Source organism: Mesocricetus auratus, unplaced genomic scaffold (genome assembly GCF_017639785.1).
Source record: "Mesocricetus auratus isolate SY011 unplaced genomic scaffold, BCM_Maur_2.0 Super-Scaffold_100676, whole genome shotgun sequence".
Lineage (NCBI taxonomy): Eukaryota > Metazoa > Chordata > Mammalia > Rodentia > Cricetidae > Mesocricetus > Mesocricetus auratus.
The window spans coordinates 63,530,548-63,674,726 of record NW_024429266.1 but is presented as its reverse complement, the minus strand read 5'-3'; the positions used below and the strand labels follow the sequence as shown (position 1 = coordinate 63,674,726).

General features: G+C 42.6%; 1 protein-coding gene and 2 long non-coding RNA genes across 3 annotated transcripts; 2 read left to right on the top strand and 1 right to left on the bottom strand.

Moving 5' to 3' along the window:
* Nucleotides 1-30,131: 30,131 nt before the first annotated feature.
* Actr3 (actin related protein 3) lies at nucleotides 30,132-81,754 on the bottom strand. The gene is made up of 12 exons (XM_040739414.1): nucleotides 81,489-81,754; nucleotides 64,351-64,406; nucleotides 61,672-61,796; nucleotides 58,161-58,271; nucleotides 54,482-54,577; nucleotides 52,844-52,951; nucleotides 51,266-51,409; nucleotides 49,250-49,423; nucleotides 42,737-42,829; nucleotides 42,240-42,365; nucleotides 40,197-40,280; nucleotides 30,132-31,306 (listed from the first exon to the last, which is right to left on the bottom strand). Exons 1-12 carry the CDS (start codon nucleotides 81,530-81,532, stop codon nucleotides 31,211-31,213), a joined length of 1,257 nt encoding a protein of 418 aa, XP_040595348.1. The 5' UTR covers nucleotides 81,533-81,754; the 3' UTR covers nucleotides 30,132-31,210.
* A 395-nt stretch (nucleotides 81,755-82,149) lies between these two features.
* LOC110342748 lies at nucleotides 82,150-87,771 on the top strand. Its single transcript, XR_002384914.2, has 3 exons — nucleotides 82,150-82,421; nucleotides 85,463-85,554; nucleotides 86,205-87,771. It is a non-coding gene; the product is annotated as an uncharacterized LOC110342748 (long non-coding RNA).
* An 81-nt stretch (nucleotides 87,772-87,852) lies between these two features.
* On the top strand, nucleotides 87,853-97,665 carry LOC110342754. The gene is made up of 4 exons (XR_002384919.2): nucleotides 87,853-89,040; nucleotides 90,825-90,960; nucleotides 94,858-95,083; nucleotides 97,473-97,665. It is a non-coding gene; the product is annotated as an uncharacterized LOC110342754 (long non-coding RNA).
* The last annotated feature ends 46,514 nt before the right edge of the window (nucleotides 97,666-144,179 follow it).

Genomic DNA, 144,179 nt, shown 5'->3' with positions numbered 1-144,179 from the left:
AGGAGATTTAACTTGAATATTTTGTCTAGAACTCACTCATAATTTTGTGCACCTGAGTATCACTTTCTCACACCAACTTGTGCTCTGCACTGAGTACTAACAGGCATTTTGCACAGCTATTCCAGATTAGTGGTAATGTGTGTGTGTGTGTGTGTCTGTGTGTGTGTGTGTGTGTTTGCACAGATACCTGTGTTGACCAGAAGAGGTCATCATATCCCCCGTAGTTGGACTTCCAGGAGTTGCAAATGGCCCCATGTGGGTGCTAGGAATCACAGTCAGGTTCTCTGCAAGAGCAGGGAGCACTCTTAACTGCTGAGCCATTTCTCCAGCCCCCGGAAATGTCTTAAAATCTTTAAAGATGACGTCTTTGGTGGCTTGGATGAGAAAGGCCCATGTAGGCTCATACATGTGATGTTGGTTTCTGTTTTGGGAAGGATTAGGAGGTATGGCCTTGTTGGAGGGGGTATAACACTGGGAATGGGCTTTGAGGTTTCTAGAGCCCAGGCCTGGCCCTGTGCCCCGCCCCCTCGGCTACCGCCCCAGTGCTATGTCTGCCTGCCTGCTCCATCGTGGTGATGGTCTCAGACTGTGCTCCTCTGGAACCATGAGTGCCAAATCAAGTGTTTTCTTGCGTCAATTGCCTTGGTCATTGTGTCTCTTCACAGCAGCAGAAAAGTAACAAAGGCAACATCAAAAAAGCAACGCTGACCAGGAAGTAACTACTGTGTGCCTGTGAACCGCCCTGCATCATAGGAGTTCCCTAACGGATAGAACTCTGATGAGGAAGGTAGGAGCCAAAGATGTGTTTTCTCTTTTCTTTTTAATAATCTGCGTGTGCACATATGTGTGTGTGCCTGCCTGTTTGTGTACATGAGTGTGGGTGCCCATGCCATGGCACAGAGCACACCTCAGGCATGCAGTCTTGTCGGAACTTGTGTTTTCTGTGCTGTTCACTGTTGTGTACCCCAGGCCAGCAGGCGGTGAGCTGCCAGAGACCCTTCTGACTGTGTTCTATCTCACCATTGCAGCCCTGTGATTGCAGCTGTACCCAACCATGCCCAGCTCTTACATGGCTTCTGGAGATCCCAACTCTCATGTTTGGGCTGTGAGCACTTCACTCACTAAAACACACCTACAGCCCTCCTTTTCCTTTACATTGACTAATTGGTGTTTAAAAGAAATATTTTCCTGACGAGCAGTGGTGGCGCACACCTTTAATCCCAGCACTCTGGAGGCAGAGGCAGGTGGATCTCTGTGAGTTCGAGACCAGCCTGGTCTACAAGAGCTAGTTCCAGGACAGAAAGCCACAGAGAAACCCTGTCTCGGAAAACAAAAAAATAAACAAACAAAAAAAAAGAAATATTTTCCAAAGAGCTTCATGATCAGTTATCAGAGTAGCCTATATACAAATTCGTTTGTGTTTGTATGTGTGTGTGTGCACACATGCATGCATGCACATATACATCTGTGCATGTGCACATGCGTATTGTGTGCATATATACATGTATGTACATACACATGTGTATATGTGTGTGTTGTATGTGTAGTCATACAATATGCACATGCACACATGTATGTGCTTGTGCATACAGGTGTCTATCTGTGCATGTGTTAGTGCTTATGTGTGCAGGCATACATGTGCGCATGTGTGTATACACTGAGGTATGCATGCACTTATGTATACAGGTCTATATGTGGGCCTTTGTGTGCCTGTGTGTTCAGGTGTACATGTGTTTGTGTGTATGCACATATGTGTGCAGGTCTACATGTGTGTGCCTGTGTGTCAGGTATCCATGTGTCTGTGTGTGTTTTGTGTGTAGGTATACATGTGTGTGCAGGTATACATGTGTGATATGTAATACACACATGTGCAAGCATGTGGAGGCCAGAGACAGTTTCAAGTGGCATTCCTCAGGAGTTGCCCATCTTGGTGTTTTTTGAGATAGAGTCTCTCACTGAACCTGGAGCTCACTGTCTGGGCAAAGCTGACTGGTCAGTGAGCCCAAGGAGCCTCCTGTCTGTTTCCCGGTGCTCCACCACACCTTGATTTGTGTGTGTGTGTGTGGCTACTAGGAATAGAACTCGGCAAGCAGTTTGCCAATTCGGCCATCTCCTCAGCCCTTTTATATGAGGTGTGAGGCAGGTAGTAGTTCAAATCCGGCCCTTAATGATCACACAGACACTTCTATGTTCCTGTGATGCCATGCATTCGGGTAATTGGAGGTTGGCACTCATCTGGTGAGGACAAAGAACAACATAAGAGTTTCTGACTTGGCTAGTCGTGTCTTCACTCAAGTCACACAGGGTTCCATTCTTTTTGTTTGTTTGTTTGTTTTTGTTTTTTTGAGACAGGGTTTCTCTGTATTGTTTTGGAGGCTGTCCTGCATCTCGCTCTTGTAGACCAGGCTGACCACCTGCCTCTGCCTCCCGAGTGCTGGGATTAAAGTGCCTGGCGGGTTCCACTCTTTCTACTCCTTAGCAGTGTCCCATGGGAGTGGCCTCATGGTTCCCTGCTGTTGAGAGAGGCTGGTTTGGATCTCATCAAGCAGGTGGCCTGAGAGACCCAGGACAAGCCTCATCTCCTGAGTGCCTCAGGGCTCCAGCACAGCCTGCTCACTTACTGTTTCTCTGAATTCCCAGACTCTGAAGTAAGGATGGAACTACTGCCGTGATGGATGCCAGGCTGTTCCCTGACTCCTTAGGTCACAGCTCTGGCAGCCACTACAGGCCAGGCTCGGTCACCCATCCTCAATGGACCAATTAAAGAAATTGAAAGGCTTGGGGTTTCGAGTTCAGGGGTACAACTAGATGGATTTTTATGCTGCAGTAAGAAGTTTATTAGGGGAATTAGTAATGTCACAGACAGACAGGCAGCAGCATGGACTTGAGGAGAGGTCAGATCCATGTGGCAGAGTGGGGGGGGTCCCTCCTTACAGGGTTCAGAGGAGGGGAGGGCTCAAGCCCCTGACTGATAGAAGCTCAGAATCCATGCTTGCAGTCAGGCTGTCTTTGAGTCGACTATGAGGGTTGGGGGTGAGAATCTGGACAAGCAGTTACTACTATAATGCTGGAAAGCAAACTACAGTCATTTCTGGAGTTATCAGAGTTCAGCCCAAAAGGGGACGTCATAAAATGGCGTGACCCTGGCTAGCAGAAACAAGCAGAAAAGGGAGACGTATTTGATGTGGCTACATGGGGAAGAGGAATAAAGACGTCCAGGAGTCCTCTGTGGCCAAGTTCATCTTTGCAGTCCTGATGTGAGGCTTGGGTTTGAATAGAAGGCAAGAGGCATGCACAGCTAGGCAGCCCTGGTCAAGGTGTGCTGTCATCCCTCACTGAGCTGCCATCGTCTGGGCTGCAGTCTCTCTTCCAAGAAGGTCTGACAGGTTGTCCAGACTGTTGTACAGTCTCTTTCCCAAGGAAACAAGTGCTCCCTCCTGCTGACACCAAGATCCAGCCCTTTCCTCCTGGAAGCATGAGATTCCTAGGGAAATTCCACTGCCCTGAGGCCCACTATTTCAATTGTTTGACAGTCAAATGGAGGGACACAAGTGTCCCTTTAGAATACCGTGATCCCTGGTGAAGTGGCCAGAAGGGTGCTTGCTACCAAGTATGGTAATCTGAGTTCAATCTGCCCATGATGGAAAGGGACAAGCAACTACTGCAAGTCTTCTGACCTTCACACACACACACACACACACACACACGCACGCACACACACTCACACACACGTACACACACACAGGGACACACACACTCACACACACACGGACACACACACATAGACACACACACTCACACACACACATGGACACACACACACACGGACACACACGGACACACACACGGACACAGAGACACGGACACGGACACACTACATAAAGAGTATCTTGACAGGATGATACATGGCCTCAGGAGGGGTTCTTGTTCTTTCCATAGAAAAGGACCTAAGGCTGGGCCAGAGAAATGGCTCATCAGGTACAGGTGCCTGCTGCCAAGTCTAATGATGTGAGTTCAATCACAGAGATCCACACAGAGAGAGGAGAGAATTGATTCCCACTGTTGTCCTCTATCCTTACATATGATGGCGGAAGTGAGTCCACACACAAATGAATAACAAATGTTAAAAAAGAATCAAGACAAGCGCTTGATGCCAATGTGGGCTCGCTCACTGACTGCCCAGCGTCCCTGCCAGGAGCAAAGCAAGGCAGCTCTGTTGTTGTTTGGTTTTGCTCTTTATGCTCTTTACTCTTTTGGCTTTTTGAAGCCCACCACCCAGCTCCCAAATAAATGACCCACGGAGTCTTATTCTTACTTATGAACACCTGGCCTTAGCTTGGCTTGTTTCTTGCCAGCTTCTCTTAACATAAATTATCAAGACTGCCTTTGGCCTCCAGACTTTTTCTTGCTTCTGTGTATCTTACTTTCACTCTTTCTCCATGGCTGAGTGGCTGGCCCCTAGCATCCTCCTCTCCTTGTTCTCTTATCCTCTTTTCCTTATTTCTCATAAAGGAGCAGAGTGGCTGCCGGGCTTCACCCACCCCAGGCCTCCATCCTCATCTGTGAATGAAGGCTTCGGTCTGCCTCTTCTAAAAATTTACTGATTGGCATATATTAATTGCGCATGATAATGGGGTTCTTTGTGACATTTTTATACATGTATATAATGTCCTTTGAAGATATCCACCTCATAAAACCCTGTCTTATGCCCCTCTCACTCTGGTCCATCATCTTCCTCTTCCCACATGGTCCCGGGTCCCATCCCCCAATCCCAGTTTTTCATGGCTTTGTATATGATCCAGCGAGTTTAATGGGGGTTGCTTGCAGGAGAATGGGCACCTTGCCCATGGCTACATAAACCCCTGAAAACAATGTCCCTTCTTCACCCAACAGCCAATGAACTGCCAATAGTTCAGCTAGGGTTGAGATTCCCTACAATTTAAATTTAACTATGTCGGTATTTCCCTTTGCTAAGTCTGGTGACCTTGTCTTCAAGTGGCCTGTAGTGTAACATCATGCAGAAATAATCCGGTTACAAGCCACAGTGACTCAGAGACCATTAGCCATTTCCAAACAACTTCCCCTAAACTTCTTGCTTACCATTCTCATTGAGAAGCTAATTTTGACCCAAGGCCTCAGTGCAGGCCAAGTTTTTCTAAGTCGCGATGTAAAAGGGAAAGTCGACATACATCTCCGTGCAAAACTCCAAACTTTTTTGCAACTTTAATTTTAACCATCCAGAAAAGGCCTTTTTTTTTTTTTTTTTTTTTTTTTTGTGTACACAGTCTTCTGCCTACATGCCAGCAGAGGACACCAGATCTCATTCAAGGTGGTTGTGAGCCACCATGTGGTTGCTGGGAATTGAACTCAGGACCTCTGGGAGAACAGTCAGTGCTCTTAACCTCTGAGCCATCTCTCCAGCCCCAGAAAAGGCCTTTTTAACAAAGGCCTGGCTTGCATTCTGTCCTAAGCCCATGTTGAACCCACACTGAGTGGGACTCCTCTTTTCCTCATTTTTCCTCCTACTTATACTCTCTGCCTGCCAGCCCCGCCTACTTTGCTCCTGCCTCACTCTTTATTAGACAGCTCTTTATTAAACAGAAGAATGTATACTCAGCAAAACCTTACCTGTAGAGAACTGAGAGGAATCACAGTTATACTTGTGACCACTAGAGGGCGGCAGAGCGCCTCAAACTACCTCTGTGAGCCCCAAACCTGTAGGTACCAGGCTCCTAACTGGTGACACTTTCAGTGGGTCATAACAAAAACACAAGTAGGAGTGGTGAATTTTTTTCTCATGAAATCACATTTCTCAATTTTTAAAAACATAATTCTTTGTTGATTCTTTGGGAATTTCACATCACACACCCCAATCCCGCTCAGCATCCCTCCTAAAGAACCCTCCCAAACAATCAATTAAAAACAAAACAAAACACACAAAAAGAAACCTCGCCTTGCTCCTCCACCTTTCCAACACCTTTTCATTCACCCGAGTGGCATCGGGTGCGTATGCCCCACCCACAAAATGTTCATTGCAATGAGTCTGGTTCAAGGCCTCTGGCCCCTGGCACACCATCATCACCGGACCCCCACTAAAACCCCTTTTGTATATCCTGCTGTTGCCCAGAATCATGAAGATCCTGTTATCATCCACAGGGGCAGTCCCTTCTCACCCTCCAGCAGGTCACAGGTGGAGTGGATTTTAGGGTGGGCCAACATCCACCAGGATGCGGGTCTGGTTGGTAGCTGAGCTAGTCGGTCTGGGCCACTGGGACCATTCCCTCAGCTGAGAGGCAGAGTCAGCTCTCCTAGGCTCTTGCCCTTGGGGTCAGCTCTCCCACACCCAGGTTGAGAAATGGGGCTGTCTCTCTGTCTCTCCCAGTACAGTGCAGGGGCCAACTCTCTCATGGGGGACAGTGTCCAACAAGGGGCAGGGCCAGCCATCGCTGGGACAGTCATACTCCCCCAAAAAATGAAAGGAATATCCTTAATTCAGAAATTCTCTTTCCCTCTCCTGTCATTAAGCATAGTTTATGAATAAAAGTGACTGTGGTCAGACTTTTGTTTTACCGTCTTTTGATGTTCGTGAACGCTTTTAGAAAGTTACTTTGCAGGGGCAGGCAGGATAGCTCAGTTGGTAAGACAGGACAGTTGACAAAGGCGCTTGGCAGCCTTATTTGATGTCAGAACTCAAATGCCCAGCATGCAAGGCCAGCTCCAAACAGTGGGGGAGCGGTCAGCAAGATGGACTTCTGGAGCCAAGTTGGTCTTCAAGGAGACTGGGCAGAAGCACGCTGACTCTAGGAAGACTAGGCGCTTAGCCAGAAAAGCCCCAGATACTCCTTCTTCATCTAGGAACACACAGGTCACCTTTAAAAGACACTCATCCCAGGGCATGGAAGGAGTCCTCCCGGGGCACGGGAGGTGCAGGGAGACTTCCGCAAACTGGCGATGTGACTTTAACTGGTGTCATCTATCGCAACGTGAATGGACTGCAGGGATATCTGTCTTGTCTGGTGAGGGTGAGTTTCTTTGTATCTAGTGTCCTGACATGTAATTTCACATGTGACGGCAGCCGTTCAGAGAGCCAGTGTATGATTCTCAGACCTCAGTGGGACCTTGGTGGGAAGGGCTGCTAATGGAATTTCCCGTTGTGCGACGGCTGCTATGGAAATAGGGACCATGCAAAGCAGGCCTCTGTAAATCAGGCTCATGAAAACCAAGGCCGTCGGCCTGGCTCATTAATTTTCAGTCCTGGTCAAAGGCTCTGTTGCCTGGCAGTCACTCTGTAGTGTCAGGTTACATCACTCCCAAATGCTGGTGATTGGGGACTCCTAGGCCATGTCCACACCTGACAAGGAACCCAAACTGACTCTTTCTGGTCTCTTCTTAATGGCCTTCTCTGACCTGCCTGAAGGGAGTGTTGTAATCTCCCAGAGTTCAGGCCTTTCCATGCTAGCAGTCCCTTCCCCGGGAGACGAGGGACCAGTGGCTCTACTCTGGCACCTGTCGAGCCATTTGTCCTCCCCTACTTCCCGGTTTTGTTTCTGAATTGGGGTCACAACCTGTACCACCAAGACTCTGAGGTCAACTACCCAACCCCACAACTACCCTTCTCACAACTACCTAACCCCCCAACTACCCAACCCCACAACTACCTAACCCCACAACTACCCAACCCCACAACTACCCAACCCCACAACTACCTAACCCCACAACTACCTAACCCCACAACTACCCATCCCACAATTACCCATCTCACATCTACCCACCCTCACAATTATCCATCCTCAAGAAGCCAATTAAAATAGCCAAAAAGTCTACGGCCATACCACCCTGAATGTACCTGATCTCATCTGATCTCACAAGCTAAAATAGTCAAAAATAGTAAAAAGTAAGGAAAGATATTCAATGTGGCTACATTAGAAAGAGGAACAAAAAGATCCAATCCCTCCTCCCTCTGTGAGTGTGTGTGTAGGGGGTCTGTCTGTCTCTCTCTGTGTCTTTCTCTGTCCCTTGGTGTATCTCTATCTGTGTCTCTTTCATAGACTCTCTCTCTCTCTCTCTCTCTCTCTCTCTCTCTCTCTCTCTCTCTCTCTCTCTACACACACACACACACACACACACACACACACACACACACACACACAGTCACCCCACCCATCTTTTGGCTCCTGAAGTGAAGGTCAAGTTTAAACAGAGGACCAGGAATATGGGCCTCTAAGCAGATCCAATCAAGAGTGTGGCCCCACCCACCCTGACCCCTCATTCTCCCCTCATTCTCTGGGCTCACTTTCATTCCCTTGGCGTTAGATTCCTGAGGACATTCCAGTTTCTTTGGGATCCACTGCTTCTGCAGTCTGAGAGTCAAATTGAGACACACTGCCTCTTTGAATGTCTTCATTTCTGCCGATCGCTCACACTTTCATCATGTGTTTCTCCAAGCTTAGCCCCCCGGGGTCTTTCTCCCACATCTGCCCCTATCCAAGAGTCTGGCCCACTCATCTATGCGTGGCTTCCCCACCACTGTAAGAAAATCTCAAGTTCTCTTTTGGATACTGCTGCCCTTCAGGGGTTGCCCTGACAACGCATTCCCTTTAACGGTAAGCGGAGCAGGCATCTAATTCCACGGCATGTCGGTGAGGCAGGAAAGCAATATGGATTTCTACATCCTGAAACTTAATTCCTGGTAGGAAGGTACCATCTGCTGGATGTTTTTGAAACTGCTCAGGTTGTTCGGAAATGAGCAGCTCAGGACAGCTTGCCTGTCAAAATACCACTGGAACAGGCAGCTTTTGTCTTTCCAAGCCTGGGTCACCTCACTTCATACAGTACTTTCCACCCGTTTGCCTGCAAATCCCATGGTTTCAATTTTCCTTGCAGCTAATGAAGTTCCATTGTGTATGTGTGGTGGTTTGAATAAAAAGGCCCAAAAGTCATAGGGAGTGGTACTGTTAGGAGGCATGGCCTTGTTGGAGGGAGTGTGACACTGGGGGCGGACTTCAAGGTCTCAGAAGCTCAAGTCAGGCCTAGTGTCTCAGTCTCTTCCTGCTGCCTGAGGATCCAGACGTAGAACTCTCAGCTGCCTCTCCAGCACGATGTCTCCCTGCTTGCCACTGTGCTCTCTGCCATGATGATAATGGGCTAAACCTCTGAAACTGTAAGCCACCCAATTAAATGCTTTCCTTTATGAAGAGTTGCCGTGGTCACGGTGTCTCTTCGCAGCAACAGGAACCTTAACTAAGACAGTACGATACGCTCACTGTCCATTCTTCTTCTGACGGCTCTGGGATGGTTTGATTCCCTTGCTACTGTGCATACAGTTGCAATGAGCATGACTTGCAAGAGTCTCTGTGGTGGTGTATGAAGTCTTGAAGTATATGGCCTGGAGTTGTATAGCTGGAATCTATGAAAGATTTTTGTTGTTGTTTTGTTTTAAAATGCCACATGAGAGATGCCCCCCCTTGTCCCTCACCCCTTGCCACCTGCAATAGATGAGAGAGCTAACACTCCCCCTCACTAGCCGCAGCACTCAGGAAAGGGGTCCCGCCCCTCACTCACATAGGCAGCACAACAGAGATGTCCGGTGGTCAGAGGTGAGGCTGTCGCAGCCTGAATGCTATGAGCAAAGGAGAGCGGCCCCCATCACTCACCTGACACGTGGTGGCATGGGCGGAGGAGAGATGCCCCCACCACCACCACCTCCTGTCCTTCAATGCCAGAGACAGGAGGAGGAGCTGGCCCTGAGGTCATGAGAACAGGAGGTATGCACCTACCCCTCAATGGATGCAGCACTCAGGAGAGTGGCCCCTGTACCTCACCTGGGCAACATAATAAAGCTGGCCCTAATGGTATAGGTGTGGGAGAGCCGATCCTAAAGGGGAAAGCAGGAGAAACTGGCCCACCCCTTGCTTATTGCTGTAAGGCAATTGCTCCAGGGCAATGCTGGAGTGCTCACCCTAGTGGTGAGGACAGGGGAGAACTGGCTGGTGGACCAACCCTGCAGCTGCCCAGGTCCAGATCCAGGGTTACGACTTGGTTGCCCCAACATCCACCCCATCTATGAACTGCTGGAGCATGTGAAGGGACCTGACCCGCAGACCGAAAGCTGTAGGATCTCCATGACACAGGGCAACAACAGGATGTCCAGGAAGAGTCCTAGTGAGGGCCCAGCATTGATCGTGCAGTAGAAACCAGAGACCTCCAACCAGACCAATGACTCTTTGCAATGAACACTTGCAAGTAAAGATATATGCACAAAGGGGTTTACTGTGCAACTCACTGTGTCACACTGCAGCTTCCAGGGTGAGATTTTTATTTTTCCCCTTTTTTATTTTTTTACTTTTTTCTCTTAAATTTTGATCAAGTGACTTACTAATTACTTTCTCATTACTGTGTTAAACTTCCTGACAAAACCAACTTATGAGAGCATTTACTCTGGCTCACCGTCCAAAGAGACACAGTTCAGCATTGTGGGATGTTGTGGCAGCAGGAGCCTGAGGCAGCTGGTGGCATTGTGTTCACACAATCAGCAAGCCGAGAGAAGGATGCTGGAGCTTGGATGGCTTTCTCCTGTTATTTCATCCCAGACCCCCAGCCCCCGGGATGGTGCTGCCCGAAGTCAGGGTAGGGCTTCTCACCTGGATTAACCCAGTCTAGCTCCTCCTACACAGGCATGCCCAGAGGCCCGTCTCTTCCGTACATCTAGATCCTGTCAAGTCGGCAAGCAATATTAACCACCCAGACTCCATGTTCTCTAAGTTCTGAAGCTCTTGGTAAGACAAGCCAACCTGCACCAAGCAGGCCTGAAGGTTCTGGTAAGGAAGGGGGCTATACCTCTGGCCCAAGGGAAGAGTAGACTTTCTCAGAGGAAAAAAAAATGACCTCCATGAGGCAGCATCTGAATGCTGTTCAGTGAGCTCTGAGTCTGCTCTGAGTGTCTCTGTGTGACTGGATCTCCGTGGAGGCAGACTCAGTATTGCAGACTCGGTAAGCATGGGGGTGAGGCTGGGATCACACCAGCAGTTACATGGTGGGAAGGGGGAGACAAAGTATGACATATGAAAGAAGCCAGTTGGCAGAAAGACAGGAGATCTCTGCCCCGTGATCTACTTGCAAGGGATGGAGCATGTGTGAGAAAAGGCAACGCTATACTAACTAGGAAGAAGGTGGGTGCTATGTAAATGACCCCTCTGAAGGGCGCAACTCTCCTGGCCCAAGGCTTTTTAGCTTCTAACCTTCCCCGACTCACAGTTTCACTTCCATCCTGGAACTTCTCTCTTTAATTATCTCAATTTCCACCATTCTCCATGTGTCCCTGGTCCAATTCTTTGTTTCCAGACAAAAGAACCTAGAGATCTCCATGGGTGCTCTCTGCATGGTGACCCATGCCTGTAACATTGGGGTACCAGGCTCATGCTCAGTACTTCTCTTCCCCCCAAGGCTCCAACTCTTCTCCACTGCTATTTGTCCTTGAACTGGGCACAAGGGACCAAGGAGATAGTGCAAACTCATGACAAAGGGACTTGCACAATTTAGATGATGTGTTTGGCGTGGTTTGGGTGTCCAGGGCAGACTAGAAGAGAAATGGGCCAAAGACTCCAGACAGAACATCATCTAGATTCAGCCTTGATGAGCATCTGGATCTAAGCAGGGATGGAGATGAATTGGTAGCATTGGACTGGAATAATTAGTTAATAATCATTTATTGCATTGTATGAATTATTGTTTTCTGTAATTAAGCAGCAATTACAGGTTACTTACCTTCAAGGAGTAGGAAAACTCTATTTGAACAAGGAGAAAACATAAAGTAGAGTGGAGTGAGAGTGTTAAACAGGGAGGTAGTGCTGGTTTCATAGTCTCATCAATTAAGGACTTTAAGAAAAGACTAAACTTAAGGACCATTCATTATAGTCTGAGAGAAAAACAACAGGCTAGCTGAAAATCCTCGTGAGAGAAAGTCATGTGTTCTGTGTTCAGCAAACTGTTGTGAAAATGTGTGTGTGTGTGTGTGTGTGTGTGTGTGAGAGAGAGAGAGAGAGAGAGAGACAAACAGAGAAGCAGTGAGAAAGTCCCAAACTGAATGAGGATGGCCCCATAGGCCCACATGTTTAAATATTTGATCCCCAATTAGTGGAACTGTTTGGGAAGGATTAGGAGGTGTGACCTCTCTGGAGGAGGTGTGTCACTCTATTCACAATATACTCTATCTATCTGTCTGTCTGTCAGTTTGTCTGTCTGTCTGTCCTCCCTCTGCCTCCTACTTGTAGATCAAGAGGTGAGCTCTCAGTTGTTCATGCTGTCATGCCTTACTCCACTATCATGGACCCTAACCCTCTGAAACCATAGCACAATTCAGTGCTTTTTTTTTAAAAGTTGCCTTGGTCATGGTGTTTTGTTACAGCAAGAGAAAAGTAACTAAGACAGCCTCCGAAGCTGTTAATATCTGTGTGTCTATCTAACACAGGGAGAAATAACAAATGCTGGTGACTACAGGCATGACATTCCTTATGTCAGTCTAGTGTAGTGGTTCTCAACCTTCCTAATGCTGAGACCCTTTAATGCAGTTCCTCATGTTGTAGGGACCCCAACCATAAAATTATTTTTGTTTCTACTTCATAACTATAATTTTGCTACTGTTGCGAATCGTAATGTCAATATTTTGAAGACAGAGGTTTGCCAAGGGGGTCGTGACTCACAGGCTGAGAAGCACTGTTCTAAGAGATGGCTGAATTTATATCAATGGCAGTGTCAAAAATCTCATGGCGTGAAGCTAAGGTAAGAGGAGCACAGGAAAGGCTTGAGAGGGTCGTAGGGAAACAAAGACTATACGGGAGCCAGAGCAGTTTTCCTCTAAGGATTCTGGGGAAAGACCTTACTCCCTGTTGGAATGCCTGTTAGCAGCTGTGGAGCTGTCGGCTGTGAATTCTTCCTTGTGTAAGGACATGGTCATGCAGGGAAGTCCCCAGACTGTGATTGAAGCCGAAGGAGAGAGGCTGAGGCATTGCAGGAAATAGAAGCAGCCATTAAAACTGAAAAGCACTTTTTGAGTCAAGGCAAGGATGCTGTCAGCACAAGCCCAGCCTCTCTCTTCACACCTGCTCCTCCCCCCTCCATTCTCCGGGTGTACATCCTCAGAGCCCTGGTGGTGATTTGGGTGAGAAATGTCTCCCACGGCTCATGTACTTGAATACTCGGTACCCAGCTGATGGTGCTATTTGGGAAGATGATGGAACCTTCAGGAAGTAGAGCCTTGTTGAGGAAATATATCACTGGGGTTTCACTTTGAGAGTTTATAGCTTCTCTGTGTGTCTCTCTCTGTCTCTGTCTCTGTCTCTCCTTCCTGTAAGAAGATGAAATGTCATCAGTCAGCTTCCTGTTCCTGCTGCCAAATCTTTTCTGCCATTTGCCACATCTCCCTCCATGATGGATTCTATTGCTCTGGAACTGCAATCCCATAGGTCTTTTCTTTATTAAGTTGTATTAAGTTAATACTTAATAAAGTATTCTTTATTAAATTGGTTTGAATGGGAACAGCCCCATAGGCTCATGTTTGAGTGCCACTACTTGACAGGGATTAGGAGGCGTGGCCTTATTGGAGTGGGTGTGGTCTTATTGGAGGGATGTGTCACTGGGGGTGGGCTTTGGAGCTTCAAAATCCCAAGCCAGACCCAGTGTCTCTCTTCCTGCTGCCTGCAGATCTGAACGTGAAACTCCCAGCTACTTCTCTAGTATCATGTCTGCTTGCACTCCGCAGTGCTTCTGCCATGATGAAATGGACTAAACTTCTGAAACTGTATACAAGCCCCAGTTAAACACTTTCTGTTGTAAGAGTTGCCTTGGTTATGGGGTCTCTTCACATCAATGGGACAGTGACTAAGACAAGTTGCTTTGTGTCATGGTATTTTGTCACAGCCACAGAAAAGTAACTACCATAGGATGTCTTGAAAAACACCCTGCCCACTAAACTCTGCTTAGAGTCTTCTGCCTCAGCAGCCCATTTGTCAGATTAGATGAAAACACCATGCTGTAAAGATGAGGTCATGTACAGTGAATACTGCTAATGTCTCAGGAGCTAGCAGAGCAAGGACTGGGTCTTCTTTGCTCCTGGAACTCTTCATACTGTTACCTGACTGATGCCTGAGTGAGCTTCACCATGGACACCGGGGGTTTCAATCTCATCTTACCATCTTCCCTTTTGTTTTCTTTGTTTTGAGACAGGTCTCATGTATCTGGGATGGCCTGAACTCACTATGCAGCCAAGGATGACATAGGTTTATTGAATTTATATTATTTATTATTATGTGCATGTGAGTGTGTGGGGTGGTGAGTAATGGTATGTGCACATGCCACAGAGCACAAAAAGTCAGAAGACCAGCGGTGGCGGTGCATGCCTTTAGTTCCAGTACTCAGGAAGCAGATCTCTGAGTTCAAGACTAGCCTGGTGTACAGAATGAATTCCAGGACAGAGAGGGCTGTTACACAAAGGAACAGTGTCTCCAAAAACAACAAAAACAAAACAACAAAACAAATGAAAAAGACAGTAGACAAACAAACAAAAACAAACGAACACAAGACAATTGGGGGGCAGCATCTGTTTTCTTCTGAATGGTATATGTTCCAAGGATCAAATTCAGGTTGGGAGGCATTCGCTCTAGAAGGTACTTTTATCTGTGGAGACATCTTGCCAGCCAGAGGATAAGCCTGAATTCCTGGTCCTCCTGCTCCTCCACCTCTCAAGCGGTGGAATTACAGGCACACACCACCACATCCAGTTTGTGTGGCGAAAGGGATGGAACCCATGGCTTCAAGCACTCTAGGAAAGCAAGTCTCATCTTTGTATGAAGAGACTGGGCAGTAAAAGGTGCTTGTCACCAAGCCTGACAATCTTGAGTTCAATCCCTGTGACCCACATGTAAAAAGAAAGACTCCCTGACTGCCACATCTGATAGCCACATAACCAACACATCTGATACACATACATACACATACACACAAATAAACAAACATTTTTTTTAAATTGGGTGACACATGCCTTTAACCCCAGTACTCTGGAGGCAGAGCAGGCAGATCTCTGAGAGTTCAAAGACAACCTGGTTTGCAAAGCAAGTTCCAAGTCAGCCAGGGCTACATAGTGAGACCCTGTCTTAAAAACTCTTAAAAGTGGGATGGGCAGGGACATAACTCAGTGGGTAAAGACACCTGTTGCTAAGTCTGGTGACTTGAGTTCAGTCCCTGAGACCCACGTGATGGAAGGTGAGAACTGACTCATGCATGTTGTCAACTGATCACATACACACGCGTGTGTGCGCACCTGCGCGCCCCCCCCCACACACACGCACACATACACAAAGAATTACATAAAAGTTAAATTTCAAAAACATAAGTGGATCACCCAGATCAGCCCCAGGATCCTTATCCATTCCAGGTTTCTGACCCCTTGTCCGTATCATGCCACTTAAAGCCTACACATTTCCACACAATAGAATAAGGCAACATAATTAGGGGACCATGCTCGAATAAGCCTTTGTTCAAATCCTGCCCAGCCTGAAGCTAACCCTGCTTCCCCCTTACATTATGAATCTCCTTGATATAAGACAGAAGGTCACCTTCCGTTGTATGTCACCTTCAGGGTCTGGAACACCTTCTTCTGCTTAGGGATACTGGAAGTGTTTGCTGATGTATAGGGCCATCTTCCAGCTCCCCAGCTCCCCATACTCGGGCCCCTCTGAAGAAAACTGGAAACCCTCCAGTTTTTTTCAATTGCCAGTTTAATTTGCCACCATCTGTCATTGTGCATGTGGTTCTTAGAGGCCTGGCATGTGACTCCTCCCAAGAGCTCAGCACTGGGCCTGTCCAGCCGAAGCCAGATGTAGTCACATGTTAGTGTCTAGAGGGAGAAGGAAGACTGAAGGTTGGAGGCCAGCAGAGTGACCTCAAGTCTGCTCCATTGCTGCTGGTATGGTTGCAGAAACATATCTATGGACATTTAGAGAAATTAGTATCCTCCGTGCAGCAAGCTCCCAGGAAGAAAATGGCCTCTAAGGCTGGTAAGATAGGCAAGAGTCAAAGGTACTTGCTCTACAAACCTGAGAACCCGAGTTAAATTCCTGTATCCCACTGTGGGAGGGGAGAGAGAACCCCTGAAAGTGTCTTTTGACCTCCATACATAAGCCATGATACACACATAGTTTTAAATTAATAAAGCCTCCTAAATATTCTGTGTATCCTTTTGTATGTTAATACGTATCATACCCCAAGTAGCTTTTGTTTTGGTAAAAGAAGCAACTAAAATTCTTAAGGTTGGGGTTAGAGAGATGGCTCAGTAGTTCAGAACACTGGCTGCTCTTCTAGGGGAGCTGGTTTGGTTCCTAGCACCCACATGGCAGCTTACAACCATCCGTAATTCCAATTCCAGGGGACCCAGTACCCAGGGAATACTATGCCTTCTTCTGCCCTCCACAGGCACTGGGCGTGCACATGGCACACATCTGTCATTAAGATAAAACAACCATACACATAAAATTAAACTAAATGAATGGGTTTCTTTTTAATTTTTAAGTTCTACAGAATTGTGGGAGATGTTAAATTGCTTTTTTTTAACCATCAATGACTAAGTCTGTAAAATCATATTTAAAAAAAAATACACATTAGGGTGAGTTCAGTTGGTAGGGTACTTGCCTAGCATGCTGGAAGTCCTGGATTCCATTTCCAGAACCACATAAACCAAGCATGGTGATACATGCCTACCAATATGGTGTATGAGAGATAAAGGCATGAGGACAGATAGTTCAAGGCCACCTTCATTACACAGTGATTTCAAGACTACCTTGGGATGCATGAGAACCATATCATAAAAAGAAAGAAAAAAATACCTACCACTACCACATTGGGAAGAATTAGGAAGTCTCAGACTGGTGCTTTATGCCCAAAAGGTCAACTGTAACACAAGTAATAAAAACCCAGAGATAGATATTGAGGTTCAAGCTGAAGACCCAAAAAGCAAAACAGCCAAGCCACCAGAGAGTTCTTACCTCTAAGTCTGGGGAGGGATCCTGTCCTCACCGTGGCTGGAGACTGAACATCATGTGCATACCCTGAGATCCTGGCTTATATACCTCTCTAGTGCTGGGATTAAAGGCATACACTACCACCGCCCAGCTTCTACGGCTAACTAGTGTGGCTGCTGGGATTAAAGGTGTGTGCCACCACTGCCTGGCCTCTATGGCTGTGGCTAGCTTTGCACTCTGATCTTCAGGCAAGCTTTATTAGATCATAAACAATATATCACCATAGTCAACAAACACATTCACATGCCTACATTTCATGTAATATATATCTAGACCTGTTACACTAGGAATAGTGAGAACAGCTGCTAACATTCTCTAGGACTGCGATATCTCTTTAAGAGGTAGTCAGACATCTATGTCTAGCTGTAATTGGTACAAGACAAGACGAGTTGTTGCTAGTCCATCAGGTAGAACTTAACTGAATTGAGAGGGTTACCAAAGATGAGTAGAAAAGGAGAGGACATGAAGACAAGAAGGGGATGTTTTGCAGGGAGAAAATCAGGGTGGTGGGGGAGTTGGGGACGTATGTGTTCAAAACAAGTTGAATGGAGGTATGAATAGATATTTATTCTTGTGAAAGAATAAATAAAAGATAAAAAGGGACACATATGGGGCAGGGAGATTGATTTCTATCAAATCCAACCTCTCTGAACACCACCAGAACCTTGGAGTTGAGGTAATAAACACTCCAGTTCCACTGCCTCTCAACTGTTGAGCCTCCAAAAGTCACAGCCTAACTCCAGCACAGGATGCTTGACTGTGAAGCCAATGTGATCTGCTGGGAGCCCCCTTCGTGCTTAAGATGTAATTCTGAAAATGAATGCAAACAAGAACATTGCTGAAATCAAAGCCTGGCATTTCCCAGTCTCGCCTTACCAAGCAACACAGCTAATGCTGATCTTAATTGTTAATGCCCTGTTCAATCCCGGATTAATCTGATCAAAGGACTTGTTCCCAGAGTCTCTTATTAACATGGCTTAGTTGGGTTCCTAACCTAGGGCTTGCTGCCAGTTGCCACAAAATCAGTGGCATGGTTACAGGCTGACTCCTGCATTATAGATTGATCTTGGTTGGGGGTGGTAGGGACAGAGGCACAGCCTCACTTGTCACCCACAGCAGCTTAAGGAGTTCCTTCAATCTTTTTATAAGTATATTCTTCTTAATTTCTGTGTGCATGTGTACCTGGGGAGTGAGTATAGATCAGAAGACAATTTGCAAGAGTCAGTTTTCTCCTTATACCTGGGTCCCAGGGATAGGACTCAGGTGGCCAGTCTTTTAAGTGTGTGTGTCCAGCTAATCCAATAATTGCTGCCTATGAGTGGAAGGTCCAGGAATGCAGTAGTTGTTCAGTCCAGGAAGCCGCATGTCTCCGCTGGTCTTCAGTATGTGCTAAAATCATGGAGAAGGAGATGCGAATGTCAGGAAACGAATGGACTTTCCAGCGAGGGCAAGAGCAAGCAGGCAAAGAGCAGGGCTTCCTATTCCATGTCCTTTATACAGGCATCCAGCAGATGTGCCCCACACTAGAGGTCAGTCTTCCCACCTCAAAAGATCGGGATTAAAGATGTGTCTTCCGACCTCAACAATCCACATTATAAGTGGGTCTTCCCTCTTCAAATGATTTAATTAAGCAAAAATCCCATACATGTGTGCCCCCCCCAAAAACCATCTTGGAGTTTTAACTCCAGATATAGTCTAGATGACAATCAAAATAGCCATCACAGACTTGGTAGCAAGCATTCTCACCCACTGAGCCATCCTACCAGCCCATTTTTAACATGTATTGTTATGGCGGTAGAGCGGACCTCACATGCTGTGGTGTGCTTGTGGCAATTAGAGGACATCTTTAAGGAGCCATTTCTCTCCTTCCACCTTACATAGGTCCCAGGGATCAAACTCAAACCAATAGTCTTGTGTGGTGTGGTGGTTTGCCAGGGCCCCCATAATCATAGAAATTCGCATATTTGGTCTCCAGTTGGTGGCGCTGTTTGAGGAGGCTCTGGGGGTGGTCCTGCTGGAGGAAGTAAATCACTGAAGGTGAGCTTTGAGGACCATTTCTAGTTCAGTCTCTCTGCTCTGTGCTTTGTGGTTCAGGATGTGAGTCCCGGACTGCCTGCTCCCACCACCATGCCTTCACTCCTCCATCACAGACTCTGGGACAATGATCACAAATAACCTTTTTCTTCTAGAAGTTGCTTCGGCTCTAACGCTTTATCATATAAACGGAAAGTAACCAATGCCTATGGTAAGCCAGTTACTGCTGAACATCTGGCTCTCCTTCCCTCAGCCTCCCCTTCCCTCAGCCTTTTGGGAACCTTGATTCAGGCAAGACAGGATCCTTGGCTCTTTATTTTCTTAGAATACTTTCTTATTTTTAAGTGTGTGTGCGTGCGTGTGTGTGTGTGTGTTCTGTGCACCAAAGTGTTGGTGGACGTGGAGTTGCATGGAAGTTGTGAGCCAACTGACCTAAATGTTGGGAATGGAACTGGGATCCTCCACAAGAGCTGAAGAGTAGTGTATATACTCTGAACGATCTCTCCAGTTTCCCATGAGTCCTTGGCTTTGGCACAGAAAAGAAATTCAGGACTAGACAGCATGAAGCAGAGATGGGGGTATTATAGATTTTAAATGCATGTGTTAAGAGAAAGAAAGTGCTTGGGAAGAAAAGCCACACTTGAGGGCATGGGCTTCTCTAAGAGAGCATCTGGCTTCGTTGTCTTTATAACAGCTATATACAGGATTTTGGTGGTGACATAGCTCAGTTAATAGAGTTTGTCCCCCAAGAATGAAGCTGTAGGTTCCATTGCCAGCACCACATAATCAAGTAATCTCACCACCTGAGAGGCAGACAGGAAGATCAGAGGTTGGAGGTGATCCTTGGCTACATAGTTAAGTTTGATGTCAGCCTGAGCTACATGTGACTGCTTCAGAAAAGAGGAAGGTTGAGCCGAGTGGTTGTGGCACATGCCTTTAATCCCAGCACTCAGAGAGGCAGAGGCAAGTGGATCTCTGTGAGTTCGAGACCAGACTGGTCTACAGAGTGAGTTCCAGGACAGTCTCCAAAGCCACAGAGAAACCCTATCTTGAAAAGCCAAAAGAAAAAGAAAAGAAAAAAGTGAAGTAAGGTAACTACCTTCAAGGCATTACCAAGGAGCCTAAATGAGGTCACCAAGAAGTGCTGGGGGCACCTGACAGGATTACAACTGATATAAATGATATGAACTCTAGATCACACAGATACGGGAAGCTAGAAGGTCAAGTCAACACAGTTAATCAAGATGGTAGTGGCACTTGAGATGGCCAGAAAATGTCTGGGGAAACAATGAAGCCTTGCCCAAGTGAGAAACATTCAAGGGTCTAGCCTAGATCATCGCTATTCCGTATGAAAGCAATGTTGTCTCTGCCCCTGCAGGCTCCACAGCAGATGTCTTTGACTTAACTGGACTTCTTGCTTTTCACATCATGTAAGGCATCATCCAGACTGCAGGGTGAGGGGTGCATTTCCTTCCAGCGGAACCCACAGTTCTTCATGTCTATTACACTTCAGTCTCCAGCATCCAGCCTGGAGCAGTAGAGAAATGGATCTTTAGAGACTATTTCAAAGTCCTACCTCCTGTGCCCAAAGGAAATACTTTCATCTTTAAAAACTTACAACATATTGTGTGTGTGTGTGTGTGTGTGTGTGTGTGTGTGTGTGTGTGTGTGTGTGTGTGTAGTTTCTGTTGCTGTAAAACAAAAGCTCAGCCTGCCTTCACTTTTATACGGTTTAGGATCTGGTGACTATGGAACAGTGCTGCCCATCCAGGGTTAAGTCTTCACACATTTATTTATTTAAGATGTGACCACAGGCTAATCCAAGAGTAAACAAATCCAATTCTCCATCCAGGTGATTCTAGGTTATTTTGACAAACGTGTGTGTGTGTGTGTGTGTGTGTGTGTGTGTGTGTGTGTGTGTGAGAGAGAGAGAGAGAGAGACAGAGAGACAGAGAGACAGAGAGACAGAGAGACAGAGAGACAGAGAGACAGAGAGAGACAGAGAGACAGAGACAGAGAGAGCGAGTGTGTGTGTCTGCATGATTAAGAGAGAACATACATTTGTCTTTCTGAGATTGGTTTTTATTGCTTAAAGTGATAATCTCCAATTCCATCCATTTTCCCCACATTGGAGTAACTCTGTTCTTTATGAGCAAATACCACTCCATTGTGTACATACTCCACATTTTCTTTATCTGTTGATGGACATTCAAGCTGGTTCTGCCTTGGCTACTATGACTAGTGCTGAATTAAACTCAGATGTGTAGGTATCTGTGTAAACGCTGACTTCCATTCTTTTGGGTACATTGGCAGTCACATACCTGGTCAAACAGCATTTTATCCTTAGTGGGGTTATTTACTTTCAGCCTTGAAATGTATCATCTCATGCTTTCTTGGCCTTTAGGGTTCTGAATAAGAAATCTGATGCAGAAAAGCTTGTAGAGTGTAGTTTTCCCCACCTGTCGCCTGGGCCCTGCCACCCTGTCTGAACCCCCAAATAGCACACAGGACACTATATTAATTATAAAGCTGTTGGCCATTTGCTTGGTTTCTTACTGACTAGCTCTGACTTAAGTATTTAACCCATAATTTTTAATCTAAGTATTTCTCTTACCAGAGAAAAGGGTCCGGACCTCTTACTCCTCTGGCAGCCTACATGGTTTCTGCCTTTGTCTCTCTTTCCCAGAATCCTCCACAGCACCTAGTCCCATGTATCTCTCTTCGCTATTGGCCAACAGTGCTTTATTCAACAACCAATAAGATAAGCACATACACAGAAGGACACATCCCCATCATCACCTTCTACAATCTGGCCAGAGCTTCGGACAAGAGTTTCAATTAACACTAGAACTCCAGTCAAGAACTTCAATCAAGCATCTCCTGCCAAACAGAGACTGTCTAACCTACTTAAGATTCTTGTTACACTAGCATTTTTCTTTCCACAGGTCCCCATGAGATTGTCATTGTCCCATTTCAGCAGGAAGTAGTTTTAAAAATTCCACATCCCCTCTCCCTACTGTTGATATTACAGGATAGCTTATACATGTTAGTGTTAGTTTTCAATTGTTTTAGGGTTGGGATTGGAAGGAGGTGTTCAGATAAGCTTAGGTTTAGATGGGATAGATGTTTGAGGCATTTTGTTCATTGACACAGGTTAGTTTTGTTTTAAGTTTAAATATCTTCTTTAGATGAAAAGGGGAATTGTAGGAAGAGACTTTAGGATTGTGTTTCCCCTTATTAAAATCTTTGCTTTGTATTGAGCAATACCAACCATTATGTGTCCTGGAGAGGCTCCTCTCTAGTCATGTCTTGGGGTTCTTAATACCTTTTAGGTCTGGAGTGTTTCCTCCAGCTTAGTTTTATTTTACATTAGTCCTCTTGGTGAGTTGTTTTCATTTGAGTTTACATGCCCCACTACCATTTAGGAAGAGAAAGCTGACTGCAGTAACATGTGATGACTTGATGGCAGTTCTGGTGTTACCTCTCAGTAGAGGACACCCAGGTACCTGTGTCCTCAGTAAAGTTCAGAGAGTGGTGGTGAAAAGTGAAGCTTAGAGCTAAGGAGATGGCCCAGTAGTTAAGAACGCTTGTTGCTCTTCCAGAAGACCCAGTTTCCAGCATTCATCGATGTCAGTTTTCCAGCACCTACCCAGGTCAGGCAGCTTGCAACTACATATAACTTTAGCTCTAGGGGATCTGTTCTGGCTTCCATAGGCATATGCACCTACATGCACAGGCTCACACACAGACACACACACACAAATATACATAAATAAAAACTTAAAATATATGCCTAAGATGAGGTTATAGGGTTTTTAAGCTAAAGGAATTAATAATTTAGTACTGAATAAGGGGGGATAAAGTGTGTGAGAGACGTTAGGGGTGCGTGAAACAATAGAAAAGGTATTGTAGTGTAGGAGCAGAGGAAAAAGATAGCCATACAAGCCTGAACCACCCTTCCAGCTTGTGCAATGCCGGGGATTGATCCCAAGGGTTTATGCATGCGAGGTTGGCACTCTGCCCACCGAGCTACATCTTCAGTTCCAAAAGTTTAAGTTTAAAAATAAGAGATCAGAGCTATGAAGTGAATATAAGATAGTGTCTGGCTTTACAGACAGCTCACTGGGTAGAGTACTTGCCACAAAAATGAGTAGAGACCCCCAGAACCCACATAAAACTCTGAATGTGGCAGCATATGCTTGTAACACCAGCAGTGGATGTGGAATCAGAGAAGGCAATGGGGGCTTAGCTGGCTAATCAGTAAGCCCTGGTTCAAAGAGAGACTCTGCCTCAAAATTTATAGTGGAGCCAGCTGTGGTGGTGCTGGTAGGATACCCTGAAGAGATGTGGAGGCAGGAGGATCACGAGTTTGAGTCTAGCCTGGGGTAAACTTTGCTGGGCATGGGGATGCAATTCTTTAATACCAGCACTCAGGAGGTAGAGGCAGCAAATCTCTGTGGCCTAGAGGTCAACCTGGTCAACATAAATTCTAGGCCAGCTGTGAAGAGACACCAAGACCATGGCAACTCTTATAAAGGAAAACATTTGAGGTGGTGGCTTAGTTTCAGAGGTTTAGTCCATTATCATGGCAGGGAGCATGGCAGCTGGGAGTATGGCAGCATGCAGGCAGCTGAGAATTCTACATCTTGATGCAAAGGCAACAGGAAGTGAGCTGAGACACTGGGAGTGGCCACCCCCACAGTGACACACTTCCTCCAATAAGGCCATAACTACTCCAAGAAAGCCACACCTCCTAATAGTGCCACTCCCTATGAACTTATGGGGGCTAATTACATTCAAATCACCACACCAGCTAAGGCTGAATAGTGATACCATCTTTAAAAAATAGTAGATGGTGGAAACACACACACACACACACACACACCATACACAAAACTTTTAAAAAGGTATGATACAACCTCATCAGTATTTCTTTCTAGTTGGAGTGTCTGACCCATCTCTGCAGATTAGGGTGGACTGCCAGTCTTAGTAATTCAAACAAGTGAGTGTATTCTTCCTGCTGAAGGGGTTTTGGTGTGGGACTCTATGTTTACTGGTTATTCTTATATTTATATCATTAGTTATAAATTAATATTAATAATTGTCATTATTATTATCATTTATTTTCTAAGCTTGGGGAGGGTGCATCTGTGGAGGTCAGAGAACAACTTGCAGGAATCAGTATGCACCTTCCACCCTGTGGGTCCCAGGCCAATGGGATGGCTCAACCTTTAATGATACTTGGCACCAAGCCTAATGACCTTTCCATTGCTGCTGCATCTGTGCTGTTTCTGTTGTTTGTTTTTACCATTAATTCTGCACTGTCACTAATTCTGAACAGTCCCTCACCCAGGCAGCAGTGGGTGATGGTTGTTTCTGGCTCTTCTCTCCAGGGTGCTGATGGCGGGTCTCAGCTTCAAGCCCCAGAGCCTAATTCCTGCTTCATCTGAGGACCCTGCTCTGCTTCACCTGTCCCTCCAAGCATGGTGCAGCAGGAATATTTTAAACGTTTCTCTGAGCTCAGTGGGCACTCACCACAATGCCTGATAACCTGTTGGGATAGGGGCACATGTCACAGTGCACATGTGGAGGTCAGAGGGCAACCTACAACAGCCAGTTATCTTCTTTCATCTTTTTGTGCTTTGAAGATTAAAATTCAAGTCATCGAGCTTTCTCAACAAGGGCCTTTACCTGCTCAGGTATCTTGCCAGCCCCACATAAGTTTTTTTTTTTTTAATTTTTCCAGACAGGGTTTCTCTGTGTAGCCCTAGATGACCTAGAAATCACTCTGTAGACCAGGCTGGCCTTGAACTCACATTGATTCACCTGCTTCTGCTTCCCAAGCACAGGGATCCAAGGTGTGTGCCACCTCCACTTGATTATTTTTTCACATTAATTTTTTAAAAAATAAGGTCTCTCATTGGATCTGGAGTTCACTGGCTACACTGCCTGACCAGCAAACCCACATATCATCCCATCTCTGCCTTTCCACGCTGGGATTGCAGGCATGCATCGTAGCACCCAGCTTTAACCTGTGTGCTAAGGATCAAACTCCAGCCTTCATGCCTGCATGACAAGCACTTCACCTACTGAGCCAGCCCCTGAAGCACTGTGGATTGATAATTAATGGCCTATTTCATTGCAAAAACCAAAGTAGTAGATGAACAAATGTAAACATGCAAAATTTTGAAAAACAAATTAATTTAGAATGAATAATAGCTTATTTATTTCTGTACATTTTCAACTGCAGATGAGTTTCCTTGGGGTGTAATCTGATAGTTTACAACCTCCTGTTTGTTCTCTGAGGATGCTACCCATAGAGGTTCCTGAGTACTTAGCATATATCATGACAAACCCATCTATCCACTGACATTTAGGTGACTGCAGACAGTGGAGCTATAAACAGCTTGGATTGCACAGGGCCTCACTGCCTAAGGGTAATGTGTGCTTTATCAGGGAGGGGTGGGATTGTGATGAAAAGGGCACCACACACCATCTGTTACCTTCCAAGCTTGGAGAAAAGTGCCAAGGAAATAACTAAAACAAATGTTTCTTGGGATCAATGTGTGAAGTATTTATTGAACCTCTCTGCTCTATGCCCAACACTGCAAAGACTAAGGCAAAAATTAAGTGTCAGATACTCCTTTGCAGGAGAAAAGTATCTACACACAAAACCACTGAAGGTGGAAAATAGGTTACAGGGAAATCAAATATATATATATATATATTTTATTTATATATAAACAAGCATTTATATGTTATGCTACAAATATACATTTAATGCTAAATTGAGAATTATCAAAATAGAAATCATTTCCTGCTCTCACACGTGCAATGTCAAATACTTTTAAGAAATAGTGTTGTTAATGCAAATGACTTCTTGAGTATCTCTAAAGGCTTCGTTAAGGGTCTGGAGAGATGACTCAGCAGTTAAGGACATGCACTGCTCTTCTAGTGGGGGTAACAGGCTGAGTTCAATTACTGCAGCAGCAACATTTCAAGGGCATCAAAGCAAGCACATCATGCCCAAGAAACTCAAGGTTAGGGAGCTGCCACAAAGCGCTCCCTCTATCAGAGAATTAACATATAGCAGGCTTTCATGAGGAGTCCACTAGGCAAAGTTATTCTTTATACAAAGGTGGATTTCCTTTAATTTTTAAAAGATTTATGTATGGTATGTGGTGCATTTGTGCCTGTTAGCACATATATACATATACCATGCGTGTGTGGACATCTTTGGGATGCGGTTATTCCCTTTCTGCTAAGTTCTGAGGCAAGGTTTCTTGAAGCTGCAGCTTTGCCACTTCCTCCACTGTGGGTGAACTCCAAGCTTCCCCGCTCCTGTCTGGATGGAGGGAGCTGGGTTGATAGATTCATGCAATTGTTTGTTGTTAATGTGGGTTCTGGAGATTATCAAACTAAGACCATCAGGCTCTCACAAGCTCTTAACCACCAAGCCTTCTCTTTGGCCCCAACAAGGGTGATTCTTCAAAGGAAAGAGCTATGCAAATGGCTCTGTCTCTAAATCCCTTTTATAAAAAAGAACGCTTTCAAACCATCATCTTTCTGATGTTTGTCTTTTTGTGGACAGAGATAATCAGGGCTTTTCCTGTCTTAACCTATCCTAAGCATGTTAACTGCTGCAAGACAAACTTGTTTCCTATTCAATACTTTTTAATTGCTTAAATGTGTATTCAAACATTTTGGTCCTAATATGTCAGCGTTAAACAGCCACAGTCATTATAGAAAACATAAAGAAACCATTGGGAGGAAAAGTTGTACTCAACCCCACAGTGCCCCTCAAGCAAAGGCCCTTTGTGTCTCAGAACAAACAAAATGTTTTAAGCATAACATACTGCAAGGGGTTGTTTGTGTTGTTGGTCTGTGGGATATAAACCAGTACAGAGAGCACAAAAGGCAGCTATTCATAGAACTCAGACAACATTGGAATGTGTACTTCATAAGTCTGGGAGGATAGGATTTGGTGAGCATAGTGTACAGTAGTTATCAATATTTAGAGGAAGATACTCTCTTAAAAATTTCATTATGTGTTTGAGCACATGTGTGTCAGTGCACATGAAGCCAAGGTTTGAATTTAGGTCACAAGGCTTGACAACAAGAGCCTTTACCAGTTAAGCTACCTCGAGGGTCCTAAAGAGAAAACATACTTGGGCTGGAGAGATGGCTCAGCAGTTAAAATGCACAGCTCTTGCCAAGGACCAGTGTGGTTCCCAGAACTACATCATACAACATACCTTTAACACCAGCCACAGGGGCTCTGACACCATCGTCTGGCTCTCATGGGCACACATACATAAATAATATATATAGTTCTTAACAATCTTTAAGTCTCAAAAGAAAAAAAAAACATTCACTTTTCCTGTGTGCAGCATCTCAAAGATTATTTGTCACTGAAGACATTCCAAGGTGATTACCAATCAATCTCATTATATATGATAATAGCCTAGGGAACACTTCCATTCTCTCTGAAATTATTGAAAATGTTCCTTTTAGGTAAAAAAAGAGCTATTATTCTGGTAACTGGGTACCACCTGCTTTTGGTTTGCAGGGAGCATCAGTAGCTGGCTCAAAGCGGGCAGATGGGAGGAAAAGCTCAGAAGCTACAGACTGCCACTCCTACCTCCTGACACATGCAAAAAGCAATTTCTTTGTGAAATAAGTTAAAGACAAATAGCTGCCTTGATGTAAATACCAGTATCAAGCTAGGGAGACAGCCCAGTGTGCTTGCCATCACATACAATGCCAAATTCAAACCCCTAGAACTCACACACAGCCAGATGTGTTATGTCTCAGCACTCCTAGCACTCGTTTGGAGATGGGAAAAGGACACGGGAGAGTCCATGGAAGTTGTCGGGCTAGCCTGGAGTGGCAAATCATAAAACGCAGCCTCAAACACGGTGAAAGGAGGACTAACAGCTGAGGCTGTCCTATGCAACAACAACCACACACACACCCTTGCACAGGCACTCCCAGACTCAGACACAGAACATGTGCACATATATACATTATATATACATGATTCAATGAATCCTAATGGTTCAATGAAAAAGCAACAGAGCTTAAGAAGCAATTTCCTTTTTAGTTAGGAAAGAAATATTTAAACCAAGAAGTGGGGGCACATATCTTTAATCCCAGCACCTGGGAGGCCAGGGCAGGCGGATCTCTGCCAGCCTGATTTACAAAGCAAGTTCCAAGACTACCAGGGCTATTACACAGAGAAACCCTGTCTTGAAAAATGCCATTTAAATCCATTTATTCATGCTTCCAGTGCTGAGGAATGTCAAATTCAATTTTATGAGAAATTAAGTACAAAAAGAAAACTGCTCAGACCAAATGTAAACAAAAGGGCTGTGGTCGTTCAGTGTTCACCATGACACAACTCAGAATCACCCGTGACAGTCTCTGAAGACCGCCAACACACATGCCTTGTCTGCTGTGGACAGGATGCAACCATCTTCTTCAGGTTTCTCCCAACTTAACACCCCTGCAACTGTGCCATGGAACTGTGAACTAAATACCTCATTCCTTCCTTCCTTCCTTCCTTCCTTCCTTCCTTCCTTCCTTCCTTCCTTCCTTCCTTCCTTCCTTCCACTGCTTTTGCCAGGGTATTTTATGACTGTAACAGGAAATGAAATGAAGACATGTGTTTTCAACTGATGACCTTGAAAAGGATGAACGCTAAGACAGATTTTAAAGAGACACATAAAGTATCAAATATGTGACCTATTCTAAAAACAGATATAACTCCCCGCCCCTTTAAATAGGTTCCAAAGTGATAGGTCAGAGATAGCAACATCTGAACATGGCTGTTTTGAGCTATTCAACTATAGCCACTAAACTCATGTCAGAATGCTTGCTAGTCTTCATGCACAGAGCTTTGACCATAGTAGCGAGTCAAAATACATCTCTGGAAGCTGGTGAGACAGCAATGAGTAAAATCACCCATGGATATCCTGGACACAGTGGCACGCTTGTAACCCCACCTCAAAGAAGGGTGGAGTGGAGACAGGAGAATCACTGGGGCTTGTTGGCTTCCAGCCTAGCTATGAAAGGGAAAACATGGCCCACGTTCATGGAGAGACCCTGTTCAAATGGAATAGATGGAAAGTGACCAGAGAACACATAAATCGTCCAGGCATTCCTGTATGCACACAGATGCAGGGACTCACGTGGTAAAGTTTACTCCTCCAGACACAGACCAAAATGCTTATCAAGAAACACATAGCAGCCGAGCGTTGGTGGCGCATGCCTTTAATCCAGCAGTCAGGAGGCAGAGGCAGGCGGATCTCTGTAAGTTTGAGACCAGCCTGGACTACCAAGCGAGTTCCAGGACAGCCTCCAAAGCCACAGAGAAACCTGTAGCTGGAGTTACAGGCAGCTGTGCATGGAGAGTAGTGTCTTCTGCAAGGGCACAGGTGGCCCTAACCCTGAGACATCCCTTGAGCCTGGCAGCTGAGTCTTTGTCAAGTACGTATTACTATGCCAGAAGATGAGATAGTAATTGCTATGGACAATAGTAACACCAGAGGGCAAGGCTGAAGAAGCAACTCACTCTCACACTTTTGTAACACGCTCATGAAACTCATTATGCAACTTCTCACATAGCATAGACTGTCATTCTCAGATAAATAATAAGATTCTAAATATCCAGATATACTAGACTCTATATAAAAATTAGTGTTCAGTTCCTGAGTCCGTCTCTATAGTTTTATTGCAAAGATCACACAGGCACTTTAAGGGTTTATACCTTTTGTATAGAGACATTCCTAATTCTATGTGTTTGTGTATTACGTGTTATTCCTGACACTGCTGTTTTAAGTGCTTCAAGATTATAAAACAGATCCGCCCCATTTGCTGTTCTATATATAACTGGTAAAATCTTACGCTCTACCACACACATGCTAGAGACTTAAACAAATCCCATTGTTTCTCCAAAAACAGAAATCCTATCAAACATGTAAACAGCCAGTTGAACTACACTGCATGAAGAAAAACCATCAGAAAGGGTAATTCAATTTTAATTTATTGTCATCACTTTTCTTCATGATCCAGATATTTTAAATTGCAAAGAAAACGAACTTTTCATGATATGTCAGGGACTGGCACTAAAAAAAATTCAGACTGCAAATGAGTTATACAAATGAAAATATCAAATGGAGATCCAGTTATCAAAATGAAAGCACTCAACATATTAAAAGTTCACAATTATTTGTACAGAGCACATAAAAAAGTCAGCTTGCTATCCACCCGCTGTGCTTTTTAAAGAGCTACTGCAGAATCTGAAGAAAATAGACATATTAGTTAACTTATAAAGAGATCAAAGAGCCTGAAACAAGTAGTAAAAAGAAATTTTTGCCTTTATTAGAACGGCATTAGGCCTTAAATATGCCAATTTTGGTAATCACATTATTGTTTTAATAAGAAATGACTCTACAGAATTGCAATACTGGTCCAACAATCTTGTCTTTTAAAGCAAGAAACAGAATGTGAGTAACCGGAAAGCAGGGCAGACATTGGCTAACCCAGGAGACTAGGTTCCTAGATCCAAAGCATTTGCAGAGAGAACCGTTGGTGGGCTAGGGAGGGTGGAGCAGCTCGAGATAACTGGAACCCAGAGTGTGCGGCCAAGTCCCATGAGGCTGCTTGTTGAATTCATCTTTCCCTTGATCACATTTTTCCCTCCAATACTAGTTTTTCTTTGACGTTTTTTCCTCAAAGTATAAAAAAGTATGAAATATAAACAAGCTCCTGCACTGCCCACTCAGCAGTGCCCAATCAGGCATTACAGAGCTCTCTACACACCCACAGAGCCCAGCACATTGGGTAAGTCAATAATATACAAAATATCAGGGCACAGAAAGAACTAAAACCCATTTCTTTTTTGATACACGTAAGATTCAAATATTCAACCTAAAGGAAAACAATCGTCTTGGCTCTCTTCTACATCTGCATGTTGACACACTCATTAAATATTCCTGTATGATCATGTTTGGTTAAAAACCTCAGAACCATCCATTCAGACAAAAACTGGTCATCAGAAAGATTATCTCGTTTCCATCTCCCTAACCCCAATAAAGAAGTCAACTTTAGGACATAACTCCAAACACTGGATTGTGACGACAAATGCTAGGTCCAATTTCTTCATAATCCTTTTTGGTGTGGCACACTTGGTAGAACTCAGGCTGAAAACAAAACAAAACAAGATGCATTTTTTAAAGGTCAAATAAATAAATAAATACTCCAATCTTCCAATGGTCTGTAAGAGATGCTTTAAAACAAGTGTTAAATGTACATCTATCTGTCTATTCACAGCTTTTGGGCAAACCTCATGACTCTAGAAATCATGATTAAAATCTATGATACACAAATCTGCCAGAAATACGGGACCGTTAATTCACATCCCATAGTCCATCCTGACACCTGTCTCTGCTGTATTCCGACATGCAGTCTGTTCTGCTGGGACTTCCCCACTTGGTGCCCAAAATCTAATGTATAGCATGAGCCTAAGGAACCAGGAACCGCATCACACTATAAGCACCCCCGCCGTTCTCCCTCTTTTTCCACTTGCTGCAATACTACATTCTAAAGGGCAAGCTACACATGCACCTTGGTAATATAGCGAAACTAAAAATAACTAAAAGTTAAAACAATTTTTACTTATTTTAAAGGTTTTATGTCCAACGTTTTAAACCTAGTAAATAAACACACCTTTGTTTTAATAGCCCATGACCTAACATAACAGAGCCAATGTTTACTAGACTAATGATGTTAGGACATGTTCTAAGAAAGCTTTAAAGATGTTCTGCTCTAGAAAGAGGATTCTAGAATAATTCTCTTTGTTCATTTGCAAGCATTATATTTTCTATTCAATGAAAGCAAACATTTATCCTTGATATTTTTAGATGTTTAAATAGAAAGACCAGTAACATTCTGGTGAGTATATTTTTACACATTTAAAAGAATTTTCCCGAGGAAAGGAGAGGAGGCTGGGAGTACAGGGAAGTAGCTGTCCCTCTGGCATCATCAGGTAAACAGGCCAGCTTCCCGGCCTGAGTTCCAGAGCCTGCAGATCGCCTGGGAACTGCACAGAGCTCCCAATCCCGGCGGGAGCATCAGGTAAACAGGCCAGCTTCCCGGCCTGTGTTCCAGAGCCTGCAGATCGCCTGGGAACTGCACAGAGCTCCCAATCCCGGCTGGAGCATCAGGTAAACAGGCCAGCTTCCCGGCCTGTGTTCCAGAGCCTGCAGATCGCCTGGGAACTGCACAGAGCTCCCAATCCCGGCAGGAGCATCAGGTAAACAGGCCAGCTTCCAGGCCTGTGTTCCAGAGCCTGCAGATCGCCTGGGAACTGCACAGAGCTCCCAATCCCGGCAGGAGCATCAGGTAAACAGGCCAGCTTCCCGGCCTGTGTTCCAGAGCCTGCAGATCACCTGGGAACTGCACAGAGCTCCCAATCCCGGCGGGAGCATCAGGTAAACAGGCCAGCTTCCCGGCCTGTGTTCCAGAGCCTGCAGATCGCCTGGGAACTGCACAGAGCTCCCAATCCCGGCGGGAGCAAAGCACCCCAGACTCCAGATCTTCTCTCCCACCAACGATTCCAGGAAAGGAGAGGAGGCTGGGAGTACAGGAAGTAGCTGTCCCTCTGGCATCATCAGGTAAACAGGCCAGCTTCCCGGCCTGAGTTCCAGAGCCTGCAGATCGCCTGGGAACTGCACAGAGCTCCCAATCCCGGCTGGAGCATCAGGTAAACAGGCCAGCTTCCCGGCCTGTGTTCCAGAGCCTGCAGATCGCCTGGGAACTGCACAGAGCTCCCAATCCCGGCAGGAGCATCAGGTAAACAGGCCAGCTTCCAGGCCTGTGTTCCAGAGCCTGCAGATCGCCTGGGAACTGCACAGAGCTCCCAATCCCGGCAGGAGCATCAGGTAAACAGGCCAGCTTCCCGGCCTGTGTTCCAGAGCCTGCAGATCACCTGGGAACTGCACAGAGCTCCCAATCCCGGCGGGAGCATCAGGTAAACAGGCCAGCTTCCCGGCCTGTGTTCCAGAGCCTGCAGATCACCTGGGAACTGCACAGAGCTCCCAATCCCGGCGGGAGCATCAGGTAAACAGGCCAGCTTCCCGGCCTGTGTTCCAGAGCCTGCAGATCGCCTGGGAACTGCACAGAGCTCCCAATCCCGGCGGGAGCAAAGCACCCCAGACTCCAGATCTTCTCTCCCACCAACGATTCCAGGAAAGGAGAGGAGGCTGGGAGTACAGGGAAGTAGCTGTCCCTCTGGCATCATCAGGTAAACAGGCCAGCTTCCCGGCCTGAGTTCCAGAGCCTGCAGATCGCCTGGGAACTGCACAGAGCTCCCAATCCCGGCGGGAGCATCAGGTAAACAGGCCAGCTTCCCGGCCTGTGTTCCAGAGCCTGCAGATCACCTGGGAACTGCACAGAGCTCCCAATCCCGGCGGGAGCATCAGGTAAACAGGCCAGCTTCCCGGCCTGTGTTCCAGAGCCTGCAGATCGCCTGGGAACTGCACAGAGCTCCCAATCCCGGAGGGAGCATCAGGTAAACAGGCCAGCTTCCCGGCCTGAGTTCCAGAGCCTGCAGATCGCCTGGGAATTGCACAGAGCTCCCAATCCCGGCGGGAGCCAAGCACCCCAGACTCCAGATCTTCTCTCCCACCAAAGAGACCAGGAAACTACAGGAACCAGGGAGACCAGGGGAGTAGCTGTTCCGGATCAGGTACAACAGGACCCAGCATAGGGTCCAGGGGACCAGGTAGGAGGCTAAGCGCCCCAGATTCCTGTTCTTCTTCTCTACCCACGGACCAGCATTTGGACAAGGCATAGAAGAACCACCAGATTACTGGACTTACTAGCACCCACCAAAGGGAACTCTGGTCCCCAGACCAGGAAGGGGCTCTTTCTGCACCCACTAAAAGAAGAGATGGGAAAGAGACAATACAAAAACACAGTCAGCAACAGAAAAACAAATATGACACCGCCAGATTCTAGAGACTCCACACCATCAAGACCCCAATATTCAAACGCGAAGGAAGCAGAAGAGAACGATCTTAAAAGCACTTTCATGAAAATGATAGAGGCCCTAAAAGAGGATATTGGAAAATCCCTCAAAGAAATGGAAGAAAAAACAAACCAAAAAATGCAAGAAATGGAAGAAAAAACAAACCAAAAAATGCAAGAATTGGAAGAAAAAACAAACCAAAAACGGCACGAAATGGAAGAAGAAATGAAGCAAAAAATGCAAGAAATGGAAGAAAAAGCAAAGCAAAAAATGCAAGAATTAGAAGAAGAAACATACCAAATAAGGCAGGAAATGGAAGAAGCAACAAAGCAAAAAATGCAAGAAATGGTAGAAAAAACAAAGCAAAAAATAAAAAAAATGGAGGAAGAAACAAACCAAAAAAGGCAGGAAAGGGAAGAAGAAACAAAGCACAAAATCCAAGAAATGGAACAAAAAGCAAACCAAAAAATGCAAGAAATGGAAGAAAGAACAAACCAAAAAATTCATAAAAGGCAACAAACGGACGAACAGATAAACAGAAAATTGCAAGAAGCAATGCAAATGCTGCAAGGGTTGAAAACTGAAATAGAGACACTAAAAAAAACACAATCTGAAGAAAGGCAGAAAATAGAAAAGCTGGACAAACAGTCAGGCACTACCAATACAAGCATTACCAACAGAATAGAAGAGATGGAAGAGAGAATCTCAAGTGTTGAAGATACATTAGGAGAAATGGATTTATCAACCAAAGAAAACCTTAAATCCAACAAATCCTTAACACAAAACATCCAGGAATTATGGGACACCATGAAAAGACCAAACCTAAGAATAATAGGTATAGAAGAAGGAGAAGAAATCCACCTCAAAGGGGCAGAAGGCATATTCAACAAAATCATAGAAGAAAACTTTCCCAACCTTAAGAAAGACATGCCAATGAAGGTACAAGAAGCCTACAGAACACCAAATAGAGTGGACCACAAAAAAAATCCCTCGCCACATAATAATCAAGACCCCAAACATACAGAATAAAGAAAGAATATTAAGAGCAGCTAAGGAAAAAGGTCAAGTAACATATAAAGGCAGACCTATCAGAATTACACCTGATTTCTCCATGGAAACTCTGAAAGCCAGAAGGTCCTGGATAGATATTCTACCTACACTAAGAGACCATGGATGCCAGCCCAGACTACTATACCCGGCAAAGCTCTCAATCACTATAGACGGAGAAAACAAGATATTCCATGACAAAACTAGATTCAACCAATATGTGTCCACTAACCCAGCCCTACAGAAAATTTTGGAAGGAAAACTCCAACCCAAGGAAGCTAACTACAACCAGAAAAACATAAGCATTAGAGAATCCCTCTCTACCAACAGCCAAAAGAACAAAGGGGCGAAATTCCACCCATAATTCCACCAACAACAACCATCGCAAATCGAAGAAGGATGAGCAATCAATGGTCATTAATATCCCTCAATATTAATGGCCTTAACTCACCCATAAAAAGACACAGACTAGCAGAATGGATTCGAAGACAGAACCCTTCCTTCTGCTGCATACAAGAAACACACCTCACCCTCAAAGACAGACATTACTTGAGAGTTAAAGGTTGGGAAAAAATTTTTCAATCAAATGGACCCAAGAAACAAGCAGGGGTAGCAATCCTAATATCTAACAAACTAGACTTTAAAATAAAATCAATCAAAAGAGATGAAGGAGGTCATTACATACTCATCACAGGGGAAACCCACCAAGACGAAGTGTCTATCCTGAACATCTATGCCCCCAATACAAAGGCATCCACATTCGTTAAAGAAACATTATTAGAACTTAAATCTCATCTAAAGCCCCACACAGTTATAGTGGGAGATTTCAACACACCACTCTCACCACTAGACAAGAATACCAGACAGGAACTCAACAAAGAAGCAAAGGGTCTAATAGAAGTAATGACCCAACTGGGATTAACAGATATCTATAGAACATTTCATCCACATAAAAAAGAATATACCTTCTTCTCACCACCACATGGAACCTTCTCAAAAATCGACCACATACTTGGCAACATATCAAACCTCAGCAGCTACAAAAAAATTGGAATAACTCCATGCATCTTATCAGACCACCATGCCTTAAAATTAGAATTCAACAACAACACAAAGTGCAGAAAACCTACAAACTCATGGAAATTGAATAATGCTCAACTGCACCATCCCTGGGTCAAAGAGGAAATAAAAAAAGAAATTAAAGACTTCCTCGAACTCAATGAGAATGAAGACACAACATACCCAAACCTATGGGACACTTTGAAAGCAGTGCTACGGGGAAGTTCATAGCACTAAGTGCTCACATGAAGAAACAGGAAAACAGTTATACCAGAGAATTAACATCACAGCTAAAAGCTCTAGAACACAAAGAAGCAAACTCCCCCAGGAGGAGTAGACGCCAGGAAATAATCAAATTGAGGGCTGAAATCAACAAAGTAGAAACCAGGAAAACAATACAAAGAATCAATGCAACGAAGAGTTGGTTCTTTGAGAAAATCAACAAGATAGACAAACCTTTGTCCAAACTTACCAAACAGCAGAGAGTGAACACGCAAATTAACAAAATCAGAAATGAAAAGGGGGACATAACAACAGACTCTGAGGAAATCCAGAGAATCATTAGGTCATACTTTGAAAACCTGTACTCCACAAAATTCGAAAATTTAAAGGAAATGGATGACTTCCTGGACAGCTATCATTTGCCAAAACTAAATCAAGAACAGATAAGCAATTTAAATAGACCTATAACCCCTATGGAAATAGAAGCTGTCATCAAAAGTCTCCCAACCAAAAAAAGTCCAGGTCCAGATGGCCTCAGTGCAGAATTCTACCACAAATTCAAAGAACAGCTTATACCAATTCTTCTCAAAGTGTTCCACACAATAGAAGCAGAAGGGTCTTTGCCAAACTCTTTCTATGAGGCTTCAATAACCTTGATCCCCAAGCCACACAAAGATACAACCAAGAAAGAGAACTTCAGACCAATATCCCTCATGAACATTGATGCAAAAATACTCAATAAAATACTGGCAAATCGGATCCAAGAACACATCAAAACAATCATTCACCACGATCAAGTAGGTTTCATCCCAGGGATGCAGGGATGGTTCAACATACGAAAATCCATCAACGTAATCCACCATATAAACAAGCTGAAAAACAAAAATCACATGATCATCTCACTAGATGCTGAAAAAGCCTTTGACAAAATCCAACATCCCTTCATGATAAAGGTCTTGGAGAGATCTGGGATAACAGGGACATACTTAAACATAATAAAAGCCATATACAGTAAACCAACAGCCAACATCAAACTAAATGGACAGAAACTCAACGCAATTCCTCTAAAATCAGGAACAAAACAAGGCTGTCCACTCTCTCCATACCTTTTCAACATGGTACTTGAAGTTCTAGCTATAGCCATACGACAACAAAGGGGGATCAAGGGGATACAAATTGGGAAGGAAGAAGTCAAACTTTCACTGTTTGCAGACGATATGATAGTTTATATCAGTGACCCAAAGAACTCTACCAGGGAACTCTTACAGCTGATTAACACCTTCAGCAAAGTGGCAGGTTACAAGATCAACTCAAGAAAGTCAGTAGCCCTACTATATACAGATGATAAAAGGGCTGAAAGAGAAATCAGAGAAACATCACCCTTTACAATTGCCACAAACAACATAAAATACCTTGGGGTAACGCTAACCAAACAAGTGAAAGACCTGTATCGTAAGAACTTTGAATCTTTAAAGAAAGAAATTAAAGAAGCCCTCAGAAAATGGAAAGATCTCCCATGCTCTTGGATAGGTAGGATCAATGTAGTAAAAATGGCAATCCTGCCAAAAGCAATCTACAGATTCAATGCTATCCCCATTAAAATCCCAGCACAATTCTTCACAGACCTTGAAAGAACAATAATCAATTTTGTATGGAAAAACAAAAGACCCAGGATAGCCAAAACAACCCTGTTCAACAAGGCAACGTCCGGAGGCATCACTATCCCTGACCTCAAGCTCTATTATAGAGCTATAGTCCTGAAAACAGCTTGGTATTGGCACAAAAATAGACAGGCAGACCAATGGAATCGAATTGAAAATCCGGGTATTAACCCACACACGTACGAACATCTGATCTTCGACAAAGAAGCTAAAAATATACAATGGAATAAAGAAAGCATCTTCAACAAATGGTGCTGGCATAATTGGAGACTGGCATGTAGAAAAATGCGGATCGATCCATGTTTATCGCCATGCACAAAACTTAAGTCCAAATGGATCAAAGACCTCAACATAAATCCAGCCACACTGAACCTCTTAGAAGAGAAAGTGGGTGGTACCCTTGAAAGAATTGGTACAGGAGACAGCTTCCTGAACATAACACCAGTAGCACAGACAGTGAGATCAACAATTAATAAATGGGACCTACTGAAACTGAGAAGCTTCTGTAAGGCAAAGGACACAGTCAGCAAGACAAAAAGGCAGCCCACAGAATGGGAAAAAATATTCACTAATCCCACATCTGACAGAGGGTTGATCTCCAAAATTTACAAAGAACTCAAGAAGCAAGTCTCCAAAACAGCAAAGGACCCAATTAAGAAGTGGGCTGCAGAACTAAATAGAGAGTTTTCAATAGAGGAGTCTAAAATGGCTGAGAGGCACTTGAGAAAGTGCTCAACATCCTTAGCCATCCGGGAAATGCAAATCAAAGCAACTCTGAGATACCATCTCACTCCTGTCAGAATGGCTAAAATCAAAAACACCAATGACAATTTATGCTGGAGAGGATGTGGTGAAAGGGGGACACTCCTCCATTGCTGGTGGGAGTGCCAACTGGTTCAGCCACTTTGGAAAGCAGTATGGAGATTCCTCAGAAAAATGGGAATAAACCTACCACAAGACCCAGCAACTGCACTCTTAGGCATATATCCAAAAGATGCCCATTCATATAACAAAGATGTCTGTTCCACTATGTTCATAGCAGCTTTATTTGTAATAGCCAGAACTTGGAAGCAACCTAGATGTCCCTCACCCGAAGAATGGATAGAGAAAATGTGGTACATCTACACAATGGAGTACTATTCAGCAGAAAAAAATAATGGAATCATGAGATTCGCAGGCAAATGGATGACACTAGAAGAAACCATCCTGAGTGAGGTAACCCAGTCACAAAAAGAGAAACATGGCATGTACTCTCTCATATATGGATTTTAGACATAGATCTGGGGAGTGCCAGCCTACAATCCTATTGCCAGAGAGTCTGGGAAACAGAAACTTCATTTACTGGCTGGTTAAGTACTGAGCTGAACTCAAGAAAGCCAGTATCAGAGAGGGAGGACTGATGATCAAAGGGATTAAGACTGGGCTGGTTGAACCCCCAGAAACAGCTGACCAGACAAAGGTTAACTCTTGAATCCCAGGCATCAGCCTGGGAATCCAGCATGGGACTGATCAAGACCCCCTGAATCTGGGTGTCAGTGAGGAGGCCTAGGTAATCTATTGAGCCTTGGACAGCAGATCAGTACCCATCCCAAGTATACACACGGTCTCTGGACTCCCATAGAACAATGTGAGGTGCACTCTCACCCTGAACTCTTGGGGAAGGGTCTAGGCCCTGCCCTATATGAAATGACAGACTATGGACACCCCCATGGAGGGCCTCACCCTCCCTGGGGGAATGAGGGGATAACGGGGGGGGGATGGGGGGAGGGCACAGGAGGAGGGGAGGGAAAGGGAGAGGGACCTCGTACTGACTTGTGAAGCAACCTTGTTTCTTATCTAAATTTAAAATGGAAAATAAAAAAAATATTAATATAAAAAAAAAAAAAAAAAAAAAAAAAAAAGAATTTTCCCTATGATAAATGTTAAAATACAGTATAATAAGCTCAAAGGTACAAAGAATATTAATATGTAACGGCTTCCAGTTTTACAAATACTATGCGCATACATACAAAAAAAATTAAGTTCCTTATTCTTCTATCTTAAACATGAAAATTTACAAGTAAATATACGTACCGTGGAAGCCAGCATTGACCCTCCAAACCAGACTGCATACCGTTGCATGTGATGTGTAATAACTTGTACATCAATGGGCTTAGGCTAAAAAGTAACATAGTAATATCATTTCAACAGTAAATTCAAGCAACAATTTATCAGTTATGCTTAAATTTGCAAACACACAAATGATAATTATGAAGTCCAAGTGACATGAATGAATGAATGAATGAATGAAGATTATCTACAGACTGAAGTAGAACCCTGAGGAAGAAGCAGGATGGAACAGCAGGAGTGAGGATCACACTTCCCAGCATACACATCATAGTATAGTTATTCACAGAAGCTTCTTTATACAGCTCTACAAGAAAAGAGTTGAGAGACCCCAGACACAAATGATAAGTGTTAAAGAAACAGAAATGATGCTGTTTTGTTTTTAATGGCTGAGTAATACTCCACTGTGTAAATATATATTTTCTTTATCCATTCCTCAGTTGAGGGTCATGTAAGTTGTTTGCAGTTTCTGGCTATTATGAATTAAGCTGCTATGAATATAGTTGAGCAATTACCTTGCTTTGATCTTACAGTCTGTATACATGTATTGAATTATTACACTATACCCCATAAACATGTATAATTAAATACTAAACATACAATCAAATACATAAAAGGAGACATGCATGGAGCAAACCAGGGCAAATAGAAAAAAATTTACATGAACTATACTTCTGGCATTTACCTCAGCTACAACTATTTCAAGAAAACAACAATGGAGTTAAGGCTGCTGGTTGAAAGTCTGATGAAAAACAGGATGGCTCCATAGTCTGAAAGGCTTCCTCTAAGGTCTATACATGGCAGATGCAAAGTTAACAACCACACAGAGAAACTGGTAGGAACCACTCCAGCCAAGTGTTAAAGTCAGTAGGCAGGACAATTCACATCATACATCCTCTGATAAAATGCAATAACTGACATCACATTGCTTCTGTGATGTGACTGCCAAACCACAAACTATACCCACCCAATGGGAGAACTCTAAACAAACCCAAACCAAGACAAAGTGTAGAAAATACACAGCCTATGTTCTTCAAGTATGCTAAGGCCAGAAAACACCAAATGACCACTGAATCCTAGAGGACCTTAACTGGAGTTTGTCCGGTCATCAGGACAGCTCAGTGGTTAAAATGCACTTGTTGTCAATCTGAGTTTGCCTGCAGTACCCACATAGTAAAAGGATAAAAATCAACTCATGTAAGTTATCCTCTTATCTCAACATGTGTAAGTGCATACACACAGGTGCATACACATGCATGCATGTATGCACTCATGCACACACAGCCAATATAGATAATTGTCAAAATTATTGTTTTTTTTTAAGTGTACGTTCCTTGATTGGATAATATATTGTTTTGCTTTGAATTTTATTCGGTTTTCTTCTTAATAGACAGGTCATTCTTGAGTCAACTGGTGAAATCTCCTTCAGGTCAGCAGCCACAAAGTGTATAATCAATGTACGAATTCCCAAAATCCAGAATTTAAACCTTTTCTTTAAGAGTTTATTATTTGTGTGTATGTGCTCCATGGTCCACCTGAAGAGGTCAGAGGATAACACTGTGAAACTGGTTCTCTCCTTTTACCTTTCCATGAAGTTACTGGGCTTGTACCACAAGCATCTGATCTGTACCAGCCAGGTCATCTCACCAGGCCCTACTCCACAGATTCTTGATCTATGCCCGTGAAAAACAAGTCAGCCTTCTGTACAGTGGAGGGGTAAATGTGTGGCAGCAGAACTGGTTGGTTGAAGAGTAAAACAAACATAAAAACCTATTGCATAAGCAGTTTGCTTGAGCTGTGAAGTCATGCCATTACTCCATAAAGTTCAAAACAGATCAAAGTACCAAAAGACAGAGTTTATGGCATGAGTCTACGGACAGAAATAATGTCCCAGCAGAGCACTGCTAAGTTCATCCTCCTGTTCTCAGGGAGAAGCCCGCAAACATTCTTGTTCTGTCTACATAACCAAGGGACCCTCAACCTTCTCAGACAACAGTTGAGAAAACCAACCTTCAATCTACCACCACTCAGCTCCTCGCTTAACTTCAGCCGGGCGTCTACGGTTCTTTTCAAATCTCTTTGCAAACGACGTCCAAAATCCCTGAACATGGTTGAACCACCAGAGAGGACAATGTTCTGTGTTGACAGAAAAAACAAAAACAATTATGACCTTTATTTTAAAAGACAATCTAAAGACAAATATACAAGGAATTCAATTGTGTCCTTTTTAATACATGATTTTCTAATATTCAACGATGAATAAAAATAAAGGTTTTAAAGTCAGGCAGTGGTGGCACACGCCTTTAATTCCAGCACTCGGGAGGCAGAGGCAGGCGGATCTCTGTGAGTTGGAGGCTGGGCTGGACCAACAGCCTCCAAAACAATACAGAGAAACCCTGTCTCGTAAATACCAAAAAAAAAAAAAAAAAAAAGGTTTTAAAATATGCTAGTAAATATTATGAAAAGAAAACTTAAAATTAACTCCAGTTTTTGCTGTGAACACTAACCTTGTAGAGAGGACGCCTGACATCAATGGGGCAGTTCTGAATGACTTCATCTACAACTTCTGAGATAGGCTGAGTAAAATCTGGATTAGCAAACTGAAAGATAAGTAAATTTTATACATGAGTTATGGGATTGTTATTGATTTAAATATTACAGCAACAAAAGGTTGAAGTACTGATGGGGGATGATCTGTATATATGTTTCTCTTATTGGTTAATGAATAAAAAATAACTGACTGGCCAGTAGAGGCAGGAAGATAGGCAGGACTAGGAGACAAGGAGAATTCTGGGGAGAGGAGGCAAAGAGGGGACGCCAGAGGAGACACCATGTAGCTATGGGCAAGATAGGATGCACTAGCTTTCTCTGGTAAGATAAGGCCATGTAGAAATATACAAATTAATAGTTATGGGTTGATAATTAAAGGAGAGCTAGCCTTAAGTAAGAAGCCCTAGCCTTTGGAAATAGTTTTATGATTAATATAGCGTCTGTGCATTTATTTGGGGTTAATTGGCTGTAGGACCGGGCTGGAAAGAAACTCCAGTTACAAACTAGCCAGTTCAACAGGACCCTAGTCTTCAAAAGAGGATAGAATTTCATCTGACTTCTATCCTTCTACTGAGGCTACAAGTCAGAAGAAATTCAATTAAAATAATGTACACACTAGAGGAAAGAGCATGTAAAGCCTACCTCTACTATGAGAGAGTAAAAATCAGAGTAACTGCTAAGAGAATCAGAATTACCATCTGAAAAACAAGCAAAGCTAACACAGATTCAAAATTGCATATTAGTGCCTCGGCTCCTTCAAAAGTTCCCAAAGGGAACTCTGATCTGTGTACTTATGTAAAACAGCTTCACTCCAGTGGAAAATATAGCTCAACAACTTGTGGCTCTTCCAGAGAACCTGGAATCTGTTCCCAGAACATTCATGATGGCTCCAACTCCCCCTTTAATTCCAGTTTCAGGGGATCCAATGCCCTCTTCTGACCTCCACAGGTCATTAGGCACAAATACATAAATAGAAATGTCTACAAAAAGGTGAAAACAATCACCAGTAATGGTGAAATAGATGCCACATGCCCTATCATTAGATTTTGCATCTGCAAACTTGCCTGTGTGAAGACCTGACTTGCAACCTTCATGCCACAGGTAACACTTTGAATTCAAGTGTGCACATTCTGGTTGAAGCTAAACAGACTGATACTTTGTCTTGCTTAGCTGTCAAACTGTAAACACATGTCCTTTTCACAGTCATTGAGTGTCATTTTTTTTTCCACATTGTGGTTGGTAACCTTGCTGTTTAGAAAGGCACAGTGCCAGAGTGTAGTCCACATGTGTCTAGGAAAAAGGTTGGGGCAGACAGATGGACAGACGGACAGACTTTTCAACAAAGTACCAGTTAAGCAGCATCCTTCAGACATGGACAACAGTGTGGATGGTGTTTAGTTCAAACAGAAGCACACACAGACCAGGGGTATGCATAGATAGTATGATGAAACATGACCAGGAGCTGACAGAAACCTAACCTTTGTCTTCCCTTAAGAATACTAGCTCAGTCTTCAGTAGTTTGTTCTCAAGAACTTTATCAACAGACGAAGAACAAAAAGTCAATGATGTATTCATGATACACCACAGCCAAAATACAGCCATTTCAAAAGCAAACAAACATGCCTCATGTTTTACCTGGGAAGTAGACTCCCACACTGCACTACAGGAAAATGGAACACAAAGCTCAGATCTAGATGTCGTTTAAAGACAAGCTCACACACAGGCAGAGGCTGACTAACTGAAACAAACCTAAACAGAACTCCAAATGTTACTGTCACAATCACATTTGTGACTGCAGGCATCTTTCCTGACTTTAGACAGCATGTGCTCTGAAGAGTCTACAGCTCTTAAAGCTTTAATGAGCCCATGGTAATACTTTAACCTCAGAACATGGCATTGACTTTAGTTAACACACACACACACACACACACACACACACACACACACACACACACACACACACACACCACAAAAATCCTTAATTTCCCCAAATCTAGACAGAGAACAGTTTGACAAAAAACAAAACAACCTTTTTTTTGGCACTGATTTCTAGAAAATCTACTGTTAAGGCGAAACTAGTAAAGTCTCTTCATTGTCCTTTGTCCTCTTCAATATTTACCTTTCCCATAATCTTACTCAACTTATCTGCCACACTGTAAGCAAAAGGCCAGAGCACAGCTGTCTCTGCATCCTTTTTACTATAGTCACCGCTCCTCACTTCTGATTTTACCAACCCAGGTTCTTGCTATGAAGCCTAGGCTGGCCTAGAGTTTAGGGTCAGCCTTCTTTCTACCTTAACCTACAGAGTGTTGGGTTTACATGTATGCACTACTACATCCAGTTTTTAGTTTTTAAATATGGAATGCACAAAAGCAAAACTTCTCAAAACCTTTAAATTCCTATACTCTTGTGTACACAAAGAAATTCTAATACAGAAAGAAATGAAGGTGAAGTTGGGCCTATATGTTGGAGAACATCAGGGGCTATTACTGCACTACAGAACCCCAAATGAAAATCAGTAGAGTGGCCCAGTGGTTAATGTTGTGTGCTGTACTTGCAGAGGACCTGAGTTCAGTTGCCACTATGCTGGGTAACTTTAACTGCCTCTAACTAGCTCCAGGAAGATCCAACCCTCCGGTCTTGGCAGGTACCTCCATGCAAGTGCACCAACATGCATCCATAAACATATTTTAAAAAATTAAATATTTGGAACTGGAGAGAAAGCTCAGCAACTAAGAGCACAGGCTGTTCTTCCAGAGGACCAGGTTCAATTCCCAGCACCAACATACATGGCGGTTCACAACCATCCAAGATTTTAGTTCTAGGTGATTCAATGCCCTCTTCTGTTCTCAGCGAACAGAAAATGGTACACAGACATACATGTAAGCAAAATACCCATGTACATAAATAACAGTAATTAAGAAAAATAAAATGAGATTAATATTCAATAAAGCAGCAAAAAGTGAATTATTTTATAAAGAACAACGAAACATTAAAGAGGTTAATAATAAATTACTACAATTCCTTAATACTTTAATTAACTCAACAGTAACTACCCAAAGCTAATACTCAGCCCTTCCTTCAGCTCTGTTCTGCGAGTCAGTCCTAGTTCTAACTGTTCCTTGGTAAGGTCTCAGCAGCACACAGCTGTTAAGAACACTCTAAGGGGCTATTAAAGTAGGATTACTTAGGTGGACTGAATATATCAAATAAATACAACATCCCATATATTTCTTATACTTAGAAATATATTCATCAATTTAAAATATAAAATGGCTTAGAGTCCTTCTAAAAGAAACCAGTTCTTTCTGGTATTCAAAAGGAGGTGTGCTTTAAACACCCGCCACGAGGCTCAGGGATCTAGAGAAGGAAGAGGCTGAAAGATCACAGAAGCCAGCGGTGGTAACTCCAAGCTAACATTGTCCTCTGGACACAACAGGAGTGATACACACAAACCCAGGGACTCTCACAGGCTCACACTAGACAACATGCAGCAGTGAGAGGAGTAAGCAGACACAACCTCCCACCCATTTGTAAGAAAGTATTTGCAACCAGTACCTGCTGGAAAAAAAATCAGTTTTATCCCATGGAGTGCCACTGGGTATCAACCCTACTTCAGGGCAGGCCCCACACCCAGGAGGCCAACAAAAACTGACTTCAGACTTCATTTTATGGTGCACATTTTGTCTTACTGATTTTTCTTTTTTCTTTCTTTCCTTTTTTTTTTTTTTTTTTAAAGAGCGAGCGAGCCTGCTCCAGCATAAAGCTGGGTGGGTAGGAAGCTTGGGGGAGGATCTGGGAAGAATCTGGGAAGGGGAAAGAATTATGATCAAAATACATTGTAAGAAAAAAACAATAAAAACCCAAAATAAACTTTCTTGGATCTTTCACATATTGTAACTTAGTGTTCAAATCTTGGATAAGTTAAATAATCATTCATCCAGTCCAAATTTTAAAAATAATGAATGAGCCGGGCGTGGTGGTGCACGTCTTTAATCCCAGCACTCGGGAGGCAGAGGCAGGTAGGTCTCTGTGAGTTCGAGGCCAGCCCGGTCTACAGAGTGAGTTCCAGGACAGCCTCCAAAACAATACAGAGAAACCCTGTCTTGAAAAACCAAATAAATAAATAAATAAATAAAATAATGAATGAATACTTCAAATGTCAGAGAAACAAGGACACAGAAGTATCTATAAGGAACATCAAAATTCACTTGGGAAGTGACACACTTTCTAGCACACACACACACACACACCAGTGAACTAACTAAATACGCATTTAATTTTCTCCGTGCAAACTAAAACCATTGGTAAAGAGAAATTTTAAAGTCAAAACTTAAAACAACACAAAGACAAGGCCGTGCAGGCCTTCCCCTACATTTAAGTCACCAGTGACAAATGAGAATGTAACTGTTTGATAATAATGTGGACCTCTCCCGTATGAATTAACCACAGTTGGGATCTTAAAAATTGAGGTAGGAAGTAAGGACACAGAGTTTCAGTCAACCCCAATTCTTCTCCATAGGAGTCCATCAAATGTGTTCTCCTCATCAAGACTTCTGCCTAATCTATTCTTAAGAATAGAACATTCTTCAGAGAACAGCTTCAGGAGCTATTTTTGCCCTATCTAAAAGTAATGAAGGCACACAGAGGGGTGTCGAAGTCCTAAATGAAGCTCACAGACTACTGATCGCTGCCTTCGTTCCTTCCTTTCTCCTGTTACTGCAAACCTTTACCCTCCATGCAGGAGCCTTTCTGGAAATGTAACAAGCTTTCTTCTCCTCTGCTTTATTAGAAAGTCTAGGAACAAACAATCTTTACCTGAAAAAAACTGGACAGTATGATTGAAATTATGATTGAAAAAGACACAACATAAGGAAAGGTATCCAACACAAGAGAAAAGGGAAGAGGCAATGGGAACCTCCAGACTGAAAGAGAAGGATATGGGACTCTACAGAAAGTCTACAAGGTTTATACTGAGTCAGCCCACAATCCAGAAATTTAAATTCACAAAAAATTATGTATTTGCATATCCCGAGAAGAGACTTGTTAAGCTAGCAGAGAGTTCAGAGACAATTTCCTAATAATCACATTTAAACCAAGCAAATGAGTTGTTAATGACCACATGGTCAACAGGGCACAGGACTGAGTTGGACACAGGGCAAGCACATGACTCAAGCAGACAGAAGCACTGTGACTTGACTCAAGTGTAACAAGTATCAGGGTACAAAGGGACAACGGGAGGAGAGAAGAGGCAGCTATTTTCCACAGCTCAAAGTCAATTCAAAAGTGAACTAAGGGGGATATCAAGGCTGCAAATCTCTGGAACTCAGATGTTCAGATGTTTGGTTTGCTTTGCTTTTGGGGCGTGTGGAACAAGAAGTCTCTCTGTGGAGCCCAAGATGGCCTCAACTCAAGATTCTCTTGCCTTAGCTTCTGGAGTGATGAATTACAGAACTGCAGCCCCATGCAGAGCTAAGGAAATGTGTATGTATTCAGTCTCATGTGCTCTGACCTCACTATTTATTCTGACAACTCAACATCTCACTTGAAAGATCCAAGTTACCTAAGTTATAAATTCTTCATATTCTTATCCCTCTCATATCTAAGCAAAATTACTAAATCTTAAGACCTCCATTTTCCTTCACTCCTTTCTCACGACATAAGATATTTATTTACTTGAAACACTGAAGCGAACTCACATGCTTCCAACCTGGTTCCTAACATTGTTCTGTTGGAAAACTACCTTTTTTATATGTAACATGGAAAGCTGTCATTTCCATGTTACATTTCCACATACTATGCTCTCTGTTCCTATACCCTCAACACATATGCCCATCTGTTAAAGCAACTACTTATTTAAACTCTCTAAACTCAAAAAGAATAAGATTAAATAATCTTTCAGCTTTTCAAAATCCAATGCTTAATCTGAGACCATGAAAGTCATAGCCAATAATAAGTTGGAAAAAAGTAATTATCAAAACTAATTGTTCTTGCTGCTGTATAAGCACAGCAGGCACTGAATATTAAAAGAGTCAATTCCTAATACCTAGTTACCTGAAGAATTTATATTATTTTTAAGACAGTCTTTATGTTCCTTAGATTCCACAGATCAGAGACTATCCTACTAGCTATGACAATAATTGAAGTCTGCACACGGTCATTTTATAGGAGATGCGGGCTTTCTGGAATCTTTCCCAAGGGTTAAGTCATTACAAACTGGAAAGGCTATCCTCTGCCCTGTTCTTCCATGACATGAGACATACAGACGAAAGAAGTAGGATAACAGATAAGGCTGTTTTACCAGGAGCTGCTTCTCAGGGGTAGGGGTAGGTTATGCCAGAAATCATTTTATGGTGCGTTAGGACACTAAAGAAAGTTTCTGAGATAGATTCTCTCTACATAATTTCTTCTACATAATTCGAAGCAATTCCATTTAAAAACAAACAAAACCAACGACCACCAAGTGTTACCTCTGGGTGGAAAAAGATCTCCGGTCCCAGGAATCTCTCGTAGCCAACGTCAATGGAGAACTCTTTCTTTGAGATTGCGTTGATTCCGGTGTACTGTTTGATCCACTTTGACCCATCAGTGTCATACTTGTTAAACTCTTTTACTAAATCTGGGCAGACATAACTATAGCGTTCCTTAAAAGCAAATAAAGAAACAAAAGTAATTGTTTCCCCTTGTTTTAGGTAAAGCTTAAAAAAAAAAAAAGAAAATGAAGAACATTTTCATTAAATATAATAAGGTAATCTTGATAGGTGAAAATTTAATATTAGAATAGCATATTGTATAGTACAAATGAATGGCTCATCCATACATAGTTTCTGACTCCATCAATACAACTAAAATATGAAAGTCTAGACTTGGTCTTAACTATTTTAATGCTATTTTCTGAAAACATTCATTAAAGTCTTCACCATCTACTATGTCTGTAACAGAACAAAATGTTCTAAAAAAGAAAAATGAAAAAATACATGCAAATAAAAAAGAATATACCTACAAAACCAGATTCTTTATGCCTATTTGAGCAAAACTAATTCTCATTAAGGTAATGAATACAGAAGTAGAGAAATGTGAGCTACTCCGCTTTATCTGCAAGACTGAATTAGTATGTGATGATCTCTGGCTGTGTCCCACTGTTTCTATCTCTCTGGCAATTTTGAATAAATATTCAATTTCCTGTAACTTTGCACATCCAACTCTCTTCCCAAGGAAGCTGAAGACATTATCACAGATAACAAAAAGATATAAAGGCTTTCATGTGGCATCATGATGATGCACACCTTTTATCCCAGCACTGGGCAGGCAGAATCAGGAGGATCTTCTGTGAGTTGGAAGCCTGCCAGGGCCAGCAGTATTCCCTGGAATACATTAAAATTCCTAGTGGATTTCTTTGTTTTAATGTTATAGATTACACAAAGAAGTTGAAAATAACAGTGTTCGTATCAATTTTTTCATATTTAGTAGTTTGGGTTGTTTGTTTTTGAACAGTCTCTATCTGTATATTATTAGCTGTCTTAGAACTTGCTATGTGAACCATGTTGTCCTCAAACTCACAGAGATCTGTCTGCCTTTGTCTCCCAAGTGCCAAGATTAAAGGTATGACCCACCATGCATGGCTCTACGTGTTTAGTTTTTAGGTTACCAACTTGAGAAGAAGTGGAAAACATTTAGTAGTTTAATACATAGGAAGTAGTCAAAGCAAGCCACCTCCACAAATGTCATGCAAAGAGATGCAAATAAATAAGTTATTTTTGCAAAAGGAGTTTTACATGTTCAAAGCAGGAGAGCTACAGAATTTTTGGTTTTGTGGATAAATGACAAAGTCAAAAGCAATGCCAAAAGAGTAAGAAAAATATTTTGACTACATACATGAAACACGGATACAATAAAGAATACATATAGTCAAAAACATAACCAAATACCTCATATACACATCACAGATTATGTCCATGTTCTACATCACTTGTGTAACACACTGCATCTTACTACAGAGTTCAACAAGTCAGTTACAACAAAACAACTATAGTAACAGAAAACTGTTAGGATTAAAAAAAGGACTTCGGCCAGGTGGTAGTGGCCCATGCCTTTTTAAACACAGCACTCGGAAAGCAGAGGCAGGCAGATCTCTGAGTTCAAGGCCAGGCTTGTCTACAGAGCAAGTTCCAAGAAAGCCAAGGCTACACAGAGAAACCTTATCTCAAAAAACCAAAATAAATATGAAAGAATGAATGAATCTCTGTTTTTAATAAAAGGAACTAGCACAAAAATTTATGTCTAAATACGCTTCTGCTGGCCCTCTCAATGTGAACATGGAGAGAATACGCAAAAGGCAGGTGACCATTTATCTGTGAAAATAACATTGAGAAGTCAACTTAGAGGAATCTCTTTGGCTGAGAGGACTTGGGTCAGAAGAATTCTTGCCATCACAATCACATTAGCATGTGACTAATTTCCAGCTGAATCATGCTGCTACCTCTTACCTTCACTGCTTTTGCAGTTTCCAAGGACTGTTCGGGAGGGATTCCTACTTCTCGGTCTCGCAGCAGTTGCTGAATAAAGTATGTTATATCTCTTCCTGCAATTGGAATGTGTTTAATACAGCTGCCGATGACATACCCTTCAGCCTGTGTGCAAAGGGACAGCTGTCAACTTTACTGTTCTAAGAATGTGGGGAAAAGCACTTGCTTTGAAGCCTGAAAACCTGGATTGAATCCCTGTAACTAACCCACATAAGGGTAGAAGGAGAAAACCAACTCCATTCACATACCTTGGCACAAGCATGCCCTACCCCACTGTCATATAATATTTTTAAATTATATTTCTAAAAATTAATTGATCAAAAATTAAGATCCATTTCTCAGCCAGATGTGGCAAGCATGTCTAAAATCCCAGCATCGGAAAGGCTGGGGCAGGATTCAGGGTGTCTTCCTCAAGACAGTGTTTCTGATTAAACCAGAAACTCGCTGTTTTCAGCTAGGCCATTGAGTTCTTGAGACTACCCTCTGCTTCTCACTGCTGTGATTATACACATACAGCTCTGTCCTGCTTTTTATAATGGTGTTAGGGACCTGAACAAAAAGTCTTCATACTTACAAAACAAACCTTCTTACCCATCAACTCATCACCAGCCCCACAACAGTTATTTCAGATATACCACTAAGAAAGAAAAAGGAACTATCGAGCAAAGCTATTAAATTCTAGGCACATCCTAATAAGATATTAAAGATACCCAAAGGCTAAATAAAAGGTGATATATCCATACAGTGAAATATGACTTGGCATATATAGAAGTAGCATACATGCTATGCTATACATGGATGATCTTAAAAACATTAGCCTAAGTAAATATAGCCTAGATGGCTCAGAGGTTAAGAGCACTGCTTACTCTTCCAGAAGTCCTGAGTTCAATTCCCAGCAACCACATGGTGGCTCACAATCTAAGTGAGATCTGATGCCCTCTTCTGGCGAGCTGACATATGTGTAGGCAGAACACTGTGTACATAATAAATAAATCTTTAAAATATATATCCTGTCACAAAGACCTGAGTACGAAGTTGCTGGACAGGCCAACTATTCACACAGACAATCTGTGGTTGGCAGGTGTAATGTATACCATACCTGGAAGATGTCATGTACTATTTGGGCTCACTGACAACTTTCCCTTCTATGTGCTCTTATCTTCACGGTCCATGATGCCAGCTAAGATTCTCAGCATAGATTATTCTGCCACTTTCCTAGATCTTTAAGTGAAGATCAAATCTGAGGTTGATCATGTTATATTGTGTGAGGTTCACAATACTGTCGTCAGCTCTGTGACCTTCATCAGTTACAAACCTAACTGTGACTATGATAGGGAACTGGCTTTGTCTCCTTTCAGAACTGTTGATGCTCTTAAGACCCTTGGCTCTTACAATTCTTAAGATCCTCATGAGGTCCATAATGGTAGCTCAGGAAGATGGCAGAAAGAGCTTCACAGTCTTGTAAAGGCTGTCATTAATGCCTATCATTTACTTCTAGGTGTACTATTTCACATTCTCTAGCAATTTTTCTGCTCTTACCACAGGAATGACATGAGTGACTCCATCTCCACTGTCTATTACTGTACCCGTCAGTGTCCTCTCTCCTACTTGTCTTGAGGTCCAGGATGCAGCTAAGGCAAGAACAGCCTAGAAAAAAATAAGACAGACAAAAATAAACTGTTAAGAGTTACTAGGGACTCAAGTCTATAGAAGTAACCTATAATGACGTTGCATATGTTCTACAGTTCAATGAGAGAAGTTCATGGGTCTCCTATTACATTCAGGCCACTAAGAAAGTTCAGAGTTTAGTATGATCACTCTCTTCCTAAAGCCATAATCAAGGCTGACAGAAATGCATAACATGGTAGCACTACCTTATCCAAACTTATATATAATTACTCAGACTGCCACAAAGTACCAAAGTTTCCAATCAGCATGAGTCATTACTCCTAAGAACTCAAAAACTCTAAGTTCCCAATGCAATCAGCAGTTAGCACTGTACAATAAGTACCTTAACTGAAAAGGCCACACATACTTCTAGACACTGAGTTAACTCGAGAGCCAATGACATGCAACACCATTTTTGCCTACCAACAATCTTGTCATGGCCAATAGAAAGCAATTCCTTCCTTAAAAAAAAAAATCCTTGCAAACTAAGAATATCGTTTTTATAAAAAGCTAACTTCTTACAATCAAAACATATTAGTAACTAAAAATAGATGATAAAACTTGACTTTGTCCACTTGCAATGTAATACCTAAAAGGAACCAAAATAGGTACTTTGTCTACCATCCTCCTTTTCTTTAAACTCACAACAATCATCTGGCTTAAGACTCCTTAAACTACAGCCATAAGTCACTACACCTGCCTCACCACCCTATTTAAACAACAACAACATTTCCATAATGCAATGATTGCTTACCAACATCCAGTATTTTTAAAGGTTTTACACTGAAAATTTTTGGGAGGGAAGGAGGGAGGACTGTTTGAGACTTAAAGATATCCTTTTTAGGTCAGGTTCAAATCTATCATATAGAGCTAGAAACTGTCTTATGATCATTTCTACAAGCCTTTTATAAACACTTAGGATCCCAAACTAGAATATGTATATATTAATATACTGAGTCACAGAGATCTTACTGACTACTGTACATCAACCAAAAAAGCAGATACTGAACTAGTGGATGAAAAGCCCTGAGGAAATCTGGCAAAGTATAGCACTAAGGAGGCTAGGGCACAAGAATCTTTTCAAGTCCAACGCCACCAGACTACGCTATTGTGGAAGACCCATAGTCTAAAGAAATTAAACAAAATAAAGCAGTCAGAAGTCAGACATGGTAGAACATGCTTGTAATCCAGCAATGAAGGAGGAGGATTGTAACATGTTCAAGACCATCCTAATTAAAATAAGACCCTGTAGAATGGCTGGATGAATGAAGAGATATAGATGGATGGGGTGGGGTATGGGGAGGCATGGAGACAGGGAGGGAATTTTTTGTCTTCTTGTCTATAAATATTATCTCCCTTTCCTAATTGTTTCTAAATTATCAGCTCAAAAGAATATGGTATGATTTGAATTATAGTAAAGCTTCCTGGTAAAAAGAGAGACGCATGGTTTAAGAGTAAATTAAGCCTAGATAAAAGTAAAAGCCAAGCTTAAATAAGGGTATCACTTACCTGCACAGCAATGTACAAGCCTGGAACATTGAAGGACTCAAACATTATTTCAGCAGTATATTCCCTGTTTTCTGGAGTATTCAGTGGAGGTTCAGTCTATCAAATTGAATAATATTTTTAAAAAACAATGTGAGATCATTTGGGAATTTATAGGCAATTTCTGAAGGGAAAATAATTTATAAAGTAATTTAAAGGGCACTAAATTTATAAGTAGGAAAACACAAAGACTATAGGAAAAATACAAAGAATTAAAACAGACCTACATACATGAAAATAATATGTTCTCACTGCTCACTATCTGTATGTTCATTCTACTCTGGTTTGTTTTTTGTTTTTTGTTTTTTGTTTTTTGTTTTTCAAGACAGGGTTTCTCTGTATTGTTTTGGAGGCTGTCCTGGAACTCGCTCTGTAGACCGGGCTGGCCTCGAACTCACAGAGATCCCCTGCCTCTGCCTCCCGAGTGCTGGGATTAAATGCATGCACCACCAACACCCGGCTCATTCTACTTTTGCTTTGACTTTTTTTCTTGTTTGTTTTGTCCCATGCCGACTTGTTTTTATTTTAGTTTTTTAGAAAAGAAAGGGTGTGGATTTGGGTGGGGAAGTCAGGAAGATCTGTGAGGCCATGGGGGGAGGACCATAATTAGAAAAGATTATATAGAAAAAATTATTCTCAATTAAAAAACTGAAGTGTTAAACATCATTTCAAGTCACCAAGAAAATGAAAATTAAAACTAAATCAAGAAGTCAGTACACCTATCATAATAATAACTAAAGTTAAAAAGATTAACACACTAAATACAGTCTAGAATGCAGGAGCAACCCAATTATGAACAGAATTATATGAGAGTAGCCTGGAGTTCTAAACCAGCTAAGTGATTGCAGAGCAAGTTCACATAAGAGATGAGAATAAGTGTCTATAGGGACAAGAATGTTCAAACAGCCAGACTGTCATAGTTGAAAACATTAAACTGCATGCCACAGTTTTACCATAGCACATCCTATATGGTTTTATTTATGCAAAACTCAAATACAGGCAAAAATAATCTCACTTGTAAAAAAATTACAATGAATGAAACAGTAGTTGCCACAAGGGAATGGAGAACATAAATTAACTAGAAAATGCACTGATATTTTACTTATGCTGTTACTTACACAACTGTCAGAACTAATGGTGGACCAACCATCTATACTCATTCACTGCATTGCATACCATTTACTGCATTAAGTATGGTCTACAGCTATTTTTACTCTACAGAAGGCTGAATAGCTGTCATAGAACCCATTATACACTCATTTGGTCTCTTCAGTGTCCAAATGAACTAAAAAGGCAAATTCATTCTGTCTGTCTATCTATCTATCTATCTGGTCCTTTTTCTTTTGTCAAGTGTGGTCTATCACTCACTATCTGTTTTTGTTTTTTGTTTATTTGTTTGGTTTGTTTTGGACAAGCCTGGTCAAAATCCACAGAATTGTTCAGATTTGTGATTTTATAATACACAAAGTTTATAAGAAAAGGAATAACCATACACAAATAATGGACTGTTGGATGATTGGCACACTGTTTAAGCATGAAATGATTTTCTCTAAATGTAACTTATTTTGATGTGATTCAAAAACAAAACAGACTAACAGATGGATAAACAGATGTATGGTAAAACAATTAGGCTAAACATATACTGAAATGTTAATTATTGAACTTAGGTTGTAGGTATATGGATGTCCACAGTAATGTTCTTTCAACTTTACATACAGTCCAGCTACAAATAATATTCACAAAGCACCACAATGAAACACTGAATATTGGATTAGCAAAAACTCATGTTCAAGAATAAAGATGACACAAAAGAAAGTGATTTTTTTGTAGTAAGAAGATATGGGGGGGGAGAAAATGTCCATCTGTTCTACTAGGAAGTTAGTAGTAGTTATCAGACAGTTTTAAAAAACAAATAGGAGAGGCTGGACAGATGACACAGTAGTTAAGAGCATTTACTGATCTAAGAGAGGACCTGGACTCAGTTCCCAGCACACACATGGAAACTCAAAACCCTCTGAACAGCCAGGCGGTGGTGGAGCACGCCTTTAATCCCAGCACTCGGGAGGCAGAGGCAGGCGGATCTCTGTGAGTTCGAGGCCGGGCTGGACCGATAGCCTCCAAAACAATACAGAGAAACCCTGTCTCGTAAAAACCAAAAAAAAAAAAAAAAAAAAAAAAAAATTTAAAACCCTCTGAACTTCAGTTCCAGTGGATCTGGTATTATCTTCTGACCTCTGAAGGCAGATACAGAGTGCATATACACACATGCAGGCAAAGCAATCATACCAAAAAATAAAATTTTTAAAAAACTTTAAAAACCAAGAAACATTATTTTAAAAAGCATTTATTTTTAAAGCTATGACACAAATTGCTTTATAATTTTTTAAAAGTTAAAATATTAACTGATATTTTACTTTTACTGTTAAAAATAATCAATGAGCCGGGCGGTGGTGGCGCACACCTTTAATCCCAGCACTCGGGAGGCAGAGGCAGGCGGATCTCTGTGAGTTTGAGGACCGATAGCCTCCTAAACAATACAGAGAAACCCTGTCTCGTAAAAACCAAAAAAAAAAAAAAAAAAAAAAAAAAATCAATGAACGTGGAGTGGTGGCACATGCCTTTAATCCCAGAACTCAGGAGGCACAGGCAGATGCACCTGCAAGCTCCAGGCCAGCCTGGTCTACAAAGTGAGTTCCAGGCAGCCAGAATGACAGAGAAACACTGTCTTGAAAAACCAAAAGAAAAAAAAAAAAAACTAATGAGGTGGTTATCTAACCTTTATCAAGATACATACTACAAACCTAACATTCATAAAAACAGAGTACCACATGTTTACTTTTTGAAAGAGAGATCATCCACTTTGCACCTTACTTCTAAAGGTAACTATAACAGTTTAAGTCACAAATTGGCAGCTGTAGACTCATGTGCTCAAGCCTTCATTGCCAGCTGACAAGCTCCTTAAGAACAGACTGGATCACAAGGGCTTCAACCTCACCAACTGATTTATTCACTGAATAATGAAGACGACGGATCAACTGTGAAAAGGTGGGGGTCTGGCTAGTCAATCACCAGAGTCCAGACAATGGTCTTGTATCCACCTCACTCTACTCTGAGGTCCACCCCTTTGCTCCATCACTTCCCACAAAGATGCTCTATTTTACCTATTTTATAAGGCACAGGCCCAGAAGCAATGGCACCAAACAACTGTGGATGTAAGCCTCAGACACTATGAGCTGAAACAAAACTCACCTCTCTTACATTATTTTGATAGGGGGGGGTGTTAACATGATTATTTACAGGTCATATCTTAATGATTACATATTAATTATCAAAAGCATTTATGTGATTACTTTAGTGCTTGACCACATTGCTATTTTACCACAGCCTGCAGCCAGATGGTCTTAAGAATGACATAGTTTTATATAACAAAGTCTTTCAGATATGACAACATAATAAATGATAAAGTATGCTTGCTAATGATACCAGAGTCATTAAAATGTTCCTCAAAATTTTCCTAATAGGCTAGGAACTGAGGTACATGCCTGTTAACACAGCATTTAGGAGGGTAAGGCAGAATGATCCTGGGCTTATAAATCCAATCTCAAAAAAGGGGGGTCCCCAATAAATTATAATGTGTACTTACCAAAAGAAAGTAATGGTCTTCAGGCTCTGCCCTTAAATATTTAAAAATCACTTGCTCCATAAACCTTTCCATCAAGTCCCAATCTTCAACTATACCATGGCGGATTGGCCACTATTAAAACAAAAACAAATTAAGTCTTAATGTCAAGAGAACAGACCTATAAATACAAAACCAGAGACTATTATCTCATTAGTAGATATTAGAAAAAGATGTATTTCTTTAGGTGTGATGTTACCACAGGTCATCCTTAGGCTACACATGCTTAAGTAGAAATATTCACACTTACAGAAATTACTTTTACAATGTACATTAAGATGATTGAAAAGGTAAGATGAATATGTCAAAAATGTTAAACTTTATTCCTTAATCTTCAATAATTAGCTCATTAACTAATATCTGTCGTCTATCTAACATAATACACACCTGGTAGCTGGATATGGTGGCACACACTTGCTGTTTTAGCTATTGAGGAGACTGAAGCAGGAGGACTGCTTGAGCTCACAAGTTTGAAAGTACTCTAAGCAACAGTGAGATGTCACCTCAACATAACCATAGTAACAAATCAGCAAATAAAACACTGTTAAATATATAATGGCTGGAATAATAACTAAGCACATAGGATTTAATTTGGAAGGTTATACAGGTTTATACTGAACCAGGGCAACCCACGAGCATGTCTACAAGGTTTTAAATTTTACAAGCATACACAGGTTACACACCACACCATGTGCTAGCCTACGGGTAATTTTCAACATCAGAGTGTGCCAGACTCCTTCATGACAAGGTTTCTTTTGTAAAGTTGAGTTGCCAGCTGTTACTATGATTAAAAAAAAAAAAAACATATAAATGCAGGTGCCTGAGAGTCCAAAAGAGGTGTCTTATCCCTTGCACTGGAGTGACAGGTAGTTGTGAGCAGAGGGCCTTATGTACGAACAGTATGCACTCATAACCACTGACCTACTCTCTAGCCTCACTCTATTCAATCTGTCTTCCAGAGTACTTTCCTCCAACTTTCCCCAAGACCTTGTTACGTGGCCCTTCTTTCAGTTTCCTAAACAAAATTGAGTATGAAATGTCTCTTTCATCTTAATTTGGCAACGTATCCTTTCATCTCTCTCCCATCACAGTCTAACCTCATGAAATAGTACTTCCACTGTTACGTTTTCCTCATCTACCATCCACAAAGCCACATTCATCCAGCTCCACTGTACTTCTACCTCAGCAGACATCTTATTTGATATCCCATGCTACTTATCTGTCCCTCTCCACTCAGGCCTCATTAGTACACCTCTCAGGCTTCTCTCCTGCTGTAGACTCCTAGGTAACAGTATCGCCTCCCAAAGCAACTCATACCCCCCTTATCTCTGTCCTTATCCATCTTGTTTTTAAGCTCCAAAGCCAGCACACTGGACTATCTGGCAGCATGTGAGCTGCCTCACAGGTATTTCAAATATGCTACCTTCAAAATGAAATTTATCCTCTCATCTATACACCACCCCAGTGTTTCTACTTTAATGTCCGGGCTGGAGAGATGGCTCAGAGGTTAAGAGCACTGGCTATTCTACTTTAATGTCCTCTATTTCAGGACTAACTAGGAATACCTTTACCTCCATATCTAGTTACCAACAGTGCTTTGTCAATGCCTTGTTAATCTTTAAATATCCACTTACTTATTCTTCTCAAAAAAAATTAATAAATGAACTTTAACATACTATTGACTCACTTTTAAGATTTCTATGCCAACAATAAAAAAAAACAAGTGGTGGATCATGACAAATAACACAATAAAAATGCAGTCAAGAGACCCAAAACATGGGAAATTTTATTAGACAGCTGCTTTTTCCCATAAGTAAATAGCAACAACAACAACAAATAAAAAAGATAAAATACATGCACAGAAAGAGAAGTTATGGGTCAGAAGACTCATGAAACTTTAACAGCTAAATCCAGTAGAAAATTCTTATTTTAACCATGACCCAAACATTAACCCATTAGGGAACATTTAGACAAATGTATTCAACTCTGACTAAAACAATTCGATGCTGTTAAGAGGCAAGTACTCGTAAGTGACTGACTGAAAAATAATTGGGGACTGGAATAACCAAATAAGATTAGTTACATATTCGTAATTGCCAAATCTGAGTGATAGGCATGTGTGGGGGTCAATATATTTTTCCTTTTTTTTTTTATTAATTTGTTTTATTGTTTTTTTGAGACAGTCTCACTCACTCAGTCCTGATTGGCCTGGAACTTGCTATGGATACCAGGTTGACCTCAAACTCACAAAGATCTTCTGCCTCTGCCTCCCAAGGGCTAGGATTAAAGATGTGTGCTACACCTAACCCTACACTACAACACTTTCTTTATATTCAACCTCTCATCAAGTTCCACAATAATCCTGAAGTACTAACAGCTCCATTACATAAAGAACTAAAATACAGAAAGTCAAGTCCCTGGATGACACTACAGAACTAGAAAGAAACATGACCAAATTTCAGGTGCGAGTAGGCACCCTTATTATTAACACTTTTCATTCAGCATACCTATGAATGCCTGCCCATAGATGGAAGTGGCTTCCATACAGCCCCTAGATTTCAGGAATATGAGCTATACTGCTCCCCATCTTCCTCATACGCCTTCCTTTATATTGGCTTCTCTGTCTGCATATCTCACCTAACTCCTATTTTATTCTTCAAGATTTCACTTAATGATTTATCCTTCAAGGACTGCTAAATCCCCAAAGAGGCTAGCACCTGACTCTTGTGGCACACATCCAGAACAGCTATCCTGTTTCCCTTCTATCAACTTCATACTATCTCATTGGGAGGGAAGCTATTTCATGCTACTTTCTTTTCAGCAAAAGGGAAAACTGCAGTTTTATTTTTACATATGGTGGGGAAGTAATTTCATTTAAAATTACAAAGGAAGGAAAGCCCAAAGGAGGAAATGAATGGTTGGGAGTTACCTTTCATGGAGGCTAGAGTAGTGGCTGTGCACAGAGACACAGGAAGATTCCGAGTGTAGAGATTTGCTCTTAACTAGCCCAACCAGCCACACAATTTCTTTAATCTGTACAATAAACACTACTTGCTTTACTGTCTAAGTTCTATTTCAGTGAACAGACAGATAAAAAAGGGCAGGACAGGAGAGAGAAAACAACATTCCTAGATGTAGCAATGTGGAGAGAGAAAAAAAAAAATCAATCCCCACTGAGGGCCCTGAGAGGCAATGAGCATGGAAAAGTAAACCCATTCACTTCAGCATGTTAAAGTCATGGGGGGAAGGAGAAGTTTTTATGGCTAGGAAGAGAATAGATCCCACCACTCAGAAGCAGGCAAATCTCTGAGTTCAAGGCTGGTCTACATAGCCAGTTCCAGGCAAGACCCTGACTCAAAATGTTAAAGCAAAAGCAAAAACAAAACAAAAAAATGCTGGGAAAGACCATCAAGTCCGTAACAGAGTGAAAGCACAGCACTCTTTCACACATACTGAACCGCTCTTACACACATACCTTTGTTGCATACGTGGGTTTTTCTATTGCTTCATCACCAATGAAGAAGTCTAGGTCATCCACACCTTTCATCACCCTCCTCTGGGCTTGATCACCTACTTTTGCAGACTCTTTGATTGCAATACCTTTGAAAGAAGTAGTAAATCAAACATTTTACATTTTTCATCTCTTCAAATGAAACAAACTTTTAACTTGCCCTTCTTTAATTATAAAGTGTCATTTAGCAACCGCCGGTGGTAGTGGATCATGTCTTTAATCCCAGTTCTTGGAAGGCAGAGGCCGGGGGATCTCTGAGTTCAAGGCCAGCATGGTCTACAAAGCTACAAAGAGAAACCCTGTCCCAAAAAACGGATGGATGGATGGATGGATGGATGGATGGATGGATGGATGGATGGATGGAATATTTAAACAGTTAAACTAATGAATGAAAGTCATAAGAAACCTGTGGAAAAATTCATTTTATACAATGACACCTCAACTTCCTCTCAGGGACAAGGCCTCAAATACAAAACCCCCCAAACAGTGCTACTATGGGACTGTTTCAGCTATGTTTCCAAAAACTATTAAATCTATTTTGATTCTAATTGGGTACACATGTTACCAGGGTCTCACATATGTCAGGTATATACTTCCACCAAGCTACAATGCTAGTCCTTTTAAATTTTTTATTTTTGAGACACAATTTACTAAGCTACCCTGATGTCCTCGAACTTAGAAGCCTCCAGCCTCCACTTCTCAAGGAATGGGTATTGCAATCCTTTGCCACCAACACTTAGCTACATTCTGAATAAAAATAATCCTGGAAGACCAAAGAGATGGCTCAGTGGGTAAAAAAAAAATACTTGTTCTATAAGTCTCATGACCTAAATTCAATCTCCAGAACCCTCATAGTAGAAAAAGAAAACTGACTCATCAGAAAGTAATCTGTTGCACAAATTCTAGTTGATCTTAATGATAAAAACTCAGAATCAGCTATCAGGGTTAATGCTGAAGTTCAGAGACACAAAACAGCCAGCCACTAGAGAAAGAGTTCTCACCTCTACCAATGCTCAGACAGAAAGGCCGACCCTGTCCTCATACTGAATCTCCAGACTGCATCTGTCTCCACCAAACCTCAGACTGCCTCCTACCGCCTTAGTGCCAGGAGTAAAGGTGTGGGATCCCAAGTGCTGAGATCATCTTTGTGTGAGCTATGTTCCTCTAGACTGGATCTGTCTGCCTCTGTCTTCTAAGTGCTGGTATTAAAGGCATGCACCACCACTGCCTGGCCTCTATGGATAACTAGTGTGGCTAGCTTTGCACTTTGCTCTTTAGGAAAGCTTTATTTGTTAGAGCATAAATAAAATATCACCACAGTAATCCTAACTTCTACACATATTACATCAACTGTGAAACCAAACTTACATATATCCACAGAATAATAAACTGAAGGTAAAATTATAACCTTACAAATATAAAGCAGTTCACAACTCCAGCTCTAGGGGTTCAGATGCTCTCCTGTCTCTCCCACAGGCACCCATACAAAAATGGGAAACAGAACCTTCACCCAGTGACTGATCGAAACAGAGGCAGACACCCACAGCTAATCACTGAACTTAACTCTTGGAATCCAGTGACAGAGAGGGAGGACTGATGAGCAAAGGGGTCAAGACTGGGCTTGTTTAACCCACAGAAACAGCTGACCTGAACTAGGGGGAGATCCTGGACCCCAGACTGATGGCTGAGAGGCCAGCATGGGACTGATCCAGACCCCCCCAGAATGTGGGTGTCAGTGAGGAGGCCTAGGCAATCTATGGGGCCTTGGGTAGTATCCTTGGCATACAAATGGACTTTGGGTGCCCATCACACAATGAGGGATGCTCTCTCAGCTTGGACTCTTGTGGGAGGGCCTAGGCCCTGCCCTGAACCAAATGACAGACTCTGGAGATCCCCCATGGAGGGCCTCATCCTCCCTGGGGAACGGAGTGGAGATTGGGTGGGGGGTTGAGACCATATAGTCTTTAAGTTTTAATTTTCTGAATTCAACTTTAACATATAATTATGCAACCGGCCTTAAGTTGATGGAAATCAAAAATACAAAAGTAATGCTGAAGACAAGATATACCTTTACTAGCAAACACACTTCAACCAATCCAAATCTTCTGAAACTGTTATGGTCAGCAGAAAATTAACAAAAGCAAGAAAGAACAAATGTTCCCCAAGACAATGTTACAAGCACAGTATGTTTATAGGACATCAGGAAATAGTGAGGCTGCTGGGTCACCTTTAGGACCACAGCTCTTGATCTTGAAACATTGGCACTTGCAGTGGATGTCTATAGGCTAGGTCTTGCAAATAAATAGTAATCACACCTTTAGCCCAAGTATGGTCACTTTAGCTGAATTACAGGGGCTTGGGTTGTGCTACACACATGTAGCATCAAAATCCTCAAAGCAGGAAACAGTTTAATCATCAACCCACTACTGGGTTTTATTTTGTTTTCCTTAAAGAGGTACTTGGCACATTTGGTAAACAGCTGAAATGAATAGTTAAAGAGATCTGAAAATAAAGTTTCATTTACAACCAGGCAATCATGTTTGTAAATGCCTAATTCTGATACAATAGCATGCTTGATGAGTCATTTTGATAATGAGGAAGGCCTTTAGATCAGTTCATCCATGGATTAAAGGAGATACTTACATGATGGGATGATAAACTGTGGCTCTGTATTTCCAGCATATCCTAGTTTTGTATATCTACAAAACAAAAATTTCATCAATCTCAGTATTTACTCTTAGATTCTTGTTAAAAAGTGGGATTTCACTATAAATACCATACAATATTCAAAAGCTTAGTTCACTTAGTATCTCTGCTTTGGAAAATATCAAAAGCACTAGCCCAGCAGTGATGGCATATACCTTTAATCCCAGCACATGAGGCAGAGGCAGGCAGGCCAGCCTAGACTACAGAGCAAATATCCGGAAATCCAAGGCTGTTACACAGAGAAATCCTCTCTCAAAAAACAAAACAAAACAAAAAAACAAAAAACAAAACTTAAGAAAAGCGAGGGGAAAAGAAAAAAAATAGTAACAAAAAGAAAACTATGAAAATCACTTATGCCTGCAGTTGTGTTTCATTCTGCAGTGTTGTAGACAAAACCATGAGATTCTGTGCATGCTAGGTATATACTTGCTCTATGACTGAGGTACAAACTCAAATGGCCACAGCTTTGTAAAAAAGTACATCTGTGTATGAATGCATGTATATGTACCATGGATGCAGGTGTAGAAATCAGGGGACAACTTTGCAGAGTTGGTTCTCTTTCCATCATATGGATCCCAACGATGTAACTTAAATCATGGGGCCTTTACTACCCACATACATACTCCTCCTTTTTAAATTTGGTGTGTGTGTGTAAGCTACAGCATGCACGTGGAGGTCAGAGAACAACCTTCAGAGATAAGTTGTCTCTCTTACCACATGGATGCATAGGTAATCAGGTTTGGCAGCACCTTCATCTCACTAACCACTACCACTTCAAGAATCGTTACTACAGGATTATTAGTATCATGTGTGAAACAATAGGCAAAAATCATGTTCTGCAACCTTGTTTATAACAACAAGAGACTGGAAAAGACAAAAGGGAAACTAGCTAAATACATTCAGTTTACACTGTTAATATTATAACAGCTATAACAAGATTGAGGAAGTCTTTATATACAGTCTAGAGTACTTCCAGATATACTGGAGTAACTGAACAAAGCAAGGTACAGACCAGTGAGCAAAGTATGCTATATCTGCATAAAAGTAAAGTAAACACAAGGGAGAAGAATAAGAACATAAGAAATACATGACAATCTATGACACAAAATATATTTAAAATATATGAAGATAAAGAATTTTGGGACGCAAAGCAAGTGAGATACAGAAAGAAGATGATTTTTTAAAATTATATGCCATTTCATATCATGAGTTTTTTACTATTTAAACATGATTTTTTAATGTTTTGATTCAGCATATTCATCTATACTGTTAAAAATACTATAATAAAATTCTAATAATTAGAAATCATAATGGAACTTTGACAACACACTGAGAGTTACATAAGAGATAGATGGACATATTGTTAACTACAAATAGGCTTTAGACAGCAAGTCACAACAGATTGTATTATTTCATACTCAAACTTACTAAATAGAAGTAGGTAACTTACTGTGACATCACTGAACTCTAGTAACATCTGCAGAAAACTTTTCTAAACTGAAGAAACAATCTCTTTTGAGATGGTTAGCTTCAAAACTAAGTTTAAGAACTGAGTATGCCAAAAAGATCCAACCATTAAACATTAGGAGAAACACAAGACTGTCCAAAGCATATTGCTGTGTTGACTAAACCTCCAAATATTTCCCAATGCCTATCCTTTTGTTTCTAAAGCAAAACTTGGCAACAAATGGTACTGTTCCTTTAATATGTGATGCCTAATAACCCCTCCCAACTTTCTAATGCACATTAGCCTCCCTAGCCACAGAACTGCTGAGAGCTTCTGAAGAGCATGCCACTGAGCCTTTATTAACCCTGCTCTGACCACATCTGAGGATTGCCCTCCAGCCCAACACAACCGCTACATTCCTGCTCATCTTGCAAAATTCAGGGGATATATATATCAACTGCCTCTGTTTGAAAGGTTTCACAACCTCTCCAGACAGCCAACTGCTTTTTATTATTTAATAATTTCCGAGTCTTGATCCCATCTGTAAAAAAGTTAACTGAACTTTCACAAGGATTAAACAAGACAACACATTATTTACCACGGTACCTGACACAGCACACTCAAGCATCAGTCCTAATTCTATTTCCCATAGTCTCTCCACAGTCCATTCCCTACATCACCTTAAATCACACATATACCCTAAGTTTTAAACTTATCCTATATTGTGGTTAATATCTGATGCTCTTTCACACTAAAGTACTATTTTACTCTTCCATTTCAAAAATTTCTTACTAATGCTAAATCTTTACATGGAGGAGGGGGAGAACTCCCATTACAGTTAGAAGGGGACATTTCTGAACTGTCCACAGGTCTGCAGACAGTAATCAGATGTGTTCACTTGCAATAAAAACTACCACAAACTGATGTGAACATGTTCCTGCCATGAGATTCAAGGACACTAACCATAACCTGTCAAAAACAAGACTACGACATTACTACCAGAGTCTAGGTTATCGCTGCACTAAAGTAGTATAGTTCTCAACCTGCCCTATTGTCACCCTTTAACACAGTTCCTAATGTTGTGGTGACCTCCAACCATAAAATTTCCTTGCTACTTCGTAACTGCAATTTTGCTATGAGTGGTAATATAAATGTCTGACACACAGACTATTAGATTTGCAACCCCAGAAAGGGTCATTTGACCCCCAAAAAGGTAGTGACCCACAGGCTGAGAATCACTGCACTAAAGAGGACCAATAGTATACTTTTTTCTCCTGGGTAAATGAAATGGAAAATATCAGACAAAACTGAGGACTTGTCTAATACAAGACAACTCCAATCTGTATGAGCCAAAACCCTCAAACCGGATGTCTGCTTTTGAGCCTGGAACTCCACAAAGCAGAAGAGAATAATCTCTACAAATCACAGACTAATGCCCAAATCTTAAAATGATAATCTACTGCCTACAAGAGTACAAATTTGTTTCAGTTTCTCTAATATTAGTTAATAAAGTAACCACCAAATTAAAACCAAAAAGTGGGGGGGCTGAAGAGATGGCTCAGTAGTCAAGAGCACAGGCTGTTCTTTCAGGGACTTCGGTTTGATTGCCAGCACCCATGTGGCAAGTCACAAGCATTTCTAACTACAATGCCACTTGATCCAACTTCCCCTTTGGGACTCTGGAGGGCACTAGGCACACATGTGATGTTTAGACATACATGAAGGCAAAATAATCATAAATAAATGAGTAAATACGGTTTTTAAAACTAGATCAGATGCTCTGATTCCCTGAGGTAAGTAGTATATTTAATTAGCCATACAATCAGTGGCAACTAAATCCTCATATGAAAAACCAGAAGAAAATCCCAAAGTGTCAATCATCAGATAAAGACTGGTCATCAGCTTTAACTATTATGATGAAGTAAAAAAGAGCATTCTTGCATCTAATAACAAGGAAGAATCACCAGAAACACGACAATTATTCCAAGGACAAATGGAAACAGGTTAGGTTTAAAAAAAAAAAAAAAAAGAAGGCTGGGCACTGGAGGCAGAGGCAGGCGGATCTCTGTGAATTCCAGGACAGCCTGGTCTACAGAGCGAGTTCCGGGACAGCCTCATTTACAGAGAAACCCTGTCTCAAAAAACAAAAACAAAACAAAAAAAGTATCCTATAACAAAAGACCACTGAGGAAACCTAACAGCAAGATGACAATGTTAAAATCAGCAGACAGTATCCATTCTGGAACCAGGGGAGGGGAGTAAGGAAAAGAAAAAAGACTAGATCCCAGGGACTTAGACAATATCAAAAGAATGACATTTGCACGAATGGTTAAGAATTTTCCCAACTTAGTTATTACATGCTTGAGAGATCTCAAACATTTAAACACCAACAAAATTATACTTACGCACATCACAGTCAAGTTACTGAAGAGAAAAAATATTTGTAGAATACAAAGTCATTTTTAAAGAAACAAAAATGGTGTTCGGGACTGGGAGATGAAAGGAACAGAAAGATGCTGATAGAATAATTACTAAATAATATAAAAAATAATTATAAGAATAATTATTCAGAATAATTACCTAAAGAATAGCATGGTAAGTATGGCTAATAGCAATGTATTGCATATTTGAAATTTGCTTAAGGTACCACACTTTTTAAGAGAATGTAACCATGTGCTATGGAATGAATGTTACTCTGCGAGAATCATTGCATATGGTGCGCTTACAGCACTATTCACACACCTTAACTGTATACTAAAAATAACGGGAAGAAATCATTCTTTTGGAAGACATTTAACTTTTTTAATTATTTATTTTTATTTTTTATGTGCACTGTGTTTTGCCTGTATGCATGCCTGTGTAAGGGTGTTGGGTCCCCTGGAACTGTAGTTACAGATGGTTGTGAGTCACCATGTGGTTGCTGGGCATTGAACCCAGGTCCTCTGGAAAAGCAGTCAGTGCTCTTAACTGCTGAGCCATCTCTCTAGCCCAGAGACATTTAATTTTAATAGTGGTTCTACAGCAAAATTTGTAGCATCCTGATGCTTTGTCACTACTCACTCATGTAACAGTTTGTGAACTTATTTTTTTGGAGCCAAAGCATCTCAAAAAATAAATTAATAAGAGAATACTGCTGTTTTTCTCTTCTAGAAGAGCAATACAAGAAAGAGAAAACTGTATCTATCTCTAACAGGATAGGAAAGGTGGGGGGAAGATTTTGGTTTTTAAATTTCTATCATTACTTTTTAAGTGTTCTGGTCATACATGAGTATTACTTTAAAAAGCAATTCCTGAATACGTAATATATGCTCATGAAGAAATTTTAATACATATAAAAAAAATACTAAAGGTAGTTCTCTCCCATAGCTATCCCCTCCCTACCCAGTTGTCATTCTAATCAGTCACTACCAGATTTCCTTGTATTCTAGAGCATAGGTGCATGTGTGTATGTAATTATATAGGCAAACTGTGAATCCACTTTATTTCTTTATACTTTGCTATACTGAGAAAAGTACCCTATATCATGAAATAAAGATGGCAATGCTACCTTACTAATTTTATGAAACCTATAAGGACAGTATAACAATTTTGAAAAGCAAACCAAAAATGTTTCTCTATGACTGAGGAAATAAAAAGAAATTTTCAGAAGAATCTTTTTCTACAACAGCCACAGTGGTAAGCACACTTCTACAGTGCTGATTTTGGCTTCTGAGGTTTAGGGGAGTGAACCTGCACCTAGAGATGGGAATATAGAAACAGAATTCCAAGCACTTCTGATATTACCAAGGCTGGATGACTGAAACAACAGTAGAAGAAATATCAGTCAGTTGGGAGACAGGGGGAGGCCTAAGCTGCTTTAAAAAAAAAAAAAAAACAAACAAACAACAACAAAAAAACAACACACAAATGATAGGAAAGTTTTAGGCAAGAAATGGTGGTATTAACACATAATCCATGAAGGGGGGAGAGGATCTGAAGTGTCACTGGCAATGCTCCCCTGTTCTTGAAAACCATAAAAGGGTGAGATAAATATGTGAGTGCCAGAGACAATAATTCAGTATAGGCATCTACTACACAATTTGCTGTATATTGCTAAAAGAAACACATTTATACAGAAACTTTTAGTAAAGTCAGTATCTTTATACTGTAAAACCCAGTAGTATACTTTCCTCTCAACATTACTGTGCAAATTCCAATATTTAGTTATTAAAACCAGTTGACAGAGTTCTTTTACTTAAGACAGTAGTTTGTATGTACTTTTGCTTTAGAAAGCACCTTACAATAAATAAGTTACTTGAAGATAGCAATAGATTATAAATATGAAAGCACTTAATGGGAATATGAGCCACATTTTAAAAAGGATGAAAGCTGTGATAAAAGCAGAAGAACAGCAAACATACTAGTGGATGACTCTGCAGTCTACAAAAAGGGAAAAAGGGTAGGGCATAGGTGGTGGTATGGGTCTGTTACCCAAACTCCCTTATCCCCAAATCAAGCTTGTAAAGAAGCTGGGAATGAATCTCAGTGATAATGGAGTTGTACAGTACAAACCATGCCTTGGATTCAATCCCCAGTATCACAATGAGTGAGTGATGGGGGGAGTGTCAAAAAACGACACTCCCCCCCATCACTTTCTTTTCTTTCTTTCAGCATTTCACAACTTTTAAAGCAGTCAGCACAACACAATAAACACAAGGTCATAGCACATTAGAATGGAAAGCCTTAATCCCAGATTCTGTGAAGCCCATTTTCTGAAATTTCTTAGTAGCTGAAAGAAGCCTATGAGAACCTGCTTCTACTCTTACACAGCATAGATCATTGTATACAGTTTTAAGAACTGATTATCCAACTGGAAATGAAAGAGGTCCACAGATTAATCCTGAAGGAACAATACGCAGTGTAGTACCAATAATAAAAGCCAAGAGTCATATATTGGGTGGAGTTCAAGCTGAAGATCAGAGCAGCAAAGCAGGCAAGCCACCAGAGAGCTCTTACCTCTACCAAGGCTGGGGGAGGGATCCTGCCCTCAACGTGGCTGGAGACTGATTGCCCAAAATTGAAACCCTGCTCCTGTTTTATATACCTCTCTAGTGCTGGGATTACATGTGTGAGCTCTGTTAGTCTTTTATACTGATTCACTCTCATGTAGCCCCGGCTGGCCTTGAACTCAGAGATCTATCTGCCTCTGTCTTCGGAGTCCTGGGATTAAAGGTGTGTGCTACCACTGCCCAGCTTCTATGGCTGTGGCTGGCTTTGTATTCTGATCCTTCAGTAGCTTTATTAGATCATAAACAATATATCACCACAAGACAGCACTTTATAAGAAATCATTGAGCATTTCCTTCCCAAATGACTTGTCCCACGGACCTCTCTATCCATTCCTGAAATCTCTTCCAAGATTGTCTTCCCAATCCCTAAAGAAATACCTGTCCATTATCACAAGCAGCACAGATTCAGCAGTAAATACCTCCCCCATGAAAGCCAATCACAAAAGGCCACAAACTGTATGGTTCGATTTCTGTGAAATCCTAAAAGTTGGCAAATCCACAAAGACAGAAAGTGGATCAATGTATACCAAGGGTTAAGTTCAGACAGAGGGAATAGAATTCAGTTGCTAATAAGAAGAGTGAGGAAAATGTCCCCAGCTGACTGTGATAATGATCTATTACCTGGTGACTATGCTAAAACTACTCAGTTGTATGTAAGCCTTTACAGATCACACCTAACATTTCTGCCAAGCAGTTCACACTAAAACAGGGCGTAAGTCTATAATAAATTAGCATATGAAAAACAATTAGGACAGCGCCTGGCATACAGAATGCATGGTATTCTTAGTCTTCTTTTTCTATCTTGTCCTCGGTAGGGAGTGCTATAATTTTTTCCCCTCCAGTATCTAATTTCTAATCCCAATCAACAAAAACCACCACTGAGAATCTAATCAACAAGAACCACCACTGAGAATTAAGTTTTGATAGGAGGCAAAACCTATCTTGTATAGGAGAAAAGAATACTACCCATCACACATGTGGTACAAACTCTCCAATAATACATGGTCTAATTCCAGCTACTCTTATCAGAACTTTGAATCCTAAGTGCGGCTGAGAACTCAGCTTATGTCTCATGCTGTTCCTGAAGCAGCACATCCTTGCTGGAACTCCTGTACTCAATAATTCCGCTAATGTTACTGTATCCAATATCTACAGTGGGACTAAGGTTTCTTTCAATTTTTTTCCATCTTCCTACCAATTTAAACCCTCATCCCCCTTTTTTAGTTGTCCTGGGCCTAGCTCTACAGATCAGGCTGGACTCCAACATAGAGATCCATCTGCCTTTGCCTCCTGAGTGCTGGAATTAAAGGTGTTCATTACCACTGCCCAGGCCCATCTCCCCTTTTCAAAAGCTCAATGCTTTTCAAATTACTTCCCTTATGGAAATGGATCCTAAAACAAGAAGAAGAGGATCATTCACACATACTAACAAGGGCGATCAAGGAATACTTCCACTCTCACAATAAAAAACTACAACAGGAGAAAAAAATTCAGCTCTAAAAGACAATTTTCCAAAATCTGTACAACAGATTACACTGCCTTTGAAAGGCATTCTAGATACAAAAAGAAATTCAGAAATTACTATTTGCTGTCACCATTACCCTTTTTTATAAAGCAAAACTGTAAAGACTTTTAAACAGTAAACATTCATGTCTTTATTAGAACTTTGTGTGTTTAGATAAAATATACCCAAATATATCATGTATTCCAGAGAGAGCAACCTAATCCTACTTTCCAATAACTGGTTTTATTTAACCTATACAATCATTTCAGAGCCAAAAAATGAGTTCTCTGAGTCTAGTTAAGTTTTCCCTTTTCAGAGAAGTTTATTTTCCTAAGTTGCACTATTCATTTTACTTTGTTTCATATGATTTCTAACAATAAAGGATTGACTAGTAGGGTCTCATGTCCCAGGCTAGTCTTAAACTCACTATGTAGCCAAGAACAGCCTCAATACTCCTAACCCTCCCACCTCTCCCAATGCTGGCATTACAGGTGTGTGTACCACAACTTTAGACTCACCAGTTCCTTTTCAATGCACAGTGGATATTCACCTTCAAACTGCAGAAACAGAGTCACTTTTGACATTTAACTATAGTAGAATTTATTTTCTTAATTGAATTACCTAAAATTAATCTGCAATGTGAACACATCCTTAAGATATAATATTTACTCTCAAAATATTGAAATGGACCACATATATAGTTTTCCTACAATTCCATGTTGATACTGAATTTAGTAGCTCTAAAGATAATTTTTAAAGTCTGGATGTTTAAGAAGAATTCTCTTATCTGAATTAAAACTCTAACCACTAACTGAACAGAGTATATTCCCACTAGGGGCAGTCTCTGGAAGGACTGCACACTGGTCCTCAACCTCTAGACGATTGGTTCTTGATATGTGTGGGTTGTGACCCTTTGGGGTCAAACAACCCTTTCACAGGCGTCTCATATTATCCTGCATGTCTGTCAAATGTTTACAATTCATGACAGTAGAAAAATTAGTTATGAAGTAGCAATGAAATAATTTTATGACTGTGGGTATCCACAACATGAGGAACCACAGCATCAGGAAGGTTGAGAAGCACTGCTCTAGAGTTTCTCAATACCTCATGATCCTTATATCCACTTCTGCAGGGTTTCTGAGAGAGTAACAATTATCTCAAAAAACAAAAACAAAAATTTATAAAGGACCTTGAAATGGCTGATTTATACAATCCATCAGCATCTGTGGCTATCTGAATGAGAATGGCCCCAAGAGAAGGTGTGACCTTGTTGATGGAGATATGTCACTGGGGAAGGGCTATAAGGCTTTACCACACCCACTCAATTAGTGAATGCTTGCTCCCACCATTACACACACCTGTCTCCTTTGCAGTGCTGGGCTTTGTATTTTTAGAAAAGCCCCCATAAGTGCTCAGTTCTGTAATTCTATATGAATCATTAGGTTCTTCACTTAAATGCTGAAACAAAAAAAAAATCATTAAAATTTCACTTAATTTATGAAAGTAACACAAAAAATTGGCTTCTAAAAATGCTTATAATACACATTGTATTTACTTAAAATAATTTCTAAAACTTAAATAAACCAGTACTTGTTTTCTATTTCAGACAAATACCAAAAACAGAGTTTACATTTTCAGTCTAAAATCAAGCCTAAATTGTAAGGTCTTTTGTATCCTAAATCCTTCTATGCTATCCCTTCTCTTAGAAACCCTTTGTTCATACTGAACACTCAAGAAAAAATAAAGACACCCTTTCTCAAGAGTACTGTACTTTCATGAAGGCCAATGCATAGCTCCTTGGCTTGTTAGAAGGTGGAACTGAAATAATCTTTTAAAAAGAAAACAAAAGCACCTAGGAAGAAAATGATGGAATGTTCAGCATCACAACATCTCTATATACTCAAGTACCTGTTAGGCTAAAACTATAAGAAAGGGTAAAAGAACACACAAAATACACAATCTCATTGCTGCTCCTTTACTGGTTTCAAGGAACAGTATGAAAAAGCAAATGAATTTAATTTAAGGCAATGGATCAGAAATGATTTGGGACAAAAAAAAACTCTGAAACAAACAAAAATCATTAAAATTTCACACAAAAAAAATGCCTTTTGAGAACATAAGGATGTCTGTCTTTTTTTGCTCCAGTGATTATGGAATGTCTTCTTCTGTGTTTTATGGTGTAATGGCCCACACATACAAACAACTAAACACAAAGTAATACTCATCACTATCTTATTCTAAAGAATCAATTTTTAAAACATCTTGCACTAGTTAATTCATGAACATTCTAAGGGTTTGGTGGGTGAGAGTACACATTTTGTAGTATTGTTAGCACTTAACTGCTTTGTTCTTGCTTCTTTATGTATATGGCTATTACAGACAGGTAGTGTCAATAAAATCCTAACACGTTCCAACAGAATTACAGAGAGCTCTGAATGCTTTTATTAACTAGAGGAATTCTATCGCAGGAAATACTGCTTGAAGCTACGTTTTAGCTATTCCACACTTCTGTCTCCAGGACAATATTTTAACTATTTCACATGTTAAGGAGCAGGACTGTTGGACAGGGGGTGTTAACCCAACTTTGAGATATTAAAAAACTTGCCTCTTAGAAAACAGGATGAAATAGACTGATGACTCACAAACCACATGCACTGGCTGACTTGCTGGCTCCCTCACTCCCATCATGACATTCCAGAAGCTGTTTCACAGTGTATTTAGAAGCATTGCAACTCAATCTTTTTGCTCTTTTCTCTTTGCATTCTCATTTATTTCATCAGCTTCAGTCTACAAACTGCTAGCACACTGGCTGAATATTTGTCTGACTTAAGGAAGTCCCTTTATTTCTCATTCCTCAAAAATATTTCTAACTACAGAACAGCATTACAAATACAACTATTCCAATTTTACTGTTTGGTCTTTTACTATTTATTTATTTAGTGCGTGCTGTCAGGCTAGGTTCAAGAGTATTCACCCACTGAGCCATCTCTATGTCTCCCAAATTTAAAGGTTCTTAAAATTAATTCCTGGGCAGAAGAGATGGCCCAGTGGGTAGAAGTCCTTGCTGCCAAGCCTAGTCACCTGGTGTTTCGTCCCCAAGGTCCACATGGTAAAAGGAGAAAACCAGCTCTTCAAAGTTGTCTTCTGATCTCTATACCCACACCCCAAAAAATAAATGTTAAAAAACAAAGGCTAACTGCCATATTGTCCTAATCACTCAAGGTCACAATCTTGAAATCCTCATTTATTAATCTACAATCCTAACTCCAAACCACCTTCCTTCCTCTTTAAATTAAGCAAAACCCATACTGACTGCACCCAGATACAGCAAACAGGCCAAGGTCTGTGTGAGATAAGAAAATAAGCACAAAACATAATGTTCTTTTCCTTAAAAACTTTAATTCAAAAAAAAAAAGAGGGAGCTAACTGATTATTATAATTGCAACATACCATGTTCTCACTACGTGCCAAGTCCTGTGTGAAGAACCATTTTTAAGCATTATAAAAATAAACAGGGAAGACAATTACAATTGCTAAACCATAAGTGAGAAAATAAGACCTTCTGAACTAGATGTGTCCAAAGCAGACAGGTTCTTGTTTAGTAGGGCTTGAATTAAATTCAAAACATTTGACTAGAGCCCTTGCAAGCCATAAAGAAACAATGCAACTGTGAAAATGAAGGTACAGACAAAAGCAACAGCCGGTGTTGAGTAGGCTGCTTAAGAATCAGTCATTTAGGAAATAGGGCATGCTGGTTCATACCTACAATCTCCACTCTTGGGAGATTGAAATAGGAAGACTGCCCTGAGTTGAGCCACAAAATGAGCTCCAGGCTGGCCGGAAGCTTGTGAGGCTTGGTGTCAACAAACAAGAATAAACTCATCTAGGAAGCCCACTGAAACAAATGCTCATCAGTAGGCCTAATCTTTAAAACTCCACACATGGTGTACAGAGTATCTCTGATGCCGTCACCTTGGTGTTTGCTCAAGAGGTAGAGACAACAGTGCAAGGCTACCTTGGCTACATGGGACTCAGTATTTTAAAAAAAAATACTCCTAAGTCCTGTTCACATTCATTCACTGCTAAAAGCAGGAGAAGATTTCTCAATACAGATCAGAGTTGATGCTACACACCCAAGCCCTGTTGCTTGTCCCCACTCTCCCACATGCAGTCCTACTGCATTCCACTCCGTAAATACTAAAAGCCATGTTTTCAGCGTATTACTTACTCTACTTGAGAATTTGGATTCCCTACCAAGTAGAATTCTTTTGCAAGCAAAGTTTTGCTGACATATAAAACCTGGCACACAGTAGGTGTTGAATAACTGTTAGTTTGCACTGAAACTCTAAACTTACATTATGTTATCAAATAGCCCAAAACTCATGAAGGAGGCAAGCAGTACAAGACAAGCAGCCACTCGTCCATCAGCGGTGTGCACAAACACATCTTTCCTTCCTCCCCTTGGTAAAAGGTCTCCTGTGCTTCATCTACCCAGCTCCTTGAAAGGATTGTTCAAATCTGAGAATCATTAGTTTGCTTGACTTCCTGACCACAATCACCACTTTCCTTAGAACTTGGAAAACAGCTATTACTATCTAAAAAGCACATATCTAACATTTGATTAACTGTCAGTATCAACTGGTTGTGGTAGCTCACAACAGTAAACGCAGCACTCAGGAAACCAAGGCAAAAGAATCACTGCAAGTTCAAGGGCAGCCTGAGTTACATAGTGATTTCCACTACTCAGTCAGAGTATTAAAAAACAAAACAAAAACTGAAAGAACCCTGCCTTTACCCACCACCTTTATAGTGTTAAGATTACAATTCATGAAGGCAGTATGTATTAGATATTTTACCACAATTGTAAGAGTGACTAGTCTCCTGGGAAGTATAAAGTATACCTCAACCATCCTCAAGTGACTATTGAATAAATTAAACCTTTCCCAACCCAAATACTGACATGACTGAAACCTGTCAGTGGCTGATCTTCAGGTTCCATGTTAGTGTACCTTAGGCAAGTGATTTAACCTCCTGGAGCTTAAGTTTCTTGTCTACACAATACAAACAACACTGCTCAAGGAGAAGTGAAAAGGTGAGGAGCTGATACAGTGTTCAGCACAGGCTTGCACATGGTTCTTACTAAACACTAGCTATTTCCTGACAATCCCCGGCCTTTTTTTTTTTTTTTTTAAGTAACAAGGAAATAGTCTAGAAATTCAAACATTCAGGGGGAAATCTATATAAAGACAAAAAGATTTCACTAATCGAATCAAGTTCATAAGGCTAGGATTATTTTTACAATATTACTGTAAACAAGAATTAAGTTGAATTAATTTTACTAACAGAAAGAACAACATTCTCTGAAAGGGGGCTCAAAGAACCCCATGGGCTCTAATACAGAACTTAGTTCAAGCAGTACTCCACCACCTAACTAACTGGTATTAAAGGTAATGTTCTCTTTTCCCACTTGTAAAGAGCAAAAAGAACTGTCACAAGTTAAATATGATAGAACAAGTTAAAATCCTAGCCACTGGATTCACCACCAACCTTTCCCTTCTAAAAAATAAAAATTCTAAGCTGTGCTTAACAATCAACCTGAAAAGGTCATTACACAATACATCATAAAGTCAGTACAGGAAACATGAGGCTGGCAGGCAGTAAAGATTAACATTAAAGAAGAGTCTTAAGAACCTGTCTTCTCAATAGCAGGGTATCTGCTACCTCATACAACATACGCAAGCAATCAAGAATAAGAATTTTAAAGAATCTTTGTTATCAAGAGAATACAAATGTTTCTGCCTTGTATACTACTAACACATTGTGAACAGAATACAAGCAAAAAAGATGAACTCTTAGGTATGCTTTCACTCATCCATGGCTTCTCCTGTTCCCAAACTCATCTTTACTAACTTCTCGGATTTGGCCACAGGATGAATTAGAAAGACCCTACTTTTACCAATGCCAACAAAAATGTTTGTGCTTACAGTAAGACTGCTTTAAAAAAAAAACATATAGGAAAAGTTGAGAAATTCTGTAATTTATTTAAATATATCCAAGACTTGTACAATAAGACTGCATATTAACCTGTTATTTAATCAATGGATATAACCTGATAAAGCAATTTCTCAGTGGGGGAAAAAAATACATGAAAAGAAAAAAGAAAGTTCATAGTGCAATGTTGGAGAAATTAGTGAAAATATGCAAAAGCTCACTTAGGAGAACTTTATTTATCCAGGCAGTACATCCTTTCAGTGCTTTAAAATTTGCTTTTCTCATCACTCTCCCTCCGTCTATCTAACTAGGGTTTGAAACATGGCCTTGTACATGCTGAGGCATTCTACCCTAAGCTACACTCCCAAACCCTACATTTTGTTTTGAAGCAACCAGCTTTCTGAGCAGGAATTTATTCTACAATACATTGCCAATACAGACCAAAAAGGTATGTTGACATGATATGGCTATGAAGGAAGTAGTTACTTCTTAATTAAAGAATTAATTAAATACCTAAAGAGGTATTTGAAAAGTACTTCATGAATATTTGACGATGAATTATGCTGGTGGATTCCTAATTTAAAGTTCTGTGATTAAACTTCATGTGTCCTAACTCTTACAGCTTCTAAACCACCATCAAAGTTTAACAGACTACCGCTTTTCGCCTGAATTCTTTAATGAAATGGGATGGGCAACCTGTGTCTCTCTTACTCTACAAGAGTAATGACAGAGACCTAAGAGGTGAGGGTAATATCGAAAGCATGGGGGATGGGAGGAACACAAACTAAATGTGTACCTTTTGCATTTGTGGAAGTTATTAAGATTTTTGTAAAAGTCCCTGTTAGTCATTCTTGGACATACTAATTATCCTGCACTGAGAAAGGACTTTCCTAATAAAACTCAAGGTATGACTTTCTAAACTGCTAATATTTAATACTCAACTTGGGGGGTGGGAGTAGAGGGATATCACACAGAAATCCTTTTGAGAAGCAAAATAAATAAAACTCTAAATTGGGAAATTCAGGGTGTGATGAAAGGTAAAAATACTGAATAGAGACGACCTTAATCAGTTTTATCCTTATCATAAACGAATGTTCAGCTAACTTCTCCTTGTAAAGTGAGATCAATGTAGCAATGTAATGATTTAGTAATTGTGATATTAGACAGAAATTGCCTACATAGAAGCTGTACCACTCTTCCTGGTTACTCAGAGTGCTCTTAATTCAAGGTTACCCTTTCAGAGGAAAAAAAAAAGTCACTTAGGAGCGGGTTAAGTTCAATGACCCACCCAATACTACTCATTCAAAACTAACCAAAACTGCATTTCAAAAGAGGGAAATAAACACATAAATAATAAAGTTGTCCAGCATTATTTATAACGTGATCACTGACTACATGATTTCTAAAGCATGGAGTATTACTTATTACTTAGCAGTACCTGTAACTTCAATACAAGACACTTGAAAAGTCCTATTCACTGTGGCCGATTCTAATTTTAAAAATGTCCCTGACAGCCAGGCGGTGGTGGTGCACGCCTTTAATCCCAGCACTCGGGGGACAGAGGCAGGCGGACCTCTGTGAGTTCCAGGCCGGGCTGGACCGACAGCCTCCAAAACAATACAGAGAAACCCTGTCTCGTAAAAACCAAATATATATATATATATATATATATATATATATATATATATATATATCCCTGACATCCACCTATTCACTAACTAAACTTTGAGAGGATAAACTTAAATATGCATATATAAAGTCTTCAGGGGAAGATACTGGATTGGAAGAAACCCTAACTTTAATAGTTTGTCAACTAAGAAAACACACAGAAATTCCAAGGCTAAGCTGGTGTTTTCCAAGAAAAAAAAAATACTAAGACACCCGTTGTTTCCGGCTGTGTGGACAGCATGTTAGAAATCAAGGCAGGAGACTTAAGACTGGAGATTTACACAGGCTAACTAGTGTGGGGGAAAGGCATCTTTTAAATTACTGTGATATAGTGAATAGGATGAACAGGGCTGGCAACTGTCCTCAAAACCACTGATGTGTCTGAGGATTAGAGATCAGCAGAGGCGTCTTCCTCCACAATATTTCAACCTGGAACATCAAAACTAAAGTCTTCTAAGTCACTACACACAGCAAGTTCTAACTCCCTAAAAGGCCATTAATACAAAAACCACTACCTTAAGGTCATTTTAGTCAACCACACGGCTATCAAAAACAATTACTTTAAATCAAACACATTCCTTTATACCTCGATGCCTCCTTTCGGTTTAGTTTCCAGGGTGCGTCCCTTCTCTTCCCTCACGGCCTCCCTCCGTGGGCACAAGAACATTTTTTTTTTCAATTCAAACACACTGATACCTAGCACTCATCAAGGCACTCTTTTTGCAACCTGCTTAATTTTGAAAGTTCTAAGACGTGTTAACGTTGGAGACGAAAAACTACCTTATAAGGCTATAAAAGACGGAAAGCAGGAAGCGGCTTTGACAAAACTAAGGAAGTTGCAGCGCGCTTGCTCACTAAGGGACTTTTTTTTTTTTTTGAGGCAAGAGCAATAACCCCATGAGATCCTCCTCGCTGGAGCTGGAATGTGCCTTGGTTCACCGGGTGGTGGGAGACGGCTGAGACGGGGTGTGGGGTAGAATACAGGCGGCGCGCGGCTCCTCTGCAAAAGTCCCCATTCTAGCTTTCCATTTTCCCAGCCTGGTTCTTGCCTCTCCCCACCCACACGCCCTACAGACTGAGGGTTGTCACAACGATCTTGCAAGACCTGCAAGGGGCGCTTCTCTTTTTCTCCCCTTGGTCCCACGTCAGACGCCCCCTCCCCTCGCCTCCCCTGTGAGTCCCCAAGATCGCCGGCAGGAAGGGGAGGGAAGGGGAAAAGCACACCAGGTGGGCCGGGCGGCCTTCTCAGGAGCGAAGGGCCTGGAAAGACCTTCGTCCCAGGAGGCTGAGGCGACCCGACCAGGGAGGCTCCCGGCACCACCCCTCGCCGGTCTGGCAGGCTCACCCCATTCATCTCCTCCCTTCCTCCTGCTGTCCCCAGCCTCAGTTTCCCCCCCACCCAGAAGACCCGCCGTACCCCGTGCCACAGTCCACCACACAGGCCGGCAGCCGTCCCGCCATCTTCCTCCTCGCCCGCCGCCGCCGCCGTCCGTTCCGTGCTGCTAGAGGCCGGGGATGGAGATGGGAGCTAGCTGACCATGCACCGGCCTGGGCCGCCCTCGGTCCTGAGGGAGGAAGGGAGGGAGCTGTGGGGAGCTCGAGCAGCAGCGAGTGAGCAGCAGGCTAGTACTTCCGCAAGCCCGGCAGGCTGGCCGGCCGGCAGGCTGTCCCCGCCCTGCCCCGCCGCGGCCTCCTCCTCCACCCCTCGGCTCCGTCGGCCCTCCTCCTCCTCCTCCTCCTCCTCCTCACTCCCGCCCCCACCCTACAACTTCTTCCCCTCACACTGCCTTTCCGCGGGTAGCCAAGATGGCCGCCGCTGCCGACGCCCCGGCCAGGCCAGGCCCCAGGCCGCGATCGCTCCCACTTCCGGTTCCGGGTGGGAGGGGCGAGCGCGCGTGCGCCGTGGCGTGCGGCCGCACCGGCCTCGGCTTCTTTCCGGACGTCCGAAAGCTCCACTTCGGGTTTTCAGATGGCTAGCAGTCCAGAGCCCAAGTTGAGCTCCTCAAGTATTTGTGTTTTTTTTTTTTTTTTTTTTTTTTCTGAAGCGGTGGCACATGCGCGGTGGCGTGCAGCCGCCGTATTCCGCGACTCCGGTTCTGACTTGCGAAAACTCCACTTCGCATTTTCCGTCCGGTGAAAGCCCAGAAGTCAGGCTGAGTTTTCGAGTTCTGAAGCCGCCTTTTGGTGGTGGTGGGTGTGTGGGTGTGTGCCTTCTCTGCTGGCTTGGAGGCTGAGCAGACGCTCTTCTCTGCTGCGGGGGAGAGGGGCTAATTGGAAACGTGGGCAGCCGCACGCCCCCTTTATCGCTGTGACACATCTTGATGAGCAGTCAGGAAAGGGATGAACAAAGGTTTGTGTCCTGAGATTGATGGCACTTACACTATTACTTTGTGGGTTACAAGCGCCCCAAGATCGTGGGCCTGTGTTTTTTAAGAAAGGCAAGCGTCCAAGAGATTAGGTTAGCTTCTATTTAATATACTCTGCACAGGTTCACCTAAAAAAGAATTCCCCAGGGATTTGAGTGTCTTCAAGGGAGGCAAGCACTGGACCAGTGAGATGGCCCTTGCCACTGACCAGATTATGATCCCTGGGGACCCACAGGGACAAATGAAAAGATCCCTGCTTGTTGTTCTTTGATTTTGCAAGTCCTCCCCCACCCCCCCCCCCCGCCCATAAGTAAATGTAAAACAATAAAAATTAAAAAGCAAGCTTCCCAGAGGTTATGTTCTATATAGCATGCACAAGTGGCCCTTATTTGGGTTTTGGGCTGATGATAGACTTCCTACAAGAGTAGTAAGATTCTCTTGGGCCTTTTGAGAAAGGCCAGCGTCCCAGAGGTTGTGTTCTACATAATAAATTGTGCAAGTTGCCTGTATTTGGGTTGGGGTATTGATGGACTTCCTTCTGTAGTACTGTTAGCATCACAGCTTTTTGTGACAGAAAGAAAAAGGCTAAAGATATGTGTGTTTAATGTTATGGACCTAAAAAGCAATGTTTGTAAAACGAGAATGCATCAGAGTGACATAGAAAACTTAAAGTACGCTGCTGGGTCACATCTCCAGGGGATTCTGCAAAGACTGTGCAACAGAGCCTGAGCGTTTACTTTCTCATAAGCAGGAACCTGGAAAGTTAATAGCTTTCCTTCCCAACAGGCTTTTATTTATTCTTTCAACAATCCCATATATGCGAACAATGTATCTTTTTGTTTCTTTTATTTGTTTAATTTTTGTATCATGATTACTTTATTGATTCTTTGGGAATTTCACTTCAGGCACCCCAGTTCCTCTCATTTCCCAGTCCCTCCATACCTACCCTTCGCTCTTGCAGCATCCCCCCACAAAAGAAATTTTTAAAAAAAATTAAAACCAAATCCAACCAACCAAACAACAAAAAATAAAACTCACTTAGATCCTCCACCTTTCTCCAAGACCTCTCCATTCATCTTAGTGGCATTGGGAGCCTTGGTGTGTCACACAGTATACCCTTTTGTCTTATCAGCTTGGCTTGCAAATGATCATTGAAGCGAGTCAATAAACAATGTATCTTGATCAAATTTACCCTGAACCCTCTCTCCAGTTCCCTACCTGGGTACCCTAACATTATCCCCTCCTCCCTTCATGGCCTCTCTCCTTTTTTTTTTTCTTTTTTCTTTTTCATTTATTTTTTGTAACCCACTGGCCCTAACCAGTTCAGCCTGGTGGAAGGCTGGCTGATCTTGGCTTGATCTTCATGTACCCGTAACTGCTGTGTCGGGACTGCAAAGTCAATGTCATGTCCAAAAGACAGCACAGTGTCTCACTAAACTCCCCTCTGTCTTCTGGCTCTTGCATCCTTTCTGGCTCCTCTTCCAAGATACTTCCTGAGCTTTGTGGAGGGATGAGAGTTGGTATAGGTAGATGTACCATTTAAGGTAGGCACTTATTGTCAGCACTTTGACCAGACAGGAGTGTCTACTTTAACTGCTGACCACTGGAGAGAGAAACTTCTCTCCCTAAGCTTGAGGGCAGCACTAATCTATGTGTAGAAATACCAATATTTGGAAGGTATTACAACAGTTCCAATTAGCAAGACAACAGTAGTAGATTTCCTGCTAGGGCCTGTGACTTCCTGAGCCACAGGTTTACCATACCAGGCATAAATTCCCGTCTGCAGAGCAGGCCTCAAATCTGGTCAAAAGTGATTGACTGTGCCTATAACCTCTGAGCCATTACTGCACCGGTGGGCATATTTTGAACAGGATAGTCTTTTATAAATCACCCTAGGTTTTCTTATATTGATACTATAATGAAAACATATTAAGAAAGCGTGTTTTATTCAATACAGAACATTGTCAGGTGTTAAGCTGGCCTGAGGGGTAAAATGTTATTTTTCTTTTATTGTAATTAGTCATTTGACAGAAAAATGTTTCTCAGCTGCTCAGTGTGGCAGAGACTGGACTGACCCTGTGGATAGTGGGGTGCAGAGTAGATAAGAGGTGAGATCTCAGAGTCCTACACATGAGCAGAGAAACAAGTTGTATTAAGAGCCATAGAAAAGTGCTGAGGACTGAGAACCGGGTGAAGAGCTGGAAAACAGCCGCTCAGTAGCACCTAGACAACGTAAGCAGTTTAGCCACAGGGAGGAAGGAAGAAAGGGAGGCCCCCAGGAAGAGAAGGTGCAAGGGCCCAACCTGAGCTGGCGTTGGGGGAGGGGAGTCTGCCTTCCTCCCCAACTAGGAGAAAGAATTCAGTGGTTAAAATGAAGACAACCAAAGAGGATGTGATGAAAAGTGAGCCGTGAGAAACAGGGTGGGTGCGGAAGTTTGTAAAATCCTCTACGCATACTCAAGCTTACCCCAAAGTAGCTTGGAATTTATCAGAGGAATTGGGGGGGCCAGGGCTGTGAGAATTGAACTCTATGAAAAGAGTGGCATCTTACATGGAACCTTCTGGAAGCCTCATTAACTAATTTTAGCTTCCTTAACTGTGAGAGGTTGAAATGTCATGGGTCCGGACACTAATTACAATTTACTTTGGGCTCTCTTTAGCCCCGTATGTAGCCATTCCTTTGCCCATGTCTGACATAACATGTTTGTGACCAACAGGTGAAACCTTTTGGAATATATTAACTTAATAAATCTCTGGTTTCCATCCACCAAAAAGCTATGGGTATCAATCAGTTATCTGAGGCCCAGCAGTGATTTTTCTCCACTTTGCTATAAGCCACCTCTCTGATGTTTCCACGACTGTATTAAAAACATCTTAATTATGTCTTTCTTTGTTCTGTCACTCTAAAAACCTCATGAAACTGTTGCTACATTGGAACACAAATTTGGTGGTAAGTGATCTGTGTTCCTGGGACATAGTTACTCATATTTGGCTCCAAAATGAACTCTCTTTTATCCTTCCTGAGGTGAGAGTTGTATTTTTCGAATTGACATCTGCCTTCTTGAGAATGGGTGCAGCAGAATCCAGAGTGGATACGGTGTGTTCCGGAATTCGCAGGTAGGAAGCAGTGAAGGACCAGCCTTCCCATGGGACCAGCCCTAGGTTTTCTGTTGCTGCGATGAAACACCATGACCAAAAAGCAACTTGGGGAGGAGAGGGTTTATTGGCTTACACTTCCACATTTCTGTTCCATCTCTGAAGGAAGTAGGACAAGAACTCAAACAGGGCAAGCACTTGGAGGCAGGAGCTGATGCGGAGGTCATGGAAGAGAACTGTTTATTGGCTTGTTCTTTATAGCTTGCCCAGGCCACCTTCTTATAAAACCCAAGACCACCAGGCCACAGATGGCACCACCCACCATAGGTTGGGTCCTCCCCCACCATTGATCACTAAATGAGAAAATGCCTTACAACTGCATCTCCTGGAAGCATTTTCTCAACTGAGGCTCCTTCCTCTTGATGACTGTAGCTTGTGTTGAGTTGACACACAAAACCAGCCTGTATATGACCTGGGACATGCAGGATGGCCACAGGACCAGTTAATATGGAGCATATTCAAGCTCATCATACTAAGGGAAGGTGACTGAGAAGTCGCCTTCACAGCAGTCAAGCAAGACTGGTTCTTCTTTCAGATGCATTGTTGCTGGTTTTCCCCCCCGTACATTTTAGAAGATACTTAACAGTTTTCCCATGACCTCTTTTCACCAGGTTGTTGGAGTCATGTGGGGGGAAATGTGCTGCAAGACCATCTCGGACAGAGACATCAGGCAACGGCTTAATACAAGTAGATAGATAGATAGTTTTCAGCAGTTAAGGGTAGTTAAGTTACAAATGAAAGATTCTACCAAAGTGTTCCTAAGCATGACTTAAAGCAACCTTGGAAATGTCATGAAGCGGAGCTCAGACTGGTGGCCTCCCAAGAAGACTACCCAACAGCCTGACCTTGGGCAACTGTGAAGAAGTAGTTGAAGCAAAGACCAGAAGCATCTGTGTGTGTGTGTGTGTGTGTGTGTGTGTGTGTGTGTGTGTGTGTGTGTGTGTGTGTTTTACCGGGGTGGGGGGGCGTCTCATGGAGGCCATGTGGGGTAGCCAAGGATCACCTTGAATCTGTGATCTTCTTTCCCCCACTTCACTTTTGCTATGGTTACGGTGAGTGTCACCATGCCCCGTTTATGTGATGATGAGGATTAATCCCAGGCTTCATGCCTGCTTAACAAGCACTCTGCCAACTGGACTGCATCAAACCCAAGGATCAGAAACTTCCAGTTCTGATCTGGTTTGTGATGGGTGACGTAGGCCACCAGGAAGATGTGGCAATATAGCGCCCACACCCAACAGACGGTAGTAACTAACTGTTGCTATGTGGGAATGTAGACCTGATATTGCCAGAGCCTTCCTCCCAAGAGAAATCTGAAATCTGTGTTTTTTTTTTTTGTTAAGTGCTATTGTTTGAATATATCCTCCAAAGCAGATATGTTGGAAATTAATCCCAATGTAGTGATGTGGAGAGGCAGAAGCATTGAGAAGAAATTATGTTTTGAGGGCTCTGACCTCCGGAATGATTAATACTATTGTCTTAGAGTGGGTTTCTGTATTCTTAAAAAGATTTATCTCTTCATTCATTTTTATTTATTTTAAGTGTATGTGTCTGAATGCATGTGTACTAAGGGACCCACAGAGGCCAGAGGAGGTTGTCAGAGTCCCTGGAACTGGAGTTACAGGCAGTTGTGAGCCACCTAATATGGGTGCTGGGAACTGGACTCTGGTCCTCTGCAATCTTTCAGCCATCTCTCCAGCCCCTTTTTATTTATTTTAGTACAATGTATTTCATTTATTCTTTGAGAGTTCCATACATTTAAACAATTTTATCTTGATCTTATCTACCCCAAGTTCCTCATACTTCTCCTCCTTGATTTCCTTTTATATTTATTTAATCTTTGTAACTCCCTTAGTTCAACTAATGTTGCCTGCTACAATGCTGACTTGTCCTGTCGGCTTGATACTGTGCATGTAACCCTAGTGCCAATGAGTTCATGTCATGTCCAGAAGACAGTATTTCCCAACACCCTTCCCCATCTTCCAGGTCTTATATCTGTTCTTCCCCTCATTCAAAATGTTCCCTAAGCCTTAGGGGGGAAGAGAGTAGCTATAGCTATCCATATAGGGTGAGCACTAAGCAGTCACTTATTCTCAATACTTAACCCATTAGGAGTCTCTGCATTAACCAGCTAGCCCCTCCTCTTGTGCTGTACTTACTAAACAGACTAAGTGAGGTTCGGGGTTATGACCATAGCGTTAGGGAAGGAGGGAGGGAGGGAGGGAGGGAGGGAGAGAGGGAGGGCTTCAAAGACACGAGGAAGCCTCTAATGTTGTTTCACATAGTCAAAAGTCCTGTGCCTGTAAAGGCAGTAATGGTTGAAAACACTTGGAAACTTCCAGTGCTTATTAGACGCGTTATTTATGCTTGTTCTTCATACTCTTGTCTACTCAAACATTTTGCTTGCTTAAGATCTCTTTTACTTCCTGTTTGCTGCTCACAAAGTTGGTCAGCCTCAGTGCGGCTGTGTCGGCCCAGCCTCTCTCAGCTTCACTGAGAACTTCAGATACACTTCCTGCCAAACCATTTCTGACCACCCTGTTTACATATGCTCCACCTCTGCCCACGCTTGTCCAAATATAGAGGCAGAGGATATCAGTCAAAAGACCTTGTAGAGATGACCTGCTAGAAACGAAAGGAAAACAAAGGTGGTCTAGAGGGGGTTACTTGATAACTGTGTCTGTGGCTCACTTGAGACACCCCAATTTCCTGTTAGCTCGGATCAGCCAAAGGCTTAGCTCTTAGCAATTTACAAGTCTGGTTGCCCACATTTCAAGGATCTGTGGTTCTTGTGCCCTCTCCTAAGTCCCCTCTGACTTAAGTAAGCTACAGCTAGTTCCCACAATTTGCATCAACTTAAGAATTGAACGTGATATGGAAGTCCAATGGAAAGATTTGACTAAATTTCACTGACTAAAAGTAGTTTTAAAGGTTAGAAGAAAAAATGTGTTTATGTACATGTTCCTGTGTGTGTGTGTGTGTGTGTGTGTGAGAGAGAGAGAGAGAGAGAGAGAGAGAGAGAGAGAGAGAAAGACCAGAAGTTGACACTGAATGTCTTCTCCTATTACTCTCATTTTTTGAAACAGTCTCTCACTGAGCCTAGCTCATTAAAAGCAGTGATGAAGAACTCAAGCAGGACAGGAACCTGTAGGCAGGTGCTGATTCAGAGGCCATGGAGGGGAGCTGCTTTCTTATACAAGCCAGGACCACCAGCCCAGGGATGGCACCATCCATAATGGGCTGGGCCCTCCCCCAGACATCACCAATTAAGAAACTGTCCTACAGAATTGTCTACAGCCAGATCTTATGAAGGCACTTTCTTAAGTGAGGATCGCCTGACCCCACCCCCATGACTCCAGCTTGTGTCAAGTTGACATAAAACTAGCCAGTACAGTTAGTTTACCATCGCTGATGGCTGAAGATGTCTTTCCTCGTATCTATCTCCAGGTAGGAAATAAAGGGTCTAAAGCAAACTGACTTTTATCCCAAGTGACTCAGCTTGCTTTGTAGAATTTTTTTTCCTAGTTCTACCCAAGTGACTTTATGTGCATCTCTTTGGCATATAGTTTACTTGCCACACCCTGCTGAAGGGTGCTTTGTACATTGGTCCAGGTCAGAGGCTATCACTGAGGGAAGCCAGGGTAGTAACTCAAGACCATCCTCAGCTGCAGGATTTCAAGATACATAACTTTGGGTGCATGAATCCCTGTCTGAAAAGAAAAAATGAAAAACAAACCTACTGACAAAGACAATATATTTTGAGTTTGGGGAATTATTTTAAAAATAAAATCAGAAAATTTGGAAGTCTAACCTGTGTCCCAGGTACCACTGTGACCAGGTAACTCCTAGAGGTTCTCTTGAGTCCAAAGGAAGCAAAGCTAGGTAGGTCTTGAGGGACAATTTTAGCAGTTTTTTCCATTCTTCCACAGGGATGAGACACTTTGATTAATATATAACCTTTTGTGGTGCTTAGATTTCGTTCAGATACCAACAAACCCAGAAGAAATACTAGTTGCCTTAGTTAGCTTTAAGTATCAACACAGTCTAAAGTTGATAGGCAGTGGTGGCTTGCGCCGCCTTTAATCCCAGCACTCGGGAGACAGAGGAAGATGGATCTCTGTGAGTTCAAGGCCAGCCTGTTCTACAGAGTGAGTTGTTGGACAGCGGGGGCTACACAGAGAAGCCCTGTATTGAAAAACAAAATCAAAAGAACAAACAAAACACTGCCTAAAGTCATATGAGAAAAAAGCCTTAATTGAAAAATTACAAAGATCAGATTATCCTATAGGGAGTTTATCTTGGTTGTTATTTAATGTAGGGAGGCCAAGTTCACTGTTGGTGGTACACATGCATGGACTGTGTAAGACATTAGCTAAGCCTAAGCCTGTGCAAGCCAGCAAGCAGTGCTCCTCAGTGGTTCCTGCTGTAATAGCTTGATGCAGGTGATATTGCACGGAATAGGAAACATGCCTTTGGGTACATGCCTTGATTTCCTACCCTGAAACTGGAGTTACAAGTGGTAGTGAGCTGCCCAACTCTGGTTCTGGTAACTGCATTTGAGTCCTCCACAAGAGTAACAAGTACTCTTAACTGCTGAGCCATCTCGCCAGCACCTGGCTATAAATATTAATAAATATTAGCATCAAGAGCAGAAAGTACAGATTTGAAAGGAAAAACACAAACAATAAGTTGCAATGACTTTCTTTAGTTGCAGGTAAATTGAATATCATGTAAAAATATGGCAGTCTTGGGGAGGCAAAAATGCTCTAGAATACTTTCATCATTTTTTTTTAAATAAAAGAGGGGCTGGAGAGATGGTTCCCTGGTTGAAAGTACTTCCTGTTCCTGCAGAGGACCTGAGTTTAGAGTTCAGTACTGACATTAGGCAACTCATAGCTACCATAATTCCAGCTCCAGGGAATCAGACACCTCCTTCCGGACTCCACAGGCACCTGAATGCATGCACACAGACACACACAATGATAAAACTTTAGGTAAGGAAGTACAGCATTGGTTCTTCGCAATCACACTGTGACCTAATTTTCTGACTAAAGCCTACAGCAGCAGCCCCTTGCAGCAGAGGGGTCCTCCAAAAGTAGGTATCCCAATATTTTCATTCCATGTAACATTTCCTGCCATTCTTACCAAAACTACTTCTAAACTACTGTTAAAGTGGGTCAGATTTTTTTAATTTTAATTTTTATTGCTTCCCTCTTACCCCAACTTCTTAGGTTGTTGTCTTCAAAACACACAAGTAAAGGACTCAGGCAGCCTGGAGATGCAGCTCAGTGCTAAAGACCTTTCTGAGCATGCCCATGGACTGGGGTTTTATCATGCACTATAAATCTGAAAATGTTCAAGCTTGAGGTGAGTATGATCAAATTGTGAGCCATACTTGTATGAAAGTGTCACTGGAACCCTTTGTGTATAAATCCGTGTGCACTACATGCTAAGAATTAAGAACTGGAAAACGTAGTACACTCAGGTTTCTCATCTTGGTTCTAGTCTGACAAGACAGAACTGGATGTGAGTATATTTTTTTCTGGCACATCTATTTTCATCTTTTGGTAATTTGACATCTTGTAGCAGTCCCAACATTTCAGGAACAAGCCTTCTAATTAGAGATGAAGCTAATCATAGTAATATGATGAATTTAATTCTTTTTAGTTTATCCAAAGTAAAGTTTATCTAACTTTCTACTTTTTTTTTTTTGCCTATCCCAGCCTCTGATGCAGTCTACATCATTATAGCATTTACATTCAATTATGTCAGTCAGTTGCTCTAACAGTGTATCAGTTCGGATATTCTAGAATATTCCGCAGAACAATAGTTTTATAGAAAAGCCATCTTATGCAAATGAGGAAACTAGGTACCAAGAGGGTAAGGGACTTAAGATCATGTGACCAATGAGTGCCATTCTTTGACTTAACTCTAATGCTGCAGCTTTAGCAGCAAAAGCCACACAGGAATCCCACCCTGCTTCTGAAAACCACCACACAGGAACTCCTCACCCTGCTTCTAAAAAACATCAGACTCACTGATTATATAAAATCTGGCATAGTGTCTTAGTGGACAAGACACATTTAATAGTAAATAAGAAAGAACAGACTTACAACAGGTTAAGAATCAAAAGACAGGCTGAGGAAGTGACTAAGTATTCAAATATATGAGCCTGTGAGGGGCATTCTTATTCCAGCCACCATAGTTTGTGTGTTTGGAGAAAGGATCTCATGTAACTCAGGCTGGCTTCAGAACTTACTATACAACCCAAGGATGATCTTAAACTTTTTATCCTCCTACCTCTACCTCTTGAGTTCTGGGATTACCAACATGTACCACCATGTCTGGTTTATATGGTGAAGTGGGGAAGGAACTAGGCGATCACCATACCAACTAAGCCAGATCTCCAGTTCCCAGATGCAGCCTTTCTCTTGTTGTTTGCCCTGTTGACTTGATTCTAAACTCACACTGACAACCATGGCTCATCTTCTGCGAGTTGGTCAGCCCTGAGTGTGAAGAGTGCATATCTTTCTCAACACCCCTGTCAAACATGCAGGATCGACTCTTGGTCATCTTGGTTCAGATATCCTTCTTGAGCTCCACATTGTATCTCCACTTGGCCAAGCTGGAGTCTACAAACCATCCCTAGCACTATCCCCACCAAGATGAACCAGGTGGACAGAGAAAGAGGAAGGAGAATCACAAAAGTAAAAATAAATATTTATTATCAAAAGAAAAATCATGAAAGACAAATACAGAAGAAATTGTCTGTTGCTATGATAAGAGCAACTCAAGGAGAAAGCTTAATTTTGGCTCACAGTTCAGTACAGTCCATCACGGTGGGGAAGCCAAAACATAGTGGAAGCCTGTCACCTGTTATCTTTAATCAGGAACAAGGAACAGTGATGCTCCTATTCAGTTGGCTATAGTTGGGGACCCCCACCCCCAAGTAGCCCCACTCACAGCTAAATGAGGTTTCCCATATTCAATAATATAATCAAAATAATCCCTCAAAGGCATGCCCAGAGGCAAAAATAACCCCTCACAATTTTGACTGGAAATTTGTCTCCTAAGCAATTCCATGTTCTATCAGGTTGGTTACTCTTCAACCATTATAAAAGTCCATTAAAAGGCTCATTTTAAAGGGCTGGAGAAATGTCTCAGTGACTGACAGCATACACTCCTCTTGTAGGGAACCTAAGTTTGGTTCCTAGAACCCACATTGGAAGCTCACAACTGCCTCTGACTCTAGTCCCAGCAGATCTCATGTTCTCCTCTGGATTCGGAGGACATCTGCATTCACACATTCCCAAACACATAATCGAGAATGGAAAACTAAATCTTTAATTAAAATTCCATTTCAGTTTACATGCTACAGTTAAACAGTACAAATTAAGTGTTGATTTCTTGCTTAGTGGTCGGGGCTTCATAATATTTTCATTAGAAAAAGCATCAAATAAAAAAAAGGTTAACTTTGAGGAAAAATAAAAGATGTACTCTGTGTATGTTTTCTATGGCTGATCCCTAAATGAATGCCAAAGCAAATGAAAAATAAAAACATTGGACATCTTCCAAACATTACATTAATCTAAATGTTTAAAGAGTCCATCAATCCTACACCAAGGAAAGCAACAATTATATTTATGTAGTGACATTTGTGTATTTGGGTTCCGTCAACTCTGCTAATGACCTTGTGCTAGCTAGACTCACCAGTATCTATTGGAAACTTTCTAAGTATTCAGTTAAAGAGGAACCACTTCTTGCACAGTCAGTGCCTGCTCTTAGTATAACAAGCACTCCACTCATTCATTTATTTATATCCTATGCCAGCTATGAATCAGGAATAAGGGTGGGTACCATGATTAAGGACATGAGTAATGTGCAGCCCCACCCCAAAGGAGTCAAAGTTTAGTAGAAACAGACCCGTAGAGACAGACAGAAATGCATAGTGAGAGGGGATTTACATAGGGCTAATAAGTAGGGGACAGTCAGATAAGAGATGGGGGAACATCAAAGAAGTTATAGGGCATGCTTTCCAGGGTGGATAGGAAGAAGAAGGGTAATTCCAGAACAGCGTGGAATGAGGCAGAAGCCTGAAGATGAGTTACAAGTCTGACTGATGTAGGGTGTATACCAGGGAAGAGTCATATGAAAGACCTTGTGTGCTAAGTTTGAATTTCACGCTGTGACTCCAAAGCCCAACTTCTCCAAATAGCCTAGACTGCCAATACAGAGCCATCTGGAGAAACTGTTAACACAGATTGGCCAGGCCCACTTCTGGAAATTCTGCTTCAGAAAGAGTGAATGTTTAAAGAAAATTCATTCCCTATGGAGACTTACACAGATTAAGCCTGTCAGCATCCAGTCGTGGATCAGGGTGGGGCTCTAGGGTCCGCCCCTCCCTGAAGAGCTATAGGCAGGCTGATGGCTGTTGGGGTAGGGAAAGACATTTTCTCCAGTGGTGTAGCTACTGGCAAAGTGATCACTCTCTTGTGAAACCCCCTGACACACATTCCTGTAAATAGCTCTTGTATGGTACTACCATCAGAGCTGAACGTAAGACAAGTTGTGTCTGCTTACAAAGGATCAGCACAGGAGGACATAGTGTTCGTTGTTGTTCCCCTTAGAGAAGGGAACATCATGATTGTTGTTCCTTTGGGTGGCCACTGGACCCTCATCTGAGATTCCAGACACTCCTTCCACCATCTGTATGAAAATTTGCCCTAATTGCATATAGCTTTGGAGTCTTAGGAGGAGCAGAGACACATAGGCTTAGGAAGACAAAGAAAGGAAGGCTCCATCTGTGAGCTATGGGGAAGCCATCATCCATACCAGGTGAAGACTCTCTAGTTTGACTGCTTTGGGGTCGCCCACAGTCCTGTCGGTAGCCTCCCGGTTCTCAATGCTATGTAAGCAAGCCCAATAAGTTCATTGGCTCTCCAGGGTGAAATTTGGTGGGCTCAAGCTTTAGTTTTCATTTGGTACCTTATGAGGAAGGGACAAACATTGCTTAGTCCTGTGCCTAGGACTAGAATTCTCATACAGTAAATTAGCTAAATGAAGCTCACACACAAAGATATGAGAGTAGAGAGGAGCTCAATGGGAAGAGGAAGGACATCAGCTTGAGTAGGAGGGGACAAGAAAGGGAAATGAGGGTTGGTGTGATTAAAACCCACCATATAAATGTATAAAATATCATAATGAAACCCATCCTTATACATAATTAGTGTATGCTAATGTCAAACGTTCCCTATTGATTCTTAGGTACATCCAAGTTTGAGGTGTACACTGTGTGCAGGCAATGAAGATCCACAGAAGTTTCTGGAAATGTGGATATACTATTTTAAAGCAGAGCGCTTTGCTAACGGAAAGTTGCACAGGAACATGTCAAAACAGGAGACAGAGAGACCCAGTTGGAGAGTGTTCTCATGGAATATACCAGAAATGGTGAACATCAGCACCACAGCAGAGACATTGGGGAGAAGGGGAGGTGAGTGTTTTGAGAAAAGTGTAATCTATATGGCTAGGTGACTTCTTTGAGCTGGGAGTGAGCAGAAAGCAGGAGAGATGTAGCTGAAAGGAGTTGGGCCTGGAGTTTGCTCTGAGTTAGAGCCTGAGGTTTGGGTTTGCCAAGGCCCAGATGCTCAGATCTGAGGATCGGGAAGCTGGAGACTGTTGTCCTCCACACCTGGGACACTCTGCTTTGAGCTACATCTGGTGCACTGCTGCTGGTCACTTCCCACAGCCCCACAGCCAGGTTGTCTCACCCTTGGAAGTGAGGAACTCTGGCTCACTCTTCTTTGTGTTTTCAGAGCCTAGGCCTGCACATACTTGGTGTGCACTAACAGTGTCTAGTGTCTAGGTGACTGAATTGTATTAATTAACTAGATAATTATAGCCACAACAACCTCATTAGATCTCAGTAGGCTTTGACCTCATTTTTGATGATAATTATATAAATTTGTATTTTCATAATTCTATGAGCTTTTATTATTTCCATTTCTGAAGGAGCAAATATGAAGCAAAATATAGTTCTTTCTCCCAAACATTGATTATTGCAGATGTCTGTGTAATTAGTGTGGTAAGTGCTGCCTGTAGGTTCTAATTTAGGTCTCACCAGAAAGTGAGACCTACACTACACACATGCACACACACATAACATTCATGTGTGCTTTCACACACACACACAGACACAAGCACATACACACATATATCACACAGACACATTTGTGTGCACACACACATACACACACACCACAGACACATGCACACACGTATGTATGTGCATATTGCTTTAAAATTATTTTTAAAACTTTCAATTGAACTAAGACAAGGGGTTTTCCATTTAGCTATGCATATAACATTCTATGATCTAGAGAAATTACTATTTTTAGCACAGCTATTTTTTGTTTTGTTCATCTATTGTGGGACAGTGAGGGGTGTCTGCATGCCACAGCTCATTTGTGATGCTCAAGGACAAAGAACACAGGGAAACTAAAATTGCTGAAGTCCTTTTCCCCTCCCATCAGACTGGTCCTGGGGATTGAACTAAGGCTTAGTGGCAAGCACCTTAACCAGCAGAGCCATCTCCCCTGCCTAGAGAGATTATCTTTAGAGTGTTATATAACTTCAGAAGTATAGCTACCTTTTTTCTCACACAGTGTTACATAGAGTAAATAAAGAACTCCAAAGTAGTCCCTACCAGGAACAATGAGCAAGGAAGACAACACATAAGGCACATTTGTAAACTAATCTCCGTGCCTACATTTTCCTTCTGTGCGTAGATTTGATGATTGCTACTTTGTTTATTCCTTATTATCTTTGCCTTCCTTGGAGATAAGTGCATTTGGAGTACTAGACAGGGCCAGCCTATTTATATAGAGAGGGAACCAACAGATAATTCAAATAACTATAACTCCTAACATAATTTCCCCCCTTGAGAAAGAAAAGACAAATAAGCAGGTAACAGCAGCCATTTCAAAATTCAGTTCCCAAAGAGATGTGGGGGTGAACTGTGCACAACAAATTATCAGACCTTCAGAGATGACTCCGTGGGAAAAGGACCTGAGTTTGGGACCCCAGCACCCAGGGTGGTAAGACTGTCATTCCAGCACTGGAGGCAAAAAAAGGAAAATCTCTGGGGCTCACTGGGCAGCCAGTTTAGCTAAGTCAGAGAGCTCCAGGTTCAGTGAAAGAGCCTGCCTCAAAAGAGACGTTGGAGAGTGATTGAGGATGATACCTGACATTGATCTCCGGCCTCCAGACTTCCATGCTTGGGTGTACACACCGGTATGTGCACACACATGATAGAAAGAAAAACAAAATGGAAAATATATTGGCAACAGCTAAGACAAAGGTCCATTGGGGGTTCTCATGTGAAGGCGGGGTTTAAATGAATCCACCAGACCCAAGATAAATGATAATTAGGTATTTATTAGGGGCGCTGTTTCTGCTCCAGAAGATGCTGTCTCTGCCCTTCTGATGCTCTCACCGCAACCCAAGAGAAGGAGCCCACTCCTCGACCTTATAAGGGGTCACATCTGAACACCTGAAGGCACGCCCATGGGGTGAGGGCACCATTGCAAGTTCACTGGCCAAGCATGATTCCACTACCCTCATGTCCACATTTTAAGCTGGTCACTTGGAATGAATTTCTACCTTTGGGTGATGAACTCTTGCTTACTCTCCTGCACTTGTTGATTTTTTTCTTATTCCTCTATATCTTGATATGGGCTAATTTTGAAATTCCATGACTTTTTTTTCTTCTGATCATCAGGAGATTGTTTTAACTTCTCTACTTATAATATGTGATGTATTTACTGCCTATATACAGACCCATGGCTACTTAGGACTCTCTGTTATTCATTTTTCTTTTCCAGACTTAATTACTTCATATATGAGTGCTTTTCTTGCATGTATATCTGCGAACCATGTATGTGCATCTTGCCAGTGAAGGCAAGAAGACAGTGATACCTCCCATGGAACTGGAGTTACAGACAATTGTCAGCCACCATGTTGGTGCTGGGGATCGAGCCTGGGTCCCTTTGTAAGAGCATCAAGTGCTGCCAGGCAGTGGAGCACACCTTTAATCCCAGGAGGCAGAGGCAGGTGGATCTCTGTCAATTCAAGGCCAACCTGGTCTACTGAGCGAGTTCCAGAACAGGTTCCAAAGTTCCAAAGAAAACCTGTCTCAAACCAAAAGAAAAAAGAAAAAAGAGTATCAAGTGCTCTCAATCACTGAATCATCTCTCTGGCCCCTCCCCCTTCTCTGTGGCACCTTGACTTGGCCTTGAACTTTCATGTAGTCATGGATAGTCGTGAGCTCCTGAACCTCCTCCCTTTACATGTTAGTTATTTGTCCCATTGCTGTGACAACATACCTAGCAAAAGTAACTTATGGAAAGAAGGGCTTATTTTTGCTCATTTTAGAATGGTACAGTCTATGTGGCAGGAAAGGCAGAGGAGATGTGGTGGTCAGAGTATGAGGAAGCTGATCAAATGGCATCCAGTCAAGAAGCAGAGAGAAATGAATGCTAGTTCTCAGCCAGCTTTCTCCTTTGTGTTCAGCCCAGGACCCCAGATGACGGACAGTACCATCCACATTTAGAATGGATCTTCCCACTTCAATGAACACAGCCTAGAGACTCCCTTCCATATACAAAGTTGGTCATCTAGGGGATTCTAGAGCCTGTCAAGTTCTCAGTCAATTACACTCCACATCCTGAGTGCTGGGATTACATGTGCACCTCCCTGCTGCACACAAGGTGCTGCAGATCAAGTCCTGGGATTACATGTGTACCACCGTGCTGTACGAGGTGCTAGGGATCAAGTCCAAGGCTTTGAGCACCAGGAAAGCACTCTACCAACCAGCTGCACCCCAACATTTTCACTCTTTATGTGCATCCAACATGTTTGCCCAGCTCTTGGTTTTGGTTTCTATTAAATGTTTTGGCTTTTTCCTACCCAGAACCAATTGTACACTATCATTAATGAAAAAATCAGATGGCTGCTTGCTTTCATGGCCCTGCATACCTTCCCTGCTCTTGTTATTATCTGTAGACAGGCAGCTGTTTCCTGCCAACTGTCTCTTCAGCTCATTTGCCCATGCTCAAGAGGATTTGTGACAAAGATGGATAAAAGTTAAAGGAAGGCTGGACAACTAGTTCAGTGGTTAAGGATACTCTTACAGAGGACCCAAGTTTCCCCAGCACTCATATCAGGTGGTTCAAAACTAACTGAAACACTAGCTTCAGGGATCCAACACTCCCTTCTGCCCACCTCAAGCACCTGCACTCATGGTCACACTCCCAAGTACCTGCACTTGGGTCACACCCCCCCAGACATGAATATACTCATAACTTTAAAAGAATAAAATAAATCTGAAAGAGAAGCATTAAGAGAGAAGTTAGTATGAGTTCCCCATCCCCACTCACAACCCCCATGTTCCTCCCTGGACTCCATCCCCTGTTCTAGTTCAGGCAGCTCCTCTAATAGGTGCTTTCCCTCTTAGTTGCTGGGCCTCTTCTAGTCACAGGGGATTGCTTCAAAGCTCAGCTAACTGGGCTCACCATTGGTCTATCTAGACAGAGAGCTGGGTGGCAGAGACGTTCTGCTGTTGCTTTCATCTGAGCACTGCCTTGCCTCAGTCTGACTTCCCTGCCTTGTAAGATCTTTATAGCTGTATGCTGTGGTTCAGGGAGATCTACCTAGGGAGGTTTCTGATTTGACTGTGTACCGCACCGGTGGTCAGGGCCTGGGGCAGGTGTTCCCAGGTTCTTGGTCTCTTATGCAAACAATTGAAAATAAGGACTCACAAATATTTGCAAAAGTAGCAAGATAACTTTATTTGGAGTGAACAGATAGGACAGGCCAGGGAGTACTAAAAGGCCCCAATTACTTCCTTTTATGGAGGTCAGCAGAAGGAGGAACTGCATACTTAGGGGTAAAGTTTGGGTGGTTCTCTATTTTGGTTGATAGATTAGATCATGCCTACATTTTCCTATTGATTATCCTTTCCCATAATCCTTTTTGATTTTAATCATATGCACACTCAATTATACCTAGGCATAAGATGGCAAATAAGTAGTTCTCCCTAGAAGGATCTCACAGCTTTACCTTGCTACATGTACCTAAAACCAGTTCAGGCTGGGTCAGCTGTTGTATTCTTCCTGTTGCATGTGTTGCTAATACTCTTGAATAGAAACTGTCTCAATTCAATTTTTGCTAAGAGTAGAATCAACTATCTTATTGTTGAGAGATGGGAGTCTGTAAAGCTTGATTTAGGAGCTTGCCTGCCTCAACAAGACCCCATCTCACACACTGGGGTAATGCCTAGCAAGATGTAGGCAAAGGACAAAATAGTTACTCCAACGCAGAAGGGCTCATGTAGGTACTGCAAGATGCAGTCACTAAGGAACATGCTATTGAAATGAGTACAAAGGGACGCTTATATTTCCCCTGAGCCTCGTTCATTTAATTCTTACCTTCATTCTATGTTAATCTCCCTTGAGTAGGGGAGCCATAGGGGATGGAGGCACATGTACAAAGGGAATGATGCCCACACTGAGCCAAAAATAACCTAAGTAGCTTCGCCTGCATAGAGAAAAGAAAGGCCAATCATCCCAAGGGTTGGTACCAAAACACATTCAACACCACAGGCCCTCTGAGACCCCTGCTGCTCTCGATAGGAAACTTGCTCTCTCTGCCACAACAGGACCTTCCCTGACACAAAAGCATTTAATGAGGCAAATACTCCAGTAGTTCACACAAAGTGAAGCTTATTGTAAGGAGCAGTCCAGGATGGTGAGCAGCAGCCTAAATGACCTATAAGCCATCATCCTTGGAGACAGGCTTTGAAAAAAAAAGTCAGAACAGATACTGGAATGCAGCTAAACTGGGAAAGTGGATTTGATCCCTAGCACCAAATAACCAGGCATGGCAGTGCATGCCTGTAATCCCAGAACAATAGGAACAGAAGCTCAAGGTCACCCTCTGCTGTGGAACGAGTTGGAAGTCAACCTGAGCTGCACAAGATCCTGTGTTAATAAAATTAATTAATCAAATAAATCCCAAAACAACCTAGAGACCAGAGAGATGTCGTATCAAGTAAAGGCACTTGCTGTGTAACCCTGGTGACCTGAGATCAAACCTGGAACCCACATGGGGTGGAAGGAGAGAACAGACTCCACAGAATTGTCGTCTGACCTTCACATAATGTGGCACGGCACATGCGTGGTGTGTGTGTGTGTGTATGTGTGTGTGTGTGTGTGTGTGTGTGTGTGTGTAATATTATAATAATTAAAAAGAGAAACAAGCTTCGGTGCTGTGTGGGAGGTTGAGCCTGTGTTTTCATGGCCTTGGGCAGAACTGGGTTTATCATATTTGGTTTCTCAGCAAGTCCTTTTCTGTCTTTTTTTTCCCCCGTTTTTTTTTAAACATAATTCTTTATTGATTCTTTGGGGATTTCACATCATTCACCCCAATCGCAATCCCACTCACCTCCCAGTTGCTCCATATCTGCCCCTCATCCCTGCAGCATGCCACTCCTAAAAATTAATTAAAAGCAAAACAAAACAAACCAGCCACCTCCATCATCCATCTTTCCAACGCCTCTTCATTCATCATTCTAGTGGCACTGGGGAGCTTTGATGTGTCACACAGTACACCCTTTTGTCCAAGCAGTCCCATGTGAAAAATGTTCATTTGCAATGAGTCATTGGTCTGCTTCAAGGCCCCTGGCACACCATCGTCACTTGGACTCTCACTGAAACTCCTCTGGGGTATCCTGTGATTGCCCTGAGTCATGGAGATCCTGCAGCTATGTTTCCACAGGACCAGTCCTTTTGATGGGGTTGATGTCAAGGTGGGCTAACCCAAGACCCAGGATGTGGGTCTGGGTGGTAGCTGCCCTCTCAGTTGAGGGGCAGAGCCAGCCCTCCTAGGTCCATGCCACCCGGCCCATGGTAAGGGGTGGGGCCATCTCTCCTGATGGGGGCAGCTCTCCCATTAGGGAGTGGAGCCGGCTCTCCTGCTGCAGTATCCATTGAGAAGCAGGGCCAGCTATCCCAGAGCCAGTGAGGGGAGGGACTGGCTCAGCCCAGCCCTCAGATTTCAACACACATCAGTTCCCTTTACCCACTGTGGTAACATGGGCTATGGACATCATCACAGACCCCAAGCACAGCAGGAACACGGACCTAGGCATGTCCTTGGCAGCTGCTTGGGCTGGACATCATCATGGTCCCAGCAGCAGCACAGGCCATCCAGATCAGTGTGGCCCTGGCAGTAGCAAGGCCCTCAGACACCAACATGGCTCCAGATTGCAGGCATCCATGTGGCCTTTGGTGGTACCATGGGCCACGGACATCAACACAGAACCTGGCTGTGGTAGGACCCAGACATGATCCTCAGTAGCAGCATGGGCTTGGATGTCACCGTGGCTATAAGTGGCAGTGCAGTCAACTCAGATTGGTGTGGCCACCATGGGAAAGTGGCCCTCAGACACCAACATGGCTCCAAATGGTGGCCCAGAAGCCAGGCATCTCATGGCCTTTGATGGTATCGGGATCACAGACATGGCTTTCAGCAGCCTGGAGGACGCCATGGGCCAGGTGACAGTGCAGGCCACTCAGATGAGTATGGCCCTGCCTTTTCTGGTTTCTTAGAAACCGACAGAGCTAGATGCAACAGATAAAAGTGAGGGGTTTTTATTTGTGTTTGTTTTGGCTTGCTTTTCTGAGACAGTCTTGCTATGTGACCCAGCTAGCCTTGAAGTCACCATGCCCATCTAGAGTACCGAGATGATAGGTGTGTGCCACCACACATGCTACTTCCTATTCCTTTGACTTTAGGGCTGTTGTTTGGTTGACTTTTGCTGTGAATTTAATCAAACCCAGGGCCTTACACCTCCTAAGTATGAACTCTATCACTGAGTCACAATGCTCAGCCCTTAGCTGTATTCTTTGACCAGTAGCACACCATGATATTGCTGTTATTATACTTGTTTATTTAGTGTGTGCGTGTGCGCATGTGTAGGTTTGAGGATGACTTGTGAAGCTGATTCTTTTTTTTTTTTTTTTTTTTTGGTTTTACGAGACAGGGTTTCTCTGTTTTGGAGGCTGTTGGTCCAGCCTGGCCTCGAACTCACAGAGATCCGCCTGCCTCTGCCTCCCGAGTGCTGGGATTGAAGGCGTGAGCCGCCAACGCCCAACGTGGAGCTGATTCTTACATAGGTCTCAGGAACTGAATTTATCTCATCAGGCTTGACAGCAAGTAAAGATACTAAGCCATCTTGCTGGCCCCATGTGTTTGTTTACTCCGGACAAAAATACCACAGGCTGGATGACTTACAAGACAGAAATTTGCTGCTCCAGTTCTGGAGTTGGGAAGTCTGAATCTGGGTACAGGTGGGTTCGTTCTCCTTGAGGGCTGTGAGGCAGAAGCTGGTCTTCCCCAGGTGTCATCGTGTTGCAGTTTGTGCCTGGAGACTGTTTCTATGCCCCTGTCACAGGTACAGATCTGAGTCCACGGGGCGCTCACGGAGACTTTGAAGTTCTTTCTTCATCTTGTTTGTGTTTGTATGTGTGGTTACGTGTGTGTGGGAATCTGCTGTGGGGCCTGGGGTTGATTTTGGGAATTGTCTATCTCTCTTCTACCTTATTCATCGAGGCAGAGTCCCAGTCAGACTCAGAGTTCACCATTTGGCTGGTCACACCCTCCCCCTTCCCCCCCCCCCCCCCCCGCCAGCTTGCTCTGGGGACCCCCTGCCTCTGCATCCCCCAAGGCAGCAATTACACATGAGTAAAGACACTTTCCAAACACATTTGTGGAAACATCAGCTAGTTTGGTTACAGCAAAGTGGGGGTGTCTCTGCTTGGGTCCCTGATGCTTATTGCTTGTTTTGGATCTGTTTTTATACTTCAATTACACATGAGCTGCCACACCCACCCAGCATGTAGTTGGGCTCTGGGGATCTGAACTCTGGTCCTTGTGTTTGCACAACAGACACTTTAACCACTAAGCCATCTCCCCAGATGCATGATTTCCAGGTTCTCTTGTAAAGAAACAAATAATTGAACCAGAGACAAAATGACAGTGATAGAAATAGAAAAGAACAAAAACAAAACAAGCAGTCCCCAGAATGGAAGTGAGCCAGAGAGGTTGGCAGGTCAGAGGCTCAACAAGACCGATGCCATGCGGCTTTTTGGTCCTTTTCCTAGCACCTGCCCAGGATTTGGAGCACCAGGGGTTTTGTGCGCTTGCTCTGTTTTACAGAATGAAGCCCTGGTGGGTGGGGTCTCCAGCCTTTCTACCAACTGGTTTCTTTTATAGGTTAACTTGATGCTTCATTTCCTTGGTCCCACCACCCTGCCACGTGACCCCTCCCTTCCTCTTGATAATGCAAAAACACAACTTTCACCTTCAAGGGGATAAGAGATGGTTTATTCTGAGGCAGAGTATAAATGACCATGGCCCTGGAACACAAAATGAGGTTTTCCCCAAATGTCATGTTCTAACATGGCAATGGTTTCATGAAGTTTTTTATAATAATATAACAAAGGAAGTTGTAAGTAAAGACACTTTCCAAACACATTTGTGGAAACATCAGCTAGTTTGGTTACAGCAAAGTGGGGGTGTCTCTGCTTGGGTCCCTGATGCTTATTGCTTGTTTTGGATCTGTTTTTATACTTCAAAGTGTTTACCTACCAGCCACAAAGGTAGTAGATCAAACACAGAGGTATGCAATAAATGGCTATAAAGCAGCTAAAGACTGACTATGGACTTGCAACGCTCCAACATCTCCACAGTCATTGTAGTCCTACTCAGCACATGGGCAAGATGGGCAATCTTCCTTCCAGGAATTTTCATCCACAGTCATTACCAGGCACAGTCCCCTCTTTATGTGGCCACATCAGTAACTGACTCTCACAGTCATGGTGGTGCCTGCCTGTGATGCCAGCAACTCAGGAGGCTTCAGTAGATGGATCTCTTGCATTCCAGCAGTCCATGGTTCAGCCTGGACATCCTGAAACAGCAGTTTGTTGCTGTTGTTTTTCTTAATTCCCCTTCCTAAAGGAATGTCTTAATAGACCAAGAGCCACCCACCCAACAAGCTCATTCAAACACAATCACCACTGTTTAGGGTAGTGGGTGGGGTATGCCAGCCAAACCCTGTAACAAGTAGAGACTGGGAGTTGCTGGAAGAACCCGGCAGCCGGGTAGTCTGCTCTGATATATTAAAGAGGTACATGGTGTGTGCTCTTTGCTTGAGACCTAACATTACCATCTGTAAGTAAGGCTGTCTTTGGAGGTATTGGTGGGAGTACTATTTTAGTGTATGTTTTTGGAGGGGGAGGGCAGAAACTCTACCCATACTGGCCATTTATACAAATGAACTCACCATCTGCTTCTCTCCTTGCTTTCCATAGCCTCCTACACACTTCTCCCTCCACACTGTCCCTTGCCAGAACCTGTGGTCAGAAAAATGTCTGCTCAGCGCCTTCCCTCTGAGACATCAGTGACAGAGCTTGTCTCTGTCTATTTATAGTCTTTCAAAAAAAAATGAAGTAATGGCAAAAAAGTAAAAAAAAAATCATAATTTGTTGTCCCTTCTAAGAATAGCAAATTTTGAAAAGTCACGAGTCATGCCCATTCTTACAACAAAAAGAAAATGTAGATTTTGTTTTTTGAGTAGTTACTTGTTAAAAAACCTTCGATTTTTCATTGTAAATAAAGTAAAAATGAACTGGGGATATGGCCTAGTTGGTGGCATGCCTACATGCACAAAGCCGGAGTTCAACCCTCAGCACTAGTTAAAGCTGTGCTGCGTGGTGACAAACACCTGTGAGCCCAGCACATTCCAGGTAGAAGTAAGAGGATCAGAAGTTCAAGTGAGTTTGATGCCTTCATGGCTCATGAGATGGGGGAGGGGAGGAGTGGAAATTTCCGGTCAGTAATGGAGATGATCATCAGGAGATACAGTGCTTTCTCTTTGTGCCCTAAATGCCTTCAGAAGGTAGAAATTTGACATCCCATTGGTTAAGAGCATATTTTCTCTCTCCCTTTTTTGTTTACTGACCTCCTTCATTCCTGAGCCCTGTGACTGGGAAAGGTCACCTGCTCTCCCCATCCCTTCCTCTCCCCCACATTGGGAGCTTGTGGGAACCCTGGCCTCAGCACTGTTGTTACCTCAGCTTGGAAGCAAACCTCCCAACTTGGTCTACTTTGCAAACCATCTTCTGGGAAGTAACCAGGGTTCTCCAGAATTTAATCCTCTTTAGTCTTAGGAAGTGCAAATGTCTGGTCCTGACATACTGTAATCATACTACCCCTTGGTTTGGGTGGGGGGAGGATGGAAGGCATGGTGTTTGCAATTGCCAAAGCTCTGTCAGTTGGACTCAGCTGTGCTAACTACTGGCCCTGCACACAGTAAGCTGAGGCAGGAGGACTGAGAATTCTGGGGCAACTTGGGTGACAGAATAAAACCTGAGGAGGGAGGGAAAGAGGGAGAGGAGAGGGAGCTGGTGGGCAAAGGCTTCTCTTAAATGCTTTTCTATTTCTGATTTCAAAGAATCAAACTGGGGAAATGGCTTCTTGAGTAGGAGTGCTTGCTGTCCAAACATGGGGTCCTGAGTGAAAATCCCTAACAGGAACTTTGAAAGCAGGCTCCTATGTAGGCCCAGCTTCTGTGAGAGGCCTTGTGTCAAGGGAATAAGGGAGAGTGGGAGAGCAGGAAACTTGGCCTTGTCCCCTGCCCGCAGCTGCACATACAAGTACTCGTGCATTCACACACACACACACACACACACACACACACACACACACACACACACACACACACACAGTTTCTTTTTCTTCATTCGTAAAGCAATAAAAGCAAGGGAACTAGCCTTGTGAAGAGTCAAGAGTCCAGGAGAGGGTGGGCCTAACCAGAGAGAGCAGGCCAGAGGGTCAGACAGCAGAGGCTACAGGACTTTCCTGACGCACACATTCACTACTCTTTTAATACACAGTTCCTCAGGTCATTGCCAAACTTGAACATGCCTAAGAAAATGTCAAGGGAGATCCTGGAAACCCAGAGAGCCCGCTTTATTTGGAAAGGCTTAGATCTCACATAGCCCAGGCTAGCCTGGAACTCCTTGTATAGCTGGTGATGGATTCTTCTACCTCCACATCCTAAGTGCTGGGATGACAGGTGTCTGACACACCAGTCTTAGAATTTTACCCTTCTCTCATGGATACCTGTAGGGTTCCATTGCCATCCACGTGTGAACAAGTTCAAGCAGGGGTAAGAGCTTATGCTGTTAGAAACTAGAAAAAAAATGTTTTGGGAAGACAATACAGAAATTAATTTTCCACTGAGATTTGGATGACACCTAGACCTGTTGGAAGAACTAAAATCCATTGACAAGGTCATACTAGTCTGGTCTGGAATTTGCCATCCCCTTGTCTCAGCTCCTGAGTGTTAGGCTTGCAGATGTTCAGTACCATCTACAACAAAAGCAGTTATTTTTCTTTATTTTTGTTTCTTGTAATGAAAATAGTTTATTTCATTGTAAGTTTGTGTGATTTAGGTATTTTTAAGTTCTATTTTAAATTATATATATAACTATATATAATTAGAAGATTACATATATATCTTCTAGTTTGCTTTCTATTGATAATAAAATATCAAGACCAAAAGTAATTTGTTTGGGAAAGGATAACGGCTTACACACCCTGGTGTCAGTCTGTTATGAAATCAGGGCAGGAACATGGACTAAAGCAGAGGCCATGGAAGAGTGTTGCTTGATGGCTTCCTCATGACTTTCTCTGCTTGCTTTCTTATATACCTCAGGACCACACTGCTCAGGGCTGGCACAGCCCACAGTAGTCTGGGCCCTTCCACATCAATCATTCTTCAAGAAAATGCCCCATAGCCCACTCTGATGGGGGCATTTTCTCAAGTGAGGTCCTCTCTTCTCAGATGATTCTAGAGTCCATCAAGTTGATGTGGAAACTGACCATCACACTGTGTATGTGTGGGTACATGCATTAAGTGCAGGTGCCTGAAGAGATCAGAGCCCTCAGATCCCAGGAACTGCAGTTACAGGCAGTTGTGAGCTGTCCAACATGGCTGCTGGCCTCTAAACTCTTACTTTGCAAGAACATGAAATGCTCTTAACTACCAAGATATCCCTTCAGTTCTAGGGGTTTTGTCGCTCTCTACTGCTGTGAGTGGCATGTATGTGTACAGGTGCAAGTCACCTCCCATGTCACATGTATTTGTATGTCTGCAGAGGCCAGAGGACAACTTTAGTTTGTTTCCCCATGTATCCGTCAACCTTAGTATTTGAGAGAGGGCCTCTCACCAGCCTGTGATTCACCCATAGTCTATTCTGGCTGTCTAGGGAACCCCATGCCTCCTCCCATCTCTGCCTCCCCAGCACTGAGATTACAAGTGTGTACTACCATATCCAAGCTTTTAAAATGGGTTCTGGGGAATAAAACTTGGGTCCTCATGCTTGTACATAAGGCAATTTACTGACTGAGCATCTCTCCAGCTACTATTTAGTGTTTAATAATGGCAGTGTTCAACAACTGACTTACAAAATTTTTGAAGAATCACCTCTTAAAAACTGATGTGAGCACGGCAGTGATTGGGCAGATAGGATTGATGCCAGCAGCGGCACAACCACTTAAAGGTGGAAAGATCCAGAACATTCCTTTTAATGTGAAATGTCCTCACAGACTACCTAAGAATAGTCACTGCATCTGCTCCAGATATCACAGAAATTAGAATTAATAGAAGCAGAGAAATCACAGCCCAGGGCATAGCACCTGCAGCTTACCACACAGCAGGGAACTGGTGTCACCAAAATGATGACACCAACTGCATAGTTGCATGGTGATTATCAGTAGTGCAATTTACAGGAACTACAAAAATTCAGAGTATACAATCAGCTGTTATAATGATGGTTATTGTAACTGTTGTAAAAATCACAGGTTACCAGCTGTAAGGGAGGGCTCAGTGGCATTTGAACTGCAAGCCTGATGATCCCTAGGACCCACATGGTGGAATGAGAGACTCAGTTCCTGAAAGTTGTCCTCTGAACTACACACACACACACACACACACACACACACACACACACACACACACACGCACACACGCACACACGCACACACGCACACACACATGCGTGCTCTCTAAATAAATAGCTATAATATTTTTAAATCATAGATTATGCCAGGCACAACGTCCATCAGGGACAATGACCCACTTTATAGAAATCTTTGGGTCAGTTGTGTTCCCAGCCTGCCTGCCATCTTTATTGGAACTTAGACAAACAGTTGTGGTACATGGAGTAATTCTTTTGAGCACAGATGTGGTGCCGGCCATTATTTAACCTCCACCAACAGGTGGGGTTCTGGGGCACAGTTATAGTCCAGGCTATAGAGAGGTTGAAGGAGGAGAATCACCTGAGCCAGGAGTGTCAGGCCAGCCTAGGAAACATAGCAAAACTTTGCCTAGAAATTAAAAACAAGAAATGTTTTTAAAAATTTCGTGGTGGGGAAGGGGCAAAGATTTAGCTCAGTTGATAGGGCGCTGGCCTAGCACCCATGAAGCCTTGAGCTCCACCTCCATACTGCATAACCCAGGCATGGCAGTCCGTGCCAACAATTCCAACGCCAAGGAAGTAGAGACAGGAAGATCAGAAATGTGAGGTCCTGCTCTGATGCATAGCACGTTTGAAGCCAGCCTGGGATGATAACATGGAATCCTTAACTCGAAAGACAAAGCCAATCTTAAAGCAGCATAGTGGGTGACAGTAGAGTAAAAAAAGAAAATGGCGCCTCCCATCTAAAATGTGATGGAAGGGAGGGGCTTGAACACCACTGTCATCAGAGGCATTTTAATCTGCCTAGTGGGAAAGCAGCAAATGGTTCTATATTTGAAGTTGTAATGGGAGCATCTCTGGTGGCGGGGTTGGAATAGGAGAACAAAGAAGAACAAAGGAAACAGGCGCAATGTGTACAGTCATGCAGGGGAGGTTTTCCAGCAGATGCCTTATAGGCTCCAACAATTCTCAGTGAAAGGAATAGTAAAATAATGCTTCTTAGAAGCTCAACGACCGATGTCACATGGGAATGAGAAGTGAGAGGACGGGGAGGGAGATTTTCCAGGGCACAAAGAACAAGATGGAAGCAGCTTGAATACCTACAAAAGATAAAATAAAAATTGATTTTTTTCTTTTAGGTAAAAATATTTCACTGGCATGAAGTCTCCAGGCATACTGAATGTTTGATTTGGATTATATGGCTTTAGCAAACTTGCTATCCATTTTCCTAAAACCACCTAGACAGCGCCAGCAGTCTCATTTGTCTTGGAGAATTCTTCTCTCAGAGGCTAATTTTGTTCCCCCTGGATCCTGCCAGACAGAAAATAAACATGAGGAGTTGCTTCTTCAACAAGGAGCCACTCTCCAAACCACTCCTGCTCCAAGAGGAGGGAACAGGAGCATCGATGTTTCAGGTTTTTCTTTCTCCCTCTGAGCAGTGTGGCACTTTAAAGTACTTTCAGATGCGTGGCCTCACCTGAATTCCAGTGACTGCCAGCACAGAGGAGCTTTCTGTAGTGTAAGCTTTATTTACTGCTCTGTGCACATCAAAATCAGTAACGCATTTGACATAATTAGCTACTCCTACCTCTTCTTCCTCCTTCCTTTCTCCTCCCTCTCTGTCTTTTCCTCCTCCCCGCACCCTTTCTTGTGACAGGGTCTCAGGTATGCGTGACTGCTCTGGTATGTGCTATGTAGTAGAGGATGACCTTGAACTCCTGTCCCCACCTCGAAAGTTTGCATTACTGTGCCAAGTTCATTAACTTCTTGTAGGGTAACATTGTAAGAGCTAGGAAAAATAAAAAAACTGTAAGTTTGGATACTTATCTGGTTTTCTATGTCATAGAAAGATAAACAGGTCATTCACTACTGTGGTCAACTGAGGCTATTAAAGGGATTAAAGGGCACAGAAGGCTATGAACAATTTTTAAACTTAATTAATTAATTTATTATTTCTGCAAGTGTGTATGTGTATGCATGTGCTGCAATTCATGGATGGGAGACAGAGGATAATTTGTAGGGATCGGTTCTCTCCTACGGTGCAGTGTGTGTCTGGAGGCCTGGAATCAGGTCATCAGTCTCGGTGGCAGGTGCCTGTCCTGCTGGGATATCTCATAGGCCCTATTGTATTTGTTATTGTTCCTGTTGTTACTGTTATTTCTATTGGAGAGAACATGTGCATGGTGTGTACGTGGGGGTCAGATGACAACATTGTAGAGTCACTTCTCTCATCTTTTTGTGTTTTCCGAGGATCAAACTCAAGCCATCTGGCTCAACTGCCTTTACCAGTGAGCCGTCCCAGTGGCCCAGAGGTGGCTTTAAAGCCAGACAATATTTGGCTTTCAACATTATGTGTATTGAGTAATGCTGTGGAATAATTCTGCCCTACACTGTGAAGATGTGTTGCTCTCATTCTTAATAAAAAGCTGATTGGCCAATAGCTAGGCAGGATTGTTGGGGAAGAGAGAATGCTGGGAAAAAAGAGGGTGGAGCCTCCGGGTCTCCAGGAGATTCAGAGAAAATCAAGATACACATGCGGTGCTGAAAGGAGGTACTGCCACATGGCAGAGGGTAGATAAAAATATGGGTTAATTTAAGTTGTAAGAGCTACTTAGTAACAAGTCTAAGCTATCAATCAAGCACTTATAATTAATACTAAATCTCTATATGGTTATTTGAGTGCATCTGGCAAAACAGAGCTGACTGGTAGTCCCAAAGAAAAACTGCCTACAGAGTAACATTTATGGTGCCCTGTTTAATGATAAGTTCCCTTTAATTTCCATTGTGAACATTTGAAGTACAATTGAATCCCTGCTGTGTAGTAGCCATTGAATGAGTGTTCAAGACTCATAGAAGTAGGAGTCATCAGGACAGAGGAAACATAGGCTGATTCTGATCTCTAGATCAGAGGTTCTCAAACTGTGGGTCATGACCATCAGAAAACACATATTTCCAATGGTCTAGAAACTGAGACGCCACCATTCAGTAGCAAAACTACAATTATGAAGTAACAGCAAAAATAATTTTATGGTTGAGGGTCACCACAACATGAGGAACTATATTAAAGGATTGTAGCTTTAAGAAAGTTGAGGACCAGTATTGTAGATTGAAGTAGAAATGGATTGATCCAGACAGACAACCTGATTCAGCAGATAAAGGTGGTTACTGCTGAATTTGCTGACCTGAGTTCAATTCCCAGAGCCCACCTGGTGAAAGGAGGAAAGACCTTTTGGTTATCCTCCACATGTGCTCTGTCACACACACCAGTGTACACACCACACACACACACACACACACACACACACACACACACACCACTTTTTAAAGTAGAGATGGGTGGGGTGCTGTTGGTAAGTGCTCTTTAGTCTCCAGCACAACATAAACAGCGTGTTCAAGGCCAGGGTGGGCTACATGAGTCCCTGTCAGGGAGAAAAGCAGAGTAACTGTGTGCACTGCAAACATCCCACAAGAGCCCAGCTTCTTCCATGTGAGCCCTGCCACAGAAAATCACCATGCCTCCCAATAGTGCCACCAAATGCCACTTCTCAGACACCTGCTAAAACAGGGAACCTGTCAGTACTCAAGCTGATAACACAGCTCCCTATTGGGCAAGTCACAAGGCACCTGCATGCTGTGACCTCGAGATGATCCAATACATTGGGTGTGGCCACCCAATTACCCACAGAATCATGCAACCACAAATCCAGACATCTGCAGCAGATCGTCACTATCGCATTTGTCTTTCTAATGTGAGACAGACAGGAAGCAAGCTAGTGGTAGTGCCCACATAAAAAAGATTCTTTGACAGAACCAAAGGCTGTTTCCCATACTGTTCCAGTAACCCCTGCTCCTTGAGGTGAAATTAAGTAGCGGAAATTTGCCTAGTTATCATTCCATTCCCACAGTTGGTTAATCAGGTGGTACTAATGGAATCTTACATCATGTTGCCTTTCTTTATAGCTCACCAAAGCGCTCTGTGCACTACAATGCATCATTTCATTATTACCACCACAGCTGGGTGAGAAGTGGAAGCCTGTGATAAGGCGTTAAGTCTTCCCACGTAGTTCATACCCATTCTGGTCTCCTTAACCTTAGTCACTTTTGGATCCAACTTGTCTTCTTGTTGCCTGGTGTCATTGAGAGGCTACCTGGGCAGGAAGCAATGTTGATGACACTCAGAAGTAACAAAAGCATAAGTTCTGCCTCATACATAGATTCTAGCCTACATCGTATGCATGCAGATATATACACAGGTGTAAGTGTGATATGAATGACATTTAGGAAGGAGAGCAAGAGAGGGTAATACTGGGTGGTAAGGATAAAGCTATCTTTTTTTTCTAATTTCAATCCCATCGTAGCTCCCACCCCACATGGATGGGTAGTAACGATGTAACTGCTAGGGAAAGTGTAAAACCCTAAGCAAAGCTCCGTGACTTTAGCATAGACATTCCATACAGAAGCTCACCGAGGGGCTGGAGACCTGGCTCAGCAGTTAAGAGTGCGTGTTGCTCTTGCACAGGACACTGGTTCAGTTCCCAGCACCCACACAGTAGCTGACAACTATCTGCAGCTCTGGTTTAAAGGGATCTAATGCATCTCCTGACCCTGGGAGGGCACCGCATGGTGCACCCCTCTATCCTACCCTGGGATAGCATCAATAGGCAGATACCTGGGGACTCACTGGACAGCCAGCCTAATCAGTGATCTATCTTCTGGCAAATGAGAGGCCCTGTCTCTAAAAGCAAGGTAGGAAGCTCCTGAGCAATGACATTCGTGGTGGACCTCTAGCCTCCACATGCCTGTGCACATATGCACACCTCTCCCTGCGCACACACACACACATACACACACATACACACACACACACACAGAGTGGGAATCTGGCACAATAACACTTGAGAACCAGTGGAATAAATAAAATTGTGTTCATGAGAGTTCTAGGTTTTAAATGTAGAGTAAAAAAAACCAACAACAAAGAGTTTGTTTATAGCATGTCACCATTAAATTTTTGTCAACTTGACACTAACTTAGATACCTAGGAAGGGGAATCTCACTTGAGGAATTACCTTCACCAGACTGGACTGTGGGTATGTCAGAGGGTCATTTCCTTGATTAATGTGGAAGTACCTAGTTCACTGCGGGCAGTGCCACCCCTGGACCAGCATTCCTGGGCCCTATAAGAAAGCAGGGTGGGAACGCCACGGGGAGCAAGCCAGTAAGCAGCATTCTTCCGTGGCCTCTGTTTGAGCTCCTTCCCTAAGCTCTTGGCTTTTCCCTAGAAATGAAACTATCTGGGTGAATAAAGCCAACTCTGGGCAGGAAGAGGTGTGGAAAAGCAGGGGAGGGGGAAGTATGGGAGGGATATGCATAGAGTACTTATACTTGTGAAAGGCTCCTGTGTAACACAGTGCTGGGTGAAAGGGACACATACAATGAAATTTTACAAAGCAAATGAGTAAAAATTAAACAGCAGCATGGATGAAATCCCATTAATACTACGCTGAGTGAAAGAAGTCAAAGAAACCAGAAATGTATGATCCCATATCAAATATCTAGAGTCTGCTTAGAAATAAAGACAAGTCTTTGGATTTGCTCTTTGCGGCAGTAAACTTTTTCATCTAGTCTCCTGTGTGTCGCATTTGGCCGCTCATCCCTACTTCTTTAGTGGGCACACATGTTTAAAATAATGTTGGACAGAGTGGGAAGAGTCCACAAGACTCCACCCCTCCTTGAGCAGAGTAGGCATTTGATGGTGGCTGGGGGATGGAAGAAGCATTTTCTTCAGTGTTGTAGCCCTAGCACCTTGCACATGCTTCTATATATAACTCATTGTCTTACCCTAATTAAACTCACAGCACCATCAAAAACAAAGTAGAAGGGTGACTGGTTGGGAAGAGAAAGGGGATCAGTGGAAGGGGATCAAAGAGGATGATGAAGGAATATGGTCAAAAATATGTTGCATATGTGTATGGCAATGTCACAGGGAACCCACTATGTATAATCTATATATGACCATATAGTATAGATGGATGTTTGGCAGTGTGCTTCCCTTTATAGTATGATTTTTTTAGGGGGTGCCGAGTGTGCCACAACACACATGTGAAGATGGGAGGACCACTTGTGAGAATCAGTTCTCTCCTTCTACCATGCGGATCCCAGGGCTCAAACTTAGAATCTTCAGTAGCATCTTTGGTCCTGAGCCATCTTGCCTGCCTGAGCAGTGCTTCTACTAAATGTTCTGGCTAAAAGTTCTTCCTAACAGACAAGGGAGAATGTGCAGGGCGCACGTGCCCCAGTGAGCATGTGAGGCCAGAGGACAGCCTCACCTTAGGTGTTGGTCCTCACCGTTCACTTGGTTGAGGCAGGGTTTCTGTTGTGCGCTGTTCTGTGCCACAGGCCAACGGGCCCTCATCCTTCCAGCCACTCTCCATCTTCTGGTAGGAAGAGTGGGATTACAGATACCTGCTGCTGCATTTGACTTTACCTGTGTTACGGTAGTCTGCACTCAGGCCCTCATGCTTGTTCAGCAAGCTCTTTATCAACCAAGCCTGAAGTGAGGTCTCAGTCTGGAACCTATGGTGGCTGCGAACTTACTATGTAGTCTAAGCTGGCTTTGAACTCGAGACAGTCCTCTTGCTGCAGCCTCCTGAGCACTAGGGTTAAAGGTGGGAGTCACCATGCCTGTCTCAAAAGTATAGGATCTTGAGAAAATATGGTCAATACTGAGTGGATAAAGTAACTTTTCAAAGTGTGGTAAATATTGTGGTGGAAGTTAAATAGGATAGTGAGTCTGGGGATCATTGATGGATCAGTAATTCTTTTTTTTAAAGGAGGAATAGATTTATCATATTTGAAGATCTGAGTGGTAGCTAGATGTGTGTTCTTACACCACTTTCCTGAATGCATGGACTAGTTCACATTTTCTCTTTTCCTTTTAGGCAGGGTCTTCTGTGACCCAAACTGGTCTTGAATTTACTATGTAGCTAAAGATGACCTTAAACTACAGATGATCCTGCCTCTACCACTGCCTTCTGGGATTACAGGCATGCATTACCATGCTCAGCTTATGTAGGCTGGGGATGGAACTCAAGGCCTCATGTATGCAAGGCAAGCACTCTGCTAAGCTACAAGCCTGGACTCTCTCTCTGTTGTGTCTCTGTCTCTCTCTCTCATTCTCTGTCTGTCTGTCTGTCTGTCTGTCTGTCTGTCTGTCTGTCTCTCTCTCTCTCACACACACAAATCATTAATCATTATTAAAATGTGTTTCATTGTGCTGTTTTGCTTGTATGTTTGCAACTGTGCTTCACTATGTAGCCCATGACAGCCCCAAACTCACCATCTTCTGATCTCAGTCTTCCAAGTGTGAGGATTACAGGTGTGTGCCATCGTGACTAGCTGGGTGTGCTAGTGATTTTGTTGCTGTTGTTTCTCTCTGTCTCTGTCTCTCTCTCCCCACACACTCCTTGAACTATTGATATCTTACAAAAGCAGCAATAAAACAATTTTGGAAGTGAAAGAAGAAACTCACACAGAATGTGGTGCTGAGAGACACAGACTGTATTTAACAGAACAGGAAGCAAAGGTTGTTATTACAGAAGTTACAAAAACTGAAGTGGGTTTCCTAAAACGTCAATAGGGGAACTAAAAGTACTGAGCCATCCGCGGTGAGAGGGAGGGGGTGTAAGAGGACTGAGCTCTCATCTAACAGACCAGGAAGGAAGTCTTGGCCAGATCACATCTCATCTCGATAAATACAGAAGTGGCAATAATGTAGATGTATTGCTTAGCGATAGGGAAGCAGCGCCCAGAAGAATTAAATACTGTAGATGCTAAAACGTCAGGCTTGCTCCAACGTTTATGTTGAAGGAAGGGTGTGAATTGAAGACAGGAGGGAGCAGCAGGATCCTTGCTCTCTTGTCCCATGTTCAGAACCAGGGTTTATTCTTGGTTTTGTTCTAGTTTTTTAACTTTTTGTTTTGAGCTACACATTTTTCCTCATTCCCCGTTCCTCCTCCCCTCTCCTTTTCCACCCTCCACCATACTCCCCATACTCTGAAATTACTCAGGAGATCTTTTTTCTCCTTTTCTAGGTGGATCCATGTATGTCTCTCTTAGGGTCCTCTTTGTTATCTAGGTTCTCTGGGGTTGTGGACTGCATGCTGGTATGCCTTTGCTTTATGTCTAGTATCCATTTATGAGTGAGTACATACCGTGCTTGCTTTTGGGGGTCTGAGTTACCTCACTCAGGATGTTTTGTTTTGTTTTTTATAGTTCTGTCCATTTGCCTGCAAATTTCAAGATGTCATTGTTTTTTTTTAATTGCTGAGTAATACTCCATTGTGTAAATGTACCACATTGTCTTTATCCATTCTTCTGCTGAGGGGAAACGGCTGAAAGACAGTTAAGGAAATGCTCAACATCCTTAGTCATGAGAGAAATGCAAATCAAAGACCCAGCCATACAACTTTTGGGCATATGCCCAAAGGATGCACACCACAAGGACATTTGCTCAACTCTGTTCACAGCAGCATTAGTTGTAATAGCCAGAACAGGGTTTGGTTTTATCTGAGACAAGGTCTCACTGTGTAGCCCTGGCTAGCCTGGAACTCACTATGTAGACCAGTTTAGCCTGGAGTTCACAGATAGTTAACTACCTCTGCCTCACCAGTGCTGAGATTAAAGGCATTTGCCAGCACACCGGGTCATGGACACTCTTATAATCGTGTGTCCTTATGATGTGTGTGTCAAAAAACTGTAGATTATTAAGACCTGGGTGAAAAATTATTTTTAAAACTGTAAAAGGGAAAAGAGGGTTGGGGATATGGATCAGGAGGGTAAGTGCTTGTAACACAGCATGAATTTGACTCCTCCAGGACCCACATTTTTTTTAAAAGCCAGTATTGGTCAACTGGTAGGATGAAGACATTTGCTGCCAACCCTGATGACCTGAACTTAATCTCTAGAACCCACATGGAAGAAAGAAGCAACCAACTCCTCTAAGTTTACCTCTGACCTCCTTATGTGCCCTGTGGCACACACATGTCCCCACACAATACACAAATGAAAATGTAACAATAAGGAAAGCCAGATGAGGTGGTGAGCTCTTGCAGTCTTGGGGAGGTAAACACAGGAGGACCCCGGAGGCTTACTGACCAGCCAGTGCAATTGAACTGGTGAGCTCCAGGCTCAGTGATGTACTTTGTCTAAAAAAAGTAAGGTAGATGACAACCGAATAAGACCCTCAAGGTCAGCCTCTGACCTCTACATTCATATATGCACATATGTGCACGCACACATGTACACATACAAGGAAAGAAGAGGAAAGAAAAAGAATGATGAGATGGTCAATGACAGAGCACTTGCCTAGCACAAGTGAGATCTGGCTCAGTCCTCAGCAGCATACAGGAGACATTTTTGTGTCTAATGTAATAGGCCATTGGCCCAAGAAACTACATGTGTGCAGTATTCTAAGTTACCGTTCCCTTCTTGAGCTATGCTGCATGCTGACTAATAAATTATTTACACCTTTATCTTTTTACTACATCCTGCAATTAACCTATCTACTTTCCTTTCCCTTTCTCTTTGCTCTTTGCAAACATTGTAGAAATGATTGCTCCTTAAACTTGAAGATGATATCACCTCGTACTGAACGTTTCTTTCTGATGGACTGTTACATGAAACAGGGTAGCTTCCCTTAGTCAACTGGGTTTAAAATGTGCCTGAGGTAAATATGCAGAGAGAAAAGTGGACGCTGAAGATTGAGGAGTAACTGTCATGGGTTAGCACTGTTTTATCGGGAGATGGCAACTTGTTCGAGTCAGCTTTTTCCTCCTAGTGTGTGGAACCTGGGGGTCAAACTCAGGCCATCAGGCTTGGCAGCAAGCCCATTTTTAGTCTCACTCACTCACTCACTCACTCACTCACTCACTCACTCACTCACTCTCTCATGTTTATTATAGTCCTGGGGAATCAAACCCAGTGCTTGTTCTTTGCTGAGTAAGCTCTTTGCCACTGAGATACCCAGCTCCAGTTTGTCCTCTCAATCCCAAAACAACACTCTTTCTTTTCTCACATACTCTGAACGGCAGAATTGTTCACAGTTCAATCTGTCTTCTCTATGGTTTGAGTTTTAGTTTTTTTAGAAAGATTATCATCATGATGAGTCCCAGGGGACTTCTGAGACGGTTCAGTGAGTAAAGCACTTGTCACACAGGCAGTCAGAACAGCACTGGGACCTCCAAAACCCACAGAGATGCTTGGCTCTGTAGTTCAGGACCATAACCTCAGCACTCCCATAGCCAGCTGGGAAAGCAGAGACAGGTTAATCCCAAGGAGCCCTCCAGTCACCCACCTTGGCATGCATATAGACCAACAAGAAGAAACTCTGTCTCAGAGTGGGAGGTGATAATTGACACCTGAGGTTATCTTCACACACACACACACACACACACACACACACACACACACACACACACACACAGAGGCACCCATATAGTCATGCATGTACTTACCTACATTTCTGTGAATTTTCTTCTTAGTAGTTTTGTAATTTGGTTTTTATTCTTGTCCTGGGAGTCCTTCAACCCTAGGTCTTCATATAGGCACGTAAACGTGTTCACTTTAGTACTACACTATGCTCCCAGCCCTATAATCTTCTTTTTTATTATCATAGACTTATACTAGTGGATCATACCTGCAATCCCAGTACTTTGAAGGTTGAGGAAGGAGAATTGTCAAGAGTTCAAGGTTACTGTAGGCTACAGAGTAAGTTCCAGACCATGCTGGGCTGTAGAGCAAGACTGTCTCAAGGGAGAAAAACAAAAACTCAAATAAAATGTTTATGTAGCTTACTAGAGTGCCATTTTCCTGTAATCTGGGAGGCTGAGACAGCAGGATCTTAAATTCAAAGTCAGCCTGAGCTACATAGTGAGATTCAGGTTGCCCTAGGTAATACAGACAGACCTTGCTACTAAATAAATACATATAAAAATAAGTTAAAATTTTTGATATTTTTGGTTTTTCAAGGTCTATCTATGGTAATCGGGTTGTCATGAAATTAGTTTTCTTTCATACTTTGCCATGAAAGCTTTGTGGGTGTGTTTGTTCATCATAACGGTCTCTCTAGCAACCCAGTCAGTCCTCATGATTTGTTGTCTAGCCTAAACTACACTCTGCTGCTGACTTTCCTATCTGGCAGGACAAATCTAATCTTCTTGCAAGATCTTTTAAATAATAAATGGACCACCGCTAAGTCATCTGTTCAAATGCAGTTAAATTCGCAGGATGCCCCCAGTCTCTTCAGTTTGATTGCTCAGTCATTTAACTTAACAGGCTTTTTCGGGGCAGGAGGTATACAGCAGAGATGGTTCTACCTTCTGAGCATCTCACAGAGGGGAAAATATAAAAGTCTATGTCCCTAAAGAGCTGATGCATATTTAACATTATTCATTTCCATGTGTGTGGGTCTTCCACCAACCTGGGATTTTCCAAGTAGGCTAGACTGGCTGGGAGGAAACGCGAGAGATCCTCCTGTCTCTCCCTCCCCTGAGCTGAGACCACAAGCACACACCACCACACCCAGATCTTCTTTTTGTGAGTTCTAGGGGATGGGAATAAAGTTTTTGTGGGGGCAGAAAGAGAGCTCAAAAGTTAAGAATACCTGTTGCCAAGCCTGATGACCTGAGTTCGATTTCCCAGAACCACACATTAGGAGGGCACAGATTCATCTATCTGTCCTCTGACCTCCACACACTTGTATCCTTCTTTATGTGCCCCCTTCAATTTTATACAGATTAGATACAACAGGTTTTTATTTTTAATGTGTTTGTTTGTTTGTTTGTTTGTTTTAAATAGTCTTTGGGCTTTCAAGGCAAGCACTTGACTTTCTGAGCCATCACCTCTGCTGGACCGTCTTATTCATTTTCAAATACAGACACCTCAGCATACCTCTGCTAAAATCAAGAAGTAAATTTTAAGTATTACTCCAATGTAATTGAAATTTTCTATACTCACTGCTTCATTTCCTTGCACACAGTTAAAAAAAACTCTATAGTTTTGTTTCTGCTTTTTTATGCAAAGCCATTTTTTTCACTTCTTCCATGTTCATCTTCTAAAAACCCCTTCGTGAGGGAATTCCTGACTGAGGAGCTTAGAACTTGATGAACAAAACTAGTTCATGAAAATCAAGGTTACAATTAAGCTAGGAAAAATATAGATTTTCTTCACACATTTATTAAAATAAAACATCTATTGCACATTTTGCTGCTAAAATTAGTAATTAATGTCTACTCGGCATTTCTTTCTTTGGGGGAACTTCTGCTTTTGTGTTTCAGTTAGAAACATGTTGATTTTTATTTTGACACATGACATCCATGATAAGTGCTTTTTCTCTGTCATTATCACTTCATTATTGATTTTATGAATTAAAGGTTGTTGGCCTCTACTGTCTGTTCTCAGTACAATTCCAAGATATTGGGCAATCCTTCCAAAATCAATACTGGAGTTGTTAGGGTCAGTGATCCGCCCACAAGTCTGTCTTCGGGTCTTGACCTGAGATTCAGTTTTAAATAGAGGGTAAAGGGGGGGGGCAGCTAAGCTGTCCTGGACAAAGTGTGGTCCTCACAAACCCATCGGCTTCTCAGCTTCAGTTTGCTTTTGTTTGCAAGGCAGTCTAATAAGTTGTCAAAACAGAAAGAAACCTCTTCCCAGGAGACAGTTCCTTCTCCAGCTGGCACCAGACTTCAGCCTTTTCCTGCTTCTAGCATGAGATTCCCTGGGAAATTCCAATTTCTAGGGGATCACCTGATAGCCAAAGTGAGGGACATACATGTCTCTGTCTCTGTAGCATATTCTCATTTCTAACAGTTGGAGTTAGAAATAATGTTGGGTTCAGAAGTTGATGTCTAATTCAGTTCTCACTCTTGCAGAACATGTGATCTTTGATCAGTAAGGACAATACTCTAAACTTCGTTCCTCCATTTGTCAATTGATGAGAATAAATTAGAACCCATGGCTTTGTTCATTTCACTCTACTATATAACAGAACCCTACAGACTGGGTGATTTATAAGGAGCAGAAATTTATTTCTCACAGTTCTGAGCCTGGGAAGTCCATGATGAAGCCACCCTTAGGTCTGGCAATTTGGAGAGGGCCTGATCATTTTCAAGATGAAATCTAGATGCTGCATCTCCAGAGGGGATGGATGTTGTTCCTTACAGGGAAGAGGAGCTGGAGCAGAAGATCCATCCCAATAAGCCCTGTTATACCAACATCAATCCGTTCATGAGATGAACACCTCCTTTTGTGCTACTGTCTGGTGCTGCCTTAGGGATTAACTGGTCAACATGAAATTGGAGAGGACAAAGAGATTCAGACTAAGGGCTGGAAATGCAGCCCAGTTGACAGAGTACTTGCTTAGGATGTACAAGGACCTGGGTTTAAGCTCTAGTGCCATGTAAACCAGGATTGGTGACTCATATCTTTAATGCCACTATTTGGAGGTAAAGACAGGATAATCCAAAGTGTAAAGTCATCCTCATGTTACAGAATGAGTCTGAGGCATGTCTAGTTTAGCGATGTGAGAGTCAAAGGAAAAAAGGAAGGGAGGAAGGAAGGAAAATACAGAGAGAAGGAGGGAGGAAGGGAAGGAGGGAAGAAGGGAGGGAGGAAGGAAGGGAGGGAAAAATATTTAAACTGCAGCAACTCATTTCATTGGGTTGTGAATATTAAAATAACTAAAACATATAATTTTAGTAGCTTAATATTTGACAATAATATGTATCAGTAAATCAATATTACTACTGAGATATTTTTTAAGGTCATTTGAACTGGACATGGTCTCACACACCTGTGATCCTGACACTTAGGAGTCAAAGGCAGAAGGATTGCCCAGGAATTAAAGGCTAGACAGGGGTATAGAGTGAGAACTTAACTAAAAACAACAACAAAACTTGACTACAAAGAAGAGTGGTTTATTCAGTTGATGGGATAGGAGTATTGTGAGGACATTCAAGGGAATAAAGATTTTAGAACCCTCCTGGGAAATCTAGAAAAGTGAGAGTCAGGTGTCCCCCCACCAATATGAGTCCTTCTCTAGAACTGTAAGTCAGAACACACTCTTCCATGAGTTGTTTCTTCCATACGTTGCCTTGGTCATGGTGTATTATCAAGCATCAAAACCAACCAACCAAACAAACAAACAAAAAACTGCTACACCAGACAACCTGCCAGCTGGGTGGGGTAGGACACGGTAGAGCAGAGGTCTTGATGCTCTCTTAGAATTCTGCCTACCACAGGAAGGGGCCCTGTCCTGGTTTGATTATTTTCTGTGATGAAATTCTGACTAAAAGAAACTTGAGGGAAAAGGGATTTATTATATCTTACAGGTTAGAATCTTTGATCAAGGGAAGCCAAGGCTGGAGGTCAAGAGAAGGACTTGGAGGCAGGGACTGAAGCAGAAGCCATGGAGGAGTGCTGCTCACTGGCTTGTTCCCCTTGGCTTTCTCAGCCTGATTTCTTACACCATTCAAGACCATTTGCCTAAGGATGGCACTGCCCATGGTGGGCTGGACCCTCCCATATCAATCTTTAATCAAGAATACATCCTGTGGAATTTTCTACAGGAAAATTTAATGGAAGCATTTTCCCAACTGAAGTTCCCTCTTTCCAAATGACCCTGGCTGTGTCAAGTTAACAAAAAAACTAACCAGCACAGACCCACTAATCCCTCCATCTTCTTGACTTAAGACAACAAGGCACAGTACTACAGCTTGGAAGGAGCAGGGCTGGTGTTTGGGATCTACGTTCACCATTCTGTGTAACCTTAGCAACACCAAATTTTTCATTGAATTAATGTTCTTCTCTCCACTAAGAAAGCTTTCTTGATGATTTCCACTGACATTAATGTTTGCTGTTTGTCCCTAAACTTTGTCTAGTGAGGTATTTCATTTAAGTAATTTCACCTAGTCCTCCAGGTGAAAAAAAATCATGAATTTTTGTTCTTATTGTTTTGAGGTCTTGTTTGCTTGCTTGTTTGTCTTGAGACAGATTTCTTGTAGCCCAGGCTGCCCTCAGATTTACCATGTAGTTGAGGATGTCCTCGAACTTCTGATCCTCAATCTATACCTCCTGAGTGCTGAGATCAGACAGCATGAGGCACCATGTTGGTTTATGCAACACTGGAAAAGGCTAAGTGAGCATTTTACACAGAGCTACCATACCAGCCCCAAGTTATTCTTAGGCCACCAAAGGAACCAGAGCCCATCCATGTTTATATTTTTTTCTGCAATGAGTTACAGACTTAATTTCATTCATTAATTAAAAATTTTAACATATTCATTGATGCACATTCATTACACATGGAAATAGGTTATAAGGACATAATCATATGAGCATTATCTCTTTCCCTTTTTATTAATTTATTTTTTACATTCCAACCCCAGTTCCCACTCCTTCCTTTCCTCCCACTCCCTCCACTCCCCACTCCTCCCATTTGCTCCACAGAGAGGGTAAGGCCTCCCATAGGAAGTCTACTAAATCTGTCCCATCATCTAGTTGAGGCAGGACCAAGACACCTCTCCATCCGCACCCCCCCTGAGTCTAGGCTGGACAAGGTATCTCTCCATACAGAATGGGCTTCACTAGGTAAGTTTGTACATTAGTGTTAGATCTGCCAGTAGTCCCATATATGGTCCCAGTCACACTATTGCCACCTATACTAAGGGAGTCTAGTTTAGTCTTAAAGCATTATCTTATAAGGATATTTTCATACAGGTATTTTGAAGACTTATGCTTTGAAAATACCTGGTTTGAAAACCCCTGGGTGGCTGTAGAAGGAGAGCTCAGCTTTGAAGAGATGCCTGGATCTCAATCCCAGCACTGCTTCTTAACTGAAAGTGACCTTGGGTGAACTGTATTTTTCTGAGTCTTCCTTTCCTAATCAGTACACGGTAGAAAATGATGCCAAGGCTGGAGGTGGTAATGCCCTTGAGGCCATTGCTACATTCATAACAGGAATTAGCAGTTACTCGGGACACGTTGGCTGAGCAAGTTAATACCTTACATGGAAACGGCAGAGCTCGGCAGTTGCTTAGTTAAAGGAGTCAATTCTCGTTATTTTCTCAAGCTTTCTTTTCCTATTTTATCATCTTGCTCAACAGTGATACCTTCATTTCAATTTTCGGAAAGACATGAATTGTGGAGGATGGCTAAAATTGGTTAGGGAAGGTAGCCTGGTGAGATGACTCAACTGGTTAAAGAGACAGTTGCACCAGTCTGAGGAGCCGAGTTGATCACGTCTGTAATCCCAACACGCCTTCTGTGAGATGAGAGGTAGAGATGGAAGAGTTAGCCAGAAGACAGACTCAAAGCAACGTGGAAAAGGGACTCAATTCCTGAAGACTTGTCTCTGACCCCTCCCAACCCTCTCTCTCTGTCTCTGTCTCTGTCTCTCTGTCTCTCTGTCTATCTCTCTCTCTCTCTCTCTCTCACACACACACACACACACACACACACACACACTCACACACACACACACAAATAACTTTTCAAAAATAACTTTTCGTGTAGGGAACAGTTGAAAGGACTTTATTTTGCCCTGTATGTCTTATAGTCGTTACACGGAAAATATATTCATGTATTAATTGTTCAATAGAAAAACATTTTTGGGCCGGGCATTGGTGGCGCACGCCTTTAATCCCAGCACTCGGGAGGCAGAGGCAGGCGGATCTCTGTGAGTTCCAGGCCAGCCTGGTCTACAAAGTGAGTTCCAGGACAGCCTCCAAAGCTACAGAGAAACCCTGTCTCAAAAAACCAAAAAAAAAAAAAAAAAAAAAAGAAAAACATTTTTGGTGTTAGCTGAAACGTTCATTATATACTCCAGGAATGCTCTTCCACCAGAATAGAGGCTTGTTTTGACTTCATATGTGTAACTGCACTCCTCCCCCCTGCATATATTCCTAGCAGTGCCCAATTTTGCATCTAATTGATATGCTTTTCTTTCCCCAGAGCACAGTGTTCTGAAGCATGCAACCCACTTCTCTTGTAGAAACGTCTTGTCTTTTTCAACAGCTGCCTCACCCTCTGTGATCCAAACCTGTTACTATGTGCAGAACCATACTGACTAATTCATTTAAGCTCTTTATCTTATCTCACTGGGAAAGGCTCTGGTTACCACACCTCCTTTCTAAGTCCTGTACACTTGGACTACTGTTGTATGCAGTTGGGCAGTGGCCTTTTAACTCTTTGATGCCTGGAAATTGCCCTTTTGACAGCTAGTGGCCTTTTAACTCTTTGATGCCTGGAAACTGCCCTTTTGACGGCTATCAGTTTTCCTTCTGGGGTCTTGGGAGATGGCTCAGTTGGTAATGAGATTGAGACACACACACCTAAGTTCAGATCTGCAGGCCACAAATAAAAGCTACATGTGGCTGGATGTGTCTGAAACCTCAGCTCAGGAATAGGCTGAGACTGAAGGATCCATGGAGCCCAGTGGGCAGCCAAGCAAGTCATCTGGTGAGCCCCAGGTTCAGTGAGACACCACTTCAAAAAGTAAGATGGAGAGTGAAGTGATTAAAAAAAAGATACTTGTAGTCAGCCTCTGACCTCCATGTGCATAGAACATTTTCACTGCATATGACACACACATACACACACACAAAGAGAGAGAGAGAGAGAGAGACAGACACACACACGCACACAAATGCACATCCCATACACATACACACAGAGACAAGCATATGCACAGTCCCCACGTACACACATGCACATACACATGTGCACACAAACACACACATGCAAACTCATCCACCCTCCACATTTATTTTTGGCCTCCACAACTTGTCTGCAATAGAATAAGTTGTGGCTCAGAAGCAAGTCTCCCTTCCTGTAACAGATCTCTAATTGGAGGTTCCTTTTCAAAACTCTAGCATCTCATTGAGGTCTGAAGTGTTCATGTTCCAACTTCCTTGGCCCAAGTCCTTCACCCTGTGCTGAACTAATGGTACCTGGGAAACTTTTGTTTCTCCTCTATTAGTTCGAGTCAAGACTTCTTTTGCACTCATTGTCATATAACAAGCTGATTTTATAGTTCCTGTCAATAATTAAATCAGTAACTGCAACTATCTTTAAAAATGTTTTACAATGTATTTTCATTTATGTGTATGTGTGCATGTATGCTTGCCAATGCACCACATGTATGCAGTGTATACAGAGGCCAAGAGAGGGTGTTGGATCCCCGGAACTGAAGCTAATACAAGAGTTTGCACAGATGTACCCTCCGGTTTTTGTTTTTGTTTTTGTTTTAATGCCAGTGACTCAGTCATTGTTACATTGTTACATTGTGTTGCTCGGGCACTCTTTGGATTTCAAATACTCTCCATGAAGGAAGCATACACAGAGCAGTCAACACTGGGGCACTCTTTGGATTTCAAATACTCTCCTTGAAGGAAGCATACACAGAGTAGTCAGCACACGGAAACAGAAGAGCTGTACATAGTTGGAATGTCAACCCACAAGACTGGACTACCGATCACAGCCAGGACACACCCAAGAATGGTGACTCCTGATGATAGATACAGCTCAGTTTCTAGTCTGGCAACGGCTCCTCCGTCCTCTCTTACTGCCACTCAGCAGCATTTGGCAGAGTCACTGTAAGGCTGGGGCAGGGCGTAGGGCATGCACATCAGACCCTCTGCTGCTACTAGGTACAATTAATTGCTTTGGCTCAGGTGGGCTCAGGAAAGAGCTGCAAACTAAAGACTGTAGGAAGATGCCCTCAGGGTGAGCCTGACCAGGATGAGGGCCTGACCAGGATGAGATAGAGCTGAACTGAGCCCTTCCCGGAAGGTGTTAGAAACACCTGGGCCACAGACATACCTACCCCAACGCCACACTTCTAAACATCTGCATGCTCACTGGGTCTGGCAAATCATAGGACCACATGGCCAGCTCCCACAGAGCCTCAAAAAATAGGCAGAAATCTCGAGTTTTATGTGAAATCTCTGATTTTCTTTCCTCTCTTTCCTGTCCTCCTCCTCCTTCTACGATTCATTTCATCTTAAATTATTTTTATGTGCCTGGGTATGTGCATATGAGTGTGGGCACCCATTGAAACTAAAAGAGGGCATCAGATCCTCTGTAACTGGAATTACAAATAATTGTGAGCCACCCAATGTGAGTGCTGGGAACCAAACCATGATTCTCTACAAAAGTTCCTAACTGCTGAGTCATCTCTCTGGCCCGTATGTGAAGTCTCTGGACTTTGATGCTGACTCAGACAAGCTCAGAACAGTGTAAGACAACCATATGTTCCCTGTCTACAAGACCTTTCAGGCTATCGGTTTATGATCAAACCCTTCTAGATCCAATTTCCTGGAATGTGTGTCCTTGCTAATAATACTCTGAACGCTCTGGATGGTAAATTGTAAATGCTATACGTGTGCTCCAAACCTGTGTATCTCCCTTTAGGAACTGTGAATGGATGTCCCACATTTCCCTGGGATGAAGTCATGGGCGTGCTGTGTGTTCACAGCAGGGAGACATTGAGACAGGAAGGTCAAGCAGCCTTCCTGTTTGCTCACCCCTGACACTCAAGCTCTCTGAGGTTCCTATCAGCAAAGCAGCTGCTATAATAGTCCAGTCTTTCTTTTTACGAGAAAAAAATTACAGGCTATGTCTTCCTTTGTCATTTTTGTTCTAAAGGGTACCAATTTCTTAATAGTGCATATTTTTATTACTTAAAAGCAAGGGTTGATAGCCAAGGCTGGACCCAACTCACTATGTAGTTGAGGATGACCTTGAACTTCTGATCCTCCTACCACCATTTCCTCAGGATTTCAGGGTGAGCCAGCATCCCTGATTTACGTCTCGCTGAGAATGGAACCGAGGGCTTTCTGCATGCTAACCAAGCACTCTGCCAACTTAGCTGCATCTCCAGCCCCACTATTTATTTAACATTTCAAAATGTGGGTGTGTTTCTGCAGATGTGGGGGATGTGGGGGATTTGGGGGATGTGGGTACAAAAGTATATGATAACCTCATGTATTGCCAACAGGCACCTTCTAACTTTTGTTTGAGACAGGAACTCTCACTGACCTGGTGTTCTACCCATGTGGGCTGACTAGCTAGCCCTCTAAGCTTCCAGGGATCTACTGATCTCTCTCAATCATCTTGCAGCACTGGACTTGCAGGCATGTGCCGCTGAGTCTGCCTTTGTAAGCTGGCCCTGCGGATTGAACTCAGATCCTCATGCTTTCAAGGCAAGCACTACACCATCTGATTCTGAGCCCTAACTTAAAACAAAACAAGACTTTATCATCTTTTAGATAAAGGCTTTGGGGAGATGTCTTGTAGTCTTTGTGTCTGATAATTATTTAAAAGTGGTTTCCTAGTGACTGGAGAGATGGTTGAGCAGTTAAGATGACTGGTTGCTCTTCAGAAGGACCCGGGTTTGATTCCCAGCACCCACATACTGGCTCACGGCCATCTGTAACTGTAGTCCCAGGATGTCTGATGACCTCTTCTGGCTTCCACAGACACTCTATGCGTGTGGGAAAAAATTTGAAAGAATGGCTTCCTAGAACCAAGATAGGAGGCCTGTGAGCCACTAGCTCAACAGTAGAAGAACCAGGGTGGACTGGTGAATAGAGAAGTATCCAACATCAGAATCTTCCACCGTATTCAAGCCATGTTTTCCAGAGAGGATACTTCATCGTCTCACTGGGTGGATGAAGGTATCCTGAGCCCACAGATGGGAAAGGCAGAGGGACCCAAACCTCAGCCTGAGCTCTCTCAGGTGTGAATCTGTATAAATTAATTCCATCTATTTTTTACTACAGTTCTCTCAATGTCAATAGTTTTCTAGTGTCTAGACATAATTTTCCCCCAATTCTGAAAAGAAACCACTACTCTATTGTCAAACTAAGGATACGACATCCAGGAATGGGGCTCTCTATATAGAAGGTTCCTTAAAGATGTGGTGTTAGCATCCAGAGGCAGCACAGGTTTGGTAACAGCCTCTCTCCCCTTCCATTGACATGAACATAGACATGCTTCCATAAACATGCCCTCTGAGGGGGAGCCCCCGTGGTTGTCAATGCAGACAGCAATGTGCAAAGAGATCAGAATGAAAACCAGGTGCAGGTTGATCTCACCAGCCTGGATCAGACTTTGGGGAGTCTAACCCCAGGCAGTTCATTGCCAACATATTTAAAACACAATCAATTTTGGAAAAGGTTTCTAGGCAACAGTCAGTTCAATTCTAGGTGCATGATAAAGTTTAAGTTGTGATTCATTAGAAACTCCTTTACAGAGTGCATGTGACCATGAAATAGGTTCCACAGCTAAAGTGTGGCCTCTGACCAGTAGCATAGAAGTCAGTAGGCCATAAAGTACTTGTGATATCTTCCCTAAGGATGGGTAATGGTCTAGGGAGGGAAGAGTCTGGGATAATCATTCTGGGGGATTTGGGTGAGGTCTGCCTCTATAGCTAAAAGCCAGTGCTGTCTGCCTCATCAGATAACAAAAAGGTTGCCAGGTCATTAACAAAATCTACCACCAGGTGTTTGGGAAGGAAAATGGGTATCTATGTTTTCCATTGGGAAGAGGACCCTGTGTGTTTAACATTCCTGGTCACCCTAAAGATCTGTGGACACAAGGACCTCTGTGTCCATAACAGGTCTGTACTGACACACTGTCAGAATCTGTAGCTAAAAGACTCCTAGATGCCAGGATTTGACATGGGGATGTGAGTTTACATCAAAGGGGACATTGGTGGTCACACACACTGCACATCCCCTTCCCTGCCATTGGACTGGGAATTAGAGAGCTTGGCCACAGGCTTGTATTGTGAAATCTCCCCCAGCCTCAGAAATCCATGAGACTCTAGCTTCAGCCGCATGGACCCTGATTTCCCCTTCAGCATCTCTCATACTGAGGCCTAACTCTTCTCAGAGCCCATGTCACGCTGTCGCTTACCATCTGTCTGTTCCATGGTGTCAATCATTTTTCCAATAGCTTCCTTACCCTCAGAATTCTTTGCGTCCCTCTTGGACCCCTGTTGGAAACCTTTCACATCCTCCCGCTGTAGTCCACGACGACTTCCCCTGCACTTCAACCATTGGTGTCTAAGCCTTTGGTGATTCTATAAATCAGGTCAGTTCCTAGTTTTCTCTGCAGCCTGGTGGCATTCAGTCCTCTCAGATCTCCTTATTCCATTTCCATGCCCTCATGGTTTCCAGCTTCCAGATAGCTCTCTGTATTTATGACGTTATATCTATAAGGTACCCCTCCATTGAATAGTTGTTAAGTGGAGTTTCCGGAAAGCAAGATGGACATGTGCCTATCAAATCTCCTATTTTTGCACAGCTCTTGCTTTTCATTTTCTACTTACATGAATTGTGTTAATGATGTCATAATTAAATCTAACTTATAATTTATTTGTGATATATCTAAAACTGACAAATGGCTACACTTACAACAGTCTTAAAATAACACCTTTCAGAGCTGGAGAGATCGCTCAGTGGATAAGGTTGCCTGCTATACACAATTATGAAGATTGGAGTTCAGATCCCAGTTGCCACCTAACAAACCAGATGTTCAATATCTGTCTGCAACCCCAGCTCCTAGGTGCAGTGGAGCTGTCTGGCTTCCAGCCCAGCAGAGACAATGTAAACCTGAGTGGAGGGAGAGATTACACCTCAGAGGAATGAGCAGAGAGGAACAGAAAAGAACTCCTGATGCTTTCCTCTGGGCACTGAACATACACACAAATGTGTGCACCCACCCACAAATGCTGACATATTCACAGAAATAAATCTTTAAAATCCCACAACCTTCACACACGCACACACACACACACACATACACACACACGCACACACACACGCGCGCGCACACACACACGCACACAGAGAGAGAGAGAGAGAGAGAGAGAGAGAGAGAGAGAGAGAGAGAGAGAGAGAGAGAGAGAGAGAGAGAGAGGGAAAGAGACAATTCACTACTGACCCATCGAGAGGGATACATGATTACATAGTCAGGATTAACATGCCTGGGAAGATTCTGTGTAAGCATCTGTGTGCCCTTGCTAAAACACAGATTGCATACCAGCCTTAATAAGAAAATTCTTCAGCTTGCACAGACTTGTGGGAGAAGGTTAGTCATACATAATCTCACAGTCAGATCCACCAAGACAAGGAGCACCACAGAACTCACTGACTGCAGTTTTAGTTCCACACAGCAGCTCAAAGCTAGAAACACAGGTGTTCACAAATTGTTGTCAAGTTAATTGCTTTCCCCCATTGCACCAAAAAAACAAAAAAACAAAAAAACAAAACAGAACACAGGCTTCTGAAAACCCGTTGTTCATTCCAGTTACATAGGTTAATGATGTGGCTAGGGCCCACTCCCTCAGAAAGGTGGGATGACCCCTAGGAGGGCAGTTTTACCATAAGCCACCATAAAGTTAACCGGTAAGTGAGGTAATGTGTATTCATTTTTAGAATTCCACCCCTCCCCCAGCCCCACCCTTTTAATGATCCCTCCAGATCCATCAATTCTTTGGGTTTGCCCTCTTTATGAGTCCTGACTCAGAAAAGCATGCGTTTTTTTCTTTCTTCTCTTCTGTCTTTTTCATTCAGATGCTGTTCAGAGCTCAAGTTTGCTTTCTCTGGTACTTTAAGCATTTTGACTTTTTCTTTAAAGTGTTCTTCCCCACAAGATGGCTACTTGTCTACTATGTGACTGATCTCACATATGATAAAGCCAATTAACATAGCTTTTTCTTTTTCTTTGTCTCCTTCTTCTGGGCAGCTGCCTGCCCTATGCGTTTTTCTTTGAAATGTCAATAAAATTGTCCTAGAGATTCAAAAAATAAAAAAAAAACAGAAGAAAACCCATTGCTTAGCAGGCTGTTTACTAATTAGATGATATATCAATCTCAGATAGGTGCTGATCATTCTGTAAGTCGATGTTACTCTGTAAAGCAGCCGTATTTTCCCAGAGTTCCATTCTGCAGCTTTCTTGGGGGGAATCCTGGCTTCTACAGCCAAAAGGAACCCTAACAACAGTACACTGTAATGCTGCCAAGGAGAAATAATCAGGGAGGTGTATGCTGTCAGCATTTCTAGCTCCTTCTGAAGGGTCTCCTTGTGCTATGTCTGAATCTGAGACCTATCTCCTGGCATTAATAAGGAAGTAGAGAGAAATGCAGGTCAGTGGACCTACAGCAGGAGGTATGTAGGAGGGGCAAGGCTTCAAGAACATGAGCTCTCTCTGTAAGCTGTGTGAGTAGAGTCAGCTGCTCTTCACACACACACACACACACACACACACACAAACACACACACACACACACAAAGCCCAAAGATAGCTGTGGATGATGGGTGTGTTCACTTGCTTCCCAACAAATAAACTTTTACTATTGTAGCTTAATACTGTGCTCTGGACACTAAATATATTTCCTTTCTTTTGAGACAGGGTCTCAAATATAGCCTAGGCCGGCCTCGAACTTGCCATGATGTTAAGGATGACTTTGAACTTCTGATCCTCCTGCCTCTACCTCCTGAGTGCTGGAACCATGCCTGGTATGCTGGCTAGTTTTATGCCAGTTTAATACAAGGTAGTCATCTGAGAGGAGGGACCCTAAATTGAGAAAATGCCTCCATTAGGGTGGACTATCAGCAGGCCTGAAAGATATTTTCTTAATTATCGATGTGTGAGGGCCCAGCCCATTGTGGGTGGTGCCACTCCTGGGCTTGTGCTTCTGAGCTCCAAGCAAAAGCATGCTGAGCAAGCCACAGGGAGGGGACCAAGCCAGTAAGCAGCATTCCTCCATGGCTTCTATATCAGTCATTGTCTGCCCATTCTGAATTCCTGCCTTGGCTTCCCTCAGTGTGTATGTAAGCCAAATTAACTCTTTCCTTCTCAAGTTGTTTTCGGTCACGGTGTTTCATTGCAGCCATAGCGACCCTAACTCAGATACCTAGGGATCGAACACAGAGTTATCAACCAAGTGAATGATAAAGAAAAAGCCAGATGTGGAAACTCATCCTTATAAATCTAAGCACTTGGGAGGCTGAGACTGGAGATTTCGATTTCAAAGCCAGCATGGGCTACACAATGAATTCTAGATTAGCCTGGGCTGCGTAGCAAGATACTGACGACAACAACAGCTAAAGAGGAAGCAGAGAAGGAGGAGAAGGGGAAAGAGGAAAAAGATCTCCTCTGTTAATGCTAGAAAGATTCCTGTGACCTCCTGGACTTAAGATCACTTACAAAACAATTCTCGCGTAATGAGGCTCAACAGGAAGGTTTGTTTCTCACCTCAAACCCCAGCAAGCCCTCTTTAACTAGTTCTTAACTGGTCATTAGAGCAGCATATATTGGATGATTATTTAGATACTGTCCTATAACTTTATAAGTTATTAACTATCTTAATGGTCACAATAACTATATAGAAAAGCCTTTCTTTTTTCTTTAATCTTTGTGTTGGTGTTCATGTGTGTGAGTGAGTTCAAGGCACATGTGTGTTATGGTGCACACAGTAGAGGTCAAAAATGTCTGTCCTCAACTTCTGCCCTGTAGTTGGCTGCAGTGTACACCGGGCTATCTGGTCCTTGAATTTAAAGGGAATCTCCTGTCTTCACTTCCTGTCTTCCTGTAGAAGTGTTGTGGTTACAGACATGGGCCACCACTCCTGGCTGTATGTGGGTTCCTGAGGATCTGATGCCAAGTCCTCTTAAGAGCAGCAAGTGCTTTTAACTGCTTAGCCATCTCTCCATTCCCCTTTCAACTCCTTTCAAATATTGACTCCAGGGAGGCAAAATAGCTGTGTCAATAAGAGAGTTCATCTCCACTGAGTGGATAAAGCAACGAACAAACAGAATCCTGCAGACATATGTACATTGCACACAATATTGAGAAATAAGGAACAACACAAGCTATGTATTAACATATTGGGTGGAATATTCCTTACAGAGAATAATAATTTGATTTAATTTCTTCTTCTTCTTCTTCTTCTTCTGATGATGATGATGATGATGATGATAATGACGTATGTGTGTGTGTGTGTGTGTGTGTTTGTGTGTGTGTGTGTGTGTGTGTACATGTCATGGCATATGTGAGGGAGTCGGTGAATACCTGAAGAAGCTGGTTCTCTCCTTTCACCGTGTGGGTCCTTAGGATCAAACTCAGGCTTGGCAACAAGCCCCTTTACCCACAAAGCCATCTCACCAGCCCTTCTTACTGAGAAATTATAAGACAGAACTGAACTCTGATTTTTTTAGCCTTTTCTGATTTAGATATTTTGTATTATATATTTTCTGTTATATATCATTATGTATCTATGTCTATCTATGACTATATATACCTAGATATATACATATCTGCATAGATAGGTATCACATTAGTATATATATCTGTAAGATATACATATATACGCATACACATAGGTAGATAGGTATAGATATATACCCAGAGCTTCACATGGCCCCTCTCTGCTGTCCTTAGAGATAACCCTGTGTACCTCCTCAGCTTCATGCTGGTGGATGACACTCTCTGGTTTTAACTTCTCTCTTGACCTCCTTTTCTAGGTTTTCTAGGTTTTCCACATTACATTTTAACATTCCAGTGTTGATGAGGCCAAAGCTAAGTTGTCACCCTCCCTCTGCTCCCTAGTCTGTTGTTCTAAGGTAGGCCTACACCATGGCTTTCTCAAACATCTATCAAATGCTCAGACCCTCCGGGTGGTGACTGTTTCCTTCCCAGCAGTGGCTTTTGCTCTTATCACACGAAGCCTGAGGAGGACCAGGTGGGCAGTCCAACAGGATGAACCGGCATGCCGCAAAGACTTCCTGAATGATCACAAGACTTCGTCCTCTAAATCCACCGCCCTTCCAGCCGCTTAACTCTGTAATACTCTCCCAATTCATTGACTTCCTTCTGTTTCTGACCTGACTAATTCCCTTGGCTCCTAACCTGGAGCAGCAGGAGGTCAGTGGGTTTGATAGTTAAACTGTAACTAAGCCCATGACGGCATTCGGCAAACCTGTAGAAGAGGCCAAATACTGTGCAGTCAACAAGAACAGTGTGTGTGTGTGTGTGTGTGTGTGTGTGTGTGTGTGTGTGTGTGTGTGTGTGTGTCCTGGATCTCACCAGTTAGGCCATACTGGCTGAACAGTGAGCCCATTTCTCTCTGCTTCTCCAGTGCTGGGATGCAAGCATACTCTACCACAACAACACTATTTTTGAAATGTGGTTTCTAGGACTCTACTTCATGTTCTCTTGTCAAGACAAGCACTATCCACTAGTCCCTGACTACTGTGTATCTAATATTGTCAGTGTAACTGTTGGTAAGCAGAGATCACAGCCAAGGTGAGTGGCAGCAGTCAGGTTTGTTCAAGCGCCTCCCTGTTGTTGTTATTTCCTTGTCTTTAATTGCTCTAGAACCAAGCTCTCAATTTCTGGCACTCATATAAACTGTCCTGTCAGTTATTCAGGCCCCAAACATACATATTGCCTCTGACTCTTGTTCCCCTTAGTCTTCATCTAGTTGATTCAGCCATTTTAAAATATTTTTATTAGCATATGTTGATTATAGCTAGGAATAGGTTTCATTATAAAATTTTAGAAAGATATATTTCATTTTAGTGGGTGTACATATGTGTGTTCCTGTGTCTGTCTCTCAGTGTGTGTGTGTGTGTGTGTGTGTGTGTGTATGTGTGTGCCCATGCGCATGTACGCGTGCACACAGAGGTATCCATGGGAGCTAAAAGGGAGTGTCAGATTTTTTGAAGCTGGAATTACAGACATTTATGAGCTGTCTGATATTGGTTTAGAATCCAGTCTCTGGTCCTCTGATAGAGCAGTAAACATTCTTTTCATATTTACATATAATGCATTTTGGTCACATTCACTTTTGTTATCTTCTGTTATCTTTTGCTTACTTATCTCATTTATTTTCTTCTCTCTCTCTTTCTTTTTTGACCCAGTGAGTTTTAGTAGAGTTATTTACTGTAGCAGGGAATGTACCAGAGGACAAACTACTAAAGTAAATATCTTCCTCTCTCCCAGCAACTATTAACTGCCAATAGATCGTCAGGGAGGGGTGGGTCTCTGTGAGCCCTTCCATCTTCCACGGCCTGATGTTGAGAGGGCAAATGTCTTGCAGGACTTGTACAGGCATGATTCGGGCTTTTGGGATATGTCTGTCTGTCTGTCTGTCTGCCTGCCTGCCTGTCTCTGTCTGTCTTTCATGGAGTAGAGTTTATGAGGACTTAATGATGGAAGGATGTTCTAAGGTACCAAGAAGACCAGATGGATCCCTATAATATGAGGCAAAAGGGGGGCATACATATGGATTAGGAAAAAAAAAAGGCTTCATCCTAGCTGAGTGTACATGGCTTGTCTTGAGCTAACATGAGCACCAGGAACATTCCTGAACCAGGCGTCATGGCAGAGTTCCACATTCCGCTGGAACACCTCTATCCATTTGTAGTTTGCTGGGGAAAGACACAGGAAGAACAATCAGAGCTGTTCCGGGTAGCCAGGATGCAACACAATCCAGGGTGGCAACAGCTTTGTCAAGTAGAACTCACGTAAACACTGCTGATTAGATACACTGCTTTAAACCAAAACAAAGAACGTATGTCATTTTATTATAAAAGATGCAGTGGTCCTATAAATCTGGCCAAGAATCCATGCCAGTCAGGGAGGTCTAAATTTGTGTCCCTACACCCATAGATTAGTACAGTTCTCACACCTCATGAGAAGAGTTTTCTTTTTGTAGTGGTTGTTGGTTATCTGTAAATGGGACAGTCATACAACACCTCCTACCTCTAAGCTTCAGGGGCCATCCGTGCAGAAGGGAGGAAAGATAGGGAGAGCCAGAGGTCAGGGTCCCAGAGTGAGACAGTGTCTCAGGACATGGTGAGATGGCTGCTTTTCCACACAGGGAGCTGAGATTGCCTGCACAAAACCTAAAACAATATCAAACCAGTCAGAGCTGGGAAGGAGGCGTGGCCCCACACCCACACATAACTGAGGAGCTGTTGGTAGCTGATGGCTTCTGGGGGTGGGAGAGTTAGTGTTCTGTAAGCACAAGGTCCATGGTAGGTTTGGGCATTGGCCTGCATCAACGAACACGTGGACAGTGCTAACTCAACTTGGGTAGGGGGGTTTATAAGAAAAAGGACACAATGTTGGGAACGGGGTGGGGAAATGGTTCTAGGAGGATTTAGGGAGAGTACTGGCAAATGAATGTGATCAAAATACATTGAATACACATACATTAAAAATATACAACAGAGAAGGAAAAAAGGCAGGCTGAGACATTCCCAGCAGAGCTGGGCAGTGGTGGTGTACCCCTTTAATCCCAGCACTTGGGAAGCAGAGGCAGGCAGATCTCTGTGAGTTTGAGGCCAGACTGGTCTACAGAGTGAGTTCCAGGACAGCCTCCAAAGCCACAGAGAGACCCTGTCTCGAAAAACAAAACAAAACAAGAAATTCCCAGTAGATAGCCGGGGAAGAAAGCTGGGACTGCTTTATCTAACAGCATTGCTGTTTTTAGGACTTGAGCCATTGAGGTTCGGTCTCGAGCTTGTCATGTGCTTCTGAACTCTCACATCACTGAGGCAGGCACAGTCACTTTTCCCTCTCTTGGTGACAAATATGGCATCTGGGTTGGCTGTACCTATCACTGATGGAAGAATCCACTTCCAGTGAATGAGCCTGATTCTTTGTGAAGTGTAGGAAAAGCAGAGGTCAAAAGGAAATTAAAAACATTTGTGAAACAATGGAGGGGCAAACCAATCGCCTGAATGTCACAGTTCTCTTATCTCTGCATGCTGGAGTCTTAAGCCAGCCGAGAGGCAAGAAGTCCAGATCTATTAACATCTGCTGTGAGGGTTACCTACTGTGCAGGTGTGCCTTCTGTTGCTGTGGTAAACACCATGACCAAAAACATCCTGGGGAACAGGGCTTATTTCATATCACAGGATAGAGTTTACCAGCAGAGACCATGAAGACATGGCTTTCTGCATTGCTCCCAGGCTCAAGTTCATAAACCTTTCTTATGCAGCCCAAGGTCCACCTGCCCAGGTCCACCTGCCCAGGGATAGCACTGTTCACTGTGGGCTGGGCTCATGCTTAGCTAGCTCTTTTATATAGCCTAGGACCACCTGCTTAGGGAATGGAGCTGCTCACATTGGTATAGGCCTTCCTACATCAGTTAACAAGCATGACAATCTGAGACAGACATACCCACAGGTCAATATGATTCTGGTAATCCTTTCACTGAATGATGATTCCAGGCTGTGTAAAAGTTAACCAGGATAGTCTGGTACCTTTCCTAGCGATGTTCTAAGACTGAGTTAAAAAAAAAAAAAGAGTCCCAGTGGGGATGGTGAGATGACTCTGCAGGCAAAAGTGCTTGCTGCCAAGACACTGCCCTGAGTTTGATCCCCTGGAGCCACTCAATGGGAGAAGATAATTGTCTCCTGAAAATTGTCCTTTGGCTTCCACATGTGCCCCCCCATACAAGGACGAAAAAATAAACAAACAAATAAATACAATAACAATTTTAGTGGCTGGAAAGATAGCTCAGTAGTTAAGCAAGTGTACTGCTCTTGCAGGGGACCTGGGTTCGGTTCCTAACAGCCACATGGCAGTTTATAATGTAAAGCCAGTTCAGGGCATCTGGGGCCATTTTCTGGCCTTCCTGGATGCTAGGTACACATTATTTTATTTTTAAAGATTTATTTATTTATTACATATACAGTGTTCTGTCTACAGGCCCGAAGAGGACACCAGATTGAATTGTAGATGGTTGTGAGCCACCATGTGGTTGCTGGGAATTGAACTCAGGACCCCTAGAAGAGCAGTCAGTGCTCTTAACCTCTGAGCCATCTCTCCAGCCCCCGGTACACATTATTTTAAATGCATCTGTTTTTATTTATAGGTACATATATAGTTATATATTTCTAGATGAGTTTGTGCATATACAGCACTATGCAGTGATGTGTACATCTTTGCAAATATAGATTAGCTCTGAAGAATGTTGAAAAATTGTGGCTTTAGAGAAGAGACTAAGTTGCTGGGAGGCAGGGCCTTTTGTAGTTGCAGTGTGTGTGTGTGTGTGTGTGTGTGTGTTTATATGTGTGCATGTGTAGTGAGTGTGTTTGGCGTGTATATGTATATGTGATGTGTGTAATATGCTCATGAACGCATGCATGCCTGTGTGTAATAAGTATACATGTATATATATGCTCAAGTATGTGTGGTATGTAAGTATGCATGTTTATGTGTGTATATAAATATATATGTATGTGTACATATATGTATATGGATTTATGTATGCATGTGTGTTTTGTGTACCATGCAGGTATTAGCTATCTGAAAAGTAATTAAAATGGAAGACAATGCAGTGGCTTAGAGAGACTACCCAGAATCAGTAGGAAAAAGTGAACATTTGCTCATGACATGAGTGCGAGCAGATGGAGTGGGAACTTGTGCTGAACAATTCCCCAAATATAGATATAATGTGAATTTTTCTTTCAAAGGCAGAACCACGGACAGGAAATTGGAGCAACTCAGACAAATGTGGTGTGTTCAGAAATCTGCTTCCATCTCAAAGGTTATCCTTTTCAGAGTCAGTGTTTCTCTGTGTTGCCCAGGTTGATCTCAAACTTGTGATCCTCCTCCCTCAACCTCCCAAGCCTGGGGATTAGAGATTTGCCACCATGCATGTCTTAAAAGTTGTTTTTTAATAATTTTTTTACTGCATTTAAATATTTGTATGGAGGCAAGGCATATGCCAAGGCATTTAAATTGAGGTCAGATTGTGGTATCTGATTTTCTCCTTCCAAGTGTGGGGCCTGAGGCTTGAACCCAGATTATCAGACTTGGTGGCAAAGTGCCTCTACCTTCTGAGTCATCTCACTAGCCCAGTGCTTTCCTTTCCATGGAGCGAGGGCAGTGTCAAAATTAATTTCTTCCTTTGTGTCTTAATTCAAGTTTCTATTGTTGTCATGAGACCCCACGGTCACAGCAACTCTTATAAAGGAGAAACATTTAATTGTGGTGGTTTGCATTTTCAGAGGTTTAGTCCATTGTCATCATGTTGTGACAGGGTGGCATGCAGGCAGACATGGTGCTGGAGAAGTAGGCAAGTGTCCTGCATCTTGACTTGCAGGCAACAGGAAGTGTGCAGACACACTGGGAAGTATCTTGGGCATATATGAGCCCTCAAAGCCCACCACCACAGTGACACCCTTCTCCAATAAGACCGCAGCTACTCCAACAAGGCCACACCTCCTAAAAGTGCCACTCCCTTTGGGAGCCATTGTCTTTCAAGTCACCACACTTTGGTAAAACTTGGGGATGTGACGCTCTTAAATTTGACTTAGTCTCTTCTGTTGCTAATGAAACCATACCCAAACTGGAGTGAGTGATGGAGAAAACATGGAGGGGCTGCATTGGGTGATGACCGTCTTGTGGGTGGAGTCTCAGGTAGGACGGGGCAGCTTGTGACAAAGGACAGGGAGCATTTGTGAAACCTAGCAAACCCTCTCTCAAGATAACCCACATACCACTCATTACTGAACAGATAGGCCAATTTATTCATGTTCAACTTTATGGAGTATAGATTATTATCTAACTTTGGTGTGCAAATATGGCAAGAAATCTTTGAGTTTCATTACAGAGAGAGAATTTGGATTTAGAAAGGTTTGTGTTCAAATTTCAGTTCCAACAGCCATCACTAGAGCCCCACATATAGCTTCTGCACCTGGAAAAGAAAACCAGGAGAAGACAGGAGGGAGGAAGAGGATGAAAACTATCCAGGTGTTTTGCTCTTCATCCTCTCTTAAAGGGCTCCACCCCAGGGCTTAGTTGTGAATATTTGCTTCTGTTTCCATCAGTTACTGGATGAAGGCTCTATGATGGCATTTAAGGTAGCCATCAATCTAATTATAGGGGAAGGGCATTTAAGGTAGCCTCTCCACTATTGCTTAGATTCTTAGTTGGGGTCATCCTTGTTGATCCCTGGACATTTCCCTAGTGCCAGGTTTCTCATTATGCCCATAATGGCTTCCTTTATTAAGGTATCTCTTTCTTTGTTCTCCTTCTCTGTCCTTCTCCCAACTCGACCTTCCTGATCCTTCATGTTCTCCTCCTCCCTCCCCTTCTCCCCTCCTCTTCCTCCTACCTTCCCCTTCTCCATGCTCCCAATTTACTAAGGAGATCTTGTCCCTTTCCCCTTCTCGGTGCTTCATGTATGTCTCTCTTAGGATCCTCCTTGTTTCCCAGTTTCTCTGGGGTTGTGGACTGTAGTTATCCTTGGCTCTATGTTTAATATCCACCTATGAGTGAATACATACCATGTTTGTCTTTCTGTGTCAGGGTTACCTCACTCAGGATGGTTTCTTCTAGTTCCATACATTTGCCTGTGAATTTCAGGATGTCATTTTATTTTTTTTTACTGCTGAGTAGTAAGTACTCCATTGTATAAATGCACCACATTTTCATTATCCATTCTTCAGTTGGGGAGCATCTAGGTTGCTTCCAGGTTCGAGATATTACAAATAATGCTGCTATGAACATAGTTGAACAGATGTCCTTGTATGAATGTGCATCCTTTGGGTATATGCCTAAGACTTGAATTGCTGGGTCTTGAGGCAGATTGATTCCCATTTTCCTGAGAAACCACCATATTGTTTTCCAAAGTGGCTTTACAAGTGTGCATTCTTACCAGCAGTGGAGGAATGTTTCCTTTTCTCCACATCCTCTCCAGCATAAACTGTCATTGATTTTTTTTTATTTTAACAGTTCTAACAAGTGTAATATAGTATTTCAGAGTTGTTTTGATTTGCATTTCCCTAATGGCTAAGAATGTCAAGCAATTTCCAGCTGTGGAGAGGGATGAATGATAAGAAAAGGGGTCAAGTCCATCTTGGGGAAACCCACAGAAACAGCTGACTTGAGCAAATGGGAGTGCAGGGACCTCAGTCTGACAGCTGGGGAACCAGAATAAGACTGATCCAGACCCCCTGAATGTGTGTGTTAGTTGGGGGGCTTGGGCAGTCTATGGGTTCTCTGGCAGTAGAACTAGTATTTATCCTTAGTGCACAAATAGGCTTTTGGAGCGCATTGCCTATGGAGGGATGCTCTCTCAGCCTAGATACAGGGAGGGAGGGCCTCGGTCCTGCCCCAAATGATGTGACAGACTTTGATGATCCCCCATGGGAGGCTTCACCCTCTCTGAGGAGTATATGGGTGTGACACGGGGAAATGGTGGGGAGGAATGGGAGGACAGGAGGGAGAGGGAAAATGAGGTAAAAAATAAAGAAATAAAAGGACTCTGCCTCTGAATATCTCACAGTGGGTACTGAATTCCAAATTTTCTTGAGAGGAGATAAACCTTATTCGATCCTAACATATGCTAATTGTGTCTTAATTTGAAAAGTAATTCTCAAGATGTGAAGATTGGTGATATAGAAGATTGGGTGTATATATATCCACACACATACATGAGTGCAGTAAGCCCATACCCTCCACACACTTCTTGGGACAACTCCTGGGTGCAGAGGAGCATGCCTATAATCCCAGCACTCAGAGTCAGATGCAGGAAGATAGCCTTGAGTTCAAGGCCAGCATGTAGTAAGGCTTTGTCTCAAAACAGGAGGAGAAGGAAGGAGAAGGGAAGAAGGAAGGAATAGAAAGAAAAAGAAAAGAGGGGGGAAGGGAAAGAGGGCAGCTAACTCTAGCTTTAACCTTGCAGAAACATGATGACTACACAGTCCGTGTCTCTGGTTTGACGGAAAGCACAAGCCAGCTCGATGCCAGAGCATAGTTCCCACACACCCAGTGAAACTTTCAGGGTTGTTTTCACAGGCCAGCTTATGTGTTGGCATGAGGTTGATGCAGCATAGGTGGAGACCTGTGATCCTAAGGCAGCCTTGGATCCAGAAAAGCAATTCCAGTCCTAGCTCCTTCCCCATGGTGGTGCGACAAACTGCATGTCTCTCCAAGGCGGAGAGGAAAATCAGGTCCAACAGGCCTTCTTAGAGGCAGGTATGGACCAGCATGACAACTTTATGCCCGATGATGATATTATATAAACAGCGTGGGCTGGGGAGGTATGAGAGAATGCATCCCAGCATGCACAAAGCTGTGTCTTCCGTTCTCTGGAGTGGTGCCGCACACCTGTAATCCTTGCTTTTGGGAAATGGGGCAGGAGGATCAGTCTGGACTACATGAGTTGCTGTCTCAACCGACTTAACTTGAAAACTTACATTCTCTCTACATCTTGTCTAAAGAATCAGAAGTTAACTGCATCCCTGAGACTTGGAAAACAGCAAACCTATAACCTCTCATTAACTGCTTTCCCTCAATGGCATTGCGGAAGAGTCCGATGATGACAATGATGATGATGATGATGGTGATTGTGCATTTGTGAAGACTATCTCAAATAACCCTAGGGGGCGGGAAACATTTGCC

What these genes read in the sequence shown, in the direction of transcription:
- Actr3 (XM_040739414.1), bottom strand. Translation starts at nt 81,532, where the DNA reads ATGGCGGGACGGCTGCCGGCCTGTGTGGTGGACTGTGGCACGGG. An exon ending in GTGGTGGACTGTGGCACGGG is followed by an intron (nt 64,407 to 81,488) that starts GTACGGCGGGTC and finishes TTTGTTTTGTAG; the next exon opens with ATATACAAAACTAGGATATG. An exon ending in GGTCAATGCTGGCTTCCACG is followed by an intron (nt 31,307 to 40,196) that starts GTACGTATATTT and finishes TTTTGTTTTCAG; the next exon opens with CCTGAGTTCTACCAAGTGTG.